This window comes from Castanea sativa, chromosome 9, assembly GCF_040712315.1.
Source record: "Castanea sativa cultivar Marrone di Chiusa Pesio chromosome 9, ASM4071231v1".
NCBI lineage: Eukaryota > Viridiplantae > Streptophyta > Magnoliopsida > Fagales > Fagaceae > Castanea > Castanea sativa.
Window position 1 is genome coordinate 20,651,639 of NC_134021.1, and position 144,179 is coordinate 20,795,817.

The following is a 144,179-nucleotide window of genomic DNA, read 5'->3' on the forward strand; positions in this document are numbered from 1 at the left end:
AATTTTTATATTTTTGGGCTATTTCGTTAAATTTCTAGGTTTCAGAGGTATTTTGGTAACTTTTAGGTTTTGGGGGTATTTCAGTCATTTTTTAGGTTTATGGGGTATTTTGGTAATTTTTAGGTTTCGGAGGTATTTTAGTCATTTTATAGGTTTTGGAGGTATTTTGGTGATTTTTTCTGTTTAAGGGGCATTTTGGAAATTTTTATGCTTTTGCTCATTTTATAGGTTTTGGAGGTATTTCAGTCATCTTTTAAGTTTAAGGGGCATTTTAATAATTTTTAGGCTTTGGGAGTATTTTTCTCATTTTATAAGTTTCGGGAGTATTTCGGTCATTTTTTTTTTTGTTTAGGGGGTATTTGGTCATTTTTAGGTTTTTGGGGTATTTTGGTCATTTTATAGGTTTCAGAGGTATTTCTGTCATTTTTTTAGGTTTAGGGGGTATTTTGGTAATTTTTAGGTTTTGGCGATATTTTGGTAATTTTATAAGTTTCATGGGTATTTCGGTCATTTTTTAGGTTTAGGGGGTATTTTGGTAATTTTTAGATTTCAGGAGTATTTTGGTCGTTTTTTTATGTTTTAGAGGTATTTTGGTAATTTTTAGGTTTCAAGGGTATTTTGGTCATTTTTAGGTTTCATGGGTATTTTGGTTATTTTTTAAGTTTTGGGGGCATTTTAGTCATTTTCTAGAAATTTAGATTATATGTTGTTTATTAAAATTTTAGATGGGTTTTACTGGGAATTAGTGGGTTTATCCATTAAGACCCATAAAATTAAATAACCTAATGAGTCTTTGCCCATTAATCCAAATAATCAAATGGGTTAGGTTAAGACTTATCCAAATTAGATGGGTAATGGATGGATTTATGGATATGGATAAAAATTACCACCCCTAACTATGGATAAGCATTGGGAATAAAATAGACATAGTTTCCTGTGATTTGAGAAGGGAATCTCCTGTATCACCTAGAGTAGTTTTATGGGCACGACAAAATTTTATATTATTTTCGCAATAAGTTGAGATGCTAACAATTATAAATCAAAATGAAATAAAATAAATAAATAAAAATAATACCAAGATCCATTACAATTCAAAATAAAAATATTATAAAAATGTTGTAAGATTTAATTGTGTTATTAACACAAAACTTTCAAACCAACATATTTTTTTCTCATATATTAAGAGAAGTACCGGTAGTCTTGGCCTTTAGCCTTAGCCTTGGGGATAAAATAACCAAAATAAAAAATGGTGTGAAGTGTGAACACACTTTCTTAATAAGCTCAAATCCAACTGAGACTTTTGTTGATCCTCTCTTTGGCAAAAAAGCCCAATAACAAGAAGAAGACCAACAATATGAAAAGAGTAAAGGAAGAAGAGCTAGCAAAGTAAAGAAAACCATTAAGCCCGAATGGCAGGAATAATGGTCCACAGGCCTAGAAAGTAGTAAAAAATGTCACAAAGAAAGCAAATGAGTCCAAGGGAGCCTAGAGAAGGAAGTAGTAAGCCCATGGCAATCATAAGGATTGAAAAGCAAGCAAAAATGGGTTGAAGGAGCTCAAAGAAAGGAATTAGTAAATGGGATTGGTGCAAAGGCCAACAAACCCCAGAAGTAAAATATATGGTAATTAGGCCGAGGAAGCCCGAAAGATTTAGCAAAAACTCATGGGAATATAGGATTGGAATAGGCTGAGGATGCCCAAAGGGATGAAGCGAGCTGAGGATGCTTACAAGAATAAAATGGGCCAAAAAAGCCCAAGATAGTGTGAGAATTAACCCAACAGAAGTACTAGGCAACGTGAACTGAGTAAATGAAAAGTATATGGTAGGCCCAAAGGAAGCCCAGCAAGCATAAGTTGAGTGATAACATGGCAAAAGTAATGGAACGGCATGGCAAAAGTGTCAACCGACCCACAAACTAAAAGTAAGAGAAGGCAAGGGCTGGATTGAAGAAGGAAGGGCCTATGCCCAAGCAAAACCCAACCCAGGGAGGGAGCGAGATACAAAGAACGAAGACCCAATGACTCATCCACGCCACAAAGGGTTAAAAAATGAGTAGCAGGACTACAGCAAAGACCAAACATACCCGCAAGAAATGGCAAAGGCGTGAATAGCAGACAAGCCATGGACTTACATGAAAGTGGAGCACACACAAGGCTCAAGCACCACCCACTTGTACATAGCCACTACAGGTGCGATGGGCCATAGGTCAGAGGTAAGAGAGAGTATGGTCTGGCTATGGGGAGAAGGGGAAGTATATTTTGGGATTTGCGCAAAAATGCCACAAAGAAAGCAAATGGGCCTAAGGGAGCTCAAAGAAGGAAGTAGTAAGCCCATGGGAATCATAAGAAATGAAAAGCAAGAAAAAATAGGCTAAAGGAGCCCAAAGAAAGGAATTAGTAAATGGGGTTGGTGCAAAGACCAACAAGCCCCAGAAGTAAAAGATATGGTAATTGGACCGGGGAAGCCTGAAAGATTTAGCAAAAGCCCATGGGAATATAGGATTGGAGCGGGCCAAGGATGCCCAAAAGAATGAAGCGGGCTGAGGATGCCCAAAGGACTAAAATGGGCCAAGAAAGCCCAAGATAATGTGAGAATTAACCCAGCAGAAGCACTGGGCAACATGAACTGAGTAAAGGAAAAGTATATGGCAGGCCCAAAGGAGGCCCAGCAAGCATAAGTTGAGTGATAACATGGCAAAAGCTATGGAACGGGGTAGCAAAAGTGTCAGCCGACCCACAAACTAAAAGTAAGAGAAGACAAGGGCTGGATTGAAGAAGGAAGGGCCCATGTGCAAGCAAAACCTAGCCCAGGAAGGAACCGAGATACAAAGAACGAAGACCTAGTGACACATCCACACCACAAAGGGTTAAAAAATGAGTAGTAAGACTGCAGCAAAGACCAGACAAACTAGTAGGCAATAAAAAATGCATGAACAGCAGACAAGCTATGGACTCACATGAAAATGGAGCACGTTGGAGACTGGTTCCCTTCTTGGATTTAAATCTACTAAGGAACCAAGCATAGCAGAATAATCCCCTTCCTCTCTTTTATTGCGATTGGTTAAGCATTAATATTATTATTTTCTCGGGGAAATTACACTTTTTCACCCTAAACTATACACCTAATTACACTTTGCACCATAAACTATTCAAATGCATGCTTTGCACCCTAAACTATGAACCTTGTTACACTTTGCACCCTGACATTAGTTTTACTGTTAAGTTAAACAGAAATTAACAGCACATGACTTGCACATGATTTTTGCTTAAGTGACACAATGTTTAAAGACCAAAACACCCTTTTCACCATCAATTAAAAACTTTTTTTTTTCAGACCATTATCTCTCTCGCGTGCATACAGGTACAGACACAACTCTCTCCCAAGGATTTTTCTTCTTATTGGACTGAACCTTTGAATGGCTTTTTCCAAAGTTCGCACCACCACACATTGACTGTTATCACCACCACCATATGTTGTTGCACTCGTTGAAGTTCTTACAGCAATACTTTGGAGTTCTTGCGCCTTCTGCCCAAGAATTTATAGCAATTCTTGCACCTCCAGCCTAAGAATCTCAGCAGTTCTTGCACCTCTAGCCCAAGAATTTGGGGACCATTTGAAGAAAAAACATTCAATACAACAATTGAAACAAAAAATGCTATTCTATACAATATTCCACAAACAATCATTGTTTCTCTTGTAAAAACAAAAACCTAGTCATAATTAACAATTCCAAAAAGTTACAAAACAATAAAGCTCTACCTACTAGTCCTAACCCACCTTTCGTCAATAATATGCCCAGCCGGACCCATTAAAAATCCCAACCATTATAAATAACATCATACATCAACCATTACCCAAGACACACATGTAATGAGTAAGACCTAAGAGAACACTTGTTCTTGCCCAAAAGACACGAAGACTGAGTTGGGGATAAAAATTGTTGGATCTTTTTGGGTTTCAATTTGGAATTTACAGTTTCTTTTGTGAAAAGTAAAAGAGTGATTGAAGAAGCTACAGTTTAGGGCTTTCGTCGAGGTGGTGGAGAGCAGTGGTGTCGCAGTGGCGAAGCCGAAGATATTTTTGATTGGGGGATTTAGGATAACAGACTTACATTTGGGGAAAGTGAAATAGTTGACTTTGACTGTTCGACACACGTGAGAGAGATAAAGAGTTGGGAAAAAAAATAAACTTTTGTTTTTAATTGTTTTTGAAAATGGTGTTTTGGTCTTTAGATAGTGTGCCACCTAAGTAAAAATTATGTGCAGGTCATGTGTTGTTAATTTATGTCTAATTTAACAGTAAAACTAACATTGGGGTGCAAAGTGTAATGAGGGTCATAGTTTAGGGTGCAAAGTGTGCATTCGAATAGTTTAGGGTGCAAAGTGTAATCTAATGTATAGTTTCGGGTAGTAAAGTATAATTTTCCCTATTTTCTTTTTATCTATTGTTGCTAACTTATTCCTACTATATTCATATAATCGTGTTTTCTTATTAAGAAAGTAGTTTAAATATTATCTTTTGTTGACAGCAAACATGTTTTTCTTATCTTGTTATATTATGTGTCTTCTGCCATAACATTTTTGTAATAGCATTCTCTGTTGTGACCATGTGACCAAGATCTCGCCCAAAAATGGGTTCTAGCTTGCGCACAAACTGGCTTGAAGTGAGTTTCAATAGAGTCAGTCCTGACTCTCCTAACCTAGAACCATTGGGCCACAACGTGACAAGAAGCAATCTAGCCCAGAAATACAAAAAGGTCCACCACAACTTTATTCATTGAATTAAATAAATTTAGAATATAATTTTTTTTTTTTTGTAAACATAAAATTAGAATATAAAAATACACATTTGTTCTACATCCTCGTGAATCATGAGTCATGACTAAGCAAAAAAGGCGGGAATAAAAAAAGTTCACATGTAACCTCTTATATGGGTCTGTTTGGATAGAACTTATTGCTGAAAACTGAAAACACTGTAGCAAAATAATTTTTAAACGTGTGAATAGTGCCATGGGACCTATTTTTAATGAAAAAATTGTTGAAAAGTGAAATTTGTGGGTCCATGAACAGTGCACAGATGCACTGTTCATGAGGAATTAGTCAACAACTACGGCTTAAAAAAAAAAAAATTTGAAAACGCTGAAACGCACAACTTGGACGTGGACGGGCTATCCAAACGCCCTCTATATATTTATTACAATGTAATTAACTTCACGTAAAACCCAACAAATAATTAATGAACGAATAACAAAACTACAATTCCATGCTTAACAAACTCGAAAGCCAGTTTATCTCAAAAAAAAAAAGAACTTGAAAGCCAGCACCAGTATAGTAGTCCACCACCACAAACCCCAAGCAAAGCCACCACCCCTCAGCTTCACCCACCACCGCCACCGCCACCGCAACCTCCACCACCGCCACCGCCACCGCAACCTCCACCACCCCCACCACAACCTCCACCTCCACCACTGTGAACAGTGGAGGTGTTTTCATAAGCAGCAGTACTCATAAAAACCATGCCACCATCGTTTCTGCCACCTTTGCGTTTAGGAGCTTTACCTGAATAAGCCGCGGGGGAAGCATTTTTTTTATTTTTATTTTCTTTCTTTTTGCTCCCTTGTATGCAAAAACACCCCATTGGTGCAAATGTAATCGGTACGGAGAGAGACTTCCTTAATTTCTTCGACTATGAAATTTTTGCCAAAAGACTACTATATGACGAATATGTATTTCTGCGTATTCCTCTATGGCTATCTTAGTTCATACATATATATATATATATACAAGCCTAAGATGTAAGTTGTCGTCTTGTTAGAAACTTACACCCAGCAACGGTTTGAACATTAAATTGTAAGAGTTTGGACTTTTCGATTCAATACACGTACAAAATTGAAGTTTCTTCCTCTGCGTGCTTTCTAAGAAAATATGTTAGGGACCCAGAGCCCGGTCCTCTGCGGCCACCGACTCTTTCAAACTTTAATTTTCTTCTTTCCACATTTTTTCCTTTGTTCAAAGTTCAAACAATCCTAATATGAAACGAATCAGCAGTGAGAAATGAATGGAGCCCACATTGATAGACCCAAGAAGAAGGTCCAACTTAATAGGCCCCGGGCAGGTAACACTTTCTTCGAATAAAAATGGTGGCCCAGGGTATAAAAGTAGAGAGACTCGATTGTCAATGATTATAGTTATGATAATCCAGTCCACTTGAGATAGGGAGTTATTGATAGAGTGGGCTTGGATGAGGAATGTATCTCTGTCTCATGCATTTCAATCACATATCATATATGTATCACCTTTCGGATCATATCTTGTGAATTTCACATGGCTATAAAATTCATACAATGGAGATGCTTTATTTTCATTGATTTAAAAAAAAAAAAAAAGGTTTTATAAATTATAACTGATAAGGAAACCCTTAACCACCACATTTTTACTATGCTCGATTTGCACATTAAAGAGAACCCTATTAATGCGTGTATGTGTGTCTATATATATATATATATATATATATATAAAGTTTTAACTTATAACATCTGTTCTTGATAATAATTTTTTATTGTTAAATTAAGATACTAATCAGTTTGTGGTGTAAGCAAGGATTGAACCTCAAATCTTTTATTCAACTATTAAGGACTTTATCAGTTGAGAGCTAAGTTTAACCTTACAATATTATTGGACTTCCTGGGTAGTTATTTTTGGGCTCTTACGTACATTAATACATAATAAACTTAATATCTCTAACAATATAAACGTCCATTCAGACCAAACAAAGGTAGATTTTTCTTCTCTCAAAAAGTTGGAACTCCAAAAATATAGAGAGAAAACTAACTTTGTTATTGGAGGGTTCCTGGCCGGCGACCCCGGTCACCTTTAATCACTCTTCTTTCTTTTTCAGGCCATTGAGAGAGCAAGTAGTCCTTTCAAGTTCGAAGCATTCAGCCTACTGATTTTTTTCGCATCATCAAGACTCACCACTAGTTTTCATCTAGTTACAGACACGAACTAGTTTTCACCTAGACTCACCACTAACATCACTTTTTCATTTACCAGTAATTACTCACCACGTATGTAAAGTTTTTTGTAAAGAGTTTGTACTTCTACCATAATTGCAACGTGTCTAGGCCTTTTAGGGTATTGTGGCATATGTCATTTAAGTAGTTATGATTGAGATTCAAGTGATTTTGAAGTAAAGACATAGAATGATGGTTCCATAAGCTTTGTTGGTGAAATGAAGACTATAAAGAAATTGTGGTTACGAAGTAAAGACATAGATTGGGAAACAACTTTTCTTAATTCTTATCTAAAAATAAAGTTACAAGTGTTTTTGTCCTACTTGTAGACATAAATGGGGAACAGCTGTGATAGTCAATATTTGTTTTGGTTTTATGTAACTTGTATGGATCTGTTAACCGATATTTTTAAGGAAGTTTTTTTAAAATATTTTTTAAATTAATACCTTTAAAATATTCGTCAACTTTTTTATTTTTCATATACAAGTTGAATAACATATTTCTACATTGATTTATAATTTTTTAAGTACTAATGAATTTTTTTATTTTGGATAAGTAAGTTTTATTTATAAGTGAATGAGTAGCTCTAACATAGAGAGAAGAAAAATGAATTAATAATTTCTTTTTAATAAGAAAGTGAAAAATAATAATTGAACTAATAACCCTTTGGATGTAAAATGGTACTAATAACTTTGTTTAATATAATCCTCAATCATTACATTTTTTGTTAAAGCTAATAAATTTTAGATGAATGCAGAAGTTCGCAATTGATAGAAAATTTGTCATAATTCAATTAATTTTAGTTATTTTTTAAGGAAAAAAAAAAAAAAACGCATGCAATAGGAAAAAATTTACCTCCAATAAACTGGTTTAAAGAAAATTTGTCCAATCCATTACTAACTAATAAAATTATTCACATGTATTTTTAGTTAAAAATCTATTTAATGAGTCACATGACTTTTTTTATTTTTAATTTTTTTTTAAGCTAGAACCAAACTCCAAATTTTTTATTCAATTACAAAAAAAAAAAAAAAAAAAAAAAAAAAAAAAAACTTTACTAGTTAAACTAACTTTTAAATAATACATGTAAATAATTTTATAAATCTTCACATAATTAATCAGAGAAAATTCCTCTTAATTTGAAGAAAATATTTGTACTACGTAATAAATTACCATTGTTAGCTCATAATTGTTTTTTCCAGCTGATGTGCATGCGTAACTATGACTGCTCTACTAAAAATAAAAATATAAAAAGAAGATTTGTATTGTAAGAGCATTTGCATCGGCACAGCTATATGTCATATATTGACAAATTTTACCATTTTTACACAAAAATCAAGCTTCATCTAGACTTGTAAAAATAAATTATTGCAAAAAAATTTGCAATAGTGCTACAGTGCAATTCTAAAGGTAGGATTGCACTGTAGCTCAATTAAAAAAAAAATTTAATATTTTATTCAATTCCTCTCTATGAGGTTTTTGGGTTTTTGTTTTTATTTTTATTTAGGTTTTGGGATATATTATTTTATTGTGTAAAAATATTATTTTAATGTGTTATATTGTAAAATAGAAGTTGAAATACTGAGAGTATTGTAAAATGGTATAGTATAATTGATAATGTAGTTTTTTGAGACGGTAAAATAAGATGTGATAGAATAACGTGAATGCTCTAATGTTGTCTGGTTTCATTGTTTTTTCGGAATATTTCAAAGAAGAGTGGGGAATAATTTTCCGGAACTCACACGGACCGTTTCTTACCAAAGAAAAAAATCATGAATATCCGAATGTCAGCACAATAACTGAAGCCATACACACACACACAACAATTGTATTAGGAATTTTCTCCAACTTCATGGATCTCAAGAGCAAGAAATCAAATAGTCTCTCCTCAACTTAGCAACAGAAAGTTAATTTCCTTAATGTTACTGCACAGACTCCATCAGATTTAGAGGCACAAGTTTAAGAAAAAAAATGTATAAATTATCAGGGAGAAGAACGATTAATGAAACATATAAACAATCATATAAAATCCCACTAACTACAAGAAATTAACATTGAAAAATCCTATGGTATATGCTGCTTGTCTTTAAAAAAATACACACTAAAACTAATAATAATGTTCTATACAGCATTAATCAAACAGGCTAGGTTCCTAGCTAGCCAAAAAAGTATATGAAAAATCAAATCTTTAATCAAACTCCACCATCACAAGAGCAACTTCCATTGCCACTGCTGGTATCGCCTTGTTGTCGAGGTTTGATGCTGAGGCAACAACACATGAGACCCAGTAGCAACATGAAGCCCCATGCTGAGGCTAAAGCTTGTGCCCAGTTCATATAATTCTCCATCTTCAGTTCTTCACCTGCCTTTTGCTCCGCCACTTGTTCTTGTTGTGAAGTACTTTTCCTTTTTCCTCTCATTGTCTTAAGGCAAAAACTAGTTTGATGCCAATCATCTCAGTGCTAAAACAGCTAGTGTGGAATAAATGGTTATCTATTGGCTCTTTTAGAGGGAGAGAAATGAATGATGCTATAAAACTAGAGAGAAATATGATTAGCGGAGCACATGTGTTGAGCTTGAAAGAGGCCTAATTAACATGGGCCAGCCTGTGAATTTAGTAGATATGATAACTCTTAATCTTTGAATGCCACACAAAATTTATGTATTATGTGGGGGTCTTATATTATGAGTCACGTTCATTACAACCATATATAATAATAATATTATTACGGTGTTAACTGTGGACGCTAAATAAATACTGTAATATAATAAAAAAGAATACCTCAATTGGGAACTTTTTGTAATTTGTATTTTTTTTTTTTTTTTTTTCGTTTGTAATGCTCTCTTTATTTTATGCGAGGGCCAGATGCTCCTTATGCGTAACATGAACCACATGCAAATGTAATCAGATGAAGCACGAGGCTTTCCAATTAAAATGGGTCGATTACATCAAAGATATGTTCCAAAAAGTTTCCATTTGATTTTATTAATTGCTTCACGTATTTGAACTTTGTACCCATCAATTTATAGACTATATACGAAAGATAAATTAAGAGAAAGTCAATTTTAAAAAAATAAACAAATAAATAAAAGAGAAAGTCCATAGATACAACTTTTGTGTAATAATTTTTGTCACAATCTTATATGTGCGATTATGAATTATGGGAAAAAATAGTGATAGTTTATCAATTACAGTCGTACATGTCATCAAATTATGATAAAATATTTCTTGAAATTCTTTTTTGCTGATTTTTTTTTAATTGATCTGTTGACCTAAAATTATATCTTAACCATATGAAGCTGTAGCAACAGGCCAAAATGTGAATATGGGACACCTGGAGAAATGATTGCTCCACCCGAAAAATACAACATATGGAGGAGATATTTAATATTTTGCTACCATAATATCTGACATCTCAGTTGGATTTTTTATTTTTATTTATGAATAAGTCTCGGTTAGATTTGAAGCTTAGACGCTCGACACTAACTGTGCAATTGTGGTTGTGATTCTATCACCACAAAATTCTATAATGATATATTTGGAACGGAGTAAGATGAAAGAAAAAGAGGGTAGAGTAAAGAAAAAGTGAAAGAATTTTGTGTTTGTGCTTTTGTTGCTTGGACTGGGAAGGCAAGGTAAGGTAATCAGAATAAGCATTGCCAAAAGATTTAAAATGTAAAAGAGTTTTTTTTTATTTTTAAAAGTAATCACTATTAAGCAGAGGAAGCAATTGTTTAGTTGAGGTAGAGCATCATCCATCATGAAGTGCGATTGTGGTTGGGTGGTTGGTTGGGTTGGTACTGTACTAGCCACTTTTTATCTTTAACAGTGCAAGTCGGCACATTGGTGGCATGTTAAACCGCGTAGAAAAAAAAAAAAAAAAATCTATTGCAAAATGAAAAAGAAAAAAAGGTTACTTTTATTAGCGGAATCATACCAAGATCACCAAAAAAGAAAACATTGATTATGATCTGACCTGAATAAACTAAACAAAAATGAAAAACATACTATGGTTCCCAGAAATTGAAATTATGTCGATGCCTTTGGGCACATAGGCTTCCCAGGGCTTTAAGTAATCTCCCCCCTTGACTTGCTAAATGAGTTGACCACAGGTGGCAAGAAACCTTAACATTGTTTACTTGTATACTCTTAAGTCTTAACGCGTAAAATGGGTATTCATATTCCTCACGTCAACAAATCTGAAATCAATTCCCCATCAAAAGTTTCAACGGAATCTGTAGCTTCCCACCACCACAATTCTACAATGATCCCCCACTGCTTTGTTGCAAACTTAGGATTTGTTTGATTGGTTGGATAGAAAAAAGAAAAAAAATAGAAGATTCCTTTAACCCTGGTTAAAAATGATGCCCAATTAAAATTAAAAAAACAACAAATAACCCAAAAAAAAAAAAAGCAACGCAAAAATAAAAATAACAATAATAAAAAAAAAAAGGCAATGTGGGAGGATGGAAAAGAAATGTCAAGGGAAGATGTACTGCAAGTACACATGGGTATTTTGGTCCATTAAACAACCTCATTTTCTTCCTTCAATTTTTTCTTAATTTTGGAGAGAGAACTTTTTGGTAGGCCTGGGAAGGAAACACCTACGCCCTACCATTTATTTTCTTTCCTCCCTATCTAACCAAACACACTTCGAAAAAGTTTTATTTCTCATTTTCTCTCCAAAGTTTTTCATCCATCCTATTTCACGAGAAATTATATGGTCCTCATGGTAGACCACGTCATTTGTCCACCATTCCAGTAAAAAACTCTCACATATTTAAATTTGCTAAGTCAGTATTCAGTTTTTATTTAAAACTCCACAATTTTAAACAAGTGAAAGTCTTTTACTGGAACAGTGAACCACATCACTTGTCCACCATGAGGACCTTATAATTTCTCTTATTTCACCTCCAAACAAACACACCCTTAAGGCCCATCAAAATTTATACACCCAAAATGAGATGAAAAACATGTTATTACTTATTATCCTTATTTCGATATTAACTAGTTTCAAATTACGATGACTTAATCATATACTATATAATAAAAGTTGAGTTTAAAAACTACATCAAAGGGCTACTCTCATTAATTAATGGATATTTGTCTTAAAGACACATTTCCTCAATTAAGGGATAATATTTAACAATTATTTAATTTAAATAAAACTTTATCATTTAAATTTCAAGAATTTTTAAATTCTATTCAAACTAAAAGTTTATTATAAAAAGATTTCTAAATTTAAATCTCACACAACAACCCACTTTTTTTTTTTTTCTTAAAGAAAACCATCTTAATTTAAAAAAAAATTTATATTCTATTTAAACTAAAAGTCTATTATTAAAAATTTTGAGCTTATGAATCTTCATCAAGCCGTGCACGAATAATACTTATACTAGTAGTAATTTAATTTTGAGCTTTTCACTTTTTTTTCACTCCTATCAAACACACGAAATAAAAATAAAAATTTTCTATCTTCCAACATTTTCCATCCTTTTTTCATGCTTCTAAGTCCTAACCACATAAGAAACCTTTCAAATTAAATACCTCATGCCCTAGAGCAAGGAATTTATCCATCTTAAATGAAGGCAAAATCCAGGTTAAATATGGCTCTCTTCTTCCAGGTACAGCCTTTCAATTTCAGTCTCAGCAAACTTGTACTCCTGCGATGTACAAACTCCAATGGTACCAAAACATTTTCTGAAACTAGTTTTACACTAAACAAACCAAAACATCCATTTGCCCAACACGCGTAAGAACCAAAACATAGAAACCACCTCAGCTAAGCAGCTCCTGGTCAGCATGCGGAAATTTGACAAGTGATATAGGATGTAAAAACCAAATAACAAAACGATCAGGAAAAAGTGAAACTGAAAAATATCACATCCCATATAGGCAATTGGCAAACTTCTATTAAACAACATAGAATTCTCTAACAACTAGGGGGCATTTAAAGTGTGCCCCAGTATTCTGGCAATGTTTATGCTTTACTGAATGTAAATGCTCCAAGGTTTCTTCTACATATGGATAACAAATGGAAACAGTTTGCTTTACAGAAACAAGAAGAGTTCCTGACCATTTACAACTTCTTGGTGATATGCATAGAATCGCATCACCTACGAATCCCAGTCCAGCCAAAAGAGATTATTTTATACCAAAAGCAGCAGCAGCTAAGCCCAATTTAAGAATAACCTGTATGAGCTGCAGAATTGAACAATCTCTGAACAGAAAACAAATGAGTGAGAACACAACTTTTAAATGAAGCATAACTACAAACAACATTACTACCACCAATAGCAAGTTTCCCCAAGATGAATTTAATCAGTAGAAGAATGGAATGTAATAAAAAATGTATAAGGTAATGAAAAAAGATTTTTTTTTTTTTTTTAAGGTAAGGAAAATAGTAATTATAAGCATAAATTATATTGCCACCAACATTTAATGTCCGTTTGGCAAAGATTATTTTTGTCAACTTATTTACTATTCAGATTATTTTTACTACTATTCATGGGTCTCACTGCACTTTTTGATACTATTCATGAGTCTCACTGTACTATTTCAGCTAACTTTTACCTTTATCTATAGAACTTTCAGCAAAAAGTTAAAAAAATTTTCAGTTTCAACAAAATAAGCGAATCCCAAACGGACCCTTAGTGTGTCAAAAGTCACCATAAGGATTAAATTTTATACTGGATGCCATGATTTATGAGTGGTGACAAAAACTATCCCAGCCACTCATGAAATTCTACTCTTTCAAAGATTGATTTTCACTCTTGTCATGCAAAAACCTCACACAGTCACCATCCCCTGCCTCAAACTGCACATAATCCAAAATCTATCTCAGCCACTCCTATACTCTTATCTAAGCGCGCTTGACAAGTTGGAAGCTCAGATGGTGATTTAAGCAGGCAACTGCAAACCATTATGATTTAGTGAAGGAAACTTCTCTGCTGATGCTGGACTTGTACAATGCGCAGCACAAGGTGGAATGGAGGATTAAAAATTGAAGAACGTTCGATGAATTGGAATTTCCTCCAATCTACGATGCAAGTGATCGGTCTAAGTCCTAAGAGTGTTCATTTGGACATGGAAGATTCGGACACACATATTACTAGGAATACATCACTAATGTTTGATCAAATTTCAAGAAGGCCAATTTCAATGAAGATTGATTATTTACCTTTAATAGATGAATACTTTAGTATATTGCCTATGAATATGATAGTGGATGATGATATGCTTTATTCTTATGATGCTAGAGAGATGATATTTGATCATATTTGAAGATTTCATAGAACAAGGTTTGATTCAGAAATATTTAAAAAAATGCAAGGATGAAATTGCCAATTTTTTTAAAATATGCAAGATGATGGTAATTTGTCCCTTGTGATTTATTGCACATGTTGAAAGCTAAAGAACAGTTTATAGCAAAAGGTTATAGTGCACAATTTCTTATTAGCATATTAAGGCCGGAGATTTATTTCTCAATTGTTCAAGAGGACGAAGAAAGAAAGGATGGCAAGGAGTATTTGGGATACTGACAAACCATGGAAGATTTGAAGCCAAACACGAGGCCAAATTTTCTCCAACACGGAGAGAACTAATGTAAGACAAATTTGAGGGGAGAAAAAATTGTTTACAGGAACTTTAGCAATACCGTGCACGGGTATTATTAATGCAGTATTGCAGCAGCCTTATTTATTTTAGTCTTTTTGGTTTATCTTTAGTATGCATGGCTAGGATTAGTCCAAATTAAGGGTCATGCAGAATTGTTTCTAGGATTTTAGGGTTTCATCCTCCCTTTTTGATGAATATAAGTAGAAGATAATAACATCATAGTAAGATAGCTATTCTTCAATTTAATTGGAAAAGCTAAGAAAAGCCTCCCTGAGGATTATTAGGATTTACATTTTGGTTGAAATAGGTTATAACCCTACAGGCATTCAACCCTTAATGGTGGCATGATGCCGCAAGTTCGATCCTACTAGTATAACATGTGTGAATTACTTTATCATAGCAAACACATAAAGAATTTACACTCTGGTCCATTTAGTTTCAAAATCCGCTAGTTTTCTCCTTCAATATATGCTTTTTCTTACACTTACCTTATTCCGTTAACTATAACAAACTGTTAACGTACGCTACCACCTAACTAATGATTTAAGTAAACCCCCAAAATACCTTAACAATTTAGAAATGTGTTTCCTTACACTTATCACTGCAACATGTCATACCCAAGTGAATTACTTGCTTACGGTAAGTCATTTCTGCTACAAAATAACAATATTAATATAGTAAATTTTTTACAACCTATAAACACATTACATTCAGTTGCTAAGGGTATTAAGGCATCTAGCTTAAGTTAAGGAGCACCAAAACTCAATACCATTAGCACCTTAATCAAAATTTAGTACCATTATTTTTATATTTATTTATTTATATATATATATATAAGTAAATTTAGTACCATCATTGGACCAACAACGTTGTAAAAAAGGTGCCAAGAACATGCACAAAAAATAGCATTAGGTGTCTAGAGAATGAAATTAAACTTCAGTTGCTAAGGGTATTAAGGCATCTAGCTTAAGTTAAGGAGCACCAAAACTCAATACCGTTAGCACCTTAATCAAAATTTAGTACCATTATTTTTATATTTATTTATATATATATATATAAGTAAATTTAGTACCATCATTGGACCAACAACGTTGTTTAAAAGGTGCCAAGAACATGCACAAAAAATAGCATTAGGTGTCTAGAGAATGAAATTAAACTTCATCCTTATTATAATTTTATAAATAAAACACAATGGAAAAAAAATGAACATGAGATTGAGAGACACTTGAACCCTTCTTTTTAAAAAAAATAAATAGATAAATGTATAGGATATTTATGTTTTTCTATTTTTGAAGTTGGAGTTTTTATTAAAACAGTCTATTTGACAATTTTGATAAAGATGGAAATATAAGTTTTGAAGAGATAAGGATTAACGTGTATGTTGAATAAACCTCTAGGAGATTTTTATAATTGTTCCAATATTACAAATGTTCCCTTTGGCTTGTTAGTTCCTTAAAAAACTCTAGGGTTTTATTTATTTTAACGCCCTAAATAGGCTTTACCTCTGTTTCCCTCTAAGAAACCTAGGTTTTGATGGACAACAGAAATAAATCTTAGTCTCATCTCATTCCCAACTAAGGAACTCGCCTGTACTCTTGAAGGCACTTGGTGAACCACAACCACTTCACGCCAAAATGCTACACCAACTGGGGGTATGGGGCAGTCTGAATATTACTTAATTCTATAAATAATCTGTTATAGTCTAAAAGGATCTAAAATCATTCATAAGATCACTCAAGTTTTATTTCACCTGCATTAACATTTACTTCATATTTTATTATATTGTATCATCTAATATTTTAGGTTCGATCATCTTCAAACTTAAAGTGGCCACAATTCAGGAAGAAGAGTACAATCACGCAAACGCACAGAGACTCGCAAAAGTACATATGAGAAATCAAACCAAACCAAAAATCCAAACACCCCACCCCTTCTTTTCACCTAGAAAAGAAAAGCAAAGCAAACCCAAAATTACAATTATTATATGTGCTAAATAAGGAAGATAGAACTATCCTCAGTTTTATACATACATACATACATACATACATATATATATATATATTACTAATTTTTTTATTAGTAAGTTACACCACATCTAGTAGGTCTTGAACCCATGACCTCACCCTTCACCTTGCTCTTGCAAAGGGAGGATATGTATTTCAAGCTAGGCCCACTGGCATTAATGCCTTAAATCTATCATGGTAGTAAAACCAAAAAATTTTATATTACGATACAGATAAATTTATCAGCGATCCAAAAATCAACCCCTGGTTTCACTTATGCGAGTGCATAGTGCCCCAAAAAATTTTAGGCCCTAATGGAGATGCTATTTTGAATTTTCTGTAAAATCAAGATATAGAAATTTAGAAGAACATCCACAGCTGAAAACTAGAAAGGCATAGCACAAATAAGTGAGTGAACCTCATTATATAAAGACACAGTGAATGGTAAGAAGTGAACCATATGTAAAGTCCAGGGAAAGTTTTACTCACATCCAGCTAAGTTCATGTAGGCTACAGCTCACTATAATTGCGCCATACCGCACGAAATTCTTCACGGAATGTATTCAAACGTGCTTTCAGATTAGGTGTTCTAAAACTTGCATGCAGGATAGTGACTGAGAGAAAGAGAGAGAGTTAACCACAAAACACACAAAATGACAAGAAAAAAACGTGTGAGATTTGCAGCATGAAACATACCAAGAAGCCCAATGGCCAGAGCCCATAGAACAGTTAAGAGACCACAAGAAACAAACCAGAGGATGAAACTCACTACAGAAAAAGGAGAAGGGAAAATGAGTAAAAATTTAAATAACTAATATAAGTCATATAGTGAGATATGGTTTATGCTACTCTCAACATATACAGAAAATATTAAAATGAAGCGTTCAAATCATAATTCATATACCAGTAGCGAATATAAAAACAAACACCCAACGAGGCCGGCCACAAATATATATTGCTCTTTTAGCTGATGGACGTCCACGAATAACAGGCCTGGCAGTAAAAAATTACAAATTATTTCAGCAACATCACTGGGCACATTGCAGGCACATAATAAACAGACACACTTACGTAAGAGGAGGCCTCATCTTCGCAGCTAAATGTGGAGAGAATTGTCTCACGGTTCTTGTTGCCTTCTCACTAAAAGTTCCCGCAAAGCTGCAACACAAACGCACAAAAGTACATACTACTTAGACATGCATGCAAAAGCAAGCACGAAAACACACACACACACACACACTTTTACATACAACGGCGTACCTATCGTTCAAGAAAGCAATGCTAAGTGCTGTCAAAAAAGCAGCTACAATAGCAAGTGGCCTCCGGATAAAACCCAATCCTACAATTCATAATTCAAATATTAAAAGGCGAAGTGTACACACACACACACACACAAGTTCACATATTTATAATGAAAAATGAGGATTTTTGAAGCCCTTTTGTTCACTTACCGAGAATGACAGTGATCAAAATGAAGTAGTTGGTTCGGTAGCTGCAAATACAAATTTTCATATTAAGATAAAACACTAATAAAACAAATACGGACGAATGCATTATCTGTCATCTAACAAAACCAAACCCCTCCACACAACCGAGCCTATCGTACATTCAAAGCCAATTTTTGTCACTCTTTTCACTTTTCAGTAATCAAAAAACGCACAATTTACGATCATAGAAGATTATATAAAGCACTCAGAAGCTTCTTATTACTAAGTAACATACTATTTGTAAGGCAAAAATAGACTTCACTAAGCGTTATATAACTATTGGCCCTAATTCAGCTAGGTATTATTGAAATTTTATAAAACTATCATGCATGCTTATCGGGACCTCAGAAAACAAAGAAATTGACGATTACGATCAAAACCTATTCAATTCACGCACAATGGAAAAAAATCAAGGCAGCGAGGTGATAGAGTTAAACAAAACTGAGATTGAATGGAAAGAAAATGATCATACTAGTAGAGATTGCATTTGAGGCGGCTACTCCATTTGGCGTAAGATCTGGGGATGGTGAATCGGGAGAAGAATTCGGAGAGAGGACGCGGCGGCGATGACCAGTCAACCTCGCGGAGAGCGTCGATCAGATCCTCCGCTGTGACGTTGCCCCAATCCATCGAGTCGATTCTGGTTCAGTGCAAAACCCTAGAATAGCAAAAACACGAAGCCAAACAAGTAGAGAGTCCTCCTGGGAAATGGAAAGTTAGAGATAGAGAGAGCAAGAAAGGAATAGAGAGGGGTTTGGAAGATGTTTTGTGTATGTGATAAAGAAGAGGAAATGGGATATTTTCAGGAAGCGTCGAGGGAAGGAAATGGTTTTTCGTTTTTGTGAATTACATTGGTGAACACAACAACGGAAGTTTTTACTTTAAGACCGAGGGGAAAAGGAAAATGTGATGGGGGAGCCTGAGGGAAAATTGAAAAAAAGATAATATGTTAGAAGAGGGATGTCTGAGCCCGGGTTCGAACCGGGGACCTCTAGTGTGTGAGACTAGCGTGATAACCGACTACACCACCCAGACGCTTTGTGTTCTGATTTCCCCTATAAGGCTTACTTGAAGAGTTGAAACTATGACTTGTTTTTAATAAAAATTAATTATTCCTGATTATTTTTGGATAAATTACATAAAAAGTCCACAATTTGTGCCAAATTATATTCTAAGTCTAGTATTTAATTTTGTTAATAAAACTCCCAAATTTATATGATTGTTTCAATTTGAAGCATCTATTCATCTATATATATACTATTATTTAAGAGGTTTTCCATGTATGAGATAACAACAAATTCTAATTTGCATGTGTTCAAAGGTCTTTTTTCCCATAAAAAAAAAAGGCTCTTTTTTTAATTAAAAAACTATTTGTATTTTTAAATACAAAATGACCATTTGAATATACACAAATTCTAAGGTAGAAGACCATACTTTCAAGTTTGAACACATAAAGAGAGTTAAGGAAAATCTTTTCAAAACTATATATAAACTTGTGTAAAATAAAGACAAACATACAAAGGCAAAACTACAACGTTAGTTCCTGAAATTTACCCTATGAGCGTAATTGGTTCCTCAAGTTTCAAGTGAACATTGTGGCAACACAAAAAGTAGCACTAACGGAACTGACGAGTTTTGACACGTTACTTTTTTCTTGAACAATCTATTTTAAGAGAATGGGATGCTAGGCCAACCTTTGAATACCCACTTTAAGAAAAATAATGGCAGGCATACTGATCTTAAGAGGGATATGAGTATATTCAATTGGGGAAAGCCTTGGAATGGCTAAGTATTCGTCCCCAGGTTTAGTCTAAGGATGTGGTTACAATGTAGTTGTCCTTCTTCTAACAAATTCTCTTCACCCAAAATTCCTCTCCTGATCCAGGTGCTTCTTTACTTTATATAGTTAGCCAAAAATGTATCTGGATTCTACATTTGGAGGGTTAGGATTTAGCTTTCTTGATACTTGTCACATCAAGGCCATGCTAGAAGGTTTCTACACTAAGGTATGAGCTGTATGGGCACTGTTCATGGTCATTTCTCCATTAATGCAGTCAACTAAGTAATTGCAGTGCATTTAATGCGGAGGGGATCGCTTCTTTGTCCTTCCTCTTTCTTCTTTTTCTTGCTCAATGCCGAGTCACTCTTTTTCACCCTCAGTTTGCACTATGTTCCCTCTAGCTCTGACTCTTGACTTTCCTAGGTTGAATAGGCATCCTCGAAGCCCTCGCCGACTATGGCCTCTTTACCTCTGCATGAGTTAGGTGGGAACCTTATGAGGACATCTTGCCAATAATTCCTGAGGTCTAATTCCTCAGGAATGCCCTTACCTATCTTACCAATTGTTTTGGATCCTCGTCCCCCACAAGCATTATTAGTCCCTTAAGTATAAAAAATGAGCATTATTGGTCCTTCGATTAACTTTACTAGTTTTATTACTTATGTGTCTAACAAAACAATGATGTGTCAACTTTTAAGTGATGTGGCATATTTTTTATTATTAAAAATTTACACATGACCACCAACTCATAATTTGACTTGTCAAAAAAAGTTTTAACAAATTAGACTTATCTCAATCCCCAAATAACCCAAATCCCTTTCCCTTAAATTGCAACGTCAACCTCCATTGTAATAGCAACAACCAAGCCACGACTACCGTAGACCTCATCATGAAGTAAAAATCTCACGTTGGTCTCCACGATGACAACAAATATTGACAAATCAACTGGGTCAAGAAGAAAATTCTATATAGGTGTTTTACTCAAAATCTCAAACGTTTCAAGAAGAAAGTTGATTTGGTTATTTTATTTATATATTCTTACTAGCTATTTGTAAAGATCCAAGTGTTAGACTCTTTCAATTATGCAGGCCTATGGAATCTTGAAACATTTTTTTTTTCTATTATATACACTTGGTTCAAATAAAATATTAAAATTGGGAAAAAATGGTTTCTTTTATATAATATGGATCTTCTATGTAATTAGCTATAGGTTTGAACAATGAAGTCAACCCATTCTTTGGTAATGACGAAGTAGAGGAGACTATCAATGCTTTTTGAAGTCAATCCATTCTTTGTATAGATTTGGATCTATTATGTTGCTTGTAGAGGATCATTATGGGGTCGTTGTAGCTTTTGTCAAGAGTTGTGGAGTTTGGTAATAACATTTGGATTTTGCTACAAAGTCTGCAATGGTTGTGGCTGTAGGTGTTTTACTCAAAATCTCAAACGTTTCAAGAAGAAAGTTGATTTGGTTATTTTATTTATATATTTTTACTAGCTATTTGTAAAGATCCAAGTGTTAGACTCTTTCAATTATGCAGGCTTATGGAATCTTGAAACATTTTTTTTTCTATTATATACAGTTGGTTCAAATCAAATATTAAAATTGGAAAAAATGGTTTCTTTTATATAAATATGGATTTTTTATGTTGTTTTTATGGGTCTGAACAATGAAGTCAACCCATTCTTTGGCAATAAAGAAGTTGAGGAGAATATCAATGCTTTTTGAAGCCGATCTATTCTTTGTATAGATCTGATTCTATTATGTTGCTTGTAGAGGATCATTAGGTCGTTGTAGTTTTTGTCAGGAGTTATGGAGTTTGGTAATAAGATTTGGATTTTGCTATGAAGTCTGCAATGGTTGTGGCTCAATATTTGGAATTGCTGGGGAGGTTGGTATGGAGGTTCTGGTTAAAAGGATTTGGGTTGTTTGGGGATTGGAATAAGTCTAATCGGAAAAAAGAGTTTGACAATTTTGATTGTGAGTTGGTGATTATGTGTAATTTTTAAATAATAAAAAATATGTCATGTCACTTAAAAATTGACATGTCACTTAAAAATTGACATGTCATTGTTCTATTAGACACAAAAGTAATAAAAAAACTAACCGAAGTTAATAGAAGGACTAATACAACTCATTTTTAAAACTTAGGGCCTAATAGAGCTCACTTAAAACTTGAGAGACTGATTGCACTCACAGAGAAACTTTAAGGACCAACAATGTAGTTTTGCCAACATACAAACATGTGAGTAAGAATGAATACAAACACATGAGCAAGAAAACATAAAAAAATATTGAGTATTAAGTAAATTACATTTGCTTATACATCGAAGAGAAAGATGGAGGGGAAGATAAGACATTTATTTATGTTTTGTTTTGGCAACTGGGTTGCAGTTTAGAAAAAAATAAAGATATATGGTAGTGCCTAAATTTATGGATGGGAAGTTATAATAATAGTTTTATATATGAGTGTTTTTTTATTCAAAATAACGAAGAAAATATTTGAAAAAATAAAAACAAAAAACGTGAGATTAGGAGTAAGGAAACTACAAATAAAAAATAAAAAATAAAAACAAACGGTTAAGTCTTGATAAAGGGGGGAAGTCTTGAAAACGTGGGCTTAGCATTCAGAGTGATTGAAGGTATATGAGAAGTTAGAGCAATTTAAATCTTTGAATACAAAGCAATCTTATTTTGTAGACACTGATTTACTCAAAGTTAGAGATGCATTTTTACTTAGTTATCCCCAAGTTTTATCTTTACTTAAATTAAAAGTGTAGGATTTTTTTTTTTACCACAGAATTGTTCATTCCAAACAAAAGAAGCCTTTTAAATAGTAGTATAGAAGAAGAAAAAAAAATTGTAATGATTAGGGTCAAATGAGTAAAACTATAAATTTCAAAATCCTAAATCTAGATATAGATATATATATATATATATATATATATATATATATATATATATATATTAATATTTTAAAAAAGGCACAGATGATTTACCTCCTACTATGTTGGCTTAACCTCTTTAAAAGAATCTAGCCTCTGAGCACGCACTCACGCGCATGCTCAGATGCTTTTCTATTTTTTGGATAAAAGTTAATAATTTGCATCTATTATAAATTGGGATTACTACATTTTTCAATAACAAAAATACCTAGGAGTGTGATGAGTGTTATGTGTTTGTACCAAATATTAAAATTATTAACATTTTTCCATGCATAATACTCATTGCACTTCTAGGTATTTTTGTAATTAAAAATGTAGTAATCCCAATTTATAATAGATGCAAATTATTAACTTTTACTCAAAAAATAGAAAAACCTCTACTATAAAAGAAAAGAAAAAAAAAAACTAACTTTTTTTTTTATTTAAATACCAACTGCTTATTCCATTTCCACATACACATCTACACATTTACCTCATTTTTTGTAAAATTTAGCACATCAATTTGAGGCAATTTTCTTCTTAATTTTATTTTTAAAGATAACTTTTTGAAAAATAAAAAATAGAAACAAGATTCCATTATGCACAAAATTACACTAGGTGGGTTACTAAACTCGGTCTTACCACCACAAAGTAGGCCAGCCCTTCCCTTAGGCAAGTTAGGCAATTGCCTAAGGCCCCCAAGTGGAAGGGAGGCCCCCAAATTTTTTTTTTAAAAAAAGGGGTAGTAGGGAAAAAAAATTTAGTATCAGATTTAAACCAAAAAAAATTAGTATTAGATTTAAACAAAAAAAAATTAGTATCAGATGAATTACAAAAATCTGGTATATCTTTTTAACCAAAAAACAAAAATTTTGGTAAATCTAGTTAAATATTGTTATCCTCTGGACAAACCAAAAATCATCTAGATAAACTACAAATCCAGTCTAAGAGATTAACCACAAAATAATCACAAATCAAAACAAATAAAATAATTCAGACCCTAAAAATTTTATCTTTCTCTCTGCTCTCCGCCTCTCTCTGTCTCTCATTTTCTCTGATTCTCTCCACTCTACTGTTCACTTGAATCACTTCCCATCTGCTCAATAGGCAACAGCTCAAGCAACTGAACTGAAGCAAGGCAGTAAGCTTGGATGGCTGGACTGCCTCGACACCTCCCTCATCAGTCCACCTCACCGCCTTTCTCATTCTTTCTCCGAATCTGCTCTCCGCCTCCCTCATCACTCATCAGTCAACTGCTCACCACTCACGAACTCACCAGCCGTTCACTTCATCTTCAGGTATAAATTATAAATATTTGGGTTCCGGTTTGGGCACTACTTGTATTCTTGTAAATTTGTAATAAGATTGAGATTGGGCCCTGGTGCTGGTTTTGTAACAGTTTTGGGCCTTTAAGTTTTTGTTTTTTTAATGATTCAACCCTTTTATTTTTTCAATGATTCAAACGTATTTGTAATGATTCAACCCTTTTTTTTGGGATTATAAATAGGATATGTTTTGTGTTTTTTTGTGGGTGGGTACTATAAATTAATAAGCCTAGTGTTAAAGTTGTGCTTAAATTTTTGTTATGCTTGTGTTTTTTTTTTTTTTTTGTTAAATTTTAATATTGTGTTTATATATATATATATATATATATATATATATATATATATATATATATATATATATTAGTTAGTGGTAATATATTAAATAAGTCTTTATTTATGCAGGTTGAAATTGTTAAAAACTTGTTATTGTTCGGTGAAACTACAACAATACTTTCTATATAAATCAGGTTCTATTTCTCATTTGCTCTACACTTGAAAGTTATTTTTTATTTTAGTCTTTATAAATATATTGTTTGATTAGAAATGTCTACTAGAAAATATGCATTTGGATATGAAAAACTTAAAAAAAGAAAAAAAGAAAAAGAAAAATTAATTGAGTCTCAAAAAGGATCATTGGATAAATTTGTTATTAGTAATAAACAAAATATAACACAAAATTTAGATGAAAATATCACAAATGGGCAAGAAATTCACCAAAAAGAGTTAGAAGATAATGAAATGATACAATTGCAAGATAACAATGATGTTCAATTTTGCAATACAACAAATCTTGATAATGAACTTCAAAATAATTTAGAAGAGTTAGATTTATTATGATCATGATGTTTATTATGATATTGATGGTTTAGATTTATTTTCAGAGTTAAACATTTTAAAAGAAATTTTACAAATAAAAGATTATACTCCAATTGACATACTAAATTATATAAAAAAATTAAATTCATTCCCAAATACATGCATTGCTTATAAGATTTTACTAACAATACTTGTTATAGTAGCTTCTGCAGAAAGAAGTTTTTCAAAATTAAAATTAATAAAATCATATCTAAGATTGACAATATCCCAAGAAAGATTAAGTGGATTAACTATATTATTGATTGAAAAGGAGATGTTAGAAGAACTTGAATACAAAAATTTAATTAGTCAATTTGCATTTCAAAAGGCAAGAAAAATATATTTTAAATGAAATATATTATAATATAAAAATATTAAATAAACATTAATTTAATTAATATATAGGTATAAAAAATGCCAAATTTTTAGTTCTCGCCTTAGGCCCCAAAATGTCTAGGGCCAGCCTGCCACAAACAATCCACAATCTATCATGGTTAGGATCTGGCAAAAGAATGAGAAAGGTCCCTGTTATTATGCTCTCTTTTTAATCTTTTTTTTTTTTTTTTAATTTTTTTAAGGATTCATCACTCATGCAGTCATGCTTGAATATTTGTGTGCTTAGTTTTGTTGCTTTGGGTATACGATGAGTTTTTGTTTGTTATCGTTAGGTTTCTCAAAGCTTTATTTTTTATAAATACAACCATGCACCCAAAAAAATGGTGGTTCATCGAGAAAGAAGACGAGGATTTGGCAGTTGGTTCCTGATGAGTTTGGGTAGGTCACTTCTTCTTCTTCTTCTTTTTTTTTTCTTTTTTTAAATGGCTCTTCCTTCTTTATTTTTTTTGCAGATTTTATCTTTGAGGTCTTAGAAGTATGCTTGCAGCTGAACATTTGTAGTTTTATAAATTCCTTTCATCAAATGTTTTTTTATTTATATTATTATGTAAGAATTTTTTAAAGTAAAATTTGTAGTCCCAGATTTAGCACTTCGGAAAAAAAAATCCTTCATGTGTAAGTTATATTTTATGGGCGTGTTCAGAAACTTTTCTATTTTTTTTCTTCTGAAGGTTAATAATTTGAGATTGCTATATTTTCCAATCATAAAAATACTCATGGTGTGATGAGTGTTATGCATTTGTGGATAAAATAATTTTTTTCATTTAAATCTAATCATAACCCTAGGTAATTAGAAAACGTAGAAATTTCGAATTATAATAAACTAGTCGCTAACCTGTGCGATGCACGGAAAAATTATTGACTTTGAAAAAAAATCCGAAAATGAGTAAATAGACATTGTGCTAGCTAGATAGTTTATTTTTTAAAAAATGAAGAAATATTTAACTTCTATACTTTTCCATAGTTTAGAAGTGTTGTTTAACATTGAACGTTATTGAGTTGCAAGTGCATAATTACCGAAACCTACAAAGTAATTTACAATTCTTAAATTAATAAAGCAAAACTCTCAATAGTTATATACACACACATACTCAAAACTAATATAAACTGCAAATATATGAACAAAGACCATGATATGAGGAAAACACACTGAGTTTCAAATTTGAGTAGTAATATGACTTTTTCATAGTAATAACAATATAGACAATTCAAAATATGGAACAATATCAAAATTATAATACCTAATTCCATTATATTTTATGTTGAATTCAAACAAATAATTAATTGAAATTAATCCAAACAAATAATTAATCAAACAAAAATCATAGCTCTTAATAGGAAAACAAAAAATCACATGAACCTAAATAAAAGGTATTTAAGATGAAGAATTAAGATCAACCCCAAGACTAAAAACTTCAACCAAATTCAACAAATTTATATATAACATACCAAATAAAATTTTATCTTTCCCTAAGCTGGAAGACATAAGTTGCAGCTTTGATTTTTCTCCAATAAAATAGAGATACTTTATCTGCCATGTACAATATAAAAAATAAAAAAAAATTAGTAGAAATTTCAAGCTAAAAACCAAACCCATGAAAGCAATGTCCATATAAATATGGAGAAGAACCCAAATACTCAAAAAAAAAATCAATTTTAAACATAACAAAAGAATAAGATAGAAAGAAAATCTTAGATATAAACAAATATCCACATACGTTGAATTGAAATTTTACTAATAATAACTAGGGCTGTCCACGGGTCGGTCCGGGTCGGGTTTGTGCCCAACCCGCAACCGACCCGGTCAGATCGGGTGGAGAATTTTCAGACCCGCCGCCGACCGCGAACAGCCACCGGTCGGGTCGGATCGGGGAGCGGACGGGCGGCGGTCGGCTTTGATTTCGACCGAAATACACAGATCAAACACTAAAGTTTGATTCCTGAAGAACAAAATCAACAGATTTACAACCCAAAGAGCAGATCTACAAACCTAAACAACAGATTCACAAATCCAAAGAACAAAAACCCAAAAAACATCTACAAATCCAAAGAACAAAACCCAGAAAACAGATCCACAAATCCACAGCAAAACGAACCTAAGAGATGAAACAAGCTGGGACGAAGAGCGGAGGTCGACGACGAAGAGCGCTGATCGACGATGGAGAGGCATAGGTCGACGATGGAGAGGAATAGATCGAAGACGAGTCATATCGGCGAAGGGTAGCAGAGATCGTGAGAGGAAGAGCTGAGTTGAGAGTGAGAACTGAAGATTTTAGATCACCTAGCATATATATGGCGGTCGGGTCGGGTGGCTCGGGTATTGGAGGAAGAGACCCGCACCCGATCCGCCGGAATCGGTTTTGTAAAGTGAGGACCCGCCGCCGACCGCCGGAGTAGTCGGATCGGGCGGCGGACGGTTCGGTTCCGGTCGGTTTGGCCGGGTGGGTCGGTCTTGCGGGTTGTTTGGACAGCCCTAATAATAACAATGTAAAAAAATTCGACATAAATTTATCAATCAAAGAAGAAAGTTGAAGTAAATTGATTGCATTTTTCTTTTTACGTTAGTCTATGTTTTTTGCTTCGGTTATATATATATATATATATATATATCAATGTTTGAGTTTGAGTTTAAGTTTGACTTATTAGAGAGATATAGTTTCACTCTTTGTTAAGTTTGGATTTAACAAAAATAATAATAATGATGAATTTGAGTTTAAGTTGGATTTGGTAGAGAGATAGAGTTTCATTCTTTGTTAAATTTGAACTAAACAAAAATAGTTTTATTTAAATAAAATAATAATTTTATTTAAATATTGTGTAGACGTGGAAAATTGTGACAGTTTCAGAGGTTTTGGTTTTATATAGATGAAAATTATTAACTTTTACAAAAAAAAAAAAAAAAGAACGAATACACACGTGTTTAGAAGATAGTATTTATTATAGACCAAATAAAATCGAGGAAAGACTTCCTCAATTTGAAATCCAAACCATCTTGAGCTAACTTCACATATTCTACCTCTGGCAAAATTGTTAAATACCCCATTCTAACTCTTTTTTGAACCATCTACAATTTATCCAACTCCTTTGTTTTTAATTGAGCTAAATCCACCATTGATACACCCATTTTTATGCAGGGCAAAGTGTCTGGAATTTTTCTTCCATTTTTGCCCAAGTATAGAAAAGTTTGGGGGCAAGTTTGTGTCGTACCATACAAATGCTTGTCTAGTCAAAGAATTGGGAAATTTTCTTTGTTCACAAAATCCATAATTCAACAACTCCGCAAACTGGAGTGTAAAACCATGAAATGTGTTCCATTTTATTGTGTCATTGTCACTAGAAACAAATGGAGATATATGAACCACTAGGCTATTCTATTGCCTATAACGTACCTAGTTGCTCTATGTATCTTAGGCCACAAGCCTGCTCAATTAAGCCTAGCAACTGTTCATGTATTATTTGACCTTAAGGGGATAATTAAGAGGTTTGGCATGTGCATGTGCATGTGGGAGATGGACAATAGTAAGGTATTCCTCGTCCCTGCGGAACACTCTTAGGGCATATAGGGGTCTAGAGCAAGGAAGTCAATACCGTACCGGAGGTTGTACCGGTTTGGCCACCGGTACGATATATTTCGGATACTGGTCAATACCGGTGTACCGTTTCGGGTTTACCGCTATTTTATATATATATATATATATATACACACACACACACACACACACACACATACCAAAATCTCTAGAACCATGTTTATAAACATATAATATTTCACTTATATTATAGTAAATATAAAAGTTTATTATAAAATATTACCTCAATTCAGAACAAATTATTCATAGTTTTAGACTTTAGTATCAAATAAAAGAAAAAAAAACACAATATAAAAAATAGAAAGCTTAGTTGTTCATTGCATACTAAGAAAACAAATAATACTAAGAAGTTAATGTAAATAAGTTACCATTATGCCTTTACAAAAATTCAAAAATTACAAAAAAAAAAAAAAAAAGCTTTTTTCTGTACCGGCCGGTATTGCCCAAAATAGGCCGGTACGGCCGGTATTTTTTCCGGTACAATATAGAAGTGTACTGGTACCGGTGCACTGACCGGTACGGTATGTACCGGCCGGTACGGCCAGTACGGGTACGGTATCGGCCACACTGGTCTAGAGACACTAGGATTTTCTTGAAATCAAGACATAAGTGCATCCCCTCCTTGTGGTTCACGACTTACCCTTGCGTTCTTATAGCCTTTCCTTGCATTCTCATGGCCATTTTACTTATGGCCTGTTTGGGAGTTTAGAGAGGGAGGAGAGTAGAGGGGAGGGGAGTAGTGGGGAGGAGAGTAGAGGAGAATGATTACCCTCCACCTTATTTGGATGTTTTTATAATTAGTAAGGGGGAAGGGAGTAATTAGCCCTTCCCCTTGTTTTTAACATTGTAATTTTATAAATATAATAAGGGTAAATTAGGTAATTTACTTTATCAATAATTTTATGTGCTCTACTCTCCCTCCAAATCTCTCCAATTTGAGGGAATTAAAAATGAGGGGGTTGGAGGTAGTTGAAACCCCTTCAAACCCCTCCCCCTCCTTCATTAAAAAACTCTCAAACAAGGTAATTGAATTACTCCCCTTCCCTCTACTCTACTCCCCCTCCTTTTTTAAACATCCAAACAGGCCATTAGGGAAAAGTTTTGCTGTATAATGGTTTATATGGCAGTACAAAAAAAGCAACATATATCTAAGGGTCATGTGTCATGTGTAATGCATATAATTAGGGCCCTTGGACACATGTTACTTTTTTTTTTTTTTTTGGCTATCACATAACCCATTATATAACAAAACATTTTCCTTTCCCATTCCCTTTCACTTAATTTTGTGGTCCTTCCATTTATTATTGTGGCCGTTCCCTTTATGGCCTCTACTAGTTTTGTTTTATGTTGCACTTGTGGTGGCATATAAGGAACTTCATTGTGAGAAGTCTCATTTCTAGGAGTTTCTTTTACTATTTTATTTTGGAAAAAATATACCGTGTTTCGGGTATATATATTTCTCTCTCACGGTAGGTGGGTCCCACTCATCAGTGGGACCCATCTACTATGAGTGAGAAAATGCATATACTCGTAATAAGGTATACATTTTCCTTATTTTGAGAGATTCCAAGGTATCTTAATGGGCTTTTCTACCCCTCATATGTGGAAGGAGCATTAAATCAATAGTCATCGAAGTTATAGTCACTCTCTTCCTCACATGTGGTGGAAGTAAAATGAGGCACTTGGATGATTTTGTGCAATACTTTTTCAAAAGCTCCTCGTAAAGTCATTTTTAGCTCTTCATCCACTTTACCTATCATTTGTTTTATGGCATGGTCTAGAGCACCTATTCTAATTTTTTGGCCAATGTTCCCAAGAGACAAGAGTGGCATTGGTTTATAACAAAACTTTGAGTTAGTTCTCTTGTTGGGTATGAGCCTTAGAGCTCGTCTTCTATATTTTCCATACTCCAAGTTGTTAATTGCATTTCTCCCACTGTGGTTGTCAATTTGTTTTGTTTGTGATTATATTAATTTTCACATATCGATGTACGTAGAGTTGTTGCAGTTGTATCAGTGTGATTGCCAATCTATTGAGGACCTCTCTTAAGCATTAATGACTTTTATTAAGATCTTATTCTTGTGATTTTACTTATGAGAGGATGTGATTCGGTAATACCTCAATTATGGAAACTTTAATCTATCAACACTGATGTTGGTGACCTACACTAATTCGATTATCGAGGTAAACAAATAATACTCCATGAACACGATAGATTACAAGTTGAAACTTGTATTAATGTTTACAAGTTTCAACTTGTGTTAATATTGATTATATTAATGTTTACAAGAGGACCACTTGCACGGACGTTTTACAATGAGCTTGCAAGTTGAAACTAGAAAGCCAATAATATAATAAGAAAGAAGTCCATGTTGAGTATTATTATTTTTTTTCTAATAGAGTTTTAATTTATGATGTTTACTTTTGATGATTGTACTCATTATTACCAGATCAAGTTTTTCATTTATTTTTGGTATAGGCGGAGATTGAAGTTCAAATTTCTTATTCAATTATCAGATATTTTACCAGTCGTTTGTTATATGAGTTGTTCTTCTCTATATGTACTTGAGGTTTATGATAGTTATTGACAGTTATTATCAACAATTGACAGTTTCTTCTCTCTCTGTGTCATCATTTCCTTGCACTTTGATGGCATTTGTTATCAATTTTAGGCGTTGCTTAAAATTTGGTAACTAACATCATCCATATATTAATACATTGAAACTGTATTTCCAGAGTATTGAAGTTAAATAAATTGTCTGTAAATAATGGATGAGTTCATCATTTCCTTGCACTTTGATGGTAGTTGTTATGATTTCAGGCGTCGCTTAAAACTTGGTAACTGTCATCATCCCTTTATTAATACATTTAAATTGTATTTTCAGAGTATTGAAGTCAATGTAACTATTTGCAAATAATAGATTAATTAAAGTAATAAAAGTGAATATTTTTAGTTCAAATATAACTAAAATTGCATTGAGTCTGATACTAAATATTATACAAATACCACTGTAGTAAAGCTTAACCGGTATGTATTAAGTAGGTGCATGAAGACTAAAGAGAGAAGATATCATAAAATAAAAGAAAAGCAAATAGGCGGCTAGCCAAAAATTCAACCATCTCGATTTAAAGCTTTTAGAAAACGAGTTTCTCAACAACCAAAAAAAACGGTATTTTTGCACCTCAAGTGAAATGTGCTTATCAAACTATTAAGACTTGTTTTGATTAGCAAAGGAATCTAGAAACATAGTATTAAAATAATATACAAAGATATGATTATTTTAAGTTAAAGTTTATCTCCTACCTATCTTAATTTAAATCAAAATTCCATATCGCATTTTTCCCAATTTGAACCAGTACTATCGGAAAGTTATCCAAATTTTAACCTCTAATGGAAAATAATTATTAATTAAAAACAAAACATTCTCATATTCACTTCTCAGTAATTAATATAAAAAGTATGTTATTGCTAAAAATAATAGCGAAAGGAACTTCTTTAAAAGTAGATTATTCTATTCATACTCAAATTAGAAAAAAGACTTTTAATTTTGGCAAAGTATAAAGTCTCATCATTGTTTTATATAAACCATAAGACTTATACTATTAACGTTGGAAAACTTTTTTTGTAAAAAGAAAATGGTCCCAAAGTGACAAAAAATTCCAATTACCTAAGACTCCTTAACCTTTTAACGTTCAAAAACCCCAAAAAAAAGAAGAGAAAAAGGTGCTTTCGTTTATTCCGAACCAATCACAGTGATCGAACTTACTTCAAAAAAAAGAAAAGAGATAAAAATCGACCAATGATTGCAAACCACCACAGCAAACACACATTGCAACCGTGCAAGCCACCATAGGCTAACATTGCTTAATCCTTTTTGCCTCTGTGTAAGGCTAGTTTACGCTATGCTTTATGTTTCTTTCAAAACTCTCTCTGTGTTCCCTGACAACCTTGTACTTAGACGCTATCTAATCAACAATTACTATTCTCAATTAATTTCAAAATCAAAAGAAAAAAATAATTAAATTTTTTTTTGAAGCAATAGTAATTTAATAATCAAAATCATGCATTAAATACAAATCATTCTCCTTTTTCTATTCTCTTTTATCTCTCTCTCTCTCTCTCTAATCATTCATCAATTCGGGTCAAATACTAGAAGATCCGTTGTTTTTGTATTCGGAGCTCAATTCCGGGTCCGGATTCTAGGGTTTGTTGTTTGAATTTCGAGAATGGCTCAGGGAACAGGGAGGGGCAGAGTGGTCGGAGACTACTTGGTGGGTCAGCAAATCGGGTCCGGGTCGTTCTCGGTGGTGTGGCACGCGAGGCACCGAGTTCACGGAACCGAGGTAGCGATCAAGGAAATCGCTACGGGTCGACTCAACAAGAAATTGCAAGAGTCTCTCATGTCGGAGATCTTCATCCTCAAGCGGATTAACCACTCTAATATTATTCGCCTGCACGATATCATTGAGGTTCGTTGATTTTTTTTTTTTTTGGTTGGGTACTGTTTGGTTGGTGAGAAAATTGAGGAAAGCAGTGGAAAAAGAATTTTGAAGTTTGCTATTGTTTAGTTATGAAGCAATAAGCTTTAAAGCGCTTTTTTTTATATGCTTAAACCTTTGGTTTTGTTCGTTTCGATGGGAATTTATGTAAGGATTTTTTTTATAGGAATAGTTGACGTGTTGGAATTTGAAGGGAAAAGATTTTCCACAGGGTTTTTGTTTGTTTGCCATAGTATACTTTTCTCTCTATCTTTTTTGTTGTTGTTAATCTAATGAATGAATTAGACAGAGATATAGCTCTCTGTACTTGCTTAGAAGTTGAGGAAATTAGAGGAAAAAGTCAAAAAAATATGAAAATAAAATTTCAATTTTTATACTTAAGAAGACTATTCATGGGTAATGCAGCCTTTTAGTTTATTTGACTTGATAATTTTATATGTGGGAAAGCAAAACAAATGGATATTATTCATTTTTGTTTGTTTATTTAATTTTTTTTCCGGGTTCGGTTTCCTTAGTTTTTTTTAATCAACTAAACTACACATACAAACGACCCAATACTGAAGAGCTGGGAAAACAATGGATTATTAAGAAAATTGCAATTGCCATGTGAAGCTCAAGTCTTGGCCTGATTGGGCTTGAGCTTACTAATGGTCATTTTAGTTACATTAATGGAGTCCATTTTATAAAGTACTGCAGTCTTAAATCACTTGGCCTGATTTAGAATCTATCTGCAATATCAAATATTTGAAGGTCTGTTCAGCTAGTAATGTCACCTGTCTATAACAGGTTCAAAAAAAGGTTTTGTCTAATATTGCTTCATATAGGTTCCTGGGAAAATACACCTTGTATTGGAGTACTGCAGAGGGGGTGATCTTTCCGTATACCTTCAACGCCATGGAAGAGTCCCAGAAGCCACTGCAAAGCAATTCATGCTGCAGCTGGGTACGTCTTGAGCTTTCCTGGTTGTTCTTCATTTCTATCTTTTGAATCTTCAGTGAGTTCGTAATTCATTGATATTGGAACGTTTTGTATTTTACAGCTGCTGGTCTACAAATTCTTCGTGACAATAATCTTATACATCGGGATTTAAAGCCACAGGTTTGGTTGATTGTTTCCTGTTTAAGTTCCAATTCTAATTAATATGTGAAAACCTATATATTTCTCATTTCTCTGGACAGGAAGCAAGCTTATGCAACAATTTTTTTTCCCTTTTTTAAAATCACTTCCTAAAGCCATGAACAACCAAAACTTGTACATGCGTAATGGTTTAGTTTAGTTGAGTATGTTGTTCAACAGCATTGTAGAAGGCTTGGAAATTGCCAAATGGATAAATTACATGTGCTCTAGTTTATATGTATAATAATTAATTAGGGTAGTATAATGTTCAATTTATAAAAGAATTGTTTGATATGTAGTAATATTGTCATTGCAGACAGTTTTCAATGCATTTCAATCCGTTTGTAATGTGTATCATTTGTGGAACAGAATCTCCTTCTTTCTACGAATGACAAAAATTCAACTTTGAAGATTGCAGATTTTGGATTTGCAAGGTAAAATCAACGTTATGTTCCTTCCTGGGAGGTAGCCTTTCAGTATTATTGTTGTCATTATTATCTTTTTGAAGTGATAAATTCAGTCATGCTATCGTACTGCACTTTGCCATTATGAATCCTTGAATTGCGATCCATGCAAATATGATATAATGCAGCAGCCCAGGCTAGCTTCTCAATCAACTTCTGAAAACTACTCCAAGTCTTCTATTGAAAAAGCACTTTTTAGAACCATTTGCCAGCTCCTATGAGAAAAGGATCATGCAAAATAAAGGTGCTCAATAGACTCAATTTTGCCTCTACAGTAAACACATCAAATGACCCTTGATTCACCAATTAGCAAGTATTTGCTTTCTTGTATGCTTATTCCTCCAAAGCAAGCCAACAAATGACTGCATGCTTAGGATTTAGATAGGAATAGCATTAGGAAACCACACAATTCTCCACCAGGTGACATAAGGCTTTTTGTCGCAAATTGCATTCCAGGTATTTCTACAATTAAAGATTTTATTGGCAGCCATTAGCCACTCAACATGATCATCCCTATGCAATGGCACCTCATGAAGCCTCCCTTGAACCAAAGCCAATTCATAAGACCTAGTTTTGAGCGAAGTTTTTTTTCTTCTCTCTTTTTCCATGGATTTTTTTTTTTTGCCAATAAGATAATGCTTTATACCTAAAATTTTCTTTATTATGTCCAAAAAAACCACAAGTTTTTTTAAAGTAACGCTTGAAGTTCATAAGATTGTGCCTAATGTCCCCTAGATTTAGGTGCCTTCCTTGCTTAGACTTAGAGCCTTCGTTGGCACTCTAGTTTCTGGTGGTCAGGGAATGCTCCTAAAATTTGATGTACCCAATTAGATCTTATTTTAACCATTTGAATTCTTTTCCTTTTAGATAAATACCATTGGATTGAACTTGTGACCTCACCTCTTCATTCCCTTTTGGGGCAGAGGCAATGCCACTTGGTCCAAGGATTTTTTTCCCCCTGATTAAGCACATGCTTGTTACCTATACCCTTTGATTCACCTTGGGAGTACATGTGTTGACAAGACATGACATTGGGAGGTTGTGGCATTCAAACACTTCATAATGTGGAATAAAAAAAAAAAAAATCACTTGGATGTACCTTGCATCTGACTCTCAATTGAGGGGGTTTTCCCTAGATCATCTCTCTTAAACTTTTCAATGTTCAGACATTTCAGTTTTCCTTTTGTAGATCTCTGCAACCTAGAGGCCTTGCAGAAACCTTGTGTGGTTCGCCTCTTTACATGGCACCCGAGATAATGCAACTTCAGAAGTATGATGCAAAGGTGACTTTCGCTCTTTTCATTTTTTTAGTTACTCAAATGATTTCACGACTTCTTCTCATTAACGTTGAACTGAATACGCAGGCAGATCTCTGGAGCGTTGGTGCAATTTTATTTCAGCTCGTTACTGGAAAAACTCCATTTACTGGAAACAATCAAATACAGGTTTGATTAGCTTCGCTTTTTTACATAAGGCAGTTTCACATGGTGTGCAGTATTCTTACCTTATTGCTTTTAGTTTGGTTAAACTAGTCTTCATGCCTTTAGGATTTTCTTAATCCAACTGACTTCAATATTGTGTGCTGTGCAGTTGCTGCAGAACATTATGAGATCAACTGAATTGCATTTCCCTCTAGATATTACGGATCTGAGTTCGGACTGCAAAGATTTGTGCCAGAAATTGCTGCGACGTAATCCAGGTATTTCAGATGATGTGTGTGTGTATGAGATACCTAAGTAGGCCCAAGAGCAAACAGGCTATATCAGATGCTAAAGTTTGTTTGCTTTTCAATAATTAGTATGTTGTCAAATGCATCCACCTTATATTTACTTGTCCAAAGAATTTTTTTTTTGGTATATTAGCAAATGGCCTAGAGGCGTGCAAGTGATAGAATTACTAACTCAATTAAGGGTTTCCTTCAAATTCTTTCAAATATCAATCAAGTTATAATAATTGCCCAAGTTTTATTAAGAACCAGGCATCACAGGAACTTAATTATGTGCCATAATTCCTATACCTTGATGTCAACTATATATGCGTTGTTTGCAATAAATATAGGACCTTCTTCACATCATGTAGTTGGGCTTGGGCCAACAAATCTGCCTTGACGTTAAATTGAGTTCAACTTAATTGTATTGGCAATAATTGAGGATTGCATGTATTCACTATTCCTGCTGGTGCAGACTGGATGAGGCACGTGACTGCTAATTTGGGTGGTTTTATGACATTTAGATTCATAACTATTATTCATTCTACAAGTTTCTAATGCATAGAAAGCATGGATTGCTTGAGACAAATGAGCTAAAACAATAAATAAGAGCCCTAGGAATCTTGCCATATCTTCCCACTGATATGTGAGAGCCATAGGAAATTTGGTCTTATCTGCCAATGGATTATGAAGTCTAATATGAAATTCCACTCTAAATTCTAATCCTGTTTTTTATAATTGTAATTTACAGTTGAACGACTAACATTTGACGAGTTTTTTAATCACCCATTTCTTTCTCAGAAGCAACCAGCTGAATCACTGAGGTAAACAATACAAAGTGTTTTGGTTTTGTGGTTTTGTCTCACTGTATTTATCAGTCTCGAAAGTAATAAAAATTGTCTGTTGCATGCTGAAGTAGGAGGTCTTCAAGACTACTGGATGCATTTCGTTCGCCTGAATGTAATCCTGTGAGGAATATGGAGGAAAGTTCTCAAGATGATTGTCTTCCTTTCTTTTTAGATGATGATTCTAGTGGTGCAGAGGGGAGCCCATCTTTTTTTAAACGGAGGCCCTCAATGAAGTCTACTTATGGATTTTCTCTTGATACAAAAGTTGATAAAAGGGAAGCAGCATCAACGACTTCTAATAACATTATTCATACTTCCAGATATGGTAGTTCCACAGATAAATTGGAAAGTACTAGTCCTAAGTTAGACAGCCATAGACCACCCTCAAACAGAAATTTAATTGATCCTCTAAAACCTGTGGACCAGAGATCATTGAACGCTAGATCAAGAGGTACCAAATCCCAACATTTTTTTTTTCCTTTCATGTCACCATATGATTTATCTGGCTCCAGCATATGTGTTAGTAAGACATGGATTTTCATACATTGTTATCTTATTTTCATAGTTTCTGCGGTCATGGAGTCGCTAGAGTCAATTGATCAAGATTATGTTCTCGTGTCTGGACCTCCAATGGATGTGTCATCTTCCTCAGCAAGTGCTTCCAAGCCAAGCCATTCTCCATACAAGTCAGGGTCTCCTCCCCAAGCATTTGTTAATATGACTGACACATCAAGTGCTCCGATGCCAATCAGTGGCACAGCTACCAGTAACCTGTGTCGCAATGAAAGCTTGGAAAATCAGAGCTCTGCTCCAGGGACTTCACAAGGATCGATGTCTATAGGAGATGCTTTAGAGCAGCCATCAACTCACTGCATGATAAGGATTAAATCATTACAACAGTGCGCATCTGCCATTACAGAATTAGAAAATGAAAAGGTAAGTCATGGCATTCCCATTTATGGAATTAATCTTGTTTCTTTAGTATTCCTTCCACAAACCTGTAGGAAAGTTTAAAAGTGCATTTTGTAGAGAAATCAGAGTAGTAAGTAATAAAATGGTCCACTGTCCTCCCTCACTGCACAGCCAATGAATTTAATGATACATGGTCTCTGAGTAGCACCTCACATGATATATGGTCTCTGGTGGCATGGGCCTATGTCTGGCCCATTTACTAAGACTAGTTTAGTGGTTTCAATCTATGCCTTCGATAGAACTTGATTTCTCTCAATGTCAGCTATACACTTAATTCATTTAGTGTTTCTAGGACAGGTGTTGACCAGCTGACACAGAGGGTGGGATCTAGCTTGTATGACAGTGGGTCTTAATTCTCAGATGCAAATTCATCTGTATTATGTGATTTTAACAAGCCACATATTTTCATATAGGTGGAGTGCCCCCCCAACCCCCACCCCACCCCACCCGCTGCCTGCCAAAAATCCCCTTAAACTTTAATTAATGTTTTTTTCTTTCTTTATTTTTGTGTGTGTGTGTGTGTAGCTTCATTGAAAATAGTAAAAAGGAAATCTTTCCTATTTTATTAATGCTTTTTAAGGTTTAAAAGTTATTATATATATATATATTAAAAAGGAAAATAAAGAAACAACAATTCAATTGAAGAGAAAAAATTTATTTACCTTTAAAAAGTGTTATAACCTCAAATTTTGTATGTAATAATTTATTATGTTTCTTAGAAATGAGAGTCAGTAATAAAATTTGGAAATAAGTGTCTGTTTAGCTAGCTTATTTTTTGCCAACTTATTTTACTATTCAACTTATTTTTGGTACTATTCATGGGTCCCACTGTACTATTTCAACTAACATTTACCTTCATCTATAGTATTTTCAGCAAAAAGTTTTTAGTTTCAGCAAAATAAGCAGATTTCAAATAGATTCTAAGTATAAATAAACTCTATAATTTGATATAGTTTTCAAGTTAAACTCCAAGGTTTTAGATGCACAAAGGGTTACTATATGATTTTAATTTTTTTTTTAATAATTTAATCATTTTACAAGTTCAACAACAACCAAACATAAGCTGTACTTGAGGGTTATTTAATTAATAAAAATCATCGCAATTATGTGGAATTTTGACTAAAAAAAAAAAATTATAGCACAACTTATTCATACATATTTCTTTAAAAAACCCTAAATAAACACAATACCATGGATATGCGATCTTTTATGTGTAAACAAACTGTGTTTTTTTATAAGTAAGAAAACTTTTATTGAAAAAAAGAAAGACTACTTCATGCAAAATGAGGCACGAAGTAGCCAAAAGAATTACAAACAACAAAAATTTGTGTACAAGAAAAAAGAGAATCCATAAACATTGGAATGGAATCACTCGAAGTGAGTCCCCAAGCATAAGACCAATAAAACAAAGTTCCTACAAACAAGGCTATGAGCTGGACCCCTGAACTCCCCAAGTCCTCAAATATTCTATTATTACGCTCCCATCAAATGTTCCACATCATGCACAAAATTGTAAATATACTGCTTATTACCCATTTAAGTTGTATTTTATTGTCCAGATTGATATTAAGTATTATATATGTAATGCGTGTGCATTGTGCGTGTGTATAATGTGTGTACCTACATATATCTGTTGGTGTATGGAGACAAATGTATGTCATCATGCACAAAATTGTAAATATACTGCTTATTGCCCATTTAAGTTGTATTTTATTTTCCAGATTGATTTAAGGGTTTGTTTGGATACCGTTTATTGCTGAAAACTGAAAACTGAAAATACTGTAGCAAAATAATTTTTAAATGTATGAATAGTGCCGTGGAACCAATTTTAATGAAAATTTTGTTTGAAAAAAGTACTTGTGGGTTTTGTGAACAATGCACGAGACCTACTAAGTTGGACGCAGACGCAGCTGAAAGTGGGTTTTAGCTCTATCCAAACCCAACCTAAGTATTATATATGTAATGCGTTTGCATTGTGCGTGTGTATAATGTGTGTATCTACGTATATCCGTTGGTGTATGGAGGCAAATGTATGTTAGTTTTAAATTTTGTCCCCATGAAGTCAAATCCTGGATCCGCCAATCATACTTAAATATACTTGGATGGTTAATTCATGGTAAACTTTTTCTTTTGTTCCCTCAATACATGGTTGTAACCTGATAAATATCATATATCCTTTGACTATTGTTTTGGAGAGTATAATTAGGTGGTGGGACTAACTTAATCTTGTTCCCTCGTTCTGTTTGTGCCTCATGCTGCTAGCCTGACTCTCCTTCTGACATGCCTTACAGTACCACACTTTTTTTTTTTTTTGTGTTTTTTTTTGTGTTTCTCCTGCTCAAGCTTTAATGAACTTGTTTATGTCATCAAATTATAACAATATTTTTTTTTTTTCAAAAAGATTGAGACAGGCAGGCAACTAGAAGCATTCTCAATACAACTTGTAATTCTTGCAATTTGGAAGCAAGCATTGCATATATGCCATACACAAGCTGCCTCAGCTATGGAAGGAAGTCCAAGCCAAGAGAGTACACGATTTAAAAGGAGCACCAGCAAGAAGTATGATAGTCCCGATGCAGAAGAACGTCTTTCGGTTGGCAGCACTCAATTGCCGGAGGATATTGCCTCTCAGATTGAGAGAGAATTTCTCCTGGAAGTTGAACATGCTGAAGAACTTGCTAAGGTCATTGAGCCTGGTATGACTTGATCCTTAGACTTATCTTAGAGCGTTTGCATCAACTCGTGCCAAAATTAATGTCTATTTTAGCATAAGAACCTACTTTGTCTATTTACCTATTCACTTTTCAAAACACCCCACATTAGATTATCTATTTTACATTACATTTCATTAAAATATCAAATTTTCTTGATTTTTTTTCTCTTTCTTCACACACATAACAACCATTATCCACCCTCTTTCTTCATCATCAGGATACGTAAAGAAAGAAAAAATACAAAATGAATAGTATCAGCGTAAATTTATATGGTTATTGTAGCAAACTTGTAAATTTACACAACTATACACTAACTGATATGGGTCATTTTTAGGAAAAGCTCTGTAAAATTTACACATTTTTATATTATATTCCCACTGGTTTAAGTGATCTTATGATGCATAAAGTTTTTCTGTCTCCATATATCATCAACGATTCAGCATCAGTGTATTAAGTGTTTGTAGCCTGTAAGATCATATGTTTTTCACTTTTACTCTTATCCTTTTATCAAATCCATTTCATTGATGCCTAAATTTCTATAATAGTTCTTTAACCATTTTATTTGATGACTTTATGAATTTCAAATTGTTATTTGGGTGTTGTGAAGACTAAAACTGTCATATATACATACACGCATTATGTCAGAACTCTGCACTTAAGCGTGTTTGGGCGAGAGTAGTACTAGGATGGGTGACCTCTTGGGAAGTCCTCGTGTTGCACCCCTTTCTTTTTATATATCACAAAATATATATGTGTGTATGCCATGTTAATGGCTTTTATTGTTTTAATGTACCTACAACTTATTGGGACTGGGGTCCTATGAGCTAGTGGTTGTAAGTGCTGCATCCCTCGAATGGAGCTTTTCGTATGGGCCTTAATATCAATATTGGTGCACATTTATGGTATGGGGAGCTTTCTCTGTCATATATCATTTCCATGTCAGGGATTCTGGGTGCTTCTATTCATCTATTTTTGTCTATGTTTCAAATATGTAAAGAAGGAAGCTTTTTACTTATCAAAATAAAAAATGTAAAGAAGGAAGCTTTTGTGATTTCATTCTAAACTGTGTAATGTTTCTACATGTCATGATTCAGGCAATACAGAGATGCCAGATGCAATGGAGACAATATTCCAAGCTGCCCTTGCTTTTGGGAGGCGTGGAGGCGTGAGTATACTCTCTCTCTCTCTCTCTTGCTTAGAAAAAAAGAGAGTATTTACTTGTCTTTTCCCTGCATTTAGTTCTAGTTAACACTCACTAACTAGTTGGCAAGGCAAGTTCTCATGTTTATGCATTGTATTCATGCTTGTAGAACTCTTAGGTCAAATTACTGAGTAGGGTTCAGCAGTGAGTAGATCCAAAAAAATAAAAATAAAAAGTAATAAGAAACTTTATTAAAAAGAAAATGACTCCACCACTACACAGGAAGCGTACTGGAAATGCAGTAAGGTTTCAATTTACAAGTGTGCAAGAATTTTAAAAGAGTGGAGCTCAAATGTCCTTGGTTATATTCATCTATTCAAACAAGGACCTCAAGACAATCATCTTAAGCTCCATCATCTATCGTTTAAGACCTTAAAAAATTTTTAATAGGAAATTCTGCTATCTTGTTTTCAATGTTAGACAAATTATCTGTTGACATGTGCTAGTTGTGTGTCCATTCAGGCTTGTCTCATTCAAAGTCATGCTCCATCAAATATAACATGTAATAAGCTCAAAATTACCTTGTATAATTGATGCGTAAGCATTAAGAAAATTATATTTTATTTTAGTCTTATTTAATTTTAGAAGTCAATTGAGATGAAACTTTTTCCAATGGCTTTGTGTTGATTCCAACCAATCCTAAGTTTTGATTCCTAGGTTTCTATTTCGCTTGGTGCTGATTTGAAGCAAACCTAGGTGTTAATTCCTAGGTTATTTTAATATTATTTTTCTTCAAATATGGTGTTGCATCAAGGTTTGGTTTTGTCTTACATCAATGATGCTGTGGAGAAAACAGGGGTTGAAATACAAAATGGAATGCATTCACTTTTACATGGTATTGCTTCGAGTCCCTTATAAATAAATAAATAAATAAATAAATAAATAAATAAATAAATATATATATATATATATATATATATATATATATATATATATATATATTTGTTTGATAGGTAATTACACACACACACCCAATGGGATTTGGTGCTTGACTCTTGAGCTCACCCTCCAGTTAGCACATGCAAGGGAGGGGAGGTGTTAGCTAAGCTAGACCTCATTACCTCACCTTTTTTTTCTCTTTTGATAATTCAATAGTTTGGAGGTGAGGTGGAGGGGGGTGTCACCCCTGGATGGCTCCATTGGAAGGCTCTTGGCCCTCACCCTTAGAATTATTGTCTTATGTAAATAATCAAGGTAATGAAACAATGATCTCAAATCTAACTTAAAGGGTAAACATGAAGCTGAGATCTGTCTGTGTACTATGAATAGCAGATTATAGGAATATTAAATATTTTCTTTAGAAAACATTGTAAGCTCATAACATGTTACCATCCAAAATTTTCACTATTATTGAGTGATAGATTGACTTATAAAAAAATAAAAATAAAAGAAGGTGAGTGATAGAAAATGTTTTCTTTAGCTACTCACTGAGGATTGTTGTCTCATATGTTTGGTAGGTTGAGGAGCTCATGGGTGATATGGAAAAAGCAGCAGCATTGTATTCAAAAGCTGTGCGTTTGTTAGTTTTCCTTCTAGTGGAAGCACCATCCCTCATTCTCAATCCACCGTTCTCTCTCACAAACTCAGACCGGTATAGGCTTAGAACTTACATTGATGTCATTAATAACAGGCAAGGTTATTCAAGGTCCCAGAGGATGGCTCTTCTGAACACCCCCTTAGAAACAAGTCAAGTTTAGGTACCATTTCTTGATTGCTCGTTTCGTTTTACTCTGTAAAATTATTTGTTTGTACAGTTATTCTTTGAGTGACTGGGGGAGTTGGGATGTTGAAAGAGTTGACCTGTACTGGGATAGTCTGTTGTAATATTACATTTTTGTGATTGAAAGAATGGTGAAATGTGCATTCGTTCTATATTCAATGCGCACTCTGTTCAGATTATTGGTGCAGTAGTTATCTTGTTTAGAGCTCACCATCTTACAGTTGATTCAGTCGGAGCTCGTAAGTCAGTAACTTCTGATCGGTTGAACTGGAAAATGTATACAAGTTTGAAATTTCGTTAGTGCAATATGGGCTTCGTTTTGAAAGGAGATATTCGGTCTTGTATTTTGATGTTTATTAGCTTTACCTAAACTTTTTTTTTTTTTTTTTTGTGTAAACGGTAATACTTATTAAACCGGATTTATAATATATTATATAACTAGAGTACAATTACAAAATGGCCTAAACTTTGTTACTGTTAATGATGGGAAAAATATAATTTTAATGGTGGCTCTAAATAGAATCAATAACAACTTATCACTTAGAATTTATTGTGAAAATTTTGTGGACATAACATTTCTCTCTTTTTCTCTCACACAACATTTTCACAATAAATTTAATGGTTTTTAGTCACAAAGGTAGTTGTGGCCAATGGCTAAAACTCCATACAATATATATATATATATATATATATATATATATATATATATATATATATATATATATATTTATTTATTTATTGATAATAAATTTGAGAAATCTACTATTAGATTATATTTTTTCTTATATTTTTTTTGTTTGCAAAAATCAATAGCTATTATTATCTAGCGTTTAAATTTTAAATTTTTGTAATCTAAAATTATGCATAAAAGTAAGTTTACGTATCAAATAAAATAATAATCGATTGATATGAAATTTGAAATGCGTGTTAGGAACATAGAGCGTATTTTATTTTTTTGTTGAAAATAAAACGTATTAATAATATAAAGAACAAACGATCAAAGGGTTAGATTTTTAAAATATATAGTCATGTTAATTTTTTTAATGAGAGTTATAGCTATTGATTACAACTAAGTTTGTAGCAAATTACATTCATATAACTTATCTAAGATTCGAAATGATTTTTTTTATTTTTATACTCGAAGTAATCTAACTGCTTCGGAATAGTGTCAATGTCCTGACATGTATTGGATCACTGTGTTGCGTTGTAAAAATACAAACACCAAAAAGCTTTCCGTATAGCTAATTGTCCCAAACCAAACAGACCGGGCCTCAAACAGGCCGGGCTCAGATTAGCCCAATCTGGAGTGATTAACCTTATGCTGCAGAAGCACAGAGCCAAACTCCCGCAGTCCCGCTGATACCAAGAAGAAATTCTTAGAATAGCTAGGAAGGATGGAGAAATTAGTGAGGAAGGCCCAAAGATTTGACGACGTAAATCTGCACACTCTTTTCCAGCTTCCTTATGCTTGCTGTGTCCCTAAGGAGGAACAATTTTTTATGTTTATTAAGTATTTACTTCCATAAACACTTTTTAGCTGGGTATTATCCCACTTTTAGAGCATTTATTAATGCTGGTACACAGATTGATGATGTTATTGCCATTGTCACTTTGCAAAATAAATAAGCTCCTAAGCACAATTTTTTTAAGGACACACACTTTGCCGTACACTTTATCACAATTTATACATTTGTCAACCTATGATTAGATTACGTTGCTTACATAAAGGACCATCACTAATATTTGGTAAAAAGTAATCCAATCACTATTTGACATGTATACAAGAAGTCATAGAGTGTCTTTAGAATTTTTGTCCTAAGAATAGGAAATTTTCCACGGCAAGTTTGAATACCAAGGCCCCTCGAGGTGTCTAATATTGACAAACCTCATTACCAAATTCCCTACTCCATTCCCTTGAAAAGTCTTCACAAACTCTGTATGACATTAAGCCAAGTGTTCTAGAAAGTACAAGCTAAAGTTTTCCTCAATCCACTTGAGCTTAAATTGATCCCAAACCCAACCCTACTTTGGTGAAATATGACCTAAAAGTGTGATTATATCACCAGGGACCTATCCATCCCTCATATTGTTGTCTAGCCTTAACAAACACCTCCACCCAACCGACCAAACATTGCCACCAACCCCATGCCTAAACTCAATCACTGTAATCCTCCGCATGTTATTGTTATCACCCCAGATTACCTTAGAGGAAGTTTAAATGAGGTAAGCTGTTAGCTTGATTTGGTAGATCTCATCATGGATATAGTGGAATACAACATTTAGCCTACTATAAATAGTAAATACTCTTCAAATATAGCCATCGATGACTTTTTATTGTAGATGTTGGCTTCTAAGGCTAAATGACATTATTTTCGCACTCTTTCCATTTCTCTTTCTTTATGTATTATTTATTTTTATTTTTCATATTTTCTCATATACAATATCATCACGTAGTAATTAATTAACTATGTCCACCTTTTCGAATCCATGTAGTAAGAGAACCCTACCTCAACGCTACATAAACGCTACCCCTAATATGAATTGCTACACTCAGATGAAGGCCATTATAAAGCTCTTTGAAGGGAACTTGGTTGGCACGTACTCCTTAAAAAATAAGACACCGAATCATGACCTAGAACCAAAAATAAAAAAAGTTTGATACCATAATATTTGGTGCAAAATAAAACAGCACATATATTCACATAAGAGGAAAATTGATGCTCCAAATTAACGAATATAGATTATAGAATATAAATTCATCGTCGAGAATAACAAAAAAAATCATTTTTATTGAATTACTTTGTTATAACTTATAATAACGAATAACAAAACAATCATTTTTTTTATTGAATTACTTTGTTATTTCAACGTTCAAAACTCAATGCATCTCTTTATACATTAAAACAAACATGGTAAAACTTTGTTGTTTCTGTAAAAATTAGTGTCACATAATTCATATTTAATTACAATGTTTTCTTTTAAATAATGATATTATTAATCAAGGGTAAATTACAAAAACCTCCGTTGAGGTTTAGGAGAATGATATTTCACTCTAAAATTTAAGGAAATTGACACTTCACTCCCTTAAGTTTTGAAGGAAATCAACGTATTAGTCATTTGATTAATTATAACAATAACATAAGATTTAAAAAAAATGATATGGAATATTTCAAATTTTTTTTGAGTAATGAAGAGTGTATGGTACTGCAGGAAAAAGAGAATCACTAAGGTAACTGGGTCTTTGGACTTATTTAGAGTTGTTGGAAGTGTTTTTGTATTTGGAAGTTTGGTGACAAAGAACGGTAATGTTTTCTCTAAAAAGCACTCACTAATCAAGATTACGGTATGGTTAATGGAATCTTTTCAAAAGATATGAAATATTCTATTACTCCTATTAAAGGAATGACTAATGTGTTATTTTTTTTTTCCAAACCATTAAGAAAGTAGAGTGTTATTTCTCTTAAGTTTTGGAGGTACGAGTGTCATTTTCTTAAACTTTAAGGGAGGTTCTTACAATTTATTCAATTATTAATTCATCTCCTAAGCAATTTCCATTTCTTTGTATCCTCCAAACACAAAACAAAAAAGAGGAATTGGCATCTACTAACACAAGATGAGCAAAACAACAACATTTATGACTCTCTGATTAGACGTGACATCTCAACTTGGGCATGCAATAACAAATCTAGAGGATATAACAAGGAACCTTATACTACTAATTATAGATAGTATAGGATCCCTTATACTCCACCCGCCACTCCAAAAATATTACTTGAAAAGGTAGCAATGATGAATTATATTAAGGTATCTCAGGTAACAAATGCATACTTTTTATTTTTTAATTTCTTATATGCTCAAAACTTCATAAAATCTTGTGGAATAAACTTACAAACAATATTTTTACAATAATAACGTAACAAAGCGTAGGTGATTAAATATTAGCGATTAGTAAACAAATAATATTAATGAATAATGATGAGCTTAAATAAAAGCGAATTTTGTTAAGAAATTGTTATAACACTGTTGCGTGCTACAACTCAATTCCGTGCACATGTGGACTTGAACTCTGTGGTGGAAGTCGAAAAGAAATTGTTATAACACTGTTGCGTGCTACTACTCAATTCCATGCACATGTCGACTTGAACTCTGTGGTGGAAGTCGAAAAGGACAAATTCTATTCTATGATAAAATTGTTTTTACATATTTTGGTTGCATCAAATAATTTTGATGATTTATTAGCTTGAGTTACCAAAAGCAGGAGGTTCCCACCCACATGCTTGTAAATGTATTATTTTTCGTATTCACGTGCGATGAGGGAATGAATAAAGTAGCATTACCTTTACTCACCCAAATATACATATGGTGCCGCCACCCACCTATCGTCTTCAACGTCTCTATTATTTATTTCACTCTCACTCTCAGTTTCACACTACCGAGTCTCCGCCTCCCTCACTAGTGCGCTAAAAGTCCATTCAAAGACCTCAACTTTCCTTTATTCCAAACAAGGTACACACTCCATTTCCTCTCCTTTTAATGGATCCTTTGTGATTTTACTGATTTTGATCAGCTCGCTGCTGTGTTTTTGTGTGGAATTACAGTGTAGTTTGTAGTTTTTTTTGTTTTTGTTTTTGTTTTGGGGTGTGGGAATTGCTTAATAATTTGTCGAATTCTCTGAGTGTTTGTAATGGCTGGTGGGTCATCGAGTCTTGGGTTTTTGAGAAACGAGGTTGTTTTGGGGAAGATGTGGAGTCAGAGTGTGGTTGTAGAGAGTGTGAGAGTCAGAAATGTGGTCAAGGTGGTGGCTTTCCCAATGTTGTGTAGAAAAAATAGGACGGTTGTGGTGGCGAATGTTTCAAAATCAAACCCACTTGGTAATTCGCAGTTTGATGTGGCCTCTGTTTCGGTTTCGAAAGAAGGAGGTAATAGTGATAGTGGTAGTGTTGTAGGGAAAGATATTAGGATTTTGGAAACTGGGTTTGAAGTAAAAGTTGATATTGATGGGAATGGTGGTGGGGATGTGCTTGGTGGAAGTGGAAATGGGAGATTTAGCAGTGGTGGAGGAGGTGGTGGAGGTGGAGATGGTGGCGATGACAATGGGGATGACAAAGAAGAAGATGAGTTTGGGCCAATTTTAAAGTTTGAAGAGGTGATGAAGGAGACAGAGGCTAGAGGGGTTAGCCTTCCTTCGGATATGTTAGAGGCCGCGAAGAGCGTTGGGATTCGCAAATTGCTTCTTCTTAGATACTTGGATTTGCAGGTATGACTTTTTAAAGTTTCTGTTTTATCTTGTTTTTTTTAGTGTCTTTATCATTAATAAGTTTTTCCCCAACCAGTGATTTTGTTAATTGAATTGTAGGGGTCAGTCTGGCCTCTGGGTTTTGCAATGAAGTCATGCTCTATGCTTCGGAATCGAATGTTGGCTGATCCATCCTTTCTTTTTAAAATTGGAACTGAGGTTTGTTAATCTTGTTTGGATATGTATTCAATGCACATATTTGTGTAGAAATACAATTATGCTATATCTGCCAACTTTTATCTTGGAGTAGATGATGTCATCAACTCTATTGCTCAGGTTGTAGTATTAGATCACTCGCGCGTTAACTTGGTATGCACATGCAATAAACTACCCAATTTGGTAAATTTTTATAAATAGAGTATTTTTTTTTGATAAGTAAGAGTGATATATAAATATAAATGAAAGGCTACTCTATGCATGAAAAACATAGAGCAAACCTAGAAAAGCAAGAGGAAGAAAGAAGAAAAACTACAAAAGAGAAAGGGAGCTAAAAAAAGAAGGGAGAGAGTCACTAGTTGTGAGTCCCCAAGCCCTAGACCAATCAAAAAGAGTCCTACTAAAAGAAGCAAGCAACTGATCACCGGTGCTATCCAAATCTTCAAAAGTCCGCCGATTCCGCTCATTCCAAACACACCATAGGATGCCCAACGGAACTAAATTCCAAATCTGAGACGAGTGCTTCCCCAACCAATTCCACCATCCAAAAAACAAATTTGGGATCGCTCTAAGAATAACCCAAGACAAGCCAAAAGTTCTAAAGACAAAGCTCCATAACTGATAAGCCATCTCACAATGAAGAAGTAAGTGATCTACCGTCTCACCACATTGGCGGCACATAATGCACCAATTCACAAAATCCAATCTCCTCAATCTCAAGTTATCACCCGTTAGGATCTTATTCCAAGCTGCACACCAAACAAAGAAAGAAACTCGCCTAGGAGCCTTTACCCTCCATATAGCTTTCCAAGGGTATTGGAATACAAAACCTGAAGTTTACAAATTGTGAAAGTGTTAATAAGGCATTTTTGCACTGCAAGTTAGACTGTGACTGCGAAGTGCCCTTCCCATTTTACACAGGTTAAAGGCCCTTCTAAAATTGTGGCCAACTTCCTGTGTTGCTTGAATTGGGCATATGCGAGGGCCTCCATTTGTGTAATGTCTTAGAACACTGTTGATTTGGTTGTAATTCTTATATTTTTATGTTTAAATCTTGTCAACATTGGTGTAATGTGATACAGATAGTCATTGATTCTTGTTGTGCTACATTTGCGGAAGTTCAAAAAAGAGGCAAAGACTTTTGGTCAGAATTTGAGTTGTATGTTGCGGATCTGTTGGTTGGAGTGGTGGTTAATGTTGCTTTGGTTGGTATGTTGGCACCCTATGCTCGTATTGGGGGACCATCTGTATCTAAGGGATTCCTTGGACGAATGCAGCATGCTTACGGAGCTCTTCCTAGCAGGTTATTAGCTTATGCCAAGGGTGTTTTTTTAAGCTCAGATAAAGAACAGTGTTCAGCTATTTTCCTCATAATGAAATGTTTTCAAATTTCTTGTTCTGGATGTAGCCTTTATCTTGCATTCTGAATACATATTCGTACTTTTTCTGTCTCAAATACATATTCAACTTTGGAATGTAGGTAAGATTTTAGTAAGGCTTTTAAGTAATTTTCTTGTGCAGTGTATTTGAAGCAGAAAGACCAGGATGTAGATTTACTGTAAAGCAGAGAATTGGTACATATTTTTATAAGGTAACTTATACATATCTGTTCTGAAACATAGTGGAACTTCTGACATATTTATTATTGTTGATTAACCAAGTCTGTTTCCAGGGTATCCTGTATGGAATAGTTGGCTTTGGATGTGGCATCATTGGCCAAGGGATTGCAAATTTGATCATGACAGCCAAGCGGTATACTTCCTATATACATGCTTCTTTTATATCTGTCACATGCTAATTGCTGCTCTTGCTCTATTAGCAATTTTAAATAGTGGTTAGTATGTAGTCATTTTACTTTTTGTTCCCATCACTTATTTGAGAATCTTTGTATTCTTTGGGCATTTTCCACTTTTTGGTATGGTGCATTACTGATGCCATCATTCATGTGGCAGTTACTAAGTCAGGAACCCAGTTGCAGTGCTTTTTGCTGCAAGTAATCCATGATAAGCCATATCATGCTTCTTCCACTTAAGGGAAATGGAAGAACATGTTTGCTTTGCTTTGCCCGTTTCTCTGTTCTGTGTCTTATGTGCAGGTTTATGTTATTTTAAGAAGCTATGCTTTCACTTTAGGCTTCTATCTTGTGCACATATTAATGACCATGTGACTGGTAATAGACCTGCTGGTAATTTTAGTGAGACTACTAATTTGTACAAGTTAAATGCATTTGAAAGTTTTACTGGTTAAAATTATTCTCTGAAATGTGTAATGAAATATGTTTTAAGATGAAAATATATAGGAGTTGTTCCTAGAAACCATTTCTTCTTGAACTAAAAAGTGGATATGTAAAGTATCCACTATTGTGTCTAATGTAATTCCTGTCCTGTGTTTATGGATATTATATCTAAGGCTGTGATTGGTCCTATATGTAAAGGGTTGGATTGGATTGAATTGAATTGACTATTTTCTGTACCGTGCTTGGAAAATTCTTTGATTATATTAAATAGAGAATATCTTACTGAATTTTTCTGCTTGTGGATTGTGGGTGGTGGTAGATATTGGATTTGGAAGGAATTTCTTTAAAAAAAAGAAAGTAATTATTGTTGGTTAACCATCACCAGCAAGCATAAGTGCACAGCAGTTGGCCGATGATGGCGAACTCACATGGCTGGTAATTCTCTGCTGGCAGAGAGATTTAGTGATCAGCAGTAATCTTGAGATCGTTTGTGGTGACCTCAAGGTGGCCAAATTGCAACTTTTGGACAAAATGATAGGGTGACAGATTATCTTTACAGGCTGTATACAATTATACCACTTCCATCCTTGTGTTGTTATGTATGTCACATGGAAGATTAAAATTTCCAAAGGGACTAGTATATCCAATCCAATTGGTCATGAAAAATTAATAGATAAGAATAATTTTGTCCAATTTAACCTCTATCATGTCACATCAAATTTCTGCCTGAGAACAGTATCTTTTACAAGAAATAGCTACTTTGTGGTTTTTTTCCGAATGAGGTGACATTTCATCTTTTGGTGTATGCGGTTTTCTTTTCTTCTAGTGGAACATTCCCTCACCATAGTTTTTCTCCATATGTCAGGAGTATAAAAAAATCAGAAGACGACATTCCTGTGCCACCACTTTTGAAGAGTGCTGCTCTGTGGGGTATGCCTTACTTCACTGTTTAGATTTGCTACAAGTTGTCAGTCTCATTGCCTTAAGTATGATCTTGATACAAGTTTTTGGTATCTCTGAACTGGTGCATTTTTTATTGTTCTTACTAGTTCCCCATCAGTTTTGAGAATATCCAAAAGGTTTTGGTTTGGTATGTTTCCTTGATGTTTTACTAACTTTATTGTAGTTGTTCCTTTTCTCTTTGAGTTTGTTTTCTTTTCCAATTTATAATAGCTCAAACTCTAGATTTGATGCTAATTGTAAATTTTGTGCAACATCTGCGTTAATGTGATTGCCATGTTGTGAATCTTGGAGCTCATTTGTCTCAAATTGAAATTCCTGGTATTGGACGTCTTGCTTGTGAGGTCAAAGACTCAAACTTTTTCTACCAGACAAAACAAAGATAAAATTAGAGATAGTGGGACTCTGGAAGGGCTCCTCTGAGGCTATAGTTGTAGATTTGCCTTCAGTCTGTACTGCACTGGAGCTGAGCTACTAAAAATTTCTGTCCAGAAGGGGCCTTCAGCTTATTTATGAACCATATTCGGTAATACGAGGATTGAGGAGTTATGTAGGCATTTTATGATGGTAAAATGTACTCAAGTGTGCTTGACGTGGTATTCAATCTAGATTCCATTATCAAAATGCCTTAACTTTTACCTATAAAAAGAAAATGATAAGCTTCTATTCCCACTGAACTATTGCAACTTTACAGCAGGAGCATGACATACTTCTGGCAGTAGTCTGCCGTAGGTACTTACCATTGAAACTCACAGCTCTACACAGAGAGTATTGTTTGCAAAAAGTGAACCAAGATCCATTGTGCTGTTTGATAATTTCTTGTAGCTGGTGCAGTACTGGTGAAAAACTTGAGTTTGATGCAGCATGTTTTATTGCAGTTTTTGATGGTTCCTGATTTGCCACATATTCACCATTTTTGTCCAGCACAAAGATTGGGTCCAAAGTCTAAACATGTTTGGAGCATCTTTTCCAACCCATTAGGCCATTACATGGTGATTTATAAGACTATTCTTGTGTATTATCTAAAAAAGTCACATGACTTATTAAAAAAGTCATGTGACTACAATTACACATAGATGGTCTCTTCAATCGCCACACACTGGCTTGAAGCAAGATAGCTCCAAACATGTTTGGAGCCAAACTTTTTCTTTTTTTTCCATGTTCTTTGTTTCCTCATTTGCAGTACAGACATGTTCTATGTTGCCTACCTTGAATATTCATTTCATATTGACTATTACTACAATTTGGGGAAGATTGCCTTCTTTATTCAAACTTATCTTCTAGCTCTGAGTGTTAACTAATTTTGAAATAGTTCTTTAGTTTTAGTTGCCATCTATATAGCCTGTGCTCTCGGCGATAACTTGAGGTTTAATTGTCATGTATCTACTCTTTTCTGCTGATTGGTTTTGGTTTTCTCTCCAATCTTGCAGGTGTATTTCTTGCAGTTTCTTCCAACACCCGTTATCAGGTCATCAATGGACTGGAACGTCTGGTAGAAGCATCTCCTATAGCAAAGCAGGTTCCACCCGTTGCAATGGCTTTCACAGTTGGCGTGCGATTTGCCAACAATGTATATGGTGGGATGCAATTTGTGGACTGGGCTAGGTGGAGCGGGGTGCAATAATAATTGTATGGTGTTTCTACTTTAAGTTGGAGTTGCTTTTTAGGGGGACTTAATTTTTTCATTTTATGTCTGGTACTCTTTATTCTATTGGCTTTTTATTTTGTACCATTTCCAAATCTAGAAATGCTAGCAGAGGGTTGTTTTATCCTTGTAGTTTACATAAGCCCCAATGCAGTTTGATCTTTTAACCAATTGGCCGAGATTTGTATTATCTTTTTGTTATTTCTTCTCTCATGGGACAAGAGGTCACCAATTTGTTAGTGTACCCTGAGTTTCTTTTAAAGGGAGAAATTGAATTCTGATAATACCCAATCTTGTCTATCTTCTACTAGGCTTTTAATTTTTCTTTTCCTAGGTCAGTCTAAATGGTTTGAAAGTACTTAACATAATCATCACAAAGGGCCCAATAAATCCTTGAAGTCTACAATTTTGAGTCACGCCAATGATGCAAAAGTACGAATTTATTTTTGATGGGATGAAATTGATTATTAGAGCTGAATCTTTTGAAGGATAGCTAGGGTCTCACATTTAACAGACATAAAACTGCCTTGGTTACCCTTAACTCAAAAACGTTGATCAGTCTGAGAAGTAGGAAAAGTAGCTGCAGCTGATTGGTTCTAGATTTGGTCTTCTTACCACACTTGACTGGGTAGATTATAGGACTCCCCCACACCACGAAAATTGGATAACACTCCTCTATTCTACCGTTTGTGTTCCACTTTATCTTCCACAAATTGTGGAATATCATGTCTCTGATTTTTTATTTTAAACTCTGGTTATGTTATAAGAAAACTAAAATGAATTCGTGGTAAGTTGTGATGGTGGAATATAAAATGAAACACAAAAAGTATGATTATGGAGGCAATGTTAACTTATTTGGTGTGAATTGTGTGACATGATGTCCTTGAATTTACTCTAAAATTGATCATGATGTACTGAATAGAATTTTTCTTTTTGTGTTTCAAGTCTCCACCCTCAATGGGAGTTACTTAAACCAGAAATCTATTAACTCGGTCTATAACTTAACCTTCTAGTAAATTATTAGGGGTTATACTAGAAGGGTAAAACTTAGGTACAGTACTTTAAGTTCCCTAATTAATATTTTGATATCTGTCCAATTTAACAACCCAAGCAAACGACGTTAAAACTAAATTTTTTTTTCCTTCTTCCTTTTCCTGTGCTACAACTGCAAGAGAACCCATGGCTTCAAATCTTTCAAATGGTAGGATCTATGCCTTTCGTTGAAGAATAAATAGATATCATTATCAAAAGCAAACAAAAAAGCCCTAGCAAAAAAATAAGGAAGAAGGGGGGAAAAAAAACAGAAAGCTTCCTTCAAATCAACCACCTGTGACCCTTCTCTTCCAAACCCAAAACCCAAAAAAGAAAAAAGAAAAAAGAAAAAAAAAAGAGAAGAATATCTCATCTCTCTCTCTCTCTCTCGATGTGTGTATGTATATCTGTTTCCTTTCTTCTTCTCTGATCTATTATTCTCTCTCTCTCTCTCTCTCTCTGTGGACAAAATAATGAAAGAGGCTGTGAAAATGGCTTTGTGGTCATGAAGAAATTGGATTTTCCAGCACTAGACGTGTTCATTTGCACAATAGATCCGTACAAGGAACCACCAATAAGGTTGGTGAGCACAACCTTATCAGTCATGGCTTATGACTATCCAACAGAGAAGATTTTGGTCTATGTATCAGATGACGGTGGTTCACAGCTCACTCTCTTTGCTTGTATGGAAGTTGCAAAGTTTGCAAGTCATTGGTTACCATTTTGTAAGAAGATGAACATAATAGATAGGAGCCCAAAAGCCTATTTTGCATCAATTAGAGGCAACTGGAGATTTGAAGCCGTGGGTTCTGTTGTAGTTGCAGTATAGGAAAAAGAAGGAAGAAGGAAAAAAAAATAATAATTTAGTTTTAACGCCGTTTGCTTGGATGGTTAAATTGGATAGATGTCAAAGAAATCATATAACTCGGTCTGTAACATAATCTATCTAGTAAATTATGAGGAGTTAGACCATAAGTCTTGCAAAGAGTAACATTGCCATACATAGCCCAGTCTTAATTTTTTTTTTTTAATTGTTTTTTCTAGATAACCACACAATGAATGAATTTCACTTTCACCCAATTTTTCAATCTAATTCTTTTTTTCCATTCTTGGAGAGTAACAACTAATATAGTAAAATCAGGCATATTTCCCCAACTATACGAGTTAGAATTAACAAATTTTAAAATACAGTAAATTAGATAAATATAAACATAAAAATTGTTGCCAACACAACATGCTAGGAAAGAGATTCTCTTTCTTACACACAGAAAAACCTTGTAATTGCAAAACTTGGCATAGAGGTTTGTATTGAATCACATACAAGCTTCGAAGGTTCTATCAATGGAGGAAATGAGAATCATAGAGAGAGAGAGAGAACAATGTAAACTTGTACAATGAATTCATTGAATTAAATTATCATGCTTTGTTCTCTTATATAGTGAGAACAGAGGCATGAAGAATAACAGAAAAATAGTCACCCAATACAAACTGTACACGTGGATTAGACCTATAACCAACCTAGCTAACTCATTAAACTGTACAGTATAAACGACAACAGTTTATCACCAACTATACTATACTATTGTAGTTTACTCCTATATGTACAAAATACAAGTAATAGATACAACCACTGATATGTATTACCTATCTATTACTTAACACTCCCTCTCAAGATGAACTATAAATGTTGATTAAGTTCATCTTGGACAAAAGGAAGTAGAACTGTTTATATTCAAGTGCCTTTGTGAAGAACTCAACAATTTGGTGTCTAGTAGGAACATGGAATGTCTTAATCACTCCATCTTGAATTTTGTCTCGAATAAAATGGCAGTCAACCTCTATATGTTTTGTTCTTTCGTGGAACACAGGATTTGTAGCAACATACAAAGCTACCTTACTATCACAGTACAAAGAGGCTGGCTGATTATGATCTAAACCAAAGGTTCTAAGCAAGGCCAACAACCAAACAATCTCACTTGTTACAGTAGCCATTGCTCGATATTCTGATTCTGTTGATGATCCGGACACCACTTGTTGCTTTTTACATTTCCAAGATATGAGAGAATCACCAAGGAAAACACAGAATCCTGAAACTGATCTTCTGGTGTCTGGGCAAGCTGCCCAGTCAGTATCACAATAGGCTTTGAGTCTCAATTTTGAACTTGCAGATAGAAATAAGCTTGTCCTGGTGTCTTCTTTAGGTACTTAAGCACTTTATAGGCTGCTTGCAAATGTGGGACTTTAGGGGAACTCATAAACTGACTCAGTTTATGCACTGAGTAACAGATGTCTGGTGAGAGTCAAATACTGTAGCTTCCCTATAATTCTTCTATATAAGGATGGATCTAGAACATCCTCTCCCATTGAGCTCCTAAACTTGGTTGTTTGATCCATAGGCACATTACCTGGTTTACTTACTAGAAGACCTGTATCAGAAAGCAGCTCTAAAGTGAACTTCCTTTGACACAAACTGATGCCTTTCTCAGTCCTTGCAACCTCAAGGCTTAAGAAATACTTCAAGGTACCAAGATCCTTGAGCTTGAACTTGTCATCTAGAAAAACTTTGTAAGCATTGATTGCCTCCACAATAATGCTAGCTATTAGAATGTCATCCACATAGAGCAAGATGAGAATTGAACCCTTGCTAACCTTAGTGAAGACAGAATATTCTGATTTAGATTGAGTAAAACCATGATCAAGAAGAGTGAATGAGAGCTTAGCAAACCACTGCTTGCTTGCTTGCTTCAAGCCATAAAGAGACTTTGTGAGTTTGCACACCTCCCCCCTGCTGCCAAATCCTAGAGGAGGAACCATATACACCTTCTCATTCAAATCCCCATGCAAGAACGCATTATTGACATCCAATTGAGAGAGATGCCAACCATACACAGCAGCCACAACCAAAAGAGTTCTAACGGTCACAAATTTCACCACAAGAGAGAAAGTTTCATAGAAATCAATTCCCTTAGTCTAAGTGAAGCCCTTAGCAACAAGTCTAGCCTTGTACCTCTCAATAGAACCATCGGCTTTAAGCTTAATTTTGTACACCCACTTGCACCTAATAGGCACCTTACCAGGAGGCAAATTGGTCATTACCCAAGTATGATTGGCTTGAAGTGTATCAATCTTAGCCTTCATGGCAGCTTGCCACAAGGGATCAGGTAAAGCTTTAGCATATGAAGTAGGTTCCTTGGCGACAGACAAGGAAACATAAAAGGCTCTATGTGCATTAGACGATTTAGTATAAGAGAGAGTAGAGGAAAGCGGATAAAGGATACCTGGACTATTAGTAAAAATGGAATCATGGGAAGGTATGAGTGAGGCCATATGGCAGTGATGATCAGAAATGTATGTAGAAGCTAAATTGCAATGATAATCATGAAGGTATGAGGGAGGTTTATGAGACCTATTAGACCTTCTAACAATAGGTAAATCAGGTAAGGGAGCAGCAAGAACAAAAGGGTCAGGTGGAACGGCAAGAACAAGTGGAGAAGAATCCAGAGTGGGATGAACAAGGTCTGGAAACTCAGCAGGAGGCACAACAGTGTCAGCAGGATTGAAAGGAAGAGAAAATTCAACAGAAATAGGAGGAATGGACTCAGGAAGTGAAGGTTGACAGGGAAAAATATTGTGAGAAGTGGAAGAAGAACTAGGGGTAGATTTAGACAGCCAATGTTTAAAAGGAAAGATAGACTCTTTGAAAATGACATCTCTAGAGAGAAAAACAGATTTGGTGGACAAATCATACAACTTATACCCTTTGGTCCTAAAAGGATAGCCAAGAAATGTGCATGCCTTTGCCCTAGGATCAAACTTTGATCTGTTTCTAGTTTAAGTAGAGGCATAACATAGGTAGCCAAAGGATCTAAGATGATGATAAGATGGAGAATGACCCAAAAGTTTTTGATAAGGAGTGAGATTACCTAGAAGAGGACTAGGAAGCCTGTTGATAAGATATGTGGCTGTAAGAACACAATCCCCCCAGAATATTAAAGGTAAATTTGCATGAAATCTCAAGGCTCTTGCAACATTCAACAAATGCTGATGTTTTCTTTCAACAACAGCATTTTGTTGTGGTGTTTCAACACAAGACAGCTGGTGTAAAATACCCTTGGAAGCATAAAATGAAGAAAGGGAAAATTCAGGACCATTGTCAGTCCTAATCACCTTAATTGGAACTTTGAATTGAGTAAGAATCATTTGAAAGAAAGTCTGAACTAAGGAAGAAGCATTAGATTTATGTTTCATTAAATAAACCCAAGTACATCTACCATGATCATCAACCAAAGTAAGAAAGTATCTTGAGCCATTCAATGAAGGGGTAGAATAAGGTCCCCAAATATCAGCATGGATCAAATCAAAGCAAGATAAAGAAACACTTGTAGATTTGGGAAAAGGCAATTTGTGTTGCTTGGCTAAATGATAGACATAACAATCAAAAGAGTTGTTATTATTACAAGAAGTCAAATCAGGTACAATAGAATTCAACAAAGCTAATCTTTGTGAAGAGGGGTGTCCCAATCTATAATGCCACAATCTAACAACATTATTGGAAGTAACAACAGCATGAGAAGAGTCAAGATTACATGCATTGACACTTTTATTACAAAGAAAGGATGGTAATCAGGATAAAACCTCTGAGATAGAAGAAGGTAAGGTGATGGAATTAGTGCACTGCAAGGTATACAGTCCTCCATGGCTCTTACCCAACCCAATCATCTTCCAATGCTGTAAGTCCTGAAGAAAACAATAATGAGAAAGGAAAACACAGCAGCAAAAAGGATTTTAGGTCAGTTTACTTATAGAAATAAGATTGAAAGAAAAACTAGGAGTGCAAAGGACATGTTCTAGAGTTAGAGTTGCTGAAACTTTAATAGTTCCAATGTGAGTCACTTTAACCATGTCACCATTAGGAAGTCTAACTAAAACCTGAACAGAAGAAGTAATAGAAGTAAAGAAATGAATGGAATGCACCATGTGGTCAGTTGCATCACTATCAAGAATCCAGTTATAGGAACTAATATGAGAGGTATTGACACTTGAAGAGAAGACAAAATGCTCAAGAGAAGGAGAAAGGCTGATTGCCAAAGTCCAAACATGCCAAAGTCCAAACATGCCTCTGGTGGAGCTTGATTGCCAAAGTGACATTAAGAGTTCAACAATCCAATCAATTGCTGATATTCAGTCTTGGTGAGTGTGACAGGTTCACTAGCATGATCTTTAGCAACAATGACATTGTTTGCAAAAGGCTGACCACCCTTGTTCTTGAACTTGTACCCAGGAGGATAGCCATGCAATTTATAACACTTGTCAACAACATGTCCCATGGCTCCACAATGAGTGCATTGTGGTCTGCCACTCTTGGACTTAGTAAAATTCTTGGTATTACCAGACTTGGATCCTAGAGTTGCCAAAGCTGCTGATGTATCAACCAAGACTCTCTTCCTAGCACCCACATTTCTCTGCTTCTCATCTTGAAGCAAAAGAGAGAACACTTTGCTCAAGGGAGGTACAGGCTCCATAAGGAGAATCTATCCTTTGACAGCTGCATAAGTCTCATTTAGCTCCATTAGAAAAGACATAGTGCAATCCTCAACTTGATGACCACATGTACATGTCCTGTAATTGGAAAATTCATCCCAAAGTCCCTTGAATTTGGTGTAGTATGCATTGATATTTAAATCTTCTTGGGTTAGGGAACTAATCTCTTTCCTTAATTCAAAAATTCTAGGTCCATTTCCTTGGCCATATCTGTACTGCAAGTCAATTCATACATCTCTGGCAGTCTTGAAATAAACTATACTTGGTTGTAAATCCTTAGAAACAGAATTAAACAACCAAGCTAAGACTATGCTGTTACATTTACACCAAGCTCTGTAATATGGATGATCAACAGATTGAGGTTTAGGAATAGAGCCATCAATGAAACCCAATTTGGTTTTGGCATCCAAAGAAATGAGAATTGCAACTCCAGGTGCTATAATTTTCCTCAGTGAGAGGTTGAACCACCAAAGAAACACTTGGGTTATCTCCACTACATAGAAAATAGGGACTAGAGGTGTTTTCCCAAGGTTGGACAGTAGGAGCAGTAGCACTAAAGGCGCTTTCAGACATACTTACTGCAAAAATGATGAAGATTTAGAGTCCCTAACAAGAATTAGCAAAACAAAAATCAAGAATTGATTTTCTAGAGAATTCTTTAAGAAACGAACAATAAAACTAGGTCAAATCAAGATGCAATTCACAATCTTGATGAGATCACAACAGAAAGCTGTAGATTGGGAATTTAAACCCTAAGAAATCAAGATGCAATTCACAATCTTGATGAATTCACAACAGAAAGCTATAGATTGGAAATTGAAACCCTAAGATCGAAGATTTCAATTTCAATTATGAACAAGAAAATCAGAATCAAGAAGATGATGATCTTAATGCAAGAATCAACAGAAACACAATGAAGAAAATTTCTAGTTGATCTGAAAGAAGCACTAAGAAATCAAGGAAGAACGTAATTGAACTAGGAAGAATCAGAGAATACCAGACTTGAAAAATCTCTGACCTAGTTCTACTCTGATACCATATTGAATCACATACAAGCTTCGAAGGTTCTATCAATGGAGGAAATGAGAATCACAGAGAGAGAGGACAATGTAAACTTGTAAAATGAATTCATTGAATTCAATTATCATGCTCTGTTCTCTTATATAGTGAGAACAGAGGTGGGAAGAATAACAGAAAGATAGTCACCCAATACAAATTGTACACGTGGATTAGACCTATAACCAACCTAGCTAACTCATTAAACTGTACAGTATAAACAACAACAGTTTATCACCAACTGTACTATGCTACTGTAGTTTACTCCTATATGTACAAAATACAAGTAACAAATACAACCATTGATATCTACAAACTATCTATTACTTAACAGTTTGTAGTGTTATCACAACCTTGACTACCAAATCGCTATGAGGCTTTCAATTTTGCATATAAGAAACCAGGACTTAGACCAAACCTCGTAGATTTTCTTATATTGCAACAGATTCCCAATTTCAAGAATTAAATCCTCGTATCAGTAGGCTAGCGTAGAAGAGACAGGAAGAGATGGACAATGTGATTCACTTTAACACTTCCACTCAAAAGCAAAGTCCTACCTTCTAAAAAAAGCACTTGGAGGATGGAAAGCCATACACTATATCCTCGGTAATGCACTGTACAAATAGCAATTTCAATAATGTTTTCTGCATTGATCTTCCTTTTCTCATATGTTCTAACTTTATGTCTGTTATTTTGAAGGGAACAAAACATTCGAAAAGTTGGCTGCAATGAGTTTGATAGCAAATTTAGTGGTGTATATGCATACAAAGTACAACATGGATAATGTACATTCGGCTAATGCGTTCAATATGTGGTCTGGTTTCACCAATGTTCTGCCATTATTGGGTGCTTTCATTGCTGACACTTATCTGGGAAGGTTCCATACTATTGTCTTTGGCACTGGAGCATCGCTTCTGCTAAAAGACTGCTTTCTATGGCATAATGGGATGATAAAAGAATTGAAGTTAACTATTTGACGATGAGCCTAGAATCTTTTGTTACAAATTGTTTGAATGTATGGTATCTCTGATGTTCAACAAATCTTATATCATCTCGTTGAGTTCATTTTGCATTCAATTTCTTTTTCCTTTACTCTGCAACCAAAGAAAGCTCAACTTACATAAATCTGTCAATATTCTGTCATTTTGGTGGACATAAATTCTCTAGATTAATTGTTTAGTCTCTGATTCGATTTTATGAATAATCACTGTTACATTTTTAACAGGGCATGGGGATCATGGCACTAACTGCTGGAATGCCTATGTTAAGACCCTCCTTATGCATTGACAAATCCAATTGCCCACGGCCTCAGAGTTGGCAACTGGCCATCCTCCCTGGGGGTCTTGCATTGGTAGCCATAGGATCTGGAGGCGTTTGACCTTGCAACATTGCCTTTGGGGCTGATCAGCTTGACACCAGAACAGAGGAAGGAAGAGCACAACTAGAAAGCTTCTGCAATTGGTGGTATTTCCTATTTAGCTGGCTTCTGGGCTTTGTCATTCCAACTTGCTGCCTTGCCCTCTCCTTTACCATATTCCTCTTGGGCCGCAACACGTATATATGTGTGAAGCCAAATGGGAGCATCTTTGCCGAGATGGCCAAAGTGATCATAGCTGCCTATAGGAAGAATCATTCAACCAAAGGGCAGCCTTCTCCACAGTCCTTCTATGATCCTCTAATTATTGAATCAGAGGATTCAGAGACACATAGAACAATGCTCGGGTACACTGATAGGTTCCAGTTCCTTGATAAGGCTGCTGCAATTACTGACCCAAGTGAACTAGACAACCAAGGCAAGCCCAAGAATGGTTGGATACTATGTAGCTTGCAACAAGTGGAAGAACTGAAATTTATGATAGGTGTTTTGCCAGTTTGGTTATCAGGAATACGCTGTTTTTTAGCCATGACACAAATGAGCTCATTTGGTATCCTCCAAGCAATTCAGATGAAAAAATTGGTTGGACCCCATTTTCAAATTCCACCAGCCTGGATGGGCCTCAAACCTATGATTGCTCTTTCAACATGGACATGCATTTACGAGGGAGTTTATGTACCTCTGATGCAGAAGAGGGCCAAAAAGAATAAAAGATTGACAATGGAACAAAGAATCATGATTGGGATTGTGATGGCAATTTTGTGCATGATGGTAGCTGGGTTCATCGAGATGAGCGCCGGGATTCAACTTTGAAACATGGGTCTTTTGAGTCACCTATAACTATGGCATTGCTTGTGCCAAAATTTGCCTTGTCTGGTTGGATTGAAGCTTTTGCAGCAATAGCCATGATGGAGTCGCTTACCACACAATGTCCAGAGAGCATGAAGACATTTGGTGGGGCAGTTTTCTTTCTTGGCTTATCCCTTGCCAGCTACCTAAGCACCATTCTTGTCAGTATCATCTACAAAGTCACTGGGTTGAATGGCAAATTTCCACGGTTAGGTGGCAATGACCTTAACAAGAATAGGCTAGACTTCTTTTATTTCACCATTGCCGCTCTGTCAGCTTTAAATCTTCTATATTTCTATGTCTTTGCCCGCCGTTATTTGAGGTATAGTGAGCCGCAGAAGTCATCACTTCAAGGTGAATCAATTGATGAGGAACAAGGGTTTGCAGACTACAGAAACTGATTCGCAAAATAGCTCAAGCTAATTTCATCAAGCATTATGCCTTTGTGGAATTATCAGGCATGTATAGTAAGTGTTGAGATAGCCAAAACTTTGATATCAATTTGTTGTAATTGTAATTAGATACTAGGAAAGGATAATTGAAGGGAGATTGTATCCCTTACTAATAGCAAACCTGCGCTAATTGTGTCGGAAAATTTTAACCAAGTATGATGAATTTTGACAAATTATATTTGTAAATTTTTCAAGTTACGAAATACCCTTAATAAGATATAAAAACAAAAACAAACTAATCAATCATTTGATAATTTTACAATCAAATGAGACTCTTTGTTAAGAAATATTCAATAGTGATAACATTTCAACTATAATCTACAGGTTTTACAAAAATATTCAATCATGACCAATTTGAAACTTTATACTATTTCGATGAAAATTAATTGTTATGAGTGTATCGAATAAGATTGATTGTGTTATAAGAAAATTAATTCACTTGGCTATTATCAATTGTAAAAGATATGTTAGTAAACAAAACTTAATTAGAAATTTTGCATCTCGAAAAACAAGAAGAATGGTTTTAATTTAAACAAAAAATATTTATTTGGTATTTAAAAATAATTAAAAAATTAGAATTATTGCCTTAGCCACCAATTTTATTGAGTTGGTCCTATGTGGCAACAAGGGATTGCATAATATGAAATCCGTAACCCCTAGTTCGTATGGTAAAAATATCATTTTTGTCATGTAGCATCTAATTAGCCCATTATTTTACTATTTTTATTTGCCCTCTCATATTGTTCATCCACCAATTAATGGCAAAGACATTTTTGATATATGAACAAAAGTTTATAGACTAAAATAAAACATTTGAATGTTTAGAACCATATTAAAACATAAAGCAAAGGTTCAAGATCAAAATGATAATTAAACCTACAGTTAAACATGCATTTTTAATTATGTCAAAAGTCTTGTAACTTAACTAATACTTTTTGATGTTTCCATAAAGTCAGATAAGTTTCAAATCGTCGTTCCTCCAACTATCGAATCAAAAAAAGAAAAGAAAAAAAAAACCCCACAAAAAGCATCCTTATGAATAATGAGTTAAATTTGAGGTATGCATTAAACCTACCAGCCCTACGTCTCAAATTGGTGGGTTGGGCTGGGTATTTATGTTATTTTGAGCCTTGGGGATAGGTTGGGTTTAACTTTATAGTTTATTCATTACACTTATTTTAATTTTTTTAGTTTGATTAATTTTGGTATTTTGAGAATTAGTTTAGATTAAGTAGGGAGTTCTGAATATAATTGACACAAATTATAATATGAATTGTAATAATTTATTGGAAAATATGTTTAAATAATTGATGAAAACCTAATTTTTTACAATACATAAAACATATAGATGAACAACCTATCCATGCCCAATCTAATCTAATTCAAGTGAGTTGAGTTGGATTAGTTTTTACACATGTAATGGTTGGGTTGTGAATTCTCAACATTGAGCCATGCACACCTCTAAGTTTGATGACAAATCCTTGCTGCCATCCCCTAATTTCTCAACATGACAAAAGGTTGAAAAACCATCAACATTGAGCCATGCACACCACTAAGTTCAATGACAAACCCTTGCTTCCATCCCTTTAACGGCTCTATTTTTCACTACTTCCCGCATCCTCTCTTTCTCTCACGTAGAATATAAATACTCTGCACCCTCCAGTACAACTATTTCTCACCCCAGAAACTCAGTCTCAGTCTCTCTCCGACTCCATTAACACCCTCACATCCCAATCCCAAAGCTCCTCTCTCTTTCCCTCTTAATGTTAACTAATTAATCCCATCTCACCCTCTTCAATTTTCTCACCAGAAATTCAATCACTTTCCCATCCAAAACCACAACACAGAACAAAACAATGACCAAGAAAATCGACACCCTCCGTCGATTCCTCCCTTCTTGCTTCTTCCCCACCACCACAATCACCACAAAAACTCCCACCACCACCACCACCACCAAGAAACGCCTTAGCACTTCTCTTCGAGATGACATCCCCGACTACTTCACCTACAATAACACCAACCAGGAACCCATCAAGAACCAAGACCAACACTCCCAAACCTCTTCCACCACTTCCAGCAACGAAACCATAACCAGCACCATCAGTTTCACCCAACCTCGATCCTCCAAGTCCATGGTTCTTGGCACCATCTTCGGTCCTCGCCGAGGCCACGTCTGGTTTTGCATCCAACACGACCGTCTCTCTTCCAAACCAACCCTCCTCCTCGAACTCTCCATCTTAACCACCCAACTCATCAAAGAAATGAGCGGTGGACTAGTCCGTATTGCCCTCGAATGTGACAAGTTGTCTTTGGACTTCGGTTCTTGTCCTCTTCACTCAGTCCCGCTCTGGACTATGTACTGTAATGGCCGCAAGATCTGGTTCGCTACAAGAAGAAAAGGGAGTGAGCGTATCAAGTCCATGCTCAAGACCATGCAGAACACCAACGTTGGAGCTGGAGTCATACCTTCAGAATCCGAGGACATCATGTACATGAGAGCTTATTATGAGCATGTTGTTGGGAACTCAGACTCCGAGTCTTTCTACCTCATTAACCCGGACGAGTGCCCGGGTCAAGAACTAAGTGTGTTCTTGCTCAGGTCCAGGAATGGCAATTTTCTTTGATTCTTTATGGGGATTTGCAAGGTGGCTCGGAAAACTTAATTGTTTTGTTGTTCTTGCACTTGAATATCTTTATTCTTTACTTTCTTGGGAATGGGGTTTCTTTGTAATTGGATTTTTCTTTTAGAAAAGTCGGGGAAAAAGGTTACTAATTATATAATTGAAGAGTCTTTTAGGCCTAATTCTTTAGTCTTTCAGTCTATGAAATCAGATTTGTGTACCATATCTCTCAATGTTAGATACAGCACTAGAAACTTCGAGATTTTTATCCAAATCAACCATAGTTAAAAGAGTGAAAATTACATGAAATAAGAAAAAAAAAAAGCATTACACACTAAAAAAAAAAATTAATTATTACATTTTACACACTAAAAAAAAAAATTAAAACAACACTAATGCTATTTACAACCTAATATATATATATATATATCATCACTCTTGACATATATTATGAGAGGATTATTACTTAATTACTTGTTGACTATGCTTACACTAAAAAGTATTTATAAATTAATTAAAAAATAGAGGAGGCCAAGTTGTATTTTTCCAATAAGCTACTTATAAATATAATTACATCATATATTAAAATAAATATTTTTCAAAATGTTGGGGGGGGGGGGGGGCTTGGCCCCCCTCTAATCCCTTTGATCATTCGCCACTGAATACATACCAAGAAAAAAAAAACGATACGTGTTATAATGTCATAGAGCATGCTATTAATAATTTTTTCTTTAAGATAGATTTTTCTGGGTAATATAATTTCAACTTGCTAAATAGAATGATGAAGCTTATGGGCCAGCCTGGCATTGGGTGGTTGGCAAAAGACTTCGGGTCTTGCATAACACATATACATGTCAACATAGTACACTAATCCAAATCTATTTATAATATATATTACTAAAAACTGAAGTGTAACATTTATTGTTATTACGCTCCTGTTAAGCCACATTAACAGTCACGTCATTTATTTATTCTTTTTATATTTTCTTTTCTCTATTTAAACTTTTCTTTCCCCTATTTTCAAAACAAAAAAAAAACTCTTTTTCTCCGTATTAGTTCACACATCTACTGTCACACTTATTCCAACATTTCACTTTTATTTTTGCCTCTTTATCTCCTCACTACTTTACCATTATACTTCCTTTTTTTTATATAATATTTTGTCTCTTCTTCTACTGATTTTTTTTTTTGGTATAAATTTGAAATCATTTTCCCATTCAATCCATATTTGTTCCACACAAAACTATGAATACTCTCTCTCTCTCTCTCTCTCTCTCTCTCTCTCTCTGTGTAAAGAAAGAGAGTTCTGGAAGAAAACTAAATTCTTCTCATTGATTGAAAATTACAGAATGAAAACTAACTATTACATAATCAACAATCTTCATTTATATACACCAAGAAAACAGGGGCTAAGCATCCTGCCCAAAATAACTACCTAAATAACTTAGGAAATCACCTATCAGTATGTGACACCTGTAAAGCATTACTCCTTCTTTCTAGCACGTGATGTAGCACATGTTTTAACTAATTGATTTTCTGTCGTTTGTCTCTCTGCAACAATCTTCTTCTTCCGTTTAGCTTGGTTTGTCGTTTGGGCTCTGTTTTGGCTTCAACACTCCCTCTCAAGTCCTGAGAAGCAAACTCAGTGACTTGCACTGAAGATGACTGCTGTGCTTTCTTAGTCACAAATATATCCTTCAATCCTAATTTCTCAAATAATCTTGTAAAGGAATTATAGCCTAAAGCTTTAGTAAAGATGTCAGCCACTTGTGCATTTGTTGAAACATGAAATGTCTTAATCATTTCCTCTAGAATCTTATCTCGAACTAGATGGCAGTCCACTTCAATATGCTTAGTCCGCTCGTGGAAGACTGGATTAGCAACTATGTATAGTGTTGCTTGATTGTCACAAAACAGCATGGCTGGCCTAGAGTGTTCAACCTTTAAATCCTTGAGCAATTGCAAAACCCAAGTTATTTCACAAGCCACACTTTCCATTGCTTTATAGGGCTGTCCATCTCACCTGCCGACTCGCCCGTACCCGACCCGCTACAACCAGATCCGACAGCTTAGGTGGTCGGATGCGGGTCCCAAGCTCCAAAACCCAACGTCGGTGGTTCGGTTTCGGTTCCATTCCTTCAAAACCCGTTCAACCCGACTCGCCCAAAGAGAGAACGACCCGCTGCGATTTCAAGCTTCCTGGCGAGTTTTTCAGCACGATTTCGCAGATTTTGGCAACCAAAACACCAGATTCGAAGATTCTAGGCACGATTTGGGGGAAAAAAGCATTGGATTTGGCGAAATCTCTGCCAGATCCGGCTAGATCGCACCGGATCTTGGACCAAACGGGAGAGATCTCACCGATTTCTCCTTTTTTCAGTACTCTCCGGCAAGTTTTGGCCTCACCTGAAACCGTCGCTCACCCGACGGGAAACCTACAAGTAAAACCTGACCCTAATACGGGTCGGTTGCGGATTGGGCACAAACCCGACCCGCCCAACCTGTGGACAGCCCTATTGCTCTATACTCAGCTTTCTACTGAGGACCTTGAAACTACTCCTTACTTCTTTGATCTCCATGAAATTAGTGAGTCACCTAGATACACAACATAGCATGTTAAAGATCTTCTTGTATCAGGGCATCTAGCCCAATCCGCATCACAAAAGGATTTAATATGTAAATCACTCTTGCTAGGAAAGAAAATCCCTTTCCTTAGTGACCCTTTAATATATTGTAGTACTCTATGAGCTGCTAGTAAATGAGGTTCCTTTGGTTGTGAGATAAACTGACTTAACCTATGCACAACATAGGTAATGTCAGGCCTAGTTAAAGTTAAATACAATAGCCTTCCAATCAATCTCCTGTACTGCCCTGGGTCTGCAAATGGCTTGCCTTCAAACTTAGACAATCTCAAATTTTGCTCCATAGGAAACTTCACAAGCTTAGAACCAAGGAATTTGGTGTCCTTTGAGAAGGTAAACCCATGTGCATCTACTGTAATCATCTACAATAGTCAGAAAATACTTAAAACCATAAATTGTACTAGTTGCAAAAGGACCCCAGAGATCAAAATGAATCAATTCAAATGGTTTAGAAGATACATGAGTACTAACAGTAAAAAGAAGTCTCTTTTGCTTAGAGAAATGACAAACATCACAGCAAGTAGTTTTATTTGAAACATTAGTATTTACAACTTGCTTCAACAAATCAAGTTTTGAATGAGATGGATGACCTAATCTAATATGCCACAAATCTAAAGAAGTAAGGTGATTGGCAGCAAGAGCAAGAGCAAAAGCATTTGGTTTGGAACCTGAATCTTGCAGCAAGTACAAGCCATTATGTTCCTTACCCAGACCAATCATGCTCCATCGAGCAAGGTCTTGAATAAAACAGCAATCACCAAGAAAAATAAGACAGCAAGAAAGGTTCTTGGTGAGTTTGCTAACTGGAATTAGGTTAAAGCCAAAAGAAGGAACACATAAGACACTAGTGAGAGTAAGAGTGGAGGTGATTTGGACAGCGCCTACATGTGTAACTAAGGCTTGTTCCCCATTTGGCAAAAAAACACAAGTTTGGATCATAGAAGTACTTTCAATAAATTGAGTGACTGAGTGCACCATGTGATTAGTAGCACCAGTGTCAAGGATCCAAGAATTCAATTCATAAGTATGCTTATCAATCACTTGAGCAGAAAATATAGAATGAGAGAAATTTAGTGGAATCCAATAAGGGTTACCTGAAAAATTGGAAGAACCAAAAGGTGAAATAGAGGTGGAGGGTTAATGTGGAATGGAAGGTGTTGTCAAGACTGAAGCAACTTGAGACTATTCTGTACAGTCTGTGCACCAGTAATTGAACCAGGAGCCATGTAAGACTTCATAAAACTAAGGAATTGCTCACATTGAGCCTAAGAAAGAGGGCATTGTGACAAGGAAGTCTGTGGACTAACTTGTGAAGTAGAACTCCCAAAAGTATGACCAAAAAAGGTCTGTGAAGTAGGGACCAAATCAGATTGGGCACTTCCATTATGGTAAACACTAGTAGGAGGTAAACCTGCACTCAGTGTCGAAGAAAGACCATCCAAACCATAAGTTCTTGATGGCAAAATTGTAGAAAATTGATTTGCCATAGCTTTGTTACCCCCTTTTGGTTTATAACCTGGAGGATAACCATGAAGCTTATAGCATTTGTCTGCTATATGGCTAGTGAGACCACAATAAGTGCATACTAGTCTGTCTTTCTTAGAATTGCCTCCTTTTCCTCCATGAGAATGACCTTGATTGGCATGAAAACCCCTGTTGTTATTGGCATACATAGCAACATCATCTAAGATTGAATCACATTGAAATTATGACCAATGTTCCTTCGTTTTTCTTCTTGTAAGATCAAAGAACACACATTACTGAGAGAGGGAAAAGGCTTAATCTATAGAATTTGACTGATCACATTGCCATAGCTATCATTAAGTCCCATTAGAAAACGAAAAAAACATGCTCATTGTGTTGAGCTTCCAATTGAGAAGTCTTGGAACCACAAGTGCAAGCACAAGTACACACTATGAAAGGTTGATAATTTGCAAACTCATCCCATAAGGTTTTGAACTTTGTAAAATAGGAACTCACCAAAAGTGATCCTTGTGAAAGGTGTGAAATTTCCTTTTGAAGCTCAAAAGCCTTGGAGTGTTGCCTTGAAAAAACCTATCTTTGAGATCAATCTAGAGATCCTTATCAGTGTTGATGTAGATAACACTTGCTTTAAGCTCCAAACTAAGAGAATTTGTCAACCACAAAAGCACTGTGGTATTACATCTATTCCATGAATTAAACAATGGAGAAGATGAATTTGGCTGAGGAATCGATCCATTCACAAGCCAAACTTATTCCTAGAACTTAAAGCTAAGAACACTAATCGCACCCAACTCAGATAGTTTTTTGGTCCAGTCAAGGGTTGCGAAGTGAGAACAAGACCTGGATTCTCATTCGCAGGAAGGAAAAATGGATTATTCACAGATTCATCCACCATGACAATACTGGAAGAAGGTGTTGAATTTTTAGTATGTAATTGAGTGTTAGTTGTAGAATCAGAGGCCATGATCAAGAAGCAAAACCTCAATAAATGTTGTTTGGGAACTAAGAAAGTAAGAAAATTTTCTGAGAAAAGAAAGCTGCTCTAATACCATATAAAGAAAGAAAGTTCTGGAAGAAAACTAAAATCTTCTCATTGATTGAAAATTACAGAATGAAAATTAACTATTACATAATCAACAATCTTCATTTATATACACCAAGAAAACAGGGGCTAAGCATCCCGCCCAAAATAACTACCTAACTAACTTAGGAACCACCTATTAATATGAGACAGCTGTAAAGCAATACTCCTTTTTGGCATGTGATGTAGCACGTGTTATAACTAATTGATTTTCTGTCGTTTGTCTCTCTGAAACAATCTTCTTGTTGTTGTTTCGCTTGGTTTGTCGTTTAGGCTCTATTTTGGCTTCAACACACACACACACACACACACACACACACACACACACACTCTCTCTCTCTCTCTCTCTCTACTTTCTTTTGGTGAATTTTTATTCTTTCTTATAACTCTAATTAAGGTTGATGGGTTTTTTTTTTTTAATATTTGTTTTGGTATTGTATTTTTTTTTTAATATCCTGTCCAAAAGTCTTTTCTTTGCCTTTTATAACTTTGGTTGAATTTTAGTTTGGGTTAATACTTAGTTTTTTTGGAAACATGAATTTGAATATGCCTACAAATTGTTTGAGTAATAAATTATTATAAAACCTATTATTTATTCCTTTAGTTTCATTTTAATTTTGATTAAGATAACAATGTAATTTTGTAATGAGTCTTTATTATTATGATAATTTTCTTATTCCTTAAGAGATGAGAAATTTAAATAATAAATTTGAAACTTATAAAGTTTATTTGTATATTAAGCAAATATTATACATTGAGATAGAAGTTAGAATAATATAGACCTCCTTAAAAAAATATTAATAAAAAAAATGATATATTTGTAGAGATAAAAAGATTAAAAAAAAAACTTGTAGAAATCTTTTTTTTTTTTTTTAAATAGGCAATACTTGAAGTAATGGTTACTTTTTATATATTACACCTATATTTTGTCCATAATACATCGTTTGGGTCTGCGGTTAGTTTTAATAATAATCCATAATATTTTATACTTTAACAAACTATATTTTGTCCAACATTCCACATGAAATCAAGTCATTTGATACTATACGTTATATATATGACATTTAGTTCATAAATATCACTCTACCTTGAGCAGTACTACAGGAGCAGAAGTTCATTTAGTGGACAGCAATTGCTTTGTGGATGTGCCATTAACCAAGGGAAATGAATCGATATTTTTGAGTTTTGACCACCTGATGTGTCTAGTATGCGAGCACATACCTGAAAATGCAGCAATAAAGAAACAATTAACAAGTAGAAGAAAGCGTGAAAAGTGCACTTCTAAAAGGTAGCACATCAAGTAGTATAGCTTCTTTAAGCTGGTCACAAGTTTTCATTGCCAGCAAGGAAGAGGTAATCTGCATCCCAAGGACTAGATACAATAAACATAGTAATCTAGACCTCAGGATGCAGATTACCAGTACCTCACGCAATTGAACATCAACGGCAAATGAATAAGAGAAGATAGAAAATACATTGGTCCATAGAAGATTTCTAGCAGGAAGGGTTGAGGTATGAGACCATTGAGCATGATTACTGCAATTTATAACGGTTCTTAAAGGTAACATGATTCTCAAATTATAAGTTAATATATTGCGAAGGGGCGCATAAGGTATAAAGCAATGATAAGGTGCCCTAAGCAGAATCTTCCATGATTCTGTTCTTTCCTAACCAATGATTTAGTCGGGACATTACTTTTAATAGACAATGACTGTTTAACCTTGACTACTTTTTCAAGAAGATTAGAGATATTTTCTTAGCTTTTAATTAAAGGCTTTCTATAAATTACTTTAACTCTCTCATAAATATTGAAGGGAAATCCCACATTAGAACATTTGTCGGCCATAAATAGAGAACTCTTTAGTATGCTCGAAGCTTAACTCTGCAATTGAAGAATCCTAAGCTTTGTGATTAAAGGCAAATCATGTAGGATTCTCAAGCATTCTTCATAATGATGATGATGATATGACAAGGAAAGGGTTGCCACATTTACATTTTCTATTTGGTTTGATGTTCCCTATCAGCTTTTATAGGGTAGCATATTCTATTCCCTTGCCTATTTTAAGACATGTTAATGTTCCATTAGCTCACAGGTCACAGCGCTGGGCTTGTTCAGTTGAAGAGACATGCAAAATGACAGTAATCTTAAGTGGTCTTAATCAGGACAAAGTTGGATATCTACTTCAATCCCTTCATATCCAGGACAAGTCGATTACTGATCGTAAACTTCACTCCATGGTTACTTATCAGTATCTACAAGCTGGTAATGCCCTTATTGAACTAATGCAAGTGAAAACGTGAAATCCCATTAATACAAAAATGAAACAAAATAATGCACAAAAATGAAAAAAATCCAAGAAAAGAAAAATGTAAATGAGGGCCTAGTTAACAACTGCCGAAGTAAATTAGTTAAGGTTGAGTTTTTTTATTGCAATCGATATCTTTTCTTATTGCAATTAAACACCAGTTAAATATTCCATAATATGCAGCTTATGGGAAATGGGAAATACGAATGTATGTCCTTGATACTTCTCCGCAATAAATTTGAGCTAAAAAATAAGAGCATAACTGGTATACTTGGCCAAAAGACATTTTATGCAATTATAGCTTATGGGAAATGGGAAATACGAATGTATGTCCTTGATACTTCTCCGCAATAAATTTGAGCTAAAAAATAAGAGCATAACTGGTATACTTGGCCAAAAAACATTTTAGTGACATGGGTAACACGGCATCTTAAAAATGTAGCATATATGAATAATGCTCGCATGTACCATTAGAATAGATAGTCCTGTATGTTTATACCAAGCTCTCTCTCTCTCTCTCTCTCTCTCTCTCTCTCTATATATATATATTGTTATTTCATTTCCCCACTGCCCTCTACATTAATATCATTCTTCCTCTTTTTTTTTGTCTCTTCTCATTCACACCTTCTTACTATATTTGTCACTATCTCATCTATTTTATACGTAGTTTTCCCTCACAAAAACTAGTTGTTTCTCTCTCTCTCTCTCTCTCTCTCTCTCAATTTTTTGGTGGATTTTTTTTTCTTACATCTCTGCTTTAGGTTGATAATTTTTTATATTATTTAAAACTCTACTTTGAGTTAATGGGATTAGTTTTGTTTTTTAAATTGTTGTTGATTTGTTTTATTATTATTTTTTTATTCTCATTGATTGTTAAATATTATTTTATTACATTATAAAGAATTAGATATAGCATATAAAAATATAATATTATTCTATTGTGAAAGCTTGGATTTGTGTTAAAACACAAGAGCTTGTTTAGACCCCAAATTAAAAAATTACAGCTCGGTTGATTTTACTCTAACTTATCTAAGTGCGGAAACAATAGTAAATAAAGTGCAAACAACCGATACTACTCTAGTGCATAAACATGAACAACAAACAATAAAAGTAAAGTACAAGAGTAAGGGAAGAGAGATGCAAACACAAGATAACACGGTGATGTGTTATCGAAGAGGAAACTGAAGAACTCGGCGAAAAACCTCTCCACCGCCCTCCAAGCAGTAAATCAATCCACTAGAGAATAAAGTTGGAGTACACGAATAACAAAAGACCCTCCAAGTCTAATCTACCCAATGTACTTGAGCCCTCCAAGCTCCTGTTACCAACAGACTTCACGGAGTCATGTCTTCTCTAGCTTTCCGGATCACGCAATACGCCCGATTGCATCCGCCAAGCCTTATCGGCTTCTTTTGGCAAATCTCCAAAACTTCCCAAGCTCCAAAACATTCTCTACACTTTGAAAGGGTGTGTGTTGTGTTTGGGTACAAATCTCCTCTCAAGGTATGACAATGGGAGAGGGAATGAGAAGAGGCTACAATAATTTTTCATTAAGGATTAGTAGCTCTCTCTCTAAAAGATGGGTGTGTGTGTTGTTGAAAACCTATCTGGGGTTTTTCTCTCTGAATGACATTTCATACTTTTGTGGGTAATGAAGGTATATATAGTATGGGTGAAGGGTAAGAAAGTCACACTTAAAAATCCTCTAGGCAGAGAGTTTCACGGGTATCTCACGGGAAGACCTTACCCATCAGACAGTTGCGAAATTCTCCAGGCTGGCACAACTCTTCAGCTTCCAGCATGTGCTTCTCATATGGCTCTTTCGCGGGTTAGCTTCTAGCGAGACAGTCGCGAAATCCACTGATTCTTCATTTTATGCTCGATTCTTCACCAACTTAATACTAAACCCAATACAATAAAATCCCACAAAAAACAAATTAAAGCAAATACAACACTTTTTGTCATGGAATAAAGCCAACATAAAACATAGTTATAAATCACAACTTTACATATTGCATAACATGATTTGGATAATTTGGTATTTATTGTAATTTGGTATTTATTCTATTACATAGCATTTTTTTTAGTGCTCAATTTAGATGTTAAATTATGAGACTTTACTTTTTGTTTATTTTTGAATCATTTGTCCTAGTTACAATCTACCAAAAAAAAAAGAAAAAAAGAAAAAGAAAGAAAGAACAAAGCCTAGTTCTACCTATCCAAAAGAAACTAAGTTCGGAGGCTAGGTTACAGAATGGGAAGGTGTTAGGCACCCATTCTGCCAAGACAGAGTTAGGTCTTCTAGAATCTCATGACCAATATACTCTTTATGTATGATATGAATGACATGTTGCATACATGACAAACTTAACCAAAACTACATCACATAAATCTATTTTATGAATGTGTCCTCTTCTTTTAGAAAAAAATTTAGATTTATTTTTGTGAATAAAAAAAATTGATTTGGTTCATTAAAAAGAAACCAAATTTGTTTTTGTATATGTAAAAAATTAGCTTTGTAAAGAAAAATCAGATCTGTTTTGGAGCAAAATTAAAAAAGGTTTTTGATTTATATGTAAAAAAAAAAAAAATCAGATCCATTTTGTAAATAAGAAAAATCCAGATTTGTAGAGAAGAAAAAATCAAGTCTATTTTTTATGAATAAAATAAGAAAGAGATTTTTTAGAAAAGGACTACACTCATGAAACTATGTTACATGCATCAATCAGAAAAAACATCTCAACTATTAACTTCCTCTTTTATATTTCAAAATCTGCTATTGTTTTTGTGACAAGGAAATTTTTCTTGGAAAAGTCAAATCTGTATTTAATGGAAATACATATTAGTTTTGATGTGTAAAAAAATTCAAATTTGTATTTAATGAAAATACAGTTCTATTTTGATGTGTAAAAAAAAATTCAAATCTGTATTTAATGAAAATGCAAATCTATTTTGATGTGTAAAAAAAATCAGATCTATATTTAATGAAAATACAGATCTATTTTGATGTGTAAAAAAATTCAAATCTGTATTTAATGAAAATACAAATCTATTTTGAGTTTTTTTTTTTTTTTTAAAATTCATTAACGAGCAGATTTTTGAAATTCAAAAGAAAAGTCATCACAACAAAAGAATTAAGAACATGTTTCAAAGAAAAGTTTAACAATACATGCATGGCATCCACATCAAAAATTAAAATATAAAAAAAATCCTAAATCTATTCATACATCATCAAATAGAATTAATAGAAAAGATCACAAAAAAAGAAAAGAAAAGAAAAACTACATCTTGCATGGACATGCTCTTCTTAGTGAAGGAATATTTTAGGGTTCAAAGAAATTTATTCAATTCTCTTTGAAATCCTAAGGCTAGAGCCTCCAGAGCGTCTTTAAAGTAAGAGAGAAAATAAAAGAAGAGAAGAGCCAGAAAGGAGGGAGTCAGAGAGCGTGAAAAAGTGTCTTGAATTTTGAGATAAAATCTCTATTTATAGAGGTTGGGATGTTCAAAAAATTAACTAAGTGATCAGAATACGAACTGGGACACATCCTTATCTCTAAAAAATCGAAAAGGATGTGTTTTATCCCAATCCAAGTGCCCTCAAGCCGAGGCCGAATTTGTGCAAATCGGCACTCCAAAAGTGTTGAATGGCTCTTTTGGGTGCCAGTCCCACGTTTGAGTTTTGGTCCATTTTGGACTTCTTTTTTGAGGTTTTTTGAGTTAGGACTTGCACTTAGACGCGTTTTTAATCCATATTATAAAAATTAAACTATTTTCTTGATAATTTAGGTCTTTTCAGCAATGATTATTTTGTAGATAAATACTCCAAAATTTTTTGATTATCCACAATTTTATTGTTATCTGATTATCCCCTTTATTCCCATTCAAGCAAGCCTATTTTTGACACTAACTAACAACCAATTACAAAATTATTTCATTAATTTTAATTGCCTAGCCAATTTGAATTAATTTAAATTAATCATGTGTGGTAAATTCTACCTAAATACAATGCATGCTGACCATGCAAACTTGATCATGCGATATCTTTTAATCCGACGGTCCGATTTGGAAATCGGGAATACCATCACGACCGTTAGAATCTTAAGATTATTTTTATGTTATGCAATGAAAAAATTAATACATGTAATGCAATCATGAATTTTGGGTATATGAATGATCATTCTAGCCATCTTCCTAGATTAAATCATGAGTGCAAAATCGAGTGTTTACAATTATTATTATTTTATAACAATGCATATATAGAAATTTAATTCTTATATTTTGCTCACAATTGTTTATTTTATAATATGTTTTGGGTGGACAAAATTACAATTTCTGCAAAAAGAAATAACCTTAATAGATTATTAACAACATATTGTTTTCCTAATTAGTCCAATTAATCATTTTTAAGTTCTGTTAATTTTCTAAGTTACGTTTTTCGGTGTTTTGGATTGTAGGGAGAAAATGTAAGGTTTGAGAAAGTTTGTTTAAAAATAAAAGAATAATTTTGAAATTTTATATTCTTTTTAATGATTCACAAAATGCTATAAATAACTTCTATTAAAAAATGAATACTTTCATTAACATGCCTTTGAATTTCAGAGAAAATTGTATTGTTTTCATTTTGGTATGATAAAATTTATATTTATGATTTATGATTGTTCCTATATTACATTTAGAATTGTTCCTATAATAAATAAAAATATGATTACAAAATACATTACACTTTATTAAATTAGTTCAAATTGTAAAAAAAAAAAAATTAATAAAACCATCATAAATATAATTACCACACGCAACACATGAACTCGCAGCTATTTTATATAAAGAAGAAAGAAAAAGAAAGAGAACAAGAACGATTCACCGAGTTCACATTTACCTCTCAGAAGTGTTGCAGATCTATAACATAATTAACAGTCATGACGAAAATATCTCAAGTGATAATGTCATAAGCAATTCAAATGTCAAATTATTAACAGGGTAGTGGAAGGGACTTGCTAGAAATTATCATCATCTAAGAGAAAGGCCCCTTCTACCATAATGATCATCTATTAAAAAAAAAAAAAGCTACTGTCAAATAGTCATTTCAAAAAGATGCTCAAGACATTATTCACTTCTCCTGTAAGATTATATATGAGATCCTTCTAACCAATACAACTGAATCATTTAAAGGTTTCAGCTACTATGCAAAGTCCTTGAAATTAATAATTGATAAGTAATATCTTCTTTTTATTGACGGTTGTATTGAATACTCTCTCAGAGTACTCATCCGTGAGAAATGTTTGCCAATTGAGGCAAGCGTTGTATGTATTAAAATTAGGCGAAAATACACTTTTGGTCTTTACATTTTGAGCCGATTCTTATTTTGGTCCCAAAATTGATTTCGTTCTTAATGTAATCCCTAAAAAAAGAAAATAAATTTTATTTTGGTCCCTGCCGTCAGCCCACTAACGGAAATCTCCTACATGGCAAATGGAACACCCTACTAGCTGACGTGGCGCTAATGTGGCGATTAAAATATTATTAAAAAATATTATTTGGCATTTTTGTATGCCACATTAGCATTTTAATTTTTTTTTTAAAAAGCCATGTCAGAAAATTTTAAATCAAAAAAGAAAATAAATTAAAAAACAAAACTTAAATCTAATTAAAAAAAGGTTTCAAAAAAAATCTAATTAAAAAACAAACCTTTAATTTCTTAATTTTAATTTACACTGAAAATGCAAATATAATTTAAACTAAAATTTAATTTTCAATTCTCATATTTTCGTGCATTTTATTTTTTCTTAACCAAACACAAAAATAAGCTGGAATTTCCCAAATCTCATATCAAATCAATTTCTTTTCTCCTCTCTCTCTCTCTCAGCTACTCCACAGCTACCATGAGCCACCACAAGCTGTGGTTTTTCTCCGAACCTCTATCCTCGCGATCTCACTCTCTCTAATTCATCGTGCCAAATCAGTTTCTCCAACTCTCTCTCATCATCCTTCTTTGCTCCACCGCTCCGGTCACTAGAGGTCTAATCCTGTCACCTTGGGATCAGCGTCACCGTGCACGGAGTTTTGTTGTTAGATTGGGTTGTTGATGGGCATTTTGGCAGAAAAGCCCAATAGCAGGAAGAAGCCCCAACAATATGGGTAGAAAAGAGTTAGTAAATTGGAGGGAAAAAGCCATTATGTCCGAATGGCAGGAATAATGGGTTATAGGCCTAGAAAATAATAAATGGGCCTCAAAGGAAGCAAGTGGGCCTAAAAGAGCCTAGAGGAAGAAGTAATAAACCCATGGGCACTATGAGAAATGGGAAGTAAGCAAGAATGGGCCAAAGAGGTTCGAAGTAAATGAATTAAATAAGTAAGGGAGTAATGGCAAGGCCATAAACCACCAAAGGAAAAGGATGCAGAAATTTGGGCCAAGAAAGTCCAAAAAGAGTTAGCAAAAGTCCATGGGAATGCGGCATTAGAATGGGCCAAAGATGCCAAAGGAGAAAGAAATGGGCCAAGGAAGCCCATAAGCAATAGAATTGGGTCAAGAGGGCTTGAAATAGCATGAATGCAGGCCCAATGACAATATTGGGCCACTGTAATTAAGTAAAAGAAAAGCATACAATAGGCCCAAAGAGGTCCAGCAAGCACGGATTGAATAACACCACAACAGGAATAACAGAATGGCATGACAGGAATGCTAGCAAATCCTCGAAAGAAACAAGGAGTGGGTTAAGAAGAGAAAAACCCACAATCAAGTAAGGTTCAGCCCTCATAGAAAGCAAGCCATAAAGGATGAGGGCTCAGAAATCAGTTCAAGCCATAAGAAGTCAAGAATATGCAGCAAAACACACAGGCAAGCATCCAGGCCATGGCAAACACATGAGCAACAGACAAGCTTTGGACACACACGGAAGTGGAGCACGCACAAGGCTTATGCACCACCAACCTATATCCAGCCAATATAGGAGTGGTGGGCCATGGGTCAGGGGTAAGAAAGGGTATAGTCTGGCGGTAGGGAGAAGTGAGAAGCCTATTTTGGAGTTCCCGCTCAAACGTTTTTGGAGAAAATGTCCTGCTGGGATGACATACTACCCAAAAGAGAGAGGATGAGCTAGAACCACTAGGTGCATGCCATGAGGGATAGTGATAGAGAGAATACCCACCTTGTTGCGGATAAGAATGCCACAATGAACAAGCAAACAAAGCAGAATTCTTTGTCTGGTAATGGTGTGTGGTACAACCAGCACAGGTAAGTGGTGGTGGTCGGACAGCTAACAAACCAGTAAATGGTTTAGAAGTACACCCACACTTAGACAAAAGTGGTTAAAGGGTAAATCAATAAAAACCAGTCACGACAGGCAGTATATAAGGAGCCTCCATCGTGCACAGTAAACATCATCAACATGATCATCATAATCACAGCAATATAACAACAATAACAAGAATACGGAAGTAAAAAGAAAAGAAGAGAGTAGAAAACAGAGTAGCAAAAACTTAGGAAAAGAAAGCTAGAGAGAAAAACAGAGAGAGTAGACAAGAGTTAGATGGCAAGCATGCACCAATAGGCTAATCCCTTCTTTCCCTCTAAAAGCCTATTCTCTATTAAGGATTAAGAAATTTCATTTGGGACATAAGCTATTCAGGCCCATTCCATCAAAGTGGGTAATTTTTACAGCAGGATCTCCCTGCGAGGTTATCCACATTGAGGAAGTGGTTCCCTCCTTGGTTTTAGTTCCATAATGCAACTAAGCACGATAAACTAACAATTTCTTCTTTGATTTTACTGTTTATGCATCGGTATTATTTCTCTTTTATCTTTGCCATTTCACTTTTTACATTGTGTTTCCTGTTGTTGTGTTGTTCTTTTCTTTATCTTAATTAAGTATCTTTAGTTTATTTTGGCTAACCGCAAGCGCGTCTCCTTTACTATTGTTATATTATATTTGTCTGCTATAACACTTTTATGATCGTTTCATCTACCATGGGCATGTGACCAAAGTTCTTTAACAAAAGGGCTTTAGTTTGTGCACAAGTCGGTTTGAGGTGAGTTACAATCGGACCGGTCCTGACTCTCCAATCCAGAACCTTTGGGCCTTAGTGTGGTAGGAGGCAGCCCGACCCACAAATCTCAAAAAGCCCACCACACGGGGTATCTGGGTTTGTTTGAGACTTATGTGATTGAGTTCGCTCAGATTTGCCTTGCTCTTGTTCTAGGTTTGGTTGTGTTTTTGTTTTTTTGGAGAGAACATGGAGTTGTTTGTTTTTATGGGTTTTTGTGTGTTTGTTTCCAAAGAAAAATTCTGGGTTTATGGGTTTGCTAGAGATTGAATTGGTTAGTGGGTTTATGGGTTTATTTCTTTGATTTATTTATGGTTTGGTTTGGTTTCTTGGATTTATTACTTGTTTTTCTAGATTTGATGGAGTAGATTTGGTTGTTGGATATGGATTTGGGGTTTGCTGGACATTGGTTTATTTCATGGATTTAGGAAGAAGACGAAGAACAACTTCAGTTCTTACGAAAAAATAATGAAAGTAAAAAAAAAAGATTTAAGTTTTGTTTTTTAATTTATTTTCTTTTTTGGTTTAAATTTTCTGACATGGCTTTTATAAAAAAAATTAAAATGTTGATGTGGCATATAAAAATGCCAAATAAAATTTTTTAATAATGTTTTAATCGCCACATCAGTGCCACATCAACGCCACGTCAGCTAGTAGGGTGTTCTGTTTGCCATGTAGGAGATTTCCATTTGTGGGCTAACGGCAGGGACCAAAATAAAATTGATTTTCTTTTTTTAGGGATTACATTAGAAATGAAATCAATTTTGGGACCAAAATGGAAATCAGCCCAAAATGTAGGGACTAAAAGTGTATTTTTACCTTAAAATTATCCTTAAATTGAATCATTTATAGTGAAATTTATAGCCATGAGTGTATGCCATCAAACGACACACCCTGCAAACTGCATATTACCAATTAGGGATATTAATGTGGTGGGGTGAGGCCGAAGAATGAAGTCTTCATCTTCGCCACGCATGGTTTTGTCTTACTTTGATTCCACTTTGTCCTGCATGATGGGAAAAATTGCCTACCCCTACCCCCACCCCCACCCCCACCCCCACCACCTTTGCAGGACAGGAAAACACACACAGGATGAGGCGGGACAGGAAAAAATTGTTGTCCCTATACCAAATACTAGCCGGGATTATCCTTGGCTACAAAACTTACATTAACAATGAAGAGGAAAAAGAAAATAATGCTAATTTTAATCACTATACGGCGTATACGCTAGTTTAGTAACAAGGGTCTTAACAAGAATTTATTTTTCCAAGTGAACTAACTATAAGTTTTGGCATTGGATCTCAAAATTACTGTTTCTTTTAATTTGGTGAGAAAATAAATTACATTTGAACTGATCCTTATTGTTATTTGTGTTTATTATCATTATAAGTTAGAAACCATATTGCTAACTTGCTTAACAAATAATTCATCCAAAAAAAAACCTGCTTAACAAATAGTTACATCAGCTGCTAAAGCAGCGAGAAAACATGGTAATTTGTCTAACCTAACAACACAGTCCTAAAGTTTTTAGCATGAATTATTGAATCATTATTATCCGCGTTTTGAATATTTAATATATGGACTTTTTCGTTTTTAAGTACTGTGTAATTTTCGGAACGATCATTACACCCGAATATTTAAACCTATTTCAATTTTTTCTTCAAGTAATTCTTAGGCATTGACATTATTTCTTCACTTAATTTTTGTTGATGCTCAAAATTGCAAACATTTTGGGTCAAGAAGTAAAGCCCAAGACCCAATTAATTCAGGCCTTAAAGAGTAGATAATTTAAGCCTAATAGAAAGTAATGCCCAAAGGCCCACCAAGCAAACCGAAGAGCAAGAAAGGCCCAGTAAAACAAAAAAGAAATAAAAGTCTAGACTTACATTTGGGCTGAGAGAGAAATACAAGGGAAAGTGACTTGCAGCAAAATACAGATCTTCTACAGAATGACTTTGGCAGATTAAGGGAAATTGGGTCCAAGACCCATTTGATCCAGTAAAGATTATTTGGCCCCACAAAGGTCCAAATCCTTTTGCATAAAAGGATAAGAAGCCAAACTTATCTCCTGTAAGAGACACGAAGAAAGAAAACAAAAGTAGTAGCAGCAGACAACGTGTGAATTATAAAGAAACTAAAATCAAAGAAAAGACAAAAGTAACAAGGCATATGAGTAAGGTAAGGTCTAGGTTTTGCCCTTCTGCATCCCAGCCATGCAAGGGAGTAGGGCCTAAGGCTGTTGAGGTGCAGAAGGTGTGGTTTGGTGGAAGGAGGAAATGACCTAAATCTAGTATCCCATCAAGCCCTCTTTTGGGAATGTCTTACTAGGAAGACATCCCTAACGAAAAATGGGGAAGAAGGTAGGTTGGAACCATCTAATGCATGCTAGAAAGTGAAGACAGAGAATTAATGAGGGCTTTACCAATTTGGGAAAAGAGGGAGAGGTAATGTTGTATGGCAGACTATCCTTTACCAAAAATATGAGGAAGTTTGTCGTAAAGCCAAGTAGTGGGATTGAACCCACCTACACACAGCCAAAAGATAGTAGTCAGTATGTTGTGGGTGTTAGCTGAATGTATGCTGGAAACAAAATATTTGGTGAAAATAAGGGTAAAAATAGAAAAGATCACGGATTGAGTTGTGGTATAAATAGGAACAGTACCCATGTATATGGGAACAACAACAACAACAACACAGTAACCAAGGAAAACTGAATAGTGAGTTGAAAGGGAAAGAAGAGAGAAAAGAGAAAGAAAGTGACATTTGAGGGGAGAGAAAGTAGAGTATATATGGTAGGAGAGTATAGCATGCATCACAAAGAATCATTTCCCTCCCTTAGAAAACACCAAAGCGCACTCTTTGCAATCTCCAAAAAATGACCACTTTGACTCACATTCCAAACCACTCAACTTTGTGGCCTAATCAGGTAACTAGATTTTGTGAGTTGGAGTTGAGCTCTCTTAGTCAACATCCTGCTGAGAACGTTTTTATTTATTTATTTATTTTGATTCATGTATATGTCTGCAAAAACTTTATTTATTATTTGCTAACATGTGTATCAATTTGTTTTGCATTAACTAATCCTGTCGTGTGTGTGTGTGTGTGTGTGTGTGTGTGTGTATACACACACATATTGCAGTTCATATTCTGCATAGTATATTTTATATATTAGATAAAATGTATGCTAACCTGTGTAAACTAACATTTGCTTGATGGATATTTTCTTTGGATTTCAAAGTTTATGTGCATGAAGTGGAGAAATAGTCATTCACGTTACAGAAAAGTGCTAAAAACTTTACTGCACAGTAGAAAGTTAAGAAAATTCTGTTTTGCAGCAAAAGTTGGAGAAATGTTCCTTCTACGGTAGAAGTGGAGAATAAGCCCAGTTTGCAGCGTCGTCCCTTGAACTTTAAACTCCATGTTTGTGCACAAATTGGCAGCAGCAAAATGGGACCTTGGAGCCCATTCCGTGGAAGTGTCATACCCAACTTCTTTCCTAAAAAGAGCCTAAACTAGAAGTTATCTAATAACATCAAGACGCTCGTCTAAGGTACAATAAGTAAAATAAAAAGTAAAACCCAACAATTTTTATTCAACTCATCCTTGGGTTGGGCAAATGGGCCTATTGTGGAAACCAGAATTCTTCATGCATCACAATTTGCATATTGCAAAAGATCATATGTATCTGAAATAGAAACCGGTCTCCAAGACTCTTTTTTTTCCCCGAGAAGTAGGTCTCCAACGGTATTCTATTATGGACAAAGTTTAATTACAAAATTGGTTGTAGCTTTAGGCTACAACTTTACTCGATATATTTTTATTAGAGGTGAATTTTGACAAATCCATCATTGGTTGAAATCTTCTTCTTATATTGTTCATACTTGCAAAATTTCTAGAAAATTAAAAATCAATAGCTATGTCATCAATAAATTTTTTAAATTGCAAGTTTTTATATTTAAAATTATGCATAAAATATAAGTTTATAGATCACATAGTAAATAATTTCCGATTGACACAAAATGTGACATGTATATTAAGAGCGTAAAGAACATGCAATTCAACAGTTAAATTTTCATAATATGTAATAATGTTTATTTTATTGAGAAAGGCTACAACCAAATTTGTTGCTAAATGTTGTCTGTCTATTATTTATTGAGGACAATTTCCAAAGGCTTTAGCTTAATTAGCACATTTCCATGCACAAAGTGCTTAAGAGTCTAAGAGAAAAATGATTTGAACTGCAAAATTAGCAGTATATTTTAACTATTTGTAAAATAATAACAATAAAATAAAAAATAAAAAGACCCTAGGACAAGCACCACATTGCTATGAGCCTATAACTCCTGCAGTGTCCTTAGCCAAGAAACATTGATACTTCTGACAGTTAATTTCATATATAGAGGGATTCTTATTTTACGCATTTTATGCTTTTTAGCAATGTTTTATCTTTTTAGTGAAAAATTAGTCTGATATATGGAGAATTATGCGGTACACTTTTTCTTGTTAGTTTTCTTGTTAGTATCATAGCTATCTAATCTTAACCAATGTTAGTTTTCTTGTTAGTACCATAGCTATCTAATCTTAACCAATGTTAGTTTTCTTGTTAGTACCATAGCTATCTAATCTTAATCGATAATCTATTTTTATAAAATATATATTTATATCTTATGTTCTTATAAAATATATATTTATAAAGCAATAACTTATGTTCAGCTTTTATTTCATAACAAAAAAGTAAAAAAGAAATGTGTACCATAAAATCACCAATGATATATGTAAGCGCACGATTATACCCGGACCCAAAAGCAGGTGATGGGCTCAGGCTCAATGAGTCTTATACAATGAAATTTGTAGAGTATGGGTTTGAAACCTAGGTTTGGGGTATTGGAAGTTGATTAACAGGCTAGAATGCCACAATCTATGCAAATGATAAGTAAATATAATAAAGAAACCTCCTCGGACGTAAGCCGAGGACGAGTTGTATATTCCTTCTCTTTCTATGTCAAAGATTACAATTCTTAGTTCTTTTTTTAACTAAGAAACCGCCCCCTTCTCCTTTCCTCTCTCGTCCTCCTATATACTTCTTCTTCTTCCCTGTTTTATCCACGTGTCATACAAATCTTCCCCCTAGATACTTGTCTCATCCACCACCTTCTTGAAGTCTTCAAATAATAGCAGGAAGGTTGAATTCTACTGTTCAGATGTCATTTATCCATTAATGCGGCCAGGGAGGTAGATGCAGGGTCTTTAATATGGTGGTAGCAGCTTTTTCTTCAGATATTTCTCACACGTTTCTGCTTCTAAAGGGTGCTTGGATCACACCTTTACCCAATAGATCTTTCAAAATTCTGTCTTTAAACCGTTTAGCAAGTCCTAGGGCCTTTGCTGGGCCTGTCCGAGGAGATACTCCTCCTCCGACAACTCCTCGGATCACTATAGTGCGGACTGACCTGTGGACCTAGAGATCCTGATTGAACAGATTTGTATCAACTAATCAGGCCCAATGCCCAAACGTTTATTCAAGAGCTTTTACCCCCCACAATATATATTTACAAATATTTATTTATATGTTATTCAAAGTATTGTTGATAGTTGAATAAGATATTTGGATTTCAATCCCTGCTTATACAAAAAATTGATTAGTGTCTTGGTTTGATGATAAAAATCTATCATTAAGAGCGGATGCCATGAGTTAAAATTATCTCCAAAAAATAAAGTATCGATACTACATTGTTTTCTAAATTTCGAAGAATGATCATATCTAGGTTTGTATCATGTTCATATGCGGTACCCTTAATGGTGCTTCCCAAGTCCTTAAAATACTATCTTAATAAATAAATAAAATTCCTAGTGAAATGGGACACATTTAGATACATTGATAGTGTAAATAGTTGGTAAATATGCAGAGACAGGGGCAGAGCCACGTTGCCCCTTGGGGGGGACCGTGGCCCCTGCACACACACACACACACACACACACACACACAAAAAGTCCACCAACGTATATAGAAATTTTAATTGGGCCCCCCAATGATGTACATCCGGCCCCCCCATTTTTGTTCAATTCACTCCCAGCATGCTCTAGTTTCAATTGTAGGCCTCTTTTATCCTCTAATAAAACAAAACATGGCCCGATTATATTTAAATACCCAAAGGCACTACCCAACAAAATAACACTTTATCACTCATTCTCAATCTCAAAGTCGAAACCCTTTCTTTTGTTATTCTTTTTATTCTCTTCTAGTCTTCTGTGTACGCGCCACTACCCACTAGTACCAGTAGCCCCCAAACAAAACAAAACCCTCAGCTCAGCCCTCCTCTCAAACTCAATCCTCACAGTCCGAAAAAAGAAGAAAAAAAAAACTGACCATTATTTTCTTTCTTTTTGCTTTATTAAAATAAATCATTCAGGAAGTGAGTTTTCACTTTTCTTTTCTTTCTTCAGCACTACACCTTCATCTCTTTTTAGTGTCTTTTTCTTTCTCAACTATCTACACTTAAATATTCACATGCTCTTTAATTTTTCATAGATTTTTAGAGAAATATATGATTGAAGGCATGGGGAGGTTGTTTGTGATGAGTCTTGAAGGGAAGATCTACTAGGCATTGCCACACCCACACGGCCCACACCCATCTTTGCACTTTGTGAAGACAAAGTTTCTAAGGTAATTTTTTTTATTACCTTTTTTTTTATTACCTATTTTTGATTAGTTAGATATCATGTGGCAGTGGGCGTTGTTAAATTGTTTGGTTTATGTTTTGTACTTGTGTGTTTAATTTTTGCTTTTGTTTGAGGGGCTATTCTTAATTAAAAAAAAATTAAAATATAGGAAAATTTTAATAATAGGAATGATGATGGGTTGACTGTTTAAATTATAGTGGAAATTTTATTTTTTCTTGAGTATGAATAACATCCATATAACTAAGTAAAAATTTCTAATTAAAATTTTATTTTTTTAAAGTTCTTTTTAGGTTAATTTTTGAGTCATATTCTTAAAGCTAAAAGAAATATGAGCAAACGAAAAACAATTGATGCATTCTTTAAGTAAAATGATGTTAGCAATTTAGAAATTAGGACACCTGTGGCTATAGAAACAAATGTTGATACTTTAATGCCTGATGAGCACCCCTCCAAATGTTCAAGAATTCAATCTAAAGAGATAGATCGTGATCCAGGATCACGTAAACAAATATGTGAATTTCCTATCAACAAACAAGATGAAATACGACAAGTTTATCTCCAAGAAGGTCCATATCAACCTAAAAATATAGACTATCCATACAACGATGATTCTCATCGTCATTGATTTCAAGTTTCATGGTTTGAATCACATAGGGATTGGTTGGAATACTCACCTTCACTGGATGCGATATATTGTCTACTTTGCTACATTTTTGATAAGAAACCAATAGGTCTTCCCGGATCAGATGCATTCATTTCAACAGGTTTTAATAACTGGAAAAAAGTGAACGGTGGAATGAATTGTCCTTTAATTCGTTATGTAGGGAAAGATCCAAACTCCCCACATAAAATTGCTGTGAAACGTTGCGAGAATTTAAAAAAATTATTCATGAAATATTGACAAGCTAATTGAGAAACAAACGTCAAAAGAATTAGAGAATAATTGGTTGTGGCTCAAAACCTCAATAGAGTGTGCTCGATGGCTAGCATTCCAAGCTTATGCTTTTAGAGGTCATGATGAAAGCCTTGATTCAAAAAATAGAGGTAATTTTATTAAATTGATAAAATTCACATCAACTTTCAATGACAAAGTAGCTAGTGTTGTCTTGGAAAATTCTCCACAAAATGCCAAATATACATCATCCACAATTCAAAAGGAGATTTTGCATATTCTTGCTAGTAATGTACGAAATGCTATTAGTGAAGAAATTGAGGATGCAAAATTTTGCATTTTCGTTGATGAAGCCCGAGATGATTCGAAGAGAGAGCAAATGGCCATTATTTTGAGATTTGTTGATAAAAATGGTTTCATTAAAGAGAGTTTCTTTCATGTTCTGCATGTTAGAGATACTACTGCGTTGACCCTAAAGAAGGAGATATGTACTGTCCTTTCTCATTACAACCTCCACATTGAGAATATTCGAGGTCAAGGGTATGATGGAGCTAGTAATATGCATGGTGAATGGAATGGATTACAAGCTCTATTTCTTAAAGAATGTCCATATGCTTATTACATACATTGCTTAGCTCATAGATTGCAATTGGCTTTAGTTACAGCATCTAGAAAAGTAAAAGTTGTTCATCAATTTTTTAATCATTTGACTAATATTATCAATATTGTTGTTAGTTCTAGTAAGCGTAATGATGAATTGCAATATGCTCAAGGGGAACAAATTGAGAATATGATTGCTTTTAATGAAATTGAGATTGGAAGAGGAGCAAACCAAATTGGTACTTTGCAACGGGTTGGAGATACACGTTGGGGATCTCATTTTCAATCTATTTGTAATTTGATAAAAATGTTTGATGCAACTTGCAAAGTCATGAATACTATCTCTGAGGAAGGGGCTAATTATAAACAACGTGGTGATACCGAGGGAGCTTATTAGGTATTAACATCATTTGAATTTGTTTTAATTTTGCATATGATGAAAGAGATTATGAAAATTACTAATATTCTTTGCCAAGCTTTGCAACAACATTCTCAGGATCTTTTAAATGCCACGCATTTAGTTTCAACTATAAAATCACTTATTCAAAAGTTGAGAGATGATGGATGGGAGCTTTTACTTGCTAGTGTTACATCATTTTGTGGACAACATGAAGTTGATATTCCTGATGTAAATGCTCATTACACTAAAACTCGAGGTAGATACCATCATCAAGATGAAACTTTGACAACAATAGAACCTCATTTAAGAATTGATGTATTTACAATTGCAATAAATTATCAATTGCAAGAATTGAATAGTAGATTTTGTGAGCTAACAACAGATCTTCTCACTCTTAGTTCAACATTAAATCCTAAGGAAGCTTTTAGATCATTCAAAATTGGTGATATTTGCAATTTGGCTGAAAATTATTATCCTCAAGATTTCGCTAAGAAGGAAATTTGTCTTTTGAAGCGTCAATTACAACATTATGAGCTTAATGTGACAAAACATCCAGATTTTCAGAATATGAGTACAATATCTGAGCTATGTAGGGGATTAGAAATTTCAGGGAAATCTAAATTCTATCATTTAATTGATAGATTGATTCGTCTTGTGTTGACTCTTCCAGTTTCTACAGCAACTACAGAACGAGTTTTTTCAGCTATGAAACTATTAAAAACAAGATTTCGCAATTGAATAGAGGATGAACTTTTGGTAGATAATATGATAGTTTATATAGAAAAGGAAATTGCTGGGAATTTCACCATGGAAATGATTATGGATGAATTCTATTCCATAAAAAATCATCGTCAAGCATGATTTTGATGTGAAATATGTATATATATATATATATATATTTGTGTGAATATTTTTGTATATATCTATAGTGAACTAAACAGTTTTAAATGTTCATTAATGTTTAAGATATATCAAAATTGAAATTTCATATTTAATCGACTTATGAATTATGTTTTTTATATCAATACTTCGAATCGGCCCCCCATGTAAAAATTCTTGGCTACGCCCCTGCAGAGATAGACAATGTAACAAACATGCAGCAAGAACAAAACTTTAGTGATGCTATGATCACCAATGAATACTATCATGTCACGACCTAATCATATTGGAATTGGGTACAGTTGATGTTCTTCATTGTGCTAACTACCTATACATGAAAAAACATGGGCTCATGGCAGCAATGACAAAATTCATACCAAATTCTAAGTAGCAAGTTGTTATTGATTGTTATTATTGGAGTAAAAAAGTAACCTTAGTGTTAGGTTTAAATTTGAACTAATAACAACTAACCACTTATGATTTGTTGTGAAAATCTTATGGACGTAGCACCTCCCTTTCTCAAAAGACAGATGCCATAGAACTTTCTTCTACCTACCTTGTATCTTTTATGAAGCACCTTCCATATTGGAGAGGAGAGTGAGTTTGACTTTAATGGCAACAATCAATGGCAGTAAACATGAAATTTTATAGGCAACTACAAACTTCATGGGATGCGCGATAGAAGCATCTTTAATGTCTCATAAGTCATGAAGACAATGCCTACACTGGGAACAACCTTTAAGTATTCTGGTATAATCCCTCTATACAAGCCACGTAGGCCTTCACTCTTCATTATGTTCCCCAATGTCCCAAACAAGCCAGTATTATAAACACGGGCTCGACCACCAGCACCCTCCAATTGCATCCTTCGTCTGGTCATTGCCATGGTTAGTTTGCAATGACCTTAACAAGAATAGGCTAGACTACTTTTATTTCACCATTGCCGCTCTGTCAGCTCTAAATCTTCTATATTTCTGCGTTTTTGCCCACCGTTATTTGAGGTATAGTGAGCCGCAGAAGTCATCACTTCAAGGTGAATCAAATGATGAGGAACAAGGGTTTGCAAACCACAGAAACTGATTAGCAAAATAGCTCAAGCTAATTTCATCAAGCATTATGCCTTTGTGGAATTATCAAGCATGTTTAGTAAGTGTTGAGATAGCCAAACCTTTGATATTAATTTGTTGTAATTGTAATTAGATACTAGGAAAGGATAATTGAAGGGAGATCGTATCCCACACTAATAGCAAACCGGCGCTAATTGCATGGTAAAATTTCAACAAGTATGATGCATTTCGACAATTTATATTTGTAAATTTTTCAAGTTACGAAATACCCTTAATAAGATAAAAACAAAAACAAATTGATCAATCATTTGATAATTTACAGTCTAATGAGACTCTTTGTTAAGAAATATTCAATAGTGATAACATTTCAGCTTTATCTACAGGTTTTACAAAAATATTCAGTCATAACCCATTTGAAACTTTATACTATTTCAATGAAAATTAATTGTTATAAGCATGTCGAATAAGATTACGAGAAAATCAAGTCGCTTGGCTATTATCAGTTGTAAAAGATATGTTAGTAAACAAAACTTAATTAGTAATTTTGCATCTCAAAAAACAAGAAGAATGGTTTTAATTTAAAATAAAATAAAAAATATTTAATTGGTATTTAAAAATTAAAAAAAAAACAATTAGAATTATTGGCTTAGCCACAAATTGTATTGAGTCGGTTCTACGTGGCTATAAGGGATTGCATAATATGAAATCCGTAACCCCTAGTTCGTATGTTAAATATAACAATTTTGTCATGTAGCATCTAATCCATTAATTTACTATTTTTTTGCACTCTCATGTTGTTCATCCACCATTTAATGGAAATGACGTTTTTGACATACAAACAAAAGGTAAAACATTTGAATGTTTAGAACCATAATAAAACATAAAGCAAAGGTTCAAGATCAAAATGGTAATTAAACTTATAATTAAACGTGCATTTTTTATTATGTCAAAAGTCTTGTAACTTAACTAACACTTCTTAATGTTTCCATGAAGTTATATAAGTTTCAAATTCTCATTCCTCCAACTCTCGAATCAAAACAAAAAACAAAAACAAAAAAACCCACAAAAGTTACCTTATGAATAATGAGTTCAATTAGAGGTGTGCATTAAACCTACCAGCCCTCCAATGGCTCTATTTTTCACTTCCCGCGTCCATGAAGTTATATAAGTTTCAAATCCTCATTCCTCCAACTATTGAATAAAAAAATTAAAAAAAAAACCTACAAAAAGCTTCCTTATGAATAATGAGTTCAATTAATTAGAGGTGTGCATTAAACCTACCAGCCCTACGTCTTGAGTTGGTGGGTTGGGTTGAGTTGGATTGGGTTGGGTTGGGCATGGATTTTATTTTGAACCTTGGAGTGAGGTTTGGAATATAATTTACACACATTATACTATAAATTGTAATAATTTATCGGAAAATATATTTAAATAATTGCCAATTTTTTACAATACATAAAATATATAGGCGAACAACCTATAGATATCCAATCTAATCTAATTCAAGTGAGTTGAGTTGGATTAGTTTTACACATGTAATAGATTGGGTTGTGAATTTCTCAACATTGAACGGCTCTATTTTTCACTTCCCGCATCCTCTCTTTCTCTCACGTAGAATATAAATACTCTGCACCCTCCAGTACAACTATTTCTCACCCCAGAAACTCAGTCTCAGTCTCTCTCCGACTCCATTAACACCCTCACATCCCAATCCCAAAGCTCCTCTCTCTTTCCCTCTTAAACTTAACTAATTAATCCCATCTCACCCTCTTCAATTTTCTCACCAGAAATTCAATCACTTTCCCATCAAAAACCACAACACAGAACAAAACAATGACCAAGAAAATCGACACCCTCCGTCGATTCCTCCCTTCTTGCTTCTTCCCCACCACCACAACCACCACAAAAACTCCCACCACCACCACCACCACCAAGAAACGCCTTAGCACTTCTCTTCGAGATGACATCCCCGACTACTTCACCCACAATAACACTAACCAAGAACCCATCAAGAACCAAGACCAACACTCCCAAACCTCTTCCACCACTTCCAGCAACGAAACCATAACCAGCACCATCAGTTTCACCCAACCTCGATCCTCCAAGTCCATGGTTCTTGGCACCATCTTCGGTCCTCGCCGAGGCCACGTCTGGTTTTGCATCCAACACGACCGTCTCTCTTCCAAACCAACCCTCCTCCTCGAACTCTCCATCTTAACCACCCAACTCATCAAAGAAATGAGCGGTGGACTAGTCCGCATTGCCCTCGAATGTGACAAGTTGTCTTTGGACTTCGGTTCTTGTCCTCTTCACTCAGTCCCGCTCTGGACTATGTACTGTAATGGCCGCAAGGTCGGGTTCGCTACAAGAAGAAAAGGGAGCGAGCGTATCAAGTCCATGCTCAAGACCTTGCAGAACACCAACGTTGGAGCTGGAGTCATACCTTCAGAATCCGGGGACATCATGTACATGAGAGCTTATTATGAGCATGTTGTTGGGAACTCAGACTCCGAGTCTTTCCACCTCATTAACCCGGACGAGTGCCCTGGTCAAGAACTAAGTGTGTTCTTGCTCAGGTCCAGGAATGGCAATTTTCTTTGATTCTTTATGGGGATTTGCAAGGTGGCTCGGAAAACTTAATTGTTTTCTTGCTCTTGCACTTGAATATCATTATTCTTTACTTTCTTGGAAATGGGGTTTCTTTGTAATTGGATTATTCTTTTAGAAAAGTCGGGGAAAAGGGTTACTAATTATATAATTGAAGAGTCTTTTAGGCCTAATTCTTTAGTCTTTCAGTCTATGAAATCAGATTTGTGTACCATATCTCTCAATGTTAGATACATCACTAGAAACTTCGAGATTTTTATCCAAATCAACAATAGTTAATGAGTTTTCCTTCTCTCTTTCTTGTCATAATGTTCCACACTATGAAAATGTTTTTTCTGATTGGTATTTGGCACTTTCTACTTGCTATAAATTCCTTAGGATTTGGATTGAAGGAATTGTGTACTATCAAGCCGTTCAAACCACATCTTATACACCGCACCGTACATGTAACCGCAAAAATAAGGTGTGGTGTGATTATGAATTTGGCTAAACTCTCAAATTGCACCGCATCACACCGCACTGCACATGCAACCGCAAAAATAAAATGCAGTACAAAAAATGACCCAAAATCGCACTACACTGCACTGCGAACACCACTAGTACTATATTTCATTTTCTAGACAATTATTGAAACTTAGTACTAAAGGGTGAATATTCTTAGCTAATCGTCAAAAGTTCAGTTGCGTGTAGGCATCTAGTCCAAATCTCTATATTTAATTGAATTATTTATTACCACTGGGCTTGAGAATTAAGCTGCTTAAGCAGTACGGATACCCCTTTTTTTGCAGCATGAATGGCGTGGGTTTAGAAGCAATGCCACCCACAAAAACATTAATATTCGAATCTTTCTAGCCTTACGTTTTTTGGAGTTTCAAAAGGTCCTTATGTTATGTTTTAACATATTTTGACCATTCTTGTGCAACTATGGACCACTAACAAAGCATCAACCAAATATAAATGTACCAATAATCACTTGCAGTTGCAACTCTTCTGCAAATTTTCTGGGTGACCAATCACAATTGACCACATATTATCAGCCATACAAGTACAATTGTAAGACTCGTCATTTTCTTTCACATGCTAGCTTTTGGATTAGTAAATTTTCTTTTTTTAAGCAGTCGTACATGTATATAACCTTTGCTCTTAACACAGATATTTTTGCTACAACTGTTTTGATTTAACAGTTCGTAATATGGACAACTTTTCATTTTTTCAGAAAGCAAAATGTAGACCATTTATAAAATTCAGAATGGGGCAAAAAAAGAGATTCAGCATTCAACCTCTACCACAGAATTTGCCTCCTTTTCTGAGGGAAAAAGAAAAGATGAAAAAACAAAATCTTCTTTTGCATTATATATGGTCATTTCAATCTCCGGAAATGCATATAATAGTGTATGAAGCAATTAAGTTCATCTTCTAAAATTGCTCACTGAGATGTTGGAAGGGAAAGCTGTGGTGCGCGAGACTGACATGGCTGAGGCAATGCAGAACCGTGTCATGGAGTTGGCTTACCAGGCTCTCGATCTACATGAGGTCTCTGATTGTCAATCCATTGCTCATTACATCAAACAGGTGTGTTTTAACCCTCTTGAGTCTTTACAAATCAGTGTAAAATATAAATGAATTATCTGTATATAAATACCTTCCTTTTATAATACAAAGAAAAGAAACTGTCTTTTACACTAGCCTTAGGATATCAATAAAATCTTTGGTTGGACATTTGTCACAGAATAGAATGATGTAATAATGTTTAGTGGATCGAGAGAATGTAAATGATGAAGAATGACAAATTAGAAAGCTTTTTTTTTTTTTTTTAATGTTCAAAGGCAATGGAGCAAAGAAGGATTCAAACGCTATGTTTGATGCAAAGATAAACAATACTGTTTTCCAGGTATGCTGGACAAGATTGATGGAATCCGAAAACAAATTCCCCCTGCTTTTTTGAAAGCATGTATATTATCCTTAATTAATGACAACTTGATTGCTTAATTAGATAAACATCTTCTATGGATCAGACCTTAGCCGCCACTTTAGGGTCAAAATCAACTTTCTCAAAAGAGGTATAATTGCCTGTTGATTAGAAAATATTAAATTGATGGAGTTCAAGAAGTTATCTATTATAATCTATTAAAAGTAAGATTCTTTCTTCTAATTTTTATTTTTTTGGAGTGAGGAGGGGTGCAGGGATAGATTCAAAAGTTAGATCTTTCATAGCGAAAAGAAGTGAAAAAGGTGGGAAAAACTGTTAGGTCACCGTCCACTCTCTGTGCTTGGTTTCTTAAAATGCATGTAGCAAGCTATTATGAACTTCAATATTAAATAAATGAAGTGACACCCTGGTGACTGAATAAAAGTTTAGGAGCTTTATTATAGATAATCCTCTGAGGGGGAACTAACTTTCTTTTGCTTCAAGTCATGTATAATACATACCAAAAAAAAGAAGGATAGATGGTATAATGTCATATAGCATGCAGTTAATTATACTTTCCTGAAGATAGATTTTTCTAGATAATATAATTTCAACTTGCTAAACAGAAATTTGATGAAGTTTATGGGCCAGCCTGGCACTGTGTGGTCGGCAAAGACTTCGGGTCTTGCATAACACATATACATGGATGTTTTATTTTCTTTCATGTGGAGATGTTAGAGTTTCTGGTCTTCAAGGATGGCAAGGACTTCACTGAAAGCAGGGAAGAGGCTGTTGGAGTTCTGCAGAAAGCTGAAAGAAGGGAAAATGCTATTTGTACTGCAGGAAACTGGAAAAAGTGATCCATAAAATCCATTTTTGACGATTAAAACTCAATCTACTGCCAAGAAAGTTGGAGATAAAAATATGCTAGGCACTTCAATCTTAGAAGGAAAGAAAATATTTTATTGGGATACTAAATAAATTTTAAACCAAAAATGATGTCTCAAATATTTGGGTTCAGCTTCATGAATCATGTGATTCACTTATTCTATTCTGTTGTGTGGTTGTTATGTATCTACACTAACAGGCTTGAAGGATTACCTCAAAAGAAATATTAGAATTCAAAATTTTAACTAAATATTTTAACAACCTGTCAACATAGTCTACTAATCCAAATTTTAATAATAATCCGTAATATTTTATACTTTAATAAACTATATTTTGTCCAGCATTCCACATGAAATCAAGTCATTTGATACTATACGTTATATATATGACATATAGTTCATAAACATCACTCTACCTTGAGCAGTACTACAGGAGCAGAAGTTCATTTAGTGGGCAGCAATTGCTTTGTGGATGTGCCATTAACCAAGGGAAATGAATCGATATTTTTGAGTTTTGACCACCTGATGTGTCTAGTATGCGAGCACATACCTGAAATGCAGCAATAAAGAAACAGCCAACAAGTAGAAGAAAGCGTGAAAAGTGTACTTCTAAAAGGTAGCACATCAAGTAGTATAGCTTCTTTAAGCTGATCACAAGTTTTCATTGCCAGCAAGGAAGAGGTAATCTGCATCCCAAGGACTAGATACAATAAACATAGTGATCTAGACCTCAGGATGCAGATTACCAGTACCTCACGCAATTGAACATCAACGGCAAACGAATAAGAGAAGATAGAAAATACATTGGTCCATAGAAGATTTCTAGCAGGAAGGGTTGAGGTATGAGACCATTGAGCATGATTACTGCAATTTATAACGGTTCTTAAAGTTAGCATGATTCTCAAATTATAAGTTAATATATTGTGAAGGGGCGCATATGGTATAAAGCCATGATAAGGTGCCCAAAGCAGAATCTTCCATGATTCTGTTCTTTCCCAGCCAATGATTTAGTCGGGACATTACTTTCAATAGAAAATGACTGTTTAACCTTGACTACTTTTTCAAGAAGATTAGAGATCTTTTCTTAGCTTTTAATAAAGGGTTTTCTACAAATTACTTTAACTCTCATAAATTTTGAAGGGAAATCCCACACTAGAACTTGTCTGCCATAAATAGTGAACTGTTTAGTATGCTTGAAGCTTAACTCTGCAATTGAAGAATCCTAAGCCTTGTGATTAAAGGCAAATCATGTAGGATTCTCAAGCATTCTTCATAATGATGATGATTATATGACAAGGAAAGGGTTGCCACATTTACATTTTCTATTTGGTTTGATGGTCCCTATCAGCTTTTATGCGGTAGCATATTCTATTCCCTTGCCTATTTTAAGACATGTTAATGTTCCATTAGCTCACAGGTCACAGCGCTGGGCTTGTTCAGTTGAAGAGACATGCAAAATGACGGAAACCTTAAGTGGTCTTAATCAGGACAAAGTTGGATATCTACTTCAATCCCTTCATATCCAGGACAAGTCGATTACGATAGTAAACTTCACTCCATAGTTACTTATCAGTATCTACAAGCTGGTGATGCCATTGTTGAACTAATGCAAGTGAAAACATGAAATCCCATTAATACTAAAATGAAACAAAATAATGCACAAAAATGAAGAAAAAAAAAAAAAAAAGAAGAAAGAAAAAAAAAATGTTAGTAAGGGCCCAGATAAAAACTGCCAAAATACATTATTTTAAGTTAAGTCTCTGATGGTTGTATAAGAGACTTGGGGTTCAATCCCCGCCTACATCAAAAACTGATTGGTGTCTTAGTCTAATGATAAAGAGCTATCATTAGGAACGAACGTCATAGGTTGAAACTCTCTCAAAAAAAAAAAAAATGTTAAGTTTTTTATTGCAATCGATATATAACATAACATTTCAGTTAAAAGGGTTATTTGTTCATTTACTTTTGTTACATTTTAATGTAATAAGACCTGCTCAATTCCTTTTCAACAAGTGCAATTAAACGCTAGTGAAATATTCCATAATATGCAATTATAGCCCATGGGAAATGGGAAATGTGAAAGGATGTCATTGATACTTCTCCGCAATAACTTTAAGGTCAAAAACAAGAGCATAACTGGTACACTTGGCCAAAAGACATTTTAGTGACAGGGGTAACATGGTATCTTAAAAAGGTAGCATATATGAACAATGCTCCCATGTACCATTAGAATAGATAGTCATGTATGTTTATACCATGGTCTCTAATCAATAACCTCTCTCTCTCTCTCTCTCTCTCTCTCTCTCTCTCTCTATATATATATATATATATATATATATATATATATATATATATATATATATATATATATTTATTTATTTATTTATATTTATTGTTACTATGCTCCAATTAAACCGTATCAGCTGCATCCACGTCATTATCTTTTTTCTTTCTAATTTTCCTATAATTGTTTTTAATATTTTTTTTTTTAATATTTACACTTCTCTAACTTTTCTCTCTTTCTTGCCTTTTCACCTCCCCACTACTTCTTCAATCTTTCTCACTCCCTTACCTTTTCATCTCCCCACTGTCCTCTACATTAATATCATTTTTCATCTTTCCCCTCATCTTCTTTTATTTTTTTCTCTTCTTCTTCACACATTCTTGCTATAAATTTGTTACTATAAAACAAGTTCTCTCTCTCTCTCTCTCAAATTTTTGGTGGATTTTTTTTAATTTTCTTTACATCTTCGCTTTAGGTTGATAATTTTTTATATTGTTTAAAACTTTACTTTAGGTTAATGGGATTAGTTTTTTTTTTTCAAATTGTTGTTGTTGATTTTTTTTTTTTTGTTCCCTTTAATTGTTAAATGTTATCCTATTGCATTATAAAGAATTAGATATAGCATATAAAAATATAATATTATTCTATTGCATAGCATGATTTGGATAATTTGGTATTTATTCTATTACATAGCATGATTTTTTTAGTGCTTAATTTAGATGTTAAACTATGAGACTTTACTAATTTTTGTTTAATTTTTAATCATTTATAGTGGAAAAAGTACTCTTAAAAGTTGTATTAAAAGTACTCTATAATGCAATTTATTTAGAGAAAAACAAAAGTTAGCCAAATGAAAATAAATGGATGGGTGACAAATTTTAGCTTTTGTAATTTTATTTTTATTATTATTATTATTTTCATTGACGTGCCTTTTGAATTTCTGAAAAAAAAAAATTATATTATTTTCATTTTGATATGACAAAATCTATATTTGTGATTGTTCCTATATTACATTTATGATCATTCCTATAATTAATAAAAATATAATTACGTACTACATTACTCTTTATTAAATAAGTTTAAATTGTAAAAAAAAATTAATAAAACCACCATAAATATAATTATCACGTGCAACGCATGAATTTGCGACTAGTATATATTAAAAAAAAAAATTTAAAAAAAAAAAAAGAAGAAGAAGAAGAAGAAGAAGAAAAGAGAGAGAACAATAACGATCCACCAGGTTCACATTACCTCTCAGAAGTGTTGCAGATCTATAACAATATTAACAGTCATGACGAAAATATCTCAAGATTCTATTAAAGTGATAATGTCATAAGCAATTGAAATGTCACATTTTTAACAGGGTAATGGAAGGGACTTGCTAGAAACTATCATTATCTTAGAGAAATGCCCCTTCTACCCATAATGATCGTCCGTTCAAAAAAAAAAAAATGCTACTGTCAAATAGTCATTTCAAAAAGATGCTCAAGACATTTTTCACTTCTCCTGCAAGATTATACATGAGATCCTTCTAACCAATACAACGAAATCATTTAAAGGTTTCAGCTACTATGCAAAAACTTCAAATTAAAAATTGATAAGTAATATCTTCTTGTTATTGACGGTTGTATTGAATACTTTCTCAAAGTACTCGTCCTTGGTGAGAAATGTTTGCCAATTGAGGTGAGCGCTGCATGTATTAAAATTATCCTTAAATTGTGTCATTTATAGTGAAATTTATAGACATAAGTGTATGCTATCAAACGATACACTGCAAACTGCATATTACCAAATTAGGGATCTTAATATGGTGGGGTGAGGCCGAAGGATGAAGTCTTCATCCTCACCATGCATGGTTTTGTCTTACTTTGTTTCCACTTTGTCCTGCATGATGGGAAAAATTGTCTTTCCCATCTCCACCCCTTGAAGCATCGCGAGGCCCCACATCCCACACTTGTTACAATTTTATTTTTATAAAATCTGGTTCATTAATATAAATATACCTGAAATTACAATTAAAAATATCATATCAAGTTAAACTAATCTTTAGCAAAGACTGAATAATATTATCCAAAGTATTTAAAAAGAAAATATCACAACAAATACAAAAATCTTAATACCCATACATTTTAAATTGTTAGTATTACAGAGCCAGTTTTTAATACTAATAGTGCAGAGTGAGGCGGTAAGGGGTTAAAAGCCTAAACTCATTCCCACCCTCACCTTACCACCTTTGCAGGACGGAAAAAATCCACATGAGATGAGGTGGGACGGGACAAAATTGCGGTCCCTATACCAAATACTAGTCGGGATTATCCTTGGCTACAAAACTTACATTAACAATGAAGAGGAAAAAGAAGATAATGCTAATTTTAATCACTATACGGCACAAACTCTAGTTTAGTAAAAGGGTCCTTATCAAGAATTTATCCAAGTGAAGTAACTATAACTTTTGGCATTGGATCTCACAATTACTATTTCTTTTAATTTGGTGAGAAAATAAATTACATTTGAACTGATCCTTATTGTTATTTGTGTTTATTATCATTATCAGTTAGAAACTATATTGCTAACTTGCTTAACAAATATTTCATACCAAAAAAAAATTGCTTAACAAATAGTTACATCAACCGCTAAAGCAGCTAGAAAACATGGTAATTTGTCTAACCTAACAACACAATCGTAAAGCTTTTAGCATGAATTATTGAATCATTATTATTTGTGTTTTGAATCATTAAGATATGGACTCTTTCGTTTTTAAGTACTATGTGTAGAGTTATTTAGACCGCTTAAAACACAATTGGATTAACCTAGTTAACAAGCCAAGTTAATACTTAGTCCAAATTCCAAATCTAGGTTAACACAATTATATAATCATATAAATGTAAAGTGCGGAATATAAAAACACAAAGATATGATGACCCAAGAAAACCAAACCGGTAAAAAACCTGGGGAAGATTTAACCTAGCTATCCTCAAGGTAAACCTGAATCCACTATGAAAGAATAGAAGTTTGTACAATAGCGACTTAGACCACTAACATCCTATTACTACCCACCAGTAGAAAACTTACTAACACGACCACGTGCATGCTCCGAGACCACGGACTCCTTCTTTCTTGGATTCTTCAGTAAGTACAAGCACTCCTGCTTGTGTATCGTTAAGCTCTTATGGCAACAACTGAATCATCATCAAGTTCTTGAAGAAATCTCCTTCTTGATAATCCTAAGCTTGTGTGAAGGCAAGCACCTTTTAGATCTCACAAGAGATTCACACAAACAGCAATATGAGCAACCTCAAAAACGTGGCTAGGGTTTTCCTTTTATACCTAGGGCAAAACATAAAATCCTGCACGTCATATGGGCTTAGGGCTGAGTTGGAAAAACTGCAAAAAAAAAAAAAAAAAACAATCTTCACGACTTTCGATCAGTCGAGTCTAATTCTCGATCGATCGAGTTAGGCAGAATTGCACAGTAACTTCTGCAGTTAACTCGATTCCAACTTTACATGAATGACATACTTTGAGCAAGTCTAAAACAAGACTAAACACCTGTTTTGATCATGGTTTGCCAACAATACACATTAGAGTTTTAATACATTAGTTCCTAAGTACTTAGAACCTAATACTATGTAATTTTCGGAACGATCATTACACCTGAATATTTAAACCTGTTTCAATTTTTTCTTCAATTAATTCTCTTAGGCATTGACATTATTTCTTCACTTAATTTTTGTTGATGCTCAAAATTGCAAACATTTTGGGTCAAGAAGTAAAGCCCAAGACCCAATGAATTCGAGCCATAAGGAGTAGAGAATTTAAGCCTAATAGAAAGTAATACCTAAAGGCCCACCAAGAAGACTGAAGAGCAAGAAAGGCCCATTAAAACAAAAAAGAAATAAAAGTCTAAACTTACATTTGGGCTGAGAGAGAAATACAAAGGAAAGTGACCTGTAACAGAATACAGATCTTCTACAGAATGACTTTGGCAGATTAAGGCAAATTGGGTCCAAGACCCATTGGATCCAGTAAAGATTATTTGGCTCACAAAGGCCCAAATCCTTTTGTATAAAATGATAAGAAGCCAAACTTATCTCCAGTAAGAGACACGGTGAAAGAAAACAAAAGTAGCAGCGGCAGACAACGCATGAAGAATAAATAAACCAAAATCAGAGAAAAGACAAAAGTAGAAAGGCATGTGAGTAAGGTAAGGTCTGGGCTCTGGGCTTTTACCCTTTTGCATCCCAGCCATGCAATAGAGTAAGGCCCAAGGCCAATCAGGTGCAGAAGGTGTGGTGGGGGTAAATGACCTAGATCTAGTATCCTATCAAGCCCTCTTTTGGGAATGTCTTACTAGGAAGACATCTTTACCAAAATAATGGGAATAAGGTAGGTTGGAACCATCTAATGCATGCCAGAAAGTGAAGACAAAGAGAATTAATGAAGGCTTTACCATTTTGGGAAAAGATAGAGAGGTAATGGTGTATGGCAGATTGTCATTTACCAAAAAGATGAGGAAGTTTGTTGTAAAGCCAAGTAGTGGAATTAAACCCACCTACACATGGCCAGAAGATAGTGGCCAGTATGTTGTGGGTGTTGGCTAAATGTCTGCAGCAAACAAAACGGTTGATAAAAATAAGGATAAAAATGTAAAAGATCATGGATTGAGTTGTGGTATAAATAGGATCAGTACCCATGAATATGGGAACAACAACAACAATAACATGATAACCAAGGAAATATGAATAGTGAGTTGAAAGGGAAGAAGAGAGAAAAGAGAAAGAAAGTGACATTGGAGAGGAGAGAAAGTAGAGAATATATGACAAGAGAGTATAACATGCATCACTAGGAATCCTTTCCCTTCCTTAGAAAACATCAAAGCGCGCTCTTTGCAATGTCCAAAGGATGACCACTCTGACTCACATTCCAAACCACTCAACTTTGTAACCTAATCGAGTAACTAAATTGTGTGAGTTGGAGTTGAGCTCTTTAAGTCAACAACTTGCAGAGAATGCTTTTTTTATTTTGATTCATGAATATGTCTGCAAAAACTTTATTTATTATTTGCTAATATGTGTATTAATTTGTTTTGCTTTAACTAATCCTATTGTATGTGTGTTTGTGTGTGTGTACACACACATATTGAAGTCCATTTTTGCACAGTATATTTTATACATTTGAGAAAATGTATGCTGGCCCATGTAAACACACACACACACACATATTGCAATCCATATTCTGCATAGTATATTTTATATATTTGAGAATATGTATGTTAACCCTTGTAAACTAACATTTGCTTGATGAGTATTTTCTTTGGATTTCAAAGTTTATGTGCCGGAAGTTAAGAAATATTTCTATAGTAGAAGATGAAGAATAGTCATTCACGTTGCAAAAAAGTGTAGAAAACTTTACTGCACAGTATAAAGTTAAGAAAATTCAGTTCTGTAGCAAAAGTTGGAGAAATGTTCCTTCTGTGGTAGAAGTAGAGAATAAACCCAGTTTGCAGCATCTTTCCCTGGACTTAGGACTCAATGTTTGTGCACAAACTAATAGCGGTAGAATGGGACCTTGGAGCTCATTCCATGGGAGTGTTAGACCCAAATTCTTTCATAAAAAAAGCCTAAACTGGAAGTTATCTAATAACATCAAGACACTGTCTGAGATACAATAAGTTAAAAAAAAAAAAAATATATATATATATATATATATATATATATATATATATATATATATGAAATAAAAAACACCCACAACAATTTTTATTCAGCTCACTTATCAAAAAAAAAATTATTCAACTCACCCTTGGGTTGTGCAAAAGGGCCTATAGTGAAAACAAGAATTCCTCATGCATCACAATTTTCATATTGCTGAAGATCATATATATCTGAAATAGAGACTAATCTCCAAGGCTTTTTTTCCCCCCTAAGAAGTAGGTCTCTAAGGTTATTCTATTATGGACAAAGTTTGACTAGCCTTAGGCTATAACCTTACTTGATATCTTTTTATTGGAGGTAAATTTTGACAAATCTACCATTAGATGAAATCTTCTTCTTATATTCTTCATACTTGCAAAATTTTTAGAAAATTAAAGATCAATAGGTATGTCATCAATAAATTTTTTAAATTGCAAGCTTTTGTATTTTAAAATTATACATAAAATATAAGTTTATAGATCATATAGTAAATAATATCTGATTGACACAAAATGTGACGTGTATTAAAAACGTAAAAAACATGCAATTCAATAGTTAAATTTTCAAGATATGTAATAATGCTTATTTTATTAAATAAGGTTGTAGTCTTAGACTACAACTAATTTTATAGTTAAACTTTGTCCTTGCATTACTTATTGAGGACAATTTCCAAAGGCTTTAGCTTAATTAGCACATCTCCATGTACAAAGTGTTTAAGGATTTAAGAAAAAAAAGGATTTCTACTGCAAAATTAACAACATATTGTAACTTATTTATAAAATTATAATAATAAAATAAAAAATAAAAAGACTCTGACGAGCACCACATTGCTACGAGCCTACAACTCCCGCAGTGTCCTGAATCAAGAAACATTGATACTTCTGACAATCAAATTCGTAAACAGAGGGATTCTTATTTTACGCTTTGTATGCAATGGTTAATCTTTTTATTGAAAAATTAGTCTGATAGATGGAGAATTATGCGGTACGGTTTTTCTTGTTAGTTTTCTTGTTAGTATCATAGCTATCTAATCTTAATCGATAATCTTTTCTTATAAAATATATATATTCATATCGCAAAAACTAATGTTCTTATAATATATATATATATATATATATATTTATATCTTATGTTCTAAATTTCCAAGAATGATCATATCCGGTTTGTATCATGTACATATTCAGTATCCTTATTGGTGCTTCCCAAGTCCTTAAAACTCTATCTTAATAATCAAAAATAATTTCCCAGTGAAATGGGACACATACAGATACATTGATAGCATAAATAGTTAGTAAATATGCAGAGACAGACAAAGTAACAAACAAGCTGCAAGAACAAAACTTTAGTGATGCTATGATCACCAATGAATACTATCATGTTACGACCTAATCATATTGGAATTGGGTACAGTTGATGTTCCTCATTGTGCTAACTACCTATACATGAAAAAATATGGGCTCATGGCAGCAAGGACAAAATTTACCACCACAATTTCTCAAGAGACAGACACCACGGAACTTTCTTCTACCTACCTTGTATCTTTTATGAAGCACCTTCCATATTGGAGAGGAGAATGAGTTTGACTTTAATGGCCTCAATCAATGGCAGTAAACGTGAAATTTAATAGGCAACTGCAAACTTCATGGGATGCGCGATAGAAGCATCTTTAACGTCTCATAAGTCATAAAGACAATGCCTACACTGGGAACAACCTTTAAGTATTCTGGTATAATCCCTCTATACAAGCCACGTAGGCCTTCACTCTTCATTATGTTCCCCAATGTCCCAAACAAGCCAGTATTATAAACACGGGCTCGACCTCCAGCACCCTCCAATTGCATCCTTCGCCTCACAAGATCCAAAGGGAATGTTGCTGAAAAGTAAGCAGGAGAGAATGAAAATCATGTAGATAATTGAAAATGCCTGATATAATTAATGTCAAGTACAACCAACCATTTGATTATAAATTGCTAAAAATAATTTACAATATGAGACTAGATCAGTTTTTGCTGGCACTGTCAATACAGGGGAAAACAGAAAAAGAATAGTAGCACCTAACAAATCTCATCAGGATAGTAGTTTCAAGCCTTCTTAACTAGTTTACCACTTGTAACTAAAGAGCACCAAGGCCTATCGAGTGTATGCATAAGACATGGTGTGGTCATTCAGTGAAGCTTGCCACTAAGTCCATAGCACAAGTTACACAATTGTCATCAGACTCCAATGCACAACAGCAACATTTCAGGAAAAATGTCATAACTTATTGAGAAAAAAATCTTTTGTACATAGGTTTCCCAAAAATTAAAATATGCCAAACTGAGCAAGACATCTAACTCAACTTCTACAAAAACACAAGCATTGCAACATAAGAAGTTTTTCTCACATTTAGAGGCTTCATGAATAGTAGTAAATGATATTCAAAAGTTCATCTCCAAAAGATATTATATGAACACCCCACACAAGATACAACAAATATATATATAATAAGCCATTGATTAGCAATGAGGAAAACAAATTCATATACCCAAACAAAATTCCACTTATCTCCTTTCCATCACCATTGCCATGACATCACATAAACATACGCACTAGTTAGAACCTCCCCTTCCCCCACCCCTTATGACCAAAACTTATCCATAAAAAATAAATAAGTAAAAAGAGGTCCTAGGCCACTTACCTGTTGATGATGCAATGCCTGAAAGACTGCCACAAGCAAGACTGACCATGACAGGGGAATCATCAGGCCTGATGCCAAAAGAAAATATTAGTATAGTAGTACAACCAAATTGCACAAAGCAAGAGACAGCAAACATAACTCCACAACCAAGATGCAGTATTCACCTGTTCGACTGCCAAAGCGATCTCAAGGTCTCATAAACAGAAAAGCTTATTGCTATACTAGGTCCAACACCCTGTGTCACGCAAAGCATACCAAGGGAAATTTAAGTCAATAAACTAGAGCCACCAAGGAGAATGAGGAGGAGGAGAAGAAGAAGAAGGTTAAAATCATACTAAAAGTGTCGGTCCAAGTCCCTTATACAAGCCCATAAAACCTTCGTCTCTGCAAATGGTATGAAATGAATGCCAGATACCTCTGTAGTAAGTTGCATTTGTCTGCAGATTTTAAAAATCTAATTGAAGTAAGAAAAAAGTTGAAATTCAAAAGACAGAGGAAATGATTTTTCCTTTTTTTTTTTTTTGATAATCAGTTTTTCCTTATTCAATTCACTGTTAGTTTTACTCTCTGCAAGACATGTCCTCACAAGATCCAAAAAAAAAAATCAACCAAGATATGCTGCCATTACCTGTGCTGCAAGACGTGTCCTCACAAGATCCAGCGGATATGTAGCAGAGGCAGCTGTTATTCCCGCCAACCCACCACCTACAAAGTGCACACAAACATCTGAACTCATATTACCCCTACGATTTTCCCCAAGAATCGAATGCAACAACTGCAGAACATAAAAGGGATCAACAAATTGATATCAAGCAATGGAAGAGATAATATATGCATTAGAATTACTGAAAGAAAACCTGCACTCACATTCTTGTAGCGTTCATATGCATAGAAGCTGACTGAAGAATAAGGAAGACGATGAGCAATTGTGACCAGATTGCCTTTCCAAAATGCTCTGAACCCTTCTTCATTGATAATTCGGGAAGCCTCACGCCATATGCTAGCCTTGCTCAGTGCTGAAACATCAGAGTGCATACCTTGCACCTGATAAGAACGATTTGGAAGAGTCAACAACCAAGCTTTGGAATGATATAAACCTATCCACAATTTTTAATTTCATGTTCTTCCAAACCAAAGACAATAGTAAGCATTATGTATAATCAACAATTAACTAGTTATAGCTCTAAACCTCAAACACTCATTATCATGATTTCTAAACAATATTACAATCAGAAATGTACTGATTGTCATGGAAAATAAAATAATTGTATGTATGCAATCAAATATTAGCATTTGCGTTCATACTACTAAGAAACTAAATTAGACATTTTCTTTATTTAGCAGAAATCAAAACCCCAAATAACGCATAAGTCTTAATTCATTCCCAAAAAAAAAAAAGCCCAGATAATATAAACACTCCCCAACCAAACCCAAGTCAAAAACCATAAGACCCACTTCCCCAAATCAAAATAAATGGTCAGAATCACAAACCACAAAAATACGCAGATGAGCAAAAAACACAGACACAATAAGTTTGTGAATGAGAGAGAGAGAGAGAGAGAGAGAGAGAGACCTGAAAGAGGATTGTGAGTCGAGCGAGCGGGGCGGTGCAGGTCTTACTGAAAGCTCCGGCTATACCACCGGCGAGAAGCTGTTGCACCGTTCCAATCTGATTGGGTGTCTGTGTTTGTGAGCGTGTTGCTTGGCTCTGCCTTTGTTGCTGAAATACCTGAGTTGGTGAAGTCCGAGCTCTCTGACCTCCTTCAACCACCACACCCACTCTAGCTTCCATTGTTATATTCCTTCCCTTCTTCAACTCTCTCTTTCTTTCTCTGTCTGTAAATGTAAAGTGAAAACTATCTCTCTCTTTTATCTTTCTCTCACAAACTCACATGGGATTCTCCAAGAGAAACCCCTCCGGCAAAACCCTAGTCTAAAATGTCAAAGAATATACTATGGTACAAATTTTGGCATATAAACAATTCAAACGCATTATTCACCCCAAAAAAACATTAACTATTTTTTTTTTATCCCAAAAAAAAAAAAAAAAAAACATAGTAATAAACAATTAAAAACCTTTTCCACACGATTGGCATGTAGAAAAGTTTAACAAAGTCTTTTTTCAATTTTTTTTTAATTTTAAAAAAATTAGTATAACAACACTTATTTTCTTTATTAATTAATAAGTCTTTTATTTAGTGATAGTTTATTGTTGATTAAGGTAACTTTTTATCTCATCTTTTTTTTAAAAATTCATTAAAAGAAAATAAAGTAGCCAAAGACATAACATTAAAAAGTTTTCTATGTGTTAAACATTTGTCAAATGTAACAAATGAAGTATATTATTTGAATAGCAATACTACAAAGAAAACGTACTATAAGAAAGAAAGGTCTTTTTTTTCTATTTTAAATTAATTTTTTTAATATTTGCGCATATTATAATATATACAATAGTGCATTATGAATGCATAAATTTTTTTTCCCACTTATTAATATATTTTTTTTGAACTTTTTAGAAGCCAAAGCAAAAACTAAAAAAAAAAAAAAAAGCATTCCTTTGACCGTGAGATTAAGTTAACACGTTGTAATTGTTCATTGCGTGCTTACTTTTCTTATTCGCAATTAGGCAACATTAACCTTGTTCATTCCGTGCAATTAACACATTGAATATTTGTAGAATTGTCAATATTCAATATTCATTCATTCATGTTCTTCATTCCCTATGGTCAGTTGGACGGTGTTGTCCACACTGCTAAACGACTGAAATTGATATGGACTTGCCCAATTACAATCATAACATTTGTTTTTTCTTAGAATTTAACGTAAATTATAAAATTTCTAATACTAAGTTTTGTCCCAATTCAACTCCTCGGCCACAAATTATTTTAATAAAAAATAAATAAATAATGAAAAAAATAGATTGAATCTTTTAACGACAACAACCAATAATAGATTTTAGCTAATTCAATTCAACTTATAAAGTCACATGTCAATGAAATAAAAGATTTAAAATTTAATATTCACATACACTAAAAATCAATTGGTATCTTAATCTAATAATAAAAAACAAACATCTACAAATGACATTAAAGGTTAAATCTTTCACGCGTGTTTATATATAGTAAAAGCCAATAGGAATTGGTCCCAGCAGCGGTTAGCAGTTAGCACAAAATGAGGTACACACATCTTCTTAATTGGGCCTCTTAAACCAAAAAGAAAGTACAGAATTTCGTGGGCTTCTCAAAGTTAAAAAATTTGGTTTAAAGTTTCAATGGTGGGGACTGGGATATACTCATCAGTCATCAGTCTCTTTACGCTTCAGTTTCCAGCCAATTATATTTGCTCGAATCTACTACAGCTCCATGTTCCCATACGTCAACTTTTTTGTGGGCCTACAGGCCCATACATATTTGAATGATTTTTTTTTTTTTTTTAAGTTTTGAATTTACAATGCTATGCGGGCATGGTTAGCTCCAGCTCCACGCGGCTGAACGCCTGAAATTGACTTGACTAGGGATGTATTCGGTTTTGTAAAGATTTTTTTGCATCACAACCTATGCATTCACTGCACCTTACTTTTAGAGGGTTAAAAACCGGTCTATATAGGGTGAGGTTAAGTTCAGCAATTTGGTGCAATTAGTTTGGTTATTTGGGCTAAGCGTTTAAAAATTATTATTCTAAGTTCTGAGCTTTTAGGCCTCTAAAGAATAGCATTTGAGCCTATTTTGACTTCTTCTTTTTTAACTGGGCGTTTCTTTAAAAAAGACTTATTTTTTCCCTAATACTTGGGCAATTTACTTATACACCTTGGGCTTAACATTAAACCCTTATAAACATATAATTTATAAAACATATGAATTATAAAATTTGAAAATCCCAACCTATCAAACACATTAATAAAATTTTAACTTATCACATTAAGCCCTATAAATCTCAACCTATCATATTAAACACACTAACACTAACACACATTAATAAATCTCAACCTATCAGAACATTCCAAATCAAATACACAACACTAAAAAATCAGGTTTCAACCACAATATGACTATACATGTTAACTCAACCTGTCAGAACATTCCAAATCAAATACACAATTATAAAGTATCAAGTCTCAACCACAATAAGATAATTTCAGCAAAGCAACAATATTAACATTTAACAATAATATTCTAGCATAGTCTACTAGTAATATCAAATATAATCAGTAGCACATCCATAAATATTTGAGAAAATACCCTAAAAATATTTAAGCCTTTGGGATTTCGTCCTTTACCAGGCTGAATCTCTTAAAACACCCCTGAAATTACAAGAAAATAACCCCCCCCCCCCCAAAAAAGTTAGCAAGAAACAATCAATGCACTCAAAATAAAACCAAAAATAAATTAGGGGTTAGGATTACCAAAGAGAGTGCTACATAATGGTAGAGTCGACGATGGAGAACAAAGACGACAAAGACTAATTTCGTGAGACTATAACTATGAAAAGTAAGTTTTTCTCTGTGACTGTCTTACTGTGAGAGAGTGAGACTATGAGACTTGAGAGAGTGAGACTAAAGAGATAGTCTTATTAATCAGTGGAAGGTTAGGTGAGGGACGGGAAAAATTTAGGGCTTCTTCAGCAGGATTGGGACTTGAGCAGGTGTAGAAAAAATTATGGATGAGAGACTACAAAGACTACAACATGTGTGGCTGAGAGCAAAAGAAGAGAAAATATCTTCTATAGTAAAACTAAGAAAAGCGGTGTCGTTTAGTTGAACTAAAAGTCTAAAACTTATCCACAAAAAGAAGAAGAAGATGAAGAAGGGGGCTCCTTTTGTTTACTATATAGATTTTTTTTTTAGGCAACGTTTACTATATAGATCAAGTTTAAAAATTTAGAAACACACACACAGTGGTGCAACAGATCTCTACGCCAATCATCGCACCGGCACAACATCGACACTAGAGAAAGCCTGCCAACCATCACACCAAAAAACTTCGGTGGAGCCATGAGGCGAGCACATCATTCATACACATCACTTATTCCATAGGTTAAATGTGAGCATGCTTAAAAAATGTGGATAACGTGTGTGAAATTATGAACACTTGTGTAAGAAATGTATACTAATGTAGTAACATGTATAAAATATGTGCTTGTATAAGTTCTCTCTCTCTCTCTCTCAAATGGAAAAATCTTTAAATTGGACCGCACGCCAAAGTACTCTCCCAAACCTAGAGTATTTTTTTTTCAAAAATTATATTTATGTAATTTGGCACAAGGAATTTAGTTTTTAGAAATTTTTATTTAAGATTTGTGTAATTTTACATCACTAACCTTGGGTTTTTAATTTGTTATTTTAGATTTTTGTAATTCGGGCTTTCAATTGTTACTGGCTTAGTTGTTTGTTTTAATTCAAATCATTCATATGTCATTTAGATCAATTTAGGTTTCATCATGCATACTCAAATGGCATGTAGACTTACATCTATACTTTCTTTATGCATGTTACTTAGTACCTTGCATGTTTCATGTTCATTGCTAACTCCTTTCTTTTTCCATGCAAATAGCTTTCATACTCCATTAAACTGTCTGTGGACAATGGAGTTTTCTTTTAAACCTGCATTGAATTTTTTTTTTTATCATTCTTTTAGTTGCATTGAAATAGTGGATTGATTACCATCGCGCACTCTTGACGCAATAGTCACTCCATAAATAAAAGTGCTTGTCGAGTGTGGGAGGTATGAGCTGGAGTTCGAGTGTGGGGGGGTATTATCTGTGTGTGTTAGATTTTGGTTAACCTACATTGAATTCAGCTGGGTGTGTGTCGAATTTGGTTTTTGATTGAATTTTATCAACTGGGTATGTGTTAGATTTGGTTTTTGATTGCATTAAGGTGTTTGATTCTATATGGGGATATGTCTATTTATAGAGAGGAGTGAATCTAGCAAGAACAGCAACAAGGATTCTTCTTCTTCTTCTTCTTCTTTGTCTCATATTCTCTCTGCAACGCTTCCTTTTGTGGTTTCTGCCACTGCAATTGCTGCTCTTGCTCAGCCTTCCACTTTTACTTGGTGGGTTCCTTGAGTGTACGACTTTTGCATGTGGTTTTGTGCATTTTCATCATGTTTCTATTCTTGGGTTTATCATTGTTTGAGCTTTAATTTCTCTGTTTGCAAGTTTTGCATGTGGGTTTCTTTGTTTTTCTCTAATTGGGCTTCCAATGATTCTCAGTCTAATTTTGGTTTCATCGCTTTCAAGTGTTTGCATGTGAGTTTGATTTTTTTTTTCCAATTTGGGCTTATCATTGTTTTGAGTTTTAATTTCTCAGTTTTCAAGTTTTGCAAGTGAGTTTCATTGTTTTTCTCTAATTGGGTTTTCAGTGATTCAGTCTGATTATGGTTTAATTTCTTTCAACTGTCCGCATTTGATTTTCTCTGTTTCTTGTTTAATGGCTGAACCTTTCTTTAAACACTAATAGTCTGTACTCTGTACACATTTGAAAAGCAATCAAATTGGACCACTTTAATGCTATTTTGCAGTTTTCGTGTTGCTTTATTTTGCAGTTTTCGGCTTATCTTATTGACCTCATCTTATCTGTCTCTCTCTCTCTCTTTCTCTCTCTCTCTCTCTCTCTCTCTTTGCAGTTGCCTACATGTCTGCCACATCTTCTCCAAGATTTCTCTATACTCATTATTCTCTCTCATCTTTACCATAATTTCCTCACACAGTGACACACACCCCATCTCAATTTATCATCATCATCATCACCACCTACACACACTTAGCAGCAGGGCCATCTCTCTTTTTAGAAGTAGTGAAACAAAAAGGTATTACTGTAGCTAGCCCTATGAGAAGAAAAAGAAGCAGTTTGCTGTGAACACTGAACTACCATTCTTTTCTCTTCCCAACTCCAACAACCCCATTGTGACATGAGTTGTTGTTGTTGTTGTTGTTGGTTGTGTATAGCATCATGAATCAAAATCAGTTATAAACACATTTCTTGGTAACTTTGTAACTGAATTAGCATTCACTAATTAAGGCTAAGGAAAAAAAAAACATCACACAATGCCAGCCATCACCAGCATCATATTTGGATTAAAAAATAATAATAAATGGGTTTCGGGTAGGGTATGGATATCCATGAATAATAATTCGGGTAAGATTCGGGTATAGATACCAATGGATATTGATATTCGGGTATCTATGGGTAAGCTTTTCGGGTAGGGTATGGATCGGATATACCCATACCCTACCCATGGCCATCCCATGATGAGGGAGTTTCATCTTCAAAGTTCAAACCAAATAAAAAGGAAGCTGTACGGTTTGAAATTCGCTCAAACTGAGCTTGCGGCTCAGCCCAAAACACACTCCTAAACCAACCACCCCGATAGTGATGAATAAGGCCTAGGTGCATCGTTGCCAAGGAGAGAGAAATAGAGAGCCTTAGCCCTTAAGACAATTTGGACGAACAATGGACTAGGCTTCAGGGCCCGCCATACTTCTTATCAATGGGCTTTTTTATCAAAATAAAAGAGTTTCGTAGATTGAGACTTTGAGCCCATATGAAACTTTTGCTTTTAACTTTCGTTGTGTGAGAGTGAGATACTCAGTCTCCAGCCAATTAAAAAACATGCTAAAATTTACTACAGGCCCACACATCAATATTTTTTGTCGGCAGTAGGCCCATACATCTTTTATTTGAATGAACTTTTGTGTACAAATTACAATGCTATATGGACATGGTTAACTCACCCATGGCCCATGCAAGAATCTTATTAGTATAAAATATTGCTTGCTAATCACTCTCAAAGCTAAACCTCGAATTACCCGCTAGCTTTTCTAGTCCTCTTTTATGCGGAGCATTTACTTTACACTTTATTTTTACCTGTAAAGGTACAAATTTATAATATGATAAGATAGCCATTAGCCAAAGACAGACTATAAAATCATTATAAAACATGTAGGCTTTTCCAGTTGGTAAAATAATCCAATGCAAAAGCAAAGGTTTGTACCTTCTAGTCCATTAATTGATTAATTGACACCCAAGCAGAGATTTGATTCATCAAAATGAGTCTCTGGGTCCAGCTCTTTTTTGTTAAAGAACATTATTTTTTGCTCCTTTCTTTTTTGGTCAGAAAATCTTTGCTTCCACTAACGACTAAACCAATTTGCAGCAGTGAAAAACATTAACAAGAGAGACCCGCTCTTAGTACTGAAAGGCACAAAAGCAAGCAAGAAAATGTTTAATTGGTTACCTATAAGCTATAGGGTGATCATGTGATTCATGGCTATGCACTCGTGAGTCGTGCATTTGAATTTTGAAGTCACACCCTCTCTCTCTCTTTCAATACAGATTGGTCAACATGAGCATAAATACTCATTGGCATGGTCCATGGAATGTTAGTTAAGGACCCGTTGCAATTTTGTTCAAAACGAGGAACACAACCAGCACATTGGCCTTTGGTTCACAACTTGAGAAAAATACACGAGGACTTGAAAGACAATGCCAAAGTATAATTATAATGAACTATATATAGTGCCGCCTACGTTTTAGTATTCTTCTTAAATCATTTACTTTCATCTCCTACTCTCAATAGGATGAGTGAATAACAAGATCAAATATAAGCATTACCATCACTACACCAAAAAAAGTCTATTACATTTAGTGTTAATACAACAAAATTAGTATAGTAGTATTAGACATAATATCACATCTACAAATTAAAAATTGTAGCAATAAAAACTTAAAAGTGGTAAATTATTACATAATAACAATTAGTTGTAATAACTTATAATATTTAGTTGCAATAGAGACATTAATACTAAATTGCATTAAGAAATTTTTTTTTTTGCAATAACTTAATGTGGGTTCCTTTTTTTTTTAGATGGTACCCAAGTTCATTGATGACAAGGGATCCTGGGCATCCAAGGATGGATGGTTGGACTGGGTCCGGTTCTTCGCAGCCTATTGGGGTTGTTATATGAACTGGTTTGTGCATAAGTCACATAAAGCTCCACAAGGCAAAAATGTGATTTCTTCCTAAATAATAAAATATCATTGTAAGTGTTTTAGTGTCGTAAATAACTTGTTACTCTTACAAAATGAGTAAAATAATTATTCATAATATTCACAATGAGGAGAAGATTGAAATAGAATATTTAAGACTTATCTTTTATTGTGTGAACATTTAAAAGAGTTCCTTCACTTGGTTCCCTAATGATGGTTCCTTGGGAAAGTGTTGCACAGGTTCCTCTACCAGTGGTTCCCCCACTAGTGGATCCCCAGACGTGGGTCGTGGTTCCCTCAGTGTGATGTTATGGTACCCCGAACATGATGTCGTGGTTCCCAGGGGTACTAGGTCTGTAATCCATGGAACCCAGAATGCTGGTTCCTTGAACTATAGGATCTCTCTCCATGCTTAGCATGCAATGGAGTTTTGTCCTTTCCTTTTACCTCTATAGGTCTTGCACAAGAACAACTATACGATACACATATCTTCAAATAATTATTAGTTCATCAGATTAGGATATACATTCTAATACATATACATATATGTAAATGAATTTCATAAGAATGAGTCAGCCACGAGGATCCTGGCCCCAATTCTCATAAATTTAGTGCATTTGCACAAGACTTGTGGGATTTGGAACTCAAGTCCAAGTAGTTTTGCTTGGCCATTGCTTTCCAAGATAGCCAGGAGAGGAGGATTTTGTGAGAGAGAGTGACATATGATGTGTGCATGTTTTGGCATATGTTTATTTAAAGGCTAAGTGATTTTTTGAATGATCTCAAGGATATAGGACGAATTCCTCCTTCTTGGCTCTCTCATTTTGTTCTCTATTTTTCTCCCATCTCCCTTGCTAGGCTCTTAAAGCTCTAAGTATTATCCTTTTGAACCTCTGAACTATCCCTTATTTCCTCCATCTGAATCCCCATTTCCCCCCCCCCTCCCCTTTTCGCTATGCTTTAGTGTTATTTTTATAGTGGACATGGTTTGGTATCCCAGGCGAGGATGTCCTTGGTCTGCTAGGTAAAACCATGTCCTTTTGAACATGAAAAATGCATTGGGCAAAGGTTTAGCTTAATTAGGCAATTATAACTCAAAATGAGTGTTTGACTTTAACTACAAATGGAAGATGCCTTCTTGGAAAGTCAAAAGAGTGGGTGGGATGCTCAATGCAATGGATGACAACTTTGATTGAAAATGACAATTAAGAGGAAATTGTAGGGAGATGTCATGCATACGAAGGAACTGAGTTTTCCATCGATTCATGCATTCCAAGCAAATATATGTACCAAAGGAAACCTTCAAGATCCTCATGTGTGGGTTCTTTTTTTTAAAGAAAAATAACACATAGGCCCAAGTAAGGAAGTGAGGATCCTGGACCTGATGCTTTATATTTTAAGGGACTGGGCTTGGTTTACCGCAGCTAAATGAGGCTGATTTTAAACCAAGTGATGCACAGGGCATGAATCCTACAACACATACATACTAACATAAAGAGAATATATGCATTGAACAACAAGGACAGTAAGGAACAAAATAATGAGAAGAAGGAAATATAATAGGATGTTAAGGATCCCTAAAATTATGTAAAATGTTTCATTATTTTTTTTTAATTATGCAATATATTATTCTCACTAGGACATGTTACGAGGTCCAAATAAGTTTAAAAATCACAGACGTAGATGGCTCTTCAAGCCTCTAAGACTTGCAAAATTTAAAGCCCTTTGAATCCAAGTATGGGTTCTCTAATGGCTGTTCTAAGGATCTCGAATGGTATTTCCCCCCCCCCCCTTTCTCTCTTTTTTGAATTTTGGCAGAGTTTTCTCAAGTATTTTCTACTTCAATTGACTGTGTTTGAATGCCCCTCACTGTTTGTTGCTTCCCCTTTTTATAGTGTCATTCTAGGGTTTTTAGGGTACCATTGATTCCCTCTATTCGTTCTTCTAGGTACCAGAACAATGTTGTGTTAGCAACATTAGTAGCTGGTTCCTTCCTCATTCTTCATTATTTCCCCGCTGACTTTCCCGTTCTAGGGGGTCTTCCCATTCTAGGGGGTCCTAAAGGACTGACCTTTAGTCTTTCTTTCTCCAAGGTTTCTAGACTCCACTTTTAAGACCCATTTTTTACTGTTTTCCCCTTTGTCGTTTCTCCCTAGTGAGCTAATTCCTTCGTGCTAGGTTGAAAGATCCTCAGCCACCTTCTTTCATGGTTCCTCTTTCTGTGTTCCCCAAGGTACCAGGCCCTTGCTCATGAGTTGTTGGTTCCCAAACCTTCTGATTCCTTTTCTACATTCTTGGGTGGCTGATAAGGACATATTTGTTCTTGTTCTTTGTGTTTCTTGGCATGCCCTTTTGACCTGTCTTAATCTCATCCTGGCTTTGCTGTAGGTCCCGAGGATCCCTAACTCCTGAGAATCTCAGGTATCTTGGCCCAGTTCTTTTCCTAGGCTCCCCAGCAGTTTTTCTGACCTTTGAAGACTGGGCTGGGCCGGGCTAGGCTTTTTCTTTCCTTTGTTTCATGAAGTCTAAAGCTTGCCTATTCATGTATTTGGGTTCCTCCCCATGGACCTTTAACGGATTCAGGCCTCTCCTCATTTTCCTTTATTGAAAGCCCAACTTTTCTTTTACTTTCCTAGATTTCGATCCTTTGTGTTGTTTTTGGGCCTTGGTATAATATTGTGATTTTTTGGACCTCAACATTTAGCCCCTCGAGCTTGTGGGTTGCCTACAGCGCACGCATGAGTAGACAAAACTCTTGATTTCTATAGGAATTTCTCCTCTACTGTTTCAATCGGCTCCAGAATCCCCTTTTTCCTTTCCTTGGGATCCTACTTCCCCACGCTATTCTCCGGCATCCTGGTTTTTATGCCATACACTTCTTTTGCAACCTCCCCTCTTTCCATAGAACGTGGCAATAAAGTGTTTGAATGAACTTCCCTTCCACTTTTTACGTTTCTCATAACACCCATTAATGACTGTTAATAACCTTTTCTCATAAAATTAAATATTGGCAACTGGCATGTCTTTCCATACATCATCTTCTCCAACTGCCTTTTGTACCATTATTGCAGTCATCTCAAATCATCTCTTCACTTCCAGAGACTCTCTCTTCTCAAGCTTATCCTCCCCTTTCCTATTTCATTCTTTTCCCCTTCTTCTTTGTCCTCCATTCCTTCAACTTTTCTTTTCTTTTCCCTACTGCATTACTATTCCATGGCCTCTTCTTCTCCACGAAAAAGGAGGAAGCGTACTCTCAGTCCTTCTGAAGGTGAAAGCTCTTCCAGGTCAGTGCAGGGTGAGGCGTAGGAGGTTGTGGAGCGCCCGGCCTTTCCTTTACGGGATCCCTGGTACACCCCTAACCTATTCTTCCTTTAGGTGTCCTATGGTGAGGCCCTTCCTTCCCCTCATACTTGGGTGTTTTTTGGCCAATCTGGGTTTGTCAGTTTTGCCCAGGTTCTAGATTTAAGGGAGATTTTGGATCTGCAAATTAGGAGAGGATCTCGCAAGGAAGTTCCCATCTTTTTCGACTTTGTCCCAGGGAAGATTACTAGTTGGTCCAATTAGGTAGACAAGGAGCTTTCTGACGGTGAGTTCGTCAGTTGTTAGAAGCATGCTAGGATCCTGAAATTGGTGGCGATTTCTAGGAATCTTGAAGGTTTTAAGGACGCCAAGGGCCTTAGACATATGGTGCGCCGTTGGTGGTCAATAATTTCCTCCTCCCAATGTTTGGCAATGAGAACCTTTTAACATTAACCTTTCCAGTGAGGATCTCAAGATTGAGAATAAGATTTTTAGCCATTTTGGTGGGCGTACCGCTTCTTTTGAGGGGAAGCCAGCCAGGATGGGTAAATGGGTAATGACCCTTTCCCAAGAGAAAGACAATGCAGTTAGGCAAGCTGGGTTCCTAACATTATGGCTCAACAAGTATCTGTTCAACGAGTTTCCCGGTTATAGAATCAAATCCATTTTCTTTCCTCTTGCAATCAAATTGGCCAGAGGTGCCCAGTATCCCTTAGGCCCCATGTTTTTAGGCCATGTTTACTCCCAATTATATTTGCTTCATGGAGATGAGGTTGAAGGCAATTCCTGCTACACTATTACTTTGTCCCTCCACTGTGCCATTCTTTAGGTGTTCATGTGGGACCATTCTTCTGTCACCTTAGCAAAGCGCAGGAACTTGAAGTACGTGAAAGCCAAGTTCCAGGGATCCCCAGACGTGATTAAGGATTTGTGTGGTAGCTCCACTGACAGCCACCCCATCATCTTTCGCTGGTATATCTTGAAGGGTGGCTGTCAGTGGAGCTACCACACAAATCCTTAATCACGTCTGGGGAGTTGTTTGATCAGGCAAGGCATCTAAGTTGGCATTCTCCTTGAGAGTTCAATCCCAGGTTCGCCTGTGATTCTATGTTGGCCTCTTTCTTTAGCTCCCCAGGGAATACCTTTAATCTGCATTGGGGAGATGAAGGTAGCTTGGCATACTTAGCTTGTATCAGTCCTTCGTGGCTTCCAGTACCTTTGTCAAGTGGTCCAAGGTACACTCACTACTCAGCACACCAGGTTCTTAGGCAATTCAGTTTTGATCAAGATATCCTGCTAGTGTTAAAAAAGGTAGAACCTTCTCTCCCTTCCTTGGATCCGTTTCTAAGGCATCAGGCTTTCTCTTATTGGTCACGGAGGAGCCCTAAATTTGTGGTGCCAAACTCCCAGCGGGGAGTCTTTGCTTCCAGTGGCTTTGCTGGTTACTAGAGTAGAGTTCAGAAGTCCTTCTTGGACCTTGTTGGTTCTGGTAAGAATGGGAGGGTTCCTAATCCTAGTCTTTTCTTTACTCCTACCTTCAACAAATGTTTGGCCCTTCTAACTGCTAGCATTGTGTCTACTACAATAAGCAATAAAACAGGATTTACGGAGTGGCATGCCTCTAGGGGTGGTTGGGTGTGCTATGCCAATGATTTTTCCGATCCTTGGTCAGGGTGTGACCTTATTGGGGGGGTTCTCCTTGAGCATGCCTATCAAGGGAGGAATGGTAGAGGCAATTGGTGCTGTAACCCCTATAGACAAGGGCAAGAGAAAAAGGATCAAGCAGGAGGCTGTCAAGAGGGCTAAGGTTGAAGGCAGTGTTGAGGGTACTGAGGCTAGCCTTGAGACTAAAAAGAGGAAAACTGCTAAGTCTCGCAAGCAGCTAGTTGTTTCTGAGGAGCCCGAGAGAGTGGACCCCTCTACAGTTGGAAAGGAAGTCGGTCATCCTTTAATCCCAAAGATTAGAGTGAAGACTAAAGTAGAGTCTTTTGTCCTTCAGGTTCCTGTGAGTTCCTCAACCTATAGTTCTTCAAGGTCCCATGACATCGCATCGTAGTCTCCCCTAGGACCCTTTGGGCGTCCCCTTAGTAGGCAAAAGACTGTTGAAAAATCTGTAGAAAGAGAGAGAGAAGGGCAAGGCCTCTTTCCTTCTTCTCTCTTTTTTTGTTTAACACTTCCCCATCCTAGTTTGTTGTTCTATTGTGTCTCCTCTTTTTTTTACGGATGAATGGTCGCTCCCTCTTTTGTAGTCTAAATGCCAGTCAAACCCTAAGGGAGGTAAAAATCAATCTTTTGGTGATGATGTGTGTGAGGGTCCTTTTTTGGACAGTACCCAAGCCCATGTAGAAACAAGGATCCGAGCGCTTTACTTGTTGTTTGGTGGACTGGGCTTGGTTCACCGTAGCTAAATAGGGGCTAATTACGAACCAAGTTGCGTGCAAGTCACATAAACTCCTCAAGGCAAAAAATGTGATTCCTTCTAAGCAATAAAATACCATTATAAGTGTTTTAGTGCCATAAAATGACCCTTTACTCTTACAAAATAAGTAAAATAAGTATTCATAATATTCACAATGAGAAGGAGGTTGAAATAGAGTATTTTAGACTCATCTTTTATTGTATAAACATTTAAAAGAGTTCCTTCACTTGGTACCCCGGGCGTACTATCGTGGTACCCCGGATGTGACGTCGTGGTTCCCAAGTGTATTATGCCTGTAAGAACCCAGAATACTAATTCTATAAATTATATGATCTTTCTTCATGCTTATTATGCAATACAATCTTTCTCCATGCCTTTTACTGTGTGAACACTTAAAAGAGTTTCTTTACTCGGTACCCCTTTTCCTTTCCCTTTACTTCAATAGGTCCTGCATAAAAATACACTACACAATATACATATCTTCAAATAATTGTTAGTTTCTTAGGTTAGGATATACATTTTAATACATAAACATATATATAAATGAATTTCATGAGATTGATTCAGCCACGACGATCTTGGTCCCAATTCTCACAAACTTAGTGCTTTTACATAAGACTTGTTGGATTTGGAACTCAAGTCCAAGTGGCTTTGCTTGGGCATTGCCTTCCAAGATAGTTAGGTGAGGAGGATTTTTGTGGGAGAGAGTGAAATCTGATGTGTGCATTTTTTGGCATATGTTTCTTTGGATGCTAAGTGGTAGTTTGAATAATCTCAAGAATATATGACAAATTCCTCCACCTTGGCTCTCTTATTTTTGTTTATTTCTTTCTCTTCCTTGCTAGGCTTTTAAAGCTCTAAGAAAATGTGTTTTGAACCTCTGAACTCGTTCCTTCAATCCCCATTTTTCTCACATCTGAATCCCCCCTTTTTGCTATGCCTTGTTTCCCTTTTATAGCAGACCTAGTCTAGTACCCCAGGAGAGGACGTCCCAGGTCTGCTGGGTAAAACTACGTCCTCTGTGATTTGAAAAGGTACATTGAGCAGAGGTTTAGCTTATTTAGGCAATTATAACTCAAAAGGAGGCATTTGGCTTTAGTTATAAATGAAAGATTTCTTCTGTTAAAGTCAAAGGAATAGGTGGGCTGCTCAGTGTACTGTCAAAACTCTGTTGAAAATGACATAGCAGACTTGGTTTGGTACCCTGGGAGAGGACGTCTCAAGTTTGCTGGGTTAAACTATGTCCTCTGTGACCTGAAAAGGTGCATTGGGCAAAGGTTTAACTTATTTAGGAAATTATAACTCAAAAGGGGCATTTGGATTTAGCTATAAATGAAAGATTCTTTCTTGAAAAGTTAAATGGAATGTGTGGGTTGCTCGGTGTACTGTGACAGCTTTGTTGAAAATGACAATTGAGAGGAAATTGTGAGGAGGTGTCATGCACATGGGGAACTGAGCTTTCCATTGGTTCATGCATTCCTAGCAAATATATGAACCAAGAGAAAGTTTCAGGATCCTCCTTTCACTAGAAATCACTCCTCTACTGACCAAACCATTCTTCCCTTACTATCCACTCGGGATCCCACGGGCTTGGACCCCGGGTTACAAAGATAATACCTGGTTTTTTTTGCTGGATTTTTAATGGCTAGTTTTTTGCTAGAAATCTGAACATACATAAGGCCTTGATATTGATTCTTCTTACTGCATATCCTCTGGCCTGACCGAGATCCTTGCTGCATGTCCTCTGGTATGCCTGAGATCCTTGCCCGAGATCCTCTTCTTTTTTTCTTTTTTATTATTATTATTTCTTTCTTTTTTCTTCTTTTTGGGATTTTGGGCCTTAATGGTCCTTATTAGCTTCATGAATTGGGCCTTCTTTTGTTAAGGCCCATGGTATTTCCTTACTTTTCAGAAGGAGGAGCCTCTCATGATTGCTGAAGTAGCTGCCCAAGCTCTGAAAGAAGCTCTACCATAAGGGGCTGAGACTGGTTCTTTACCTTTCCCTTTCCTCTCTACCTTTATTTTTCCTTTTTTTTTTTTTTTTACTCTGTCTACTCTTATAGGTGCTAACACGGGTACTAAGGATTTTAACCTGCAGTCACTGAAGAAGCTGAGAGACTTATTCCCAATGTCCAGGTTATTGAAGTTCAGACAGGGTCCCCTAGATTATTCGTGGGGTTGGAAGTCCTTTAGCTCCTGAGGGCGGAGACAACGATGGAGGAAGTCCCTGAAATGGCTGTCTCAGATCCCAGCTTAGGGCTCCCTGCTTTTTTGGCCCGCTTTTTTCATTCCCTGGAGTTCAACAGTCTTCTTGCGAGCCTTTTTCATCGTTTTGGGACTCACTTTGGTAACTTCTTGCGCTTCTTTGTGCCTGCTAAGGGTTTTCCATTCTTGAAAGGACTGTTCAAAGCTCATAGGGACTTCACCAGTGGATTCAAGGGGAGGCGCATTCTTGGGCAACATCCTAATGAAACTCCTATGTGCTGTGCTGATTGCCAAGTTCAATCTGTCTTTTTTGCTAAAGTACCTGCAGTCCTTAGCCCACATGTTGTTCCAGAGGAAGGTTTCTAAGGACCTTGACTCTGAGATTGCTGCTGTTGAGGAGGTCCTGGCTCGTGCTCACAAGGCATTGCAAAATTTGAAACTTAAGAAGTAGCTAATTCTTTCTTCATCGACTGTTCCTCCAATTCCCTCAAGAGGCTCTTTGCTGACTGGCCTTATACCTTAGTTCCTTTCCCTTTTTTTTTTAGTAATTTCAAATGTATAAGTTTCTTTCTCCCCCTTTTTTAGACAATTGAGGGTGTATAAGTTTATCTTTATTTCTCTTTTTGAAAACTACTTCTGACTAATTTCTTTATGATGATACGTGGATCTGTTCTTAATGTGCATTTTGCTTCTTCTTTTCTTCTTTTTTTTTTTAACTGAGTCTTGGACCGTGGTCCCTACAAATTCTTGCAGTAGGTCCTGGACCAAGTACCCTAGTGGTTGTGTTCTTAAGCAGGTGCTGAATTGGGTACATTGGCGTTTTCCATCTTCTTCTTTTTTCAAGTCCCAGGTCATGAACCAGGCAGACCTGTTTTGAGACAAGTATTGGGCTGGGAACTTCGGGCACTTATTCTTGCCCACGGTTCTAGACCATGTACTTGAACTAATTGCGGTGTGAGTCCTGGGTCATGCACTAAGTTTTAACCTTCCTTTTTTTTTCTTTTTTTTTCTTTTTTACACTGGTCCAGGTACCCTACCCAAATTTGCCCACATTTGGGCCATGTAATACTATGCCATTATATATCTTAGCTGCAACTCGATTTTTTTTTTCTAGAGAAAAAGAAGATTCCATTAAAATACAACATAGTTGCCATACTAAGAAACATAGAAGGATTGACAAAGATAGTGAGGATCATGAAGTGTCCTTCTGTCATGGGCTCCTAAAAAACTAAATAAAGTTCATGACAAAAAAAAAGAAAAAAAAAGAGTGATGAAACACTTAACAGATTGGAGAGTGGCAAAAAAAAGGTTCTCGGTGTACTGAAACCTCCCCCTTTTATGCATAGTACTACTTCAGCCACTTCATGTTTATACGGTCTGTTAGGGTGGTCCCATCTTCCTTTGTGAGGTAGTAATATCTGTTATCATGGACTTCCCTGATGATGTAGGGCCCCTACCATTTTGGGGTGAATTTGGAGGGTCCTGGGACATTCTTCCTCACATGCTCTACTGCTCTTAATACTAGTTGTCCTTCCATGAAGGCTCTTGGGTATACTGTCTATCCATATGCTTTAGCCATTCTCTACTGGTATCTTTGACTTCTCCTTCTTGCCAATTCTCGTTCTACTTCTAGCCCCTTCAGAATTGCTAACCTCCTTTCACTATTTGTGCCACCTGTGCCATCTTGGATTTCTTCAAGTACTACTCTTGGCTTAGGGATGACTAGCTCCACGGGGCTGATGGCTTCTGTCCCATAAACTAGGGAAAATAGTGAAAATCCTGTGGCTATCTTCAAAGAGCTCCTACATGCCCAGAGTACATCTATTAGGTGGGCACTTCATTCCCCCCTATACTCATGCTTCATTCTCGTGAGGATTTTTAGTATCACCCTGTTGGTGGCCTCGGCCTGGCTATTTCCTTGCGGATAGTATGGCATGGATCTCTCGTGCTTGATGTGATACGCTTCGGTCAGGTTCCTTATATCCTTATTTTTGAATGGGGTACCATTGTCGCTGATCAGCCTCTTGGGGATCCCAAAGCGTGTATTGATGTGTTCTCGAATGAAGTTTGCCATGGCTGCTTCAGTGGCCTTCTTCAAAGGGACTACCTCTACCCATTTTGTAAAATACTCGGTGGCTGCCAGATCCATATATGACCATTAGAAGGAGGATTTATGGGTCCCATAAGATCGAGCCCCCAAGTATGGAAAGGCCATGGTATGGTCATATCTTGCAGCACATTTGGATGAATATGGATTACATTTCCAAGTACTTGGCATGCATGACACATTTTAACCAACTCCTCAAAGTCCTTTTTCATTGTAGGCCAGTAGTACCCCAGCTGCAACAGCTGCCTATAGAGCCTTCTTTTCCCTAGGTGACTTCCACAGTCACTAGAGTGAACTTCCTTGACTGCTTTCATGGCTTCCCTAGGCCCCAGATATTTTAGGGGATCCCCGCTGTACCCCTTTTTGAACAAGATTTCGTTCTGCAAGAAGTATTTGACAGTGAGTTTCCTGAGCTGGTGGGCCAGTGTCCTATTAGTTGGCAGGATCCCTTGAGCCAAGTATTCCATGAATGGGGTCCTCTAATCTTCTGTTACAAACACAACAAAACTTTCTTCCTTGTCCACCGAAAGCCAACACTTTTGACATTCCTCCTATACAGTTGCAGCCTCTTTGTTCATATTTTGCCAATAATATCTCATGCGCTGCATCCTTCTGTATAGGCTGACTTTCTCTACAATTCCACAGACTTGGCTGTGTAGTTCTTCTAATCTCAGCTTCCCTTTTTTCTCATTGATACATCTGGACAGGATCCCTCCGGGCAGCCTCTTGTACAGCTCTTCTTCTATCAAAGTGTAATCTTTTAATTCTTTAATACTTCCTTCATGCCCCAACTTTCCTATCTTCCTTTTTACTTCATCTCTCCAATCTTTATGTTCTAGTTCTTTAGGGAACATCTTTTTGAGGATCCCTATGATGGAATTTTCCTGCTTGCTTACCTTATCAAAGTACTTTTTTCTTTAAATGGTATCTAGGATCCCAGGGTGGCTAATGCGTCAACGAACTCGTTTTCACTCCTTTGGGCGAACTCCACACTGAAAGTCTGGAACTTCTGCTCCACCTTTTATGCCCAAGTTTTGTAAGCTACCAAGCTCTACTCTCTTAGTGCGAAGTCACCCTTTACTTAGGAGACTACAAGGTTAGAGTCTCCCAAAACCCTCATATGCTTTACTCCTATGCTGAGCGCTATAGCCAGTCCAGTCAAGCATGCCTTGTATTTAACAACATTATTTGAACAGGGAAACTCAAGCTTGAAGGAAATTGGCATGGTATCCCCATCTTCGCAACTTAGCACAATTCCCAAGCGATTTGAAGTTGTCATTGCTGACCCATCAAACCTCATGGTCCACTTCTTTCTTGGGAGCTTTGTCACTGCCACCTCTTTAGGGATCTCCTCGCTTAGTGAACACTCTTCTTCCCCTGGGAACTGGGCTAGCAAATCTGCTATGGCTTGGCTTTTGACAACCTTGGGGGTCCTCAAACCTATGTCATATTGAGAGAGCAAGACCAGCCATTGTGCTATTCTTCCCATTAGGAGAGACTAATGGATGAGTGCCTTTATGGGATAGGACTTGGTCACCAGGAGGATCTGATGGGCTGAAAAGTAGCGTTTTAGCCTTTGGGATGCATAGATAACTTCCAGGCACGCTCTTTCTATCTTGGGGTACCTAGTCTCTGTATCTTTTAGTGTCCTGCTCACATAATAGATGGGTTGCTCATTCCCTTCTTCATCTTTCTATGCTAACAGGGCTTCCATGGCCTAGGAATTTGACACTAAATATAGCAATAGAGGTCGCCCACGTACTGGTGCTTGCAGGGTAGACAGATGATTCATGATTTGCTTAATCTTTTAAAAGGCTTTCTGCTGCTCAATTCCCCAAGTGCAGCTCCCTTTTTCAACAGTTTAGATAATTAACTTGTGACCGAAGCCAATCCAGGCACAAACCTCTTGATTTAGGAGACCCTCCCCAAGAAACTTTTGACCTCTTTAACCGTTGTAAGCCTTTTCATTGTTGCGATGGCTATGGCCTTAGTTGAATCCACACTTATGCCTTTGTGATGTACTGGGAACCCAAAAAAAATTTCAACAGACACTCTGAAGGCACACTTTATGGGGTTCATGCGCAATTTGTACTTCCTGCAACTTTCAAAAATTGATTCAAGTACCTGGAAGTGTCTTGCTCTAGTCTTTGACTTTACCATGATGTCATCCACATAATCTTCCATTTCCCTATGCATCATATCATGAAAGATGGCTGTCATGGTTCGTTGGTACGTGGCCCCTGCATTTTTTAGGCCAAAAGGTATCACTATGTAATAAAAATTTCCAATTGAGGTCCTGAATGTTATCTTGCTGCATCTCTGGTAGCCATCTGAATTTGGTTATACCCGCTATATCCATCCATGAACAAAAACATGGAGTTTCCCACTGCTGAATCTACAAGGAGATCAGTATTAGGCAGGGGGAATTCATCTTTTGGACATGCCTTGTTTAGATTGCGAAAATCCACACAAAACCGGATTTAGCCACTCTTTTTCTTCACGGGTACTATGTTAGAGAGCCGTTTTAGATGCTAGATTGGCTTGATGAACCTAGCTACCATTAGCTTCTTGACTTCTGAAGTTATTATAGCCTCTATGTCAGTGTGACAAACCCTGGCTGGTTGAACTATTGGCTTGACTCCCGGGTCCACATTGAGAGAATGGACTACCACGCACTCCCGAGATCCTAAGGAGCTGGTCTCCTTCTTTTGGCTCGTTCTATCCAGGAGGTTCCTCAAATCATGGGTACCTCCTCCTCCTTCTTCTTCTTCTTCTAAAATAGGTGCCCCTAGTGTCCCGGGTGTGGGACTCTCGTCATGTGGCTCCAACTCGTCATAAAATATTGTTTATACAAAGTTTACTTCTCCTTGGCTGAAAGGGTTTAGGTTGGCAAAGATTCTTATGGGCCTCCCATTTAGCCTTCCTTTGACACATTGATGGTACATGGAAGGGATGAGGCGATGCTTATGGAGCCAAGGGCACCCAAACAGCACATGGTAGGAAATTTCTATGTTAATCACATGGAATCTGGTTAAGGCTACTATTGGACCTACTCTTAAGGCCAGCTGCACATATCCTTCGGTTGATTCCACTACTCCTCCAAATTCTGTTATCTCCACAAGAACCTATAAGATCCTTTTGCCAGTCATGCCTACAGCCTCCAGGGTACTTAAGACGATAAGGTTGAGAGATGCCCCTGTGTCTATCAGTGCTCTCCTGATCTGGACACCATTTATGGTAGCCATTAAATAAAAGGGTCTGCGATGGTCTGGATGTTCAACTTCCATGTCTTCATCCGTGAAGGTTATTGCATTAGTTGTCTCTAAGTAAGCTCAATTGGCATGAGATTTTGCTGTGAAACATTCCACCCCTGAATCTGCTGTTATACTCGTGAGGGACTCTGTGGCAATCCTTCTTGCTTCTAGCTCAAACCCCAGCTGATTATATAATGATCTAAACTTAAGGCTTTTCTGAAGGGTCCTGACTGTACTTGGATGGAAGGATCTTTCAGACTCTTCTACTTCTACCGAGTTCCCATAGATTACCACAACCACCACTCCTTTCCCTTTGTGATTGGGTAAAGGGTTCCTTTGTACTTCAGGTTCCCGTTGAGTGAGCTCCAAGGTCCCCTCCCTAAGTTTTTTGTAAAAAAGCCTATGAACGGTCCAACAATCCTTAGTAGAGTGCTTGACATAATTATGAATTCTGCAAAACAAAGGATTCTTTCTTTCTTCCTCAGTATGTGGCCTAGATACAGGAAATGGCCTAACAATTCCGTCTCCAATCCATTTATCCAAAACGTAATTCAATTCTTCTACAGTGAATGGGATCATAGGTGGTTCCTCGGCCACTTTTCCTTCAGGTCTCTTCCTCTTTTCTCCTATCAAAGCCGTCATGGCTTGGGGTACTAGTACTCTCTTTGTTTTTATAGTTAACGCTAACCTCCTAGGTCTTTGTAGCAAGTTAGCAAACTGGGTTATGCATAGATTTTTAAGATTAAGCCAGTAATTAAAGAGCATATTGAATATGCAGGTCTCCACGAGCTCCTTTTCTTTGTGATCTCCATAGCAGTCTAGAGAAATGTCTTTAAATCTTTTGATGAACTGGAAAGGATCCTCTCCAGGCCTTTGCCTTACCATCTGAAGGCTTTGGAAGGTGACAATGTCTTCACCTAGATAGTACTTTGCACAAAACCTCTCCATCATCTCATCCCAGGTCTTGATGGACCCTGGCCTCAGGGTGGTGTACAATGTGTATGCTCTATCCACTAGGGACTTAGCAAACTCTCTTAGACATAGCTCTTTGTCTCCTACGTAAGGACCTATGGTATGAATGAACCTACTCATGTGTTCCAAAACACTTCTGTTCCTTCCAACAAAAGGATGGAACTTTAGGGGTTCAGATCCCTTGGGGTAAGGCTTGCTAAGGAGTATTGATGGGAATGGGGGATCCCGAGAAAATTGCTTAGGGATCCCCGAGAGCTTTTCCCTTTCTTGTTCCAAAAGGGCATTAACATTTGCCAATGTGAGATACTGGGGGTTAACTCCCCCTTCTACTGCTGACCCTCCCTCTAGTTGGGCTTTCTCTTGGTTGACCACAAGGAAGACGTTATCCCTGATTTCTTGTGTCCTTCCCTCTTTGAGGAGGCGGATCTCCTGTTGCAAATATTTCATCATTTATACCATCCGAGCCATGGGGTCTAGCTCCTGCACTCCATGCCTCTGTCCCAAGACAACCACCTGCTCCACCAAAGGTACTTCATTCCTCTGCCTAAAAGCTACCTCATTATCTCCCACGGGTTAAGATACCGCAGGTGGCACATTGGTACATTTACTGTTCCTTGGTCTTTTTTTTTTTTATATAAAAAGAAAAGCAGCACATAGGCCTAAGTCAGGAAGTGAGGATCTTGGGCCTGATGCTTTATACTTTAAGGGACATGGTTTGGTTCACCACAGCTAAATGAGGCTGATTTCGAACCAAGTGGTGCATAGGGCATGAATCCTACAACACATACATACTAACATACAGAGAATATATGCATTGAACAACAGGGATAGCAAGGAACAAAATAATGAGAAGAAGGAAATATAATAGGATGTTAAGGATCCCTAAAATAATGTAAAATGTTTCGTTAATTTTATAATTATGCAATATGTTATGCTCATTAGGACATGTTATGAGGTCCAAATAAGTTCAAAAATCACAGACTTAGATGACTCTTCAGGCCTCTACTTGCAAAATTTGAAGCCCTTTGAAGCCAAGTATGGGTTCTCTAGTAGTTGTTCTGGGGATCCCGGGCGGTATTTTCCCTCCCTTCTCTCTCTTTTTGGAATTCTAGCAGAGTTTTCTCAAGTATTTTTTACTTTAATTGACTGTGTCTGAATGCCCCTCACTGTTTGTTGCTTCCCCTTTTATAGTGTCATCCTAGGGTTTTTGGGGTACCATTGATTCCCTATATTTGTTCAACTGGGTACCAGAACCAATGTTGTGTCAGCAACATTGGTAGCTGGTTCCTTCCTCATTTTTCATTATTTTCCTCTTTTAAGGTTCTCTCTTCAAAAGACCCTAGCTAACTTTCCCGTCCTAAGGGGTCCTAAAGGGTTGACCTTTGGTCTTTCTTTTTCCAAGGTTTCTAGACTCCACTTTTCAGACCCATCTTTTAACTACTTTCCCCTTTGTCGTTTTTCCCTAGTGGGCTAATTCCTTCCTGCCAAGCTGAAAGATCCTCAACCACCTTCCTTCATGGTTCCTCTTCCTGGGTTCCCTAAGGTACCATGCCCTTGCTCACAAGTTGTTGATTCCCAAACCTTCTGATTCCTTCTCTGCATCCTTGGGTGGCTGATAAAGACATATCTATTCTTATTCTTTGTGTTTCTTGGCATGCCCCCTTAACCTGTCTTAATCCCATCCTGGATTTGCTGCAGGTCCCGAGGATACCTAGCTTCTAGGAATCCCAAGTATCCTGGCCTAGTTCTTTTCCTGGGCTTTTTCTGACCTTTGAAGGTTGTGCTGGGCTTTTTCTTTCCTTTGTTTCCTGAAGTCTGAAGCTTGCCTATTCATGGATTTAGGTTCTTCCCCATGGACCTTTAACCAATTCAAGCCTCTCCTTCTTTTCCTTTATTGAAAGCCCAAATGTTATTTTACTTTCCTAGATTTCGATCATTTGTGTTGTTTTTGGGCCTTGGTACAATATTGTGAATTTTTGGACCTCAACACCTCCTTTCACCAAAAATTACCCCTACCAACCAAACCACTTCTCCCTTACTACCAACTCAATATCCCATGGGCTTGGACCATGGGTTACAAAGATGATACCTTGTTTGCTAGATATTTAATGACTTTTGCTGGGAATCTAAACATACACCATGGCTTTCCCATGTGTCAGCCAAGGTCCTCTTCTCAAGGTTTCAAAAAGACTATTCAAGGTCCTGGGGTCTTGATGTTGATTCTTCTTGCTACATGTCCTCTGGCCTGACTGAGATCCCTCGGTTCCTTCACCAAGTTCTAAACCTGAGGACACCTAACGAATCTTTCCTTCTGTCAAAGATACCTGTGAGTGGCTTGCTTTATCTTCTTAGGACCTTCTAGGCTCTCTCTCAAGGGATCCTCTTCCTGGATTATGAGGATCTTGCTAGTGGCCCAAGTTTGGGTCCTCTTCTTTTATTATTATTATTATTATTATTGTGAGAGTCTTTTTTCGAACAGTGCCTAGGCCCAAGTTTAAATGAGGACCCCGGACTCCCTAATTGTAATTTGAAGGGATTGGGCTTGGTCTACCGCAGCTAAACGGGCTGTTTAAAGACCAAGTAGTGCACAGGGCGAGATTCTTGCAATACACATACACTAGCAATCGAGAATATACGTATTGATCAACAAGAAAACAATAGGGCAGACAAATGTAATAAGGCGAAAAATGAAATAATTGCTCGGGATCCTCAAATCAATGGGGAAATATTTCATTAATTTTCTTAGTTATGGATTACGATGAGCTCACCAAGACCTAATGCAAGGTTCAAATAAGCTCAAAAATTATAGACTTAGATGACTCTTTTAAGTCTCCAAGACTTGCAAAATTTGAATCCTTTTGAATCGAAGCATGTGCCATAGTGGCTATTCCTGGGATACCGGGAGGTATTTACCTTTTTTTTTTCAGTTTTACAGAGCTTCTTCTTAATGATTCTATCTATTCTTTTTCTTCCTCAATGCCCTAACGTTGGCTACTTCTCTCCCTTTTATAGTGTCACATTAGGGTTTCGGCGCACCATTGATACTTCCCCCTTGGCCCCCTAGGTACTAGAGCCCCCTGTTTGTCTCAGCTCTTTTGACCACTACTCCTTTCCTTATTTTCCATAGCTCTCTTCTTTTGATTTTTTTTCCTTGAAAGTGTCTTACTGACCTTTTATTTCGAGATACCTTTGCCTTCCAAGTCCCTTTTTAGTCTGTTTTCTCTTTTCAGGCTTACCCCCTTTTAGCCGCCCATTCTTTTTGTCATTTTTTCCAATAGGTGGAGTCTTCTTCTGTGAAACTGAAAGTTTTCCCCAACCATTTCCTTTCGTGGATCTCTTATTCTGGGTTCCCCGAGGCATCGACTTCCTCCCCTTGAGCTGTTGTTTTCCAAATCCTTAGGCCTTGTGCTGTATTGCTGGTCGTTTCGAGAAAATGCCCATCTGTTTCTTGTTCCTGGTACCTTTTGAACTGTCTTAATCCTCCTTTAGCCCTGCTGTACATCCAGAGGTCCCAGGCAGCCCCCTATCGTCCTTCCCCAGCTCCTTTTCTTTCTCTGGTCTTGGCGTGCTGAATTCTTTTCTTTTCCTTCTCTGTTTTCCTATGGACTCCTCACCCTCTTTTGGGCTTCAAGTCCATCGTCCCTCTTTCTTTCGTGGCCCCAATCTTTCTCTTCTTTTCCAATTCTTTTATTTCCCACGGATTGGGTATTGGGGTAAGGGTTCAAATATAGGTTGGTAGAAGCTACTGGGATTCCTTTACTTGTAACTGCTTGTTTTGATAATAGTGGATTCTCGGGAGTGGTGACTTTAAAATCACCCGGTGGGGTTTTTGCCTTGAAGGTTTTCACTATTCGTAAATAAATCACCGTGTCAATTTATTTTCCGCTGCACTTTAGTTCATTGGTGATGTGTTTGTGCTACCACGCATTTGCATGTTAAATTGGTTAATTAATTGAACTTGGCTAGTTAATCAATTAATCCATCACAAGGGGTCAATACGTTTTTTGCCTATCAAGTGGTATCAGAGTGTGCCTTGTGTGTGATCCATTGACCCCTGTTTGTCATGGATAGAGGAAAATCTCTTATTATTCCTCCTTTATTTAATGGAACTAACTATGCATACTGGAAAGTACGCATGAGAGTATTTTTGCAGTCTCTAGATGAGAAGGTGTGGCAAGTTGTAGAGATTGGCTGGACCAAGCCAAAGGAAGCGCCAACCGATTGGAATGATGCTAAGATCAAGGCGGCAAACTTCAATAGCAGGGCATTGAATGCGTTGTTCAGTGCAATCACGAATGAGGAGTTCAAGAAGATATCCTCCACTGAAACTGCAAAAGACGCATGGACCATCCTCTAGACAACCTATGAGGGAACAAAGGCTGTCAAGGATTCGAAGCTACAGAGGCTCACTACAAGCTTCGAAGAGATAAAGATGGAGGAGGATGAGTCATTTGATAAGTTCTATTCCAAACTCAAAGACATAGTGAACTCTACTTTTAATCTTGGAGAAACTATTTCAGAACCCAAGATTGTGAGAAAGGTGCTCAGATCTCTGCCCGAAAGATTCCATGCCAAGATCACTACGATTGAGGAATCAAAGGATATTGATAAAATTCCTTTGACAGAGCTAGTTGGAAATCTACAGACCTATGAATTGGGTTTCTCTAGAATCTAGAAGTCTAACAAGAGCAAGAGTATGGCACAAAAGGCATAGAGCAGTGAGACAGAAGAGTCTTCAGACGATGAAGATTCTAAGATGAAGTCCTACATCACCAGGCAATTCATGAAATTTATGAAGAATGCCAATGGGAAGGGCTTTGACAAGAACCATAGGCAATCCAGTTCTTCTTAATTCAAGGGCCAAGACAAAGGGAAGAAGGATGCTAAGGATGGCGGTCAGTACACTTTTCCTACAGGGCCTAAGTGTTTTGGGTGCCAAGGCTTCGGACACATGAAACAGGAGTGCCTAACATATCTTAAGACAATTGGGAAAAGCAAGGCACTTGCTATTACGCTAAGCGACACCGAGCCTGAAGATGATTCCAACAATGAGGATGACGGAAACTTGAATGCCTTCACTACCACAGTCAATCCTACCGAGGGGATTGTTGAAGATGTGGATGAAGAAGAGGAATTGGTGGAATCCAAGTTTGAGAAGATGGATGAACAAGATGACATCCACACAGCCTATGAAAAGTTATACAAGGTCTCAAAAAAGTATGAGAAGTTGTATAAGTTGACCACCAAGAAGCTTAGTGATGTGGAGCTTGAACGTGAAGAACTTTCCACAAAGTTTGATGAAGCAAATCAAACTATTGGAGCACTGAGGTTTGAGAATAACTTCTTGGCTAAGAAGAATAAGAAGCTTGAGGCAAAACTATTCCAAGTCAGAGCGCAGTTGGAAAGGACTTCAAGCGCTAAGCTCGATGAAATGCTCAGTTTTCAGAAATTTGCTTCAGATCGAACAGGTTTAGGGTATGATTTCTCTTCCTCTAATATTACTTCTTCTAGTACTACTGTTTTTGTTCCTCCTAGCAATAATGTTGAAATTAAGAACACTAATGTTAAAACTGAATTAGCTAGTGAGAACATGGACAAGGGTAAATTTATCTTAGAAGCACCCCCTAAGCAGGATAAGAAAGAAGTTAAAAACCCTAGGGCTAAAAAGGCTAACTCTCAAAATCCTAAATAGAAGAAGCAGCATCTCTGTCATCATTGTGGAGCAGCTGGTCATACTCGACCAAATTGCTATAAGTGGTTAGCCACTCAAAATAGCAACAGCATGATGGAGTCGGGAAACCACAATCAGTTTCCATCCTCGTTTGCTCCTCTTGGAGATCTTCTCAAAGCCCTCATGTTCCTCTCAAACTTGAACGGTCTCAATTCTTCCTCCTCACCGCCGATTCAAGAGCTTGCAAAAAGGAAAGGTTCTTCCAAGGTGTGGAAGGAAAAGGGTTCCAAGTGATCTAATCACTTTTTCTCTCTCTCCATCTATTTTTTGGTTTTGCATTACTTGTATGGTTTGCTTTAAATGTTTTGAGTCAGTCTAGTTTTATGCATTGCTTTGTTTTGTTTTACAAGTTTTTGGTTGTTAGTTTTTCAGTTTTAGTTATTTTGTTTTGTTTAAAAAAAAAATACAAAAAATTCAGAAAAATACAAAAACAATGTATGTGTACATTGGCTCTTGTGAACCTTAAAATGGCCATTGAAACAGATTTTTCTAAAGTTTGTATTGTTTGTAGCTTAGATGAGCATCTCTATACACAACTAAGCAAGTGAGTTTTGTGGCTCTTTGTTTGTGATGAGTAAGGTTAAGTGATCTCTTGTACTTAACACTTGTATCACTCTTTTTGACGGGAATGACTAGAAAATCTTAAGAGAAAAGCATAAATAACCATCTCACCACTGTTACCCACCAATCATGAAATGACATTTGTATGCTTCATCATAGCAAAAATGCAATGTCAATGACATCTGTATGCTTCGGCATAGCGAAAATGTAATGTCAAAAAGCTTAATATAATTGGGTATTTCTTTTCTCTTATTTATATACCCATGCATGATTTGCTTAAAAAATATATATATGCAAAGAAAATAAAAGCAAGAAGAACAAATGCCTTAAAACATGATCGCAAGAGTGTTTTCTAGGAGATGTGGGAGTTATAGGATGTACCTCAAAGATGATAGTCTTCATCAAACAGTTATGATTGTGTGTGAGTTAAAGTGATTTTCTCATATCTCAAATCATCATAATATTGAGACACTTATGCAATCTTGCAATGTTTTTCACACACAATACGCAATATTCTGTGCTACTCTTGATACATGTGCAAGTATAATGTGATTTGGCCATCATAAGGTTTACATGTGTAGATGTATGCTCACTAAACTGTCTTAACTTGTTTTTGAAATATAAAATTGGTTAGACGTGTTTAGTATGTGTGTGTATTTTAGGATCTAAATGCTTATCATTTTTATTGTTGAGAGATGATTTTGAGAGTTCAAATGTTGTTTGGATCATTGGTTGAGTTACATGTGTGATTGTATTCATTTCTGTGTTTTCCCTTCTTGAAAAACTGTTTTTAAGCAATCTCAATACCTCCTCGACACCTCTCGACACCTAGCTTATCTGTTGAGCTCTTCTGTTGCATCTTATCGCAATCTCGACACCTCTCGATAGCTAGGTGGATCGATCGAGAAATCTCCTATCCCCTCGACAGCTCCTCGATACCTCCTTGATCCATCGAGCTTCTGTTGTGAACATCTTTGGACACCTCTCGATAGCTGCATCTGTCTAAGCCTTTTTATCTCGACACCTATCTCGATACCTCTCGATACTTCTATCTGTCGAGATTTACTGAGGTTCTATATATATGTTCATACGCGATCCGGACATCATTCTCTTGATCTCTCTCAATCTCTCCTCCCAAATCACTATTTCTCACCCCAAACCTCTTTCCCAAGCATCTTTCAAGCTTTCTTAAGTTTTTCTTCACTTGGTAAGTTTCTAATCTTTCATTTACATGCATTTCATGTTTTGAAACCTAAGTGTTGGGATTGTTGAGGGCCAAAATTTCACAAAGAAAGTCGATTCCATGAAAAGTAAGGAAAGACCATGGGTCTTAACAAAGAAGGTCCAATTCATGAAGCTAAGAATGACCATAACGGCCCAAAATCCCAAAAAGAAGAAAAAAGAAAGAAATAATAATAATAAATAAAGAAAAAAAGAAGAGGATCTCGGGCAAGGATCTCGGGAAGACCAGAGGACATACAGCAAGGATCTCGGTCAGGCCAGAGGATATGCAGCAAGAAGAATCAACATCAAGGCCCTATGTATGTTCAGATTTCCAACAAAGAACAAGCCATTAAAAATCTAGCAAAAAAAACCAGGTATTATCTTTGTAACCCATGCTCCAAGCCCATGGGATCCCGAGTGGATAGTAAGGGAGGAATGGTTTGGTCGATAAGTGAGTGATTTTGGTGAAAGGAGGATCTCGAAACTTTCCCTTGGTTCATATATTTGCTTGGAATGCATGAACCAATGGAAAACTCAGTTCCCTCATGTGCATGACACCTCCCCACAATTTCCTCTCAATTATCATTTTCAACAAAGCTGTCACAGTACACCAGGCAGCCCACCGATTCCATTTAACTTTCCAAGAAGGAATCTTGCATTTATAGCTAAAGTCAAATGCCCCTTTTGAGTTATAATTGCCTAAATAAGCTAAACCTCTGCCCAATGCACCTTTTCAGATCACAGAGGACATAATTTTACCCAGCAGACCTGGGGCATCCTCTCCCGGGGTACCAGACTAGGTCTGCTATGTCATTTTCAACAAAGCTGTGACAATACACTAAGTAGCCCACCCGTTCCTTTGACTTTCCCTGAAGGAATCTTGCATTTATAGCTAAAGTCAAATGCCCCTTTTGAGATATAATTGCCTAAATAAGCTAAACCTTTGTCCAATGCACCTTTTCAGATCACAAAGGACATAATTTTACCAAGCAGACCTGAGGCATCCTCTCCCGAGGTACCAGACTATGTCTGCTATGTCATTTTCAACAAAGCTGTGACAATACACTGAGCAGCCCACCCATTCCTTTGACTTTTCCAGAAAGAATCTTGCATTTATAGCTAAAGTCAAACGTCCCTTTTAAGATATAATTGCCTAAATAAGCTAAACTTTTGCCCAATGCACCTTTTCAGATCACAGAGGACATAATTTTACCCAGCAGACCTGGGGCATCCTCTCCTGAGGTACCAGACCAGGTCTGCTATGTCATTTTCAACAAAGCTGTGACAATACACTGAGCAGCCCACCCGTTCCTTTGACTTTCCCAGAAGGAATCTTGCATTTATAGCTAAAGTCAAATGCCCCTTTTGAGTTATAATTGCCTAAATAAAGTTAAACCTCTGCCCAATGCACCTTTTCAGGTCACAAAGAACGTAGTTTTACCCAGCAGACCTGGCACGTCCTCCCCTGGGGTCCCAGACCAGGTCTGCTATAAAAGGAACACAAAGCATAGCAAAAAAAGGGGATTTAGATGGGAGAAAAATGGGTATTCAGGGGAAAGGTTCAGATGTTTATGTATTAAAAAGAGAAATATAAGCGTCCAAAGAAATATAAGCCAGAAACATACACATATCAGATATCACTCTTTCCCACAAAAATCATCCTCACCTAACTATCTTGGAAGGCAATGCCCAAGCAAAGTCACTTGGACTTGAGTTCCAAATCCCACAAGTCTTATGCAAAAGCACTAAGTCTGTGAGAATTGGGGTCAAGATCCTCATGGCTGAATCATTCTCATAAAATTCATTCATTTATATATATATATATATATGTGTGTGTGTGTGTGTGTGTGTGTGTGTTTATGTATAAAAAATGTATATCCTAATCTAAGAAACTAACAATTACTTAAAGATATGTGTATTGTGTAGTGTGTTCTTATGCAGGGTTTATAGAGGTAAAGGGAAATGACAAAACTCTATTACATAATAAGCATGGAGAAAGATAATACTGTTCAGAGAATCATTATTCTAGGTTTTCACAGGCCTAGTACCCCTAGGAACCACGACTTCACTCCCGAGGTACCATGACAGTACGCCTGGGGTACCAAGTGAAGGAACTCTTTTTAAACGTTCACACAGTAAAAGATAAGCCTCAAATACTCTATTTCATTCTCCTTCTCATTGTGAATATTATGAATACTTATTTTACTTATTTTGTAAGAGTAAATGGTCATTTTGTGACATCAAAACACTTATAATGGTATTTTATTACTTAAGAGGAATCGCATTTTTTGCCTTGCGGAGATTTATATGACTTGCACATAACTTGGTTTGTAATCAGCCCTCATTTAGCTGCGGTGAACCAAGCCCAGTCCACCAAATAACAAATTAAGCGTTCGGGATCCTTGTTTCTACATAGGCCTGGGTACTATCCAAAAAAGGACCCTCACAAGGATTTTTTGAAATTTTTGGGTATTTTTCATAGTGTTGAGTTTGTGATTTTTTTGGGATGGGATTTATAAATTTGATCTTAAAAACTACATGCATTGCATTCCATGAGCATTATAACTATATTGTCATGCATTTAGATGTGTGCAACTTGATTGCGTGCTGGTAGGTTTGGATTGGGCTGAGCCCATGATGTCTTTTATATTGCATGTCACATGTTCATGCATTTCTCATGCACGCGTTCTCTCCTTTCAATATACTTGTTATATTTGAAATGTGTTGGGACTTTTCTGAGTGTTTCTTTCTTCCTCCTCTCTCTCTAGTTTGTGTTAGTGCATCAATGGCACCAAAACGTAAGTCTACTCCGTCCTAGAACTCTCTTCGTGCTAAGGCCTCTTCATCCCCTAATCCTACTCCCTCTTATGTTCGGTTCCGTGATGAGAAAGCCCAAAAGGACTTCTCAGGAAACTTCTCTAAACGAGGTGTTCATTCAGAACGCCGAGTTATTTTGTCGGATTTCGCCGACACTGACCTTCCCAATGTCATTCACAGTCGGGAATGGGAGTCACTGTGTGATGTCCTGGTCACTTGTCCTTTCGTGCTAATCCAAAAGTTCTACTCCAACATGCATGGAACTGATACTTCAGTGCCTCTCTTTCATACTCACGTTTCGAGGTACGCGCATAGTGGTCACACCGAAGTTGGTATCCAATGTGCTCCATGTTCCGAGGGTTGCGCATCCTGACTACCCCGGTTGTGAGCGTCTGCGGACTATGTCCAAGGACGAGATGATCTCCACTTTTTGTGAGCGCCCAACTGATTAGGGTGATTGTCAGTTTACATCATGTCGACCTTTTACTAAAGGTCCTAGATTCTTGAACATGGTGATGAATTTTGTTTTGTATCCTCTCTCTCACTATAACTCTATCACAGAGTCTCGTGCTCGTTTTTTGTTGTCCCTTCTTGAGGATATTTCTATAGATTTTTCCTTCACATATCATTATTTCTATCATAGATGTGTATAGGGATACGGCGACCTGTGATAAGCTCACCTTTCCTTCAGCTATCACACAGATTTTATGCCATTTTTTCTAATCCTTTTCCCTCATCTGACCACTTTTCCATTATGTGTGCCATTGACTACGCTACTGTTAAACAGAGCGAAGCGCAGTTTCATTCAAGGCGGTCTGGTTCAGCAATTCCTCCCACTCCTTCAGCTCCTTCTACCTCTGCTCCCTCTACTTTAGCGAGAGGTGTGACTTTGGATGCGATCATGGCGTAGCTTCAGCGCATGGATGCTTGCCTTGATACACTCTCTACTGAGTTGTGTCAAGTGAACACCCATGTCAACTGTATTGCTAGACGGCAGGCTCGTCTTGGTGGTTTTG

At 35.6% G+C, this 144,179-nt stretch overlaps 9 protein-coding genes, 1 non-coding gene and 1 pseudogene across 13 annotated transcripts; 8 read left to right on the forward strand and 3 right to left on the reverse strand.

Annotated features, from left to right (window-relative positions):
- Positions 1-12,906: 12,906 nt before the first annotated feature.
- Positions 12,907-19,042, reverse strand: LOC142610319 (PRA1 family protein A1-like). The gene is made up of 8 exons (XM_075782123.1): positions 18,594-19,042; positions 18,086-18,126; positions 17,895-17,973; positions 17,706-17,792; positions 17,539-17,627; positions 17,331-17,402; positions 17,124-17,248; positions 12,907-13,234 (listed from the first exon to the last, which is right to left on the reverse strand). The coding sequence occupies exons 1-7, from the start codon at positions 18,749-18,751 to the stop codon at positions 17,145-17,147; spliced, it is 630 nt and encodes a 209-aa protein (XP_075638238.1). The 5' UTR covers positions 18,752-19,042; the 3' UTR covers positions 12,907-13,234; positions 17,124-17,144.
- Positions 19,043-19,082: 40 nt separating this feature from the next.
- TRNAV-CAC (transfer RNA valine (anticodon CAC)) lies at positions 19,083-19,156 on the reverse strand. The gene has a single exon. It is a non-coding gene; the product is annotated as a tRNA-Val (tRNA).
- A 13,787-nt stretch (positions 19,157-32,943) lies between these two features.
- Positions 32,944-44,567, forward strand: LOC142610411 (serine/threonine-protein kinase ATG1c-like). 3 transcript variants are annotated; one of them, XM_075782231.1, is made up of 14 exons: positions 32,944-33,462; positions 34,317-34,434; positions 34,532-34,590; positions 34,978-35,042; positions 36,262-36,355; positions 36,437-36,517; positions 36,663-36,771; positions 37,532-37,604; positions 37,697-38,079; positions 38,194-38,564; positions 41,002-41,296; positions 42,409-42,479; positions 43,270-43,350; positions 43,973-44,393. In XM_075782231.1, the coding sequence occupies exons 1-14, from the start codon at positions 33,220-33,222 to the stop codon at positions 44,210-44,212; spliced, it is 2,283 nt and encodes a 760-aa protein (XP_075638346.1). In that variant the 5' UTR covers positions 32,944-33,219; the 3' UTR covers positions 44,213-44,393. The 3 variants fall into 3 exon arrangements, with proteins under 3 accessions (XP_075638346.1, XP_075638348.1, XP_075638347.1); XM_075782232.1 differs by having other exon boundaries at positions 33,085-33,462; positions 37,700-38,079; XM_075782233.1 differs by lacking the exon at positions 43,270-43,350 and having other exon boundaries at positions 43,973-44,567.
- Positions 44,568-48,596: 4,029 nt separating this feature from the next.
- On the forward strand, positions 48,597-54,812 carry LOC142610725 (protein RETICULATA, chloroplastic). 2 transcript variants are annotated; one of them, XM_075782645.1, is made up of 8 exons: positions 48,605-48,741; positions 48,834-49,492; positions 49,592-49,690; positions 50,770-50,990; positions 51,209-51,278; positions 51,360-51,439; positions 52,789-52,853; positions 54,314-54,812. In XM_075782645.1, exons 2-8 carry the CDS (start codon positions 48,920-48,922, stop codon positions 54,505-54,507), a joined length of 1,302 nt encoding a protein of 433 aa, XP_075638760.1. In that variant the 5' UTR covers positions 48,605-48,741; positions 48,834-48,919; the 3' UTR covers positions 54,508-54,812. The 2 variants fall into 2 exon arrangements, with proteins under 2 accessions (XP_075638758.1, XP_075638760.1); XM_075782643.1 differs by having other exon boundaries at positions 48,597-49,492.
- A 6,670-nt stretch (positions 54,813-61,482) lies between these two features.
- LOC142608891 (protein NRT1/ PTR FAMILY 2.8-like) lies at positions 61,483-64,782 on the forward strand (annotated as a pseudogene).
- Positions 64,783-66,689: 1,907 nt separating this feature from the next.
- LOC142610003 (protein MIZU-KUSSEI 1-like) lies at positions 66,690-67,457 on the forward strand. Its single transcript, XM_075781721.1, has one exon. The coding sequence runs from the start codon at positions 66,690-66,692 to the stop codon at positions 67,455-67,457; it is 768 nt and encodes a 255-aa protein (XP_075637836.1).
- Positions 67,458-82,083: 14,626 nt separating this feature from the next.
- Positions 82,084-91,578, forward strand: LOC142608892 (uncharacterized). The gene is made up of 2 exons (XM_075780550.1): positions 82,084-82,199; positions 90,699-91,578. Exons 1-2 carry the CDS (start codon positions 82,084-82,086, stop codon positions 91,576-91,578), a joined length of 996 nt encoding a protein of 331 aa, XP_075636665.1.
- A 39-nt stretch (positions 91,579-91,617) lies between these two features.
- Positions 91,618-92,319, forward strand: LOC142608893 (uncharacterized). Its single transcript, XM_075780551.1, has one exon. It carries the CDS (start codon positions 91,618-91,620, stop codon positions 92,317-92,319), a length of 702 nt encoding a protein of 233 aa, XP_075636666.1.
- A 2,867-nt stretch (positions 92,320-95,186) lies between these two features.
- On the forward strand, positions 95,187-96,131 carry LOC142609839 (protein MIZU-KUSSEI 1-like). Its single transcript, XM_075781559.1, has one exon. The coding sequence runs from the start codon at positions 95,361-95,363 to the stop codon at positions 96,126-96,128; it is 768 nt and encodes a 255-aa protein (XP_075637674.1). The 5' UTR covers positions 95,187-95,360; the 3' UTR covers positions 96,129-96,131.
- Positions 96,132-97,427: 1,296 nt separating this feature from the next.
- Positions 97,428-98,936, forward strand: LOC142609731 (uncharacterized). The gene is made up of 2 exons (XM_075781434.1): positions 97,428-97,706; positions 98,670-98,936. Exons 1-2 carry the CDS (start codon positions 97,569-97,571, stop codon positions 98,901-98,903), a joined length of 372 nt encoding a protein of 123 aa, XP_075637549.1. The 5' UTR covers positions 97,428-97,568; the 3' UTR covers positions 98,904-98,936.
- Positions 98,937-108,134: 9,198 nt separating this feature from the next.
- Positions 108,135-111,530, reverse strand: LOC142609689 (uncharacterized). The gene is made up of 7 exons (XM_075781347.1): positions 111,158-111,530; positions 110,452-110,628; positions 110,213-110,359; positions 109,920-110,021; positions 109,749-109,819; positions 109,585-109,652; positions 108,135-108,780 (listed from the first exon to the last, which is right to left on the reverse strand). The coding sequence occupies exons 1-7, from the start codon at positions 111,374-111,376 to the stop codon at positions 108,548-108,550; spliced, it is 1,017 nt and encodes a 338-aa protein (XP_075637462.1). The 5' UTR covers positions 111,377-111,530; the 3' UTR covers positions 108,135-108,547.
- Between the last annotated feature and the right edge of the window lie 32,649 nt (positions 111,531-144,179).

What these genes read in the sequence shown, in the direction of transcription:
- LOC142609731 (XM_075781434.1), top strand. Translation starts at nt 97,569, where the DNA reads ATGTTGGAAGGGAAAGCTGTGGTGCGCGAGACTGACATGGCTGAGGCA. An exon ending in TTGCTCATTACATCAAACAG is followed by an intron (nt 97,707 to 98,669) that starts GTGTGTTTTAAC and finishes CTTGCTAAACAG; the next exon opens with AAATTTGATGAAGTTTATGG.
- LOC142610725 (XM_075782643.1), top strand. Translation starts at nt 48,920, where the DNA reads ATGGCTGGTGGGTCATCGAGTCTTGGGTTTTTGAGAAACGAGGTTGTT. An exon ending in TTAGATACTTGGATTTGCAG is followed by an intron (nt 49,493 to 49,591) that starts GTATGACTTTTT and finishes ATTGAATTGTAG; the next exon opens with GGGTCAGTCTGGCCTCTGGG. An exon ending in TTTTTAAAATTGGAACTGAG is followed by an intron (nt 49,691 to 50,769) that starts GTTTGTTAATCT and finishes AATGTGATACAG; the next exon opens with ATAGTCATTGATTCTTGTTG.
- LOC142610411 (XM_075782231.1), top strand. Translation starts at nt 33,220, where the DNA reads ATGGCTCAGGGAACAGGGAGGGGCAGAGTGGTCGGAGACTACTTGGTG. An exon ending in GCCTGCACGATATCATTGAG is followed by an intron (nt 33,463 to 34,316) that starts GTTCGTTGATTT and finishes TGCTTCATATAG; the next exon opens with GTTCCTGGGAAAATACACCT. An exon ending in AATGCATTCACTTTTACATG is followed by an intron (nt 43,351 to 43,972) that starts GTATTGCTTCGA and finishes TATGTTTGGTAG; the next exon opens with GTTGAGGAGCTCATGGGTGA.
- LOC142608893 (XM_075780551.1), top strand. Translation starts at nt 91,618, where the DNA reads ATGAAAGAGATTATGAAAATTACTAATATTCTTTGCCAAGCTTTGCAA.
- LOC142609839 (XM_075781559.1), top strand. Translation starts at nt 95,361, where the DNA reads ATGACCAAGAAAATCGACACCCTCCGTCGATTCCTCCCTTCTTGCTTC.
- LOC142610319 (XM_075782123.1), bottom strand. Translation starts at nt 18,751, where the DNA reads ATGGATTGGGGCAACGTCACAGCGGAGGATCTGATCGACGCTCTCCGC. An exon ending in CTCAAATGCAATCTCTACTA is followed by an intron (nt 18,127 to 18,593) that starts GTATGATCATTT and finishes TTGTATTTGCAG; the next exon opens with CTACCGAACCAACTACTTCA. An exon ending in TGTTTTTATATTCGCTACTG is followed by an intron (nt 17,403 to 17,538) that starts GTATATGAATTA and finishes CTTTTTCTGTAG; the next exon opens with TGAGTTTCATCCTCTGGTTT.
- LOC142609689 (XM_075781347.1), bottom strand. Translation starts at nt 111,376, where the DNA reads ATGGAAGCTAGAGTGGGTGTGGTGGTTGAAGGAGGTCAGAGAGCTCGG. An exon ending in GACTTGGACCGACACTTTTA is followed by an intron (nt 109,820 to 109,919) that starts GTATGATTTTAA and finishes TGCGTGACACAG; the next exon opens with GGTGTTGGACCTAGTATAGC. An exon ending in AGGCATTGCATCATCAACAG is followed by an intron (nt 108,781 to 109,584) that starts GTAAGTGGCCTA and finishes CTTACTTTTCAG; the next exon opens with CAACATTCCCTTTGGATCTT.
- LOC142610003 (XM_075781721.1), top strand. Translation starts at nt 66,690, where the DNA reads ATGACCAAGAAAATCGACACCCTCCGTCGATTCCTCCCTTCTTGCTTC.
- LOC142608892 (XM_075780550.1), top strand. Translation starts at nt 82,084, where the DNA reads ATGAGGGATAGTGATAGAGAGAATACCCACCTTGTTGCGGATAAGAAT. An exon ending in GTGTGGTACAACCAGCACAG is followed by an intron (nt 82,200 to 90,698) that starts GTAAGTGGTGGT and finishes TTATGCTTTTAG; the next exon opens with AGGTCATGATGAAAGCCTTG.